Source organism: Equus przewalskii, chromosome 17 (assembly GCF_037783145.1).
Source record: "Equus przewalskii isolate Varuska chromosome 17, EquPr2, whole genome shotgun sequence".
Classification (NCBI taxonomy): Eukaryota; Metazoa; Chordata; class Mammalia; order Perissodactyla; family Equidae; genus Equus; species Equus przewalskii.
This window is the reverse complement of record NC_091847.1, coordinates 3,499,360-3,618,967: the sequence shown is the minus strand read 5'-3', so window position 1 is coordinate 3,618,967 and position 119,608 is coordinate 3,499,360. Positions and strand designations below refer to the sequence as shown.

Sequence of the window (119,608 nt, the reverse complement as noted above, 5' to 3'; positions counted from 1 at the left end):
GGTCCCAGAATACCTGTGAAGTGGTGTTATTTGAGCAAAAGACGTGAAGAAAGTGAGACCGTGTCCTATGTGAGAACCAGGGAGGAGCAGTGCGGGCACAGATGTGAGGCCGACACAGGTTTGAGGTCGTCGAAGAGGAAGCTGAGAAGGAGCAGTGTGGCTGGGAGTCGTGGGGGAGAGAACATAGGACAGTACGTGCAGTGTTGTGGTTCTTAAAGTGGGGTCCCCTGGCTACGTCGACGTCATGTGGAAACTGGTTAAAACTGATTAGAAAGGCGCAAATGCAGAGTATCTGCCCCAGAAGATTCTGATGCTCAAGTTTGAGAACCACTGATGTGGAGTCTTGCAGGCCATTGCAAAAACTTTGGATTTTATTATGAAATGGGAACCTACTGGAGAGGTTGGAGCAGAGAAACGGTAATCTGATTTAGTATTAAAGGATCGCTCTACAGTGGCTGCTGTGTTGAAGATAGACTTTACAAGGTCAAGGGCAGCTAATCCTGCTCTCCAGTTGAGAAATTGCTAGCTCCACCAGGGTAGTAGGGCAAAGGTGATGAACGGTGATTCCATTCTGAATTTATTTTGAAGACAGAGCAGCATTTGCTGACTGGCTAGATATGGAAGTGAGAGAGAGGACTAATGGATAATTCCAAGATTTTTGGCCTGAGTAACTGCAGAAATGCTGTACCTTAGCGAAGGTTCAGATCAAACGGTGTTTGGGACTTACTGAATGTGAGTGGCTGTGTTAGTCAGCTGGAGTGCCAAAACAGACTGTGTGACTGTAACAACAGAAATTTATTTTCTCACAGCTCTCACTGCCAGGAAGCTGGAATCCCAAGATCAAGGTCCTTCTCTCTTCCTGGCCTCAGTTGGCCACCTTCTTGCCTTCTTGCTGTGTCCTCACAGGGGAGTTAAAGGAAGGGCAAGCTCTCTGGTGTCTGTTCCTCTTTACATGAGGGCACCAGCTTTGGCAGATTAGGGCCCCACCCTTAGGACCTCGTTTAACCTTTACCACCTCCTCACAGGCTCTGTCTCCAAGTAGTCACATTGAGGCTTAGAGCCTTAACATGAGTTTGGGGGAGGAGGCAATTCTGTATAGAAGTGGCCTATTAGACAATTAAATGAAGTGTCAGGAAGGCAGTTGGATGACAGTCTAAAGTTCAGGGACCTATAAATATAAATTTGGGAATTGTCAGCATATTGGTGGTACTGAAGCTACGGAACTGAGTGGAACCTAGGGTTCCCATGGAACCTAGGGAATGAATGTAGGTAAAGAAAAAGTCTACAACATTTCACAGTGAAGAGGCTGGAAGATGAAGAACTGGCAACACCAGCTGAGGAGCAGTCAGCGAGAGAGGAAAATCAGGAGTCCTGGAAGGCCTGCTTTTATTTCATTTCATTTCAGGGTGGAGGAAGTGATCAGCTGTGTTAGATGCTGCTGATCAGCTGAGCAAATTGAGGACTGAGACTCAGCCACAGGCAATGCAGAGATCAGTTCTCAGCTAAATGGGCTTCAGTAAGTTGAAGGTTTGTTGGCCCCTGCTGTAAATGAATTTCACTTACTCAAGAAGTGGAGGAACCATACCTTTAAAACTGGCTTTTGCATTTTTATATTTTCCCTCTGATTAAGGCAATACATGGCCGTGTAAAAATCTTGGAAAACAGAGAAGAGCATAGTGAAGGCTATTTAAATCATACATAACACCATCCCTAGCTACCCACATTTTGGTTTATTTTCTTCCAGGCTTCTTTTTCTGTGAGTCGCTGTTTTTACACCATGAAGATGTTACTTGGAGGTATGATTTTATATCCTCGTGACATAAGCTTTATTCACCCCTCATTACAATGAGTGTTTATTGACTATTTAATTTTCCATTGTATGGCAATATTATAATTTATTTAACCAAACCCTAATTTGGGGGCATTAGGATATTTCCAGTTTATCCTATTATAAATAGCTTTGTGATGAATATCATTGGATATAAATATTTAACTGCATCTTGGATTGTTTTCTTTTTTTTTTTTTTTAAAGATTTTATTTTTCCTTTTTCTCCCCAAAGCCCCCCAGTATATAGTTGCATATTTTTAGCTGTGGGTCCTTCTAGTTGTGGCATGTGGGACACTGTCTCAGCATGGCCTGACAAGCGGTGCCATGTCCGTGCTCAGGATTCAAACCGGTGTGCTCAAACTTAACTACTCGGCCATGGGGCCAGCCCCTGGATTGTTTTCTTAAGGCAAATTCTGAGAAGTAGAAATACTGGATTAAACATATGGCCTTTTTTTAAAGCTCTTTCTGCCAAATCTGGTTAATTTTACTGAAGGAGATGATGAGGAAGAATGGCTAATCTAACATTTTCATAATTAAGAAAATATTTTGTGAATATTTGACAAGAAACTTCAATGGGGAAAGGAGGGCTCTTTAATAAATAGTGTTGGGAAAACTGGATAACCACATGCAGAAAAATGAAATTGGACCCCTAACACCACTCACAAAAATTAACTTGAAATCGATTAAAGACTTAAATATAAGACCTGAAATCATATAACTCCTGGGGAAAAAAAAAAACAGAGAAATAGCTCCTTGACATTGGTCTTGGCAATGATTTTTAAGATATGACACCAAAAGCACAAGCAACAAAGGCAAAAATGAATAAGTGGGACTACAGCAAACTAAAAAATTTCTGCACAGCAAAGGAAATAATCAACAAAATGAAAAGGCAACCTATGGAATGGGAAAAAATATTTGCAAACCATATGTCTGATAAGGGGTTCATATCCAAATTATATAAAGACCGCATACAAGTCATTACAAAAAAAAAATCCAATTTAAAAATGGGCAGAAGAACTGAATAGACATTTTTCCAGAGAAGAAATACAAATGCACAACAGGTACATGAAAGGATACTCACCATCAGGGAAATGCACATCAAGACCACAGTGAGATATTACCTCACACCTGTTACAATGGCTGTCATCAAAAAGACAAGAGATAACAAGTGTTGGCAAGAATGTGGAGAAAAGGGAACCCTGGTGAACTGTTGGTGGAAATGTAAATTGGTACAGTCACTACAGAAAACAGTATGGAGGTTCCTCAAAAAATTAATATGGGGGCTGGCCCAGTGTCGTAGTGGTTGAGTTCGTGTGCTCTGCTTTGGTGGCCCGGGGTTTGCAGGTTCAGATCCTGGGCATGGACCTACACACATCAAGCTATGCTGTGGCGGCATCCCACGTACAAAATAGAGGAAGATTGGCATGGGTGTTAGCTCAGGAACAGTCTTCCTCAAGCAAAAAGAGGAAGATTGGCAACAGATGTTAGCTCAGGGCCAATCTTCCTGACCTCCCCCAAAAAATAATAAAATAAAATAAATAAAAATAGAGCTACCATATGATCCAGCTGTCCCACTTCTGGGTATATTTCCAAAGGAAATGAAAATAGGATCTTGAAGAATTATCTGCACTCTCATGTTTATTGCAGCATTATTCACGATAGTCAAGGTATGGAAACAACCTGAGTGCCTGTCAGGGAATGGATGGATAAAGAAGATATGGGATATATATACAATGGAATATTATTCACTCATGAGAAGTAGGGAAATCCTGCCATTTGCCACAGTATGGATGGACTTTGAGGGCATTATGCTAAGTGAAATAGTTCAGAAGGAGAAAGACAAATACTGTATGATCTCATTTATATGTAGAATCTAAAAAAATCTGGACTCATAAAAACATAGAGTGGTGGTTACCAGGGGCTGGGAGGGTGGGGGAAATGGGGAGATGTTGGTCAAAGAGTAACACTTCCAGTTAGAAGATGAATAAGCTCTGGGGATCTAACGTACAAGATGGCGATTACAGTTAATAATACTGTATTACATCCTTGAAAGTTGCTAAGAGAGTAGATCTTAATGTTCTCACCACAAAAAAAGGAAATGGTAATTATGTGACATGATGGATATTGCTATGGTGGTAATCATTTTCCAGTATATGTGTATCAAATTAATACGTTGTACACCTCAAACTTGCACAGTGTTATATGTCAATTATATCTCAATAAAGCTGGGAAAAAATTCTGTACTAAGCAAAAACACCCATATTTATTATAAAAGTTTAAAAATTATAGATAAGCAAAAATAATAGCCACTCAAATATTTGTTTCTCTTTTTAAACGAAAAGTGGGATCATACTATGCATCTCATGTAACTTGCTTTCTTTCAGTCGGTAATACATGGTGAAGAGGTCTATTCTATGGATATACCAAATTTATTTGCTCAGTCCCTGTGATGGTTAACTTTATATGTCAAATTGGCTAGGCTGTGGTGTCCAGTTGTTTCATCAAACACCAGTCTAGATGTTGCTGTTAAGGTACTTTTAAGATATAATTAACGTTTACAATGAGTAGAAGTTGAGTAAAGCAGAACATCCTCAATAATGTGGGTGGGCCTCATCCAATCGGTTGGAAGCCTAAAGAGCAAAGACAGGTTTCCCAAAGAAAAAGGAATTCTGCCTCCAGAATGCAACACGGAAGTTCTGCCTCTCTGGAGAACCCTGACTAACACAGACTTCCCCTTTGGTAAGGGGAAGTGGGGTGCCACTGTAACAAATACCTAAAAATGTGGAAGTGGCTTTGGAACTGGGTAATAGTTAGAGCTGGAAGAACTCTGAGATGTATAATAGAAAAAGCCTCAACTGCCTTGAAGAGACTGTCGGTAGAAACATGGACATTAAAGGTGATTCTGCTGAGCACTCAGATGGAAATAAGGAATATGTTATTGGAAACTAGAGAAAAAGTGATCCTTGCTATAACGTGGCAGAGAACTTGTCTGAATTGTGTTCTGTTGGGTGGAAAGTAGAACTTGAAAGCAATGAACTTGGATATTTAGCTGAGAAGATTTCTAAGGAAAGGTTGAAGGTGTGGCCTGCTTTCTCCTTGCTGCTAAAAGTAAAAGGTGAGAGTAAAGAGATAAACAAAAGAAGGAATTGTTCAGAAAAAACAAACCAGAAGGTGAAGATTTGGAAAATTCTCAGCCTACCCATATTGCCAATAACGAGAAAGTATGCTCTGGAGAAAAGACAAAGGGTACGGCTGGACAACAGCGTGAAAACAAATTAGGCTTGTGATTGTGGATCCAATCAGTCATCTCAGCGGCAAGCTTTCCAGCTTGGAAGGGGACAGGGATGGGATGAAATGAGGGCAGGCTGTTGGCCTCCTGGGATTGTACAGGCAGGAAAAGGACTGAAGAGCTATTCAGCTGCAAACGTGTTCTCTTTAAAGACAAGACAAGACTGACTTGAGGGCAGCTGAGAGGCCCGCAGGGCTTCTGCTGACACCACAAGCCCAGAAGGGACAGGCTTAGGGTGCAGGTCTGCTGACTCCTTCGGCCACCTCCTTGGTTCTGAGGGGGTAGTGCCACTGTCCCACTGAGTTTCTCAGGACAGAGCATGGAGCCAATGAGAATTATTCTCAAATCTTAAAATCTAATGGAATTTGCCCTGCCAGTTTGTCTTGCTTGCGATCCGTGCCCTTTTTTTCCTTCTAATTTCTCCATTCTGGAAAGGAAATGTCTATCCTCTGCTTGTCCCACCATTGCACTTTGGGAGCAGTAAACTAGTCTGGTTTCACAGGTTCATAGATGGGAAGGAATTTTGCTCCGATATGAATTATATTCCAAGTCTTACCCATAATTGATTTGCATGATTTAGATGATGAGAGTTGAGTTGATAATGCTTAGATGAGATATTAGAATTGATGCTGGAATGATTAAGACTTTGGGGGATGTTGGGATGGCATAAATGGATTTTGCGTGCAAGAAGGAGATGAAATTTTAGGGGCCATAGGGCAGACTGTAATGGGTTTGTGTTCCCCCCAAAAGATATTTTTAAGTCTAAACCTCCAATACCTCAGAATGTTACCTTAATTGGAAATAGGGTCTTTACAGAAGTAATCAAGTAAAAATGAGGCCATCACTGTGGGCCCTAATCCAATATGACTGGTGTCTTGATAAAAAAGGGAAACACACACAAATGGACAGACACACACACACAGAGCACCATGTGAAGACAGGAGTCAGGGATTGGAGTTATGTTGCCACAAGCCAAGGAATGCCTGGAGCTACCAGAAGCTAGAAAATAGGCAGGAACTTTTGTTTTTTGGGAGGTTTTGATTACTGTTTCAATCTCTTGTGATTGGTCTATTCAGATTCTTTATTTCTTCTTGATTCAGTTTTGGGAGGTTGTATGGGTTTAAGAATTTATCCATTTCTTCTAGGTTATCCAATTTGTTGGCATGTAGTTTTTCATAGTATTCTCTTATAATCCTTTGTATTTCTGTGTTATCTGTTGTAATTTCTCCTCTTTCACTTTTTTTTTTTTTTTTTGAGGAAGATTAGCCCTGAGCTAACATCTGCTGCCAATCCTCCTCTTTTTGCTGAGGAAGACTGGCCCTGAGCTAACATCTGTGCCCGTCTTCCTCTACTTTATATGTGGGACGCCTACCACAGCATGCCTTGCCAAGCGGTGCCATGTCCACACCCAGGATCCGAACCGGCAAACCCCAGGCCACTGAAGCAGAACATGCACACTTAACTGCTGCACAACTGGGCTGGCCCCCTCCTCTTTCACTTATTTGAGCCTTCTCTTTTTCTTAGTGAGTCTGGCTAAGGGTTTGTCAATTTTGTTTATCTTCTCAAAGAACTAGCTCTTAGTTTCATTGATCCTTTCTACTGTGTTTTTAGTCTCTATTTCTCCTCTAATTTTTATTATTTCCCTCCTTCTGCTGAGTTTGGGCTTTGTTTGTTCTTCTTTTTCTAGTCCTGTTAGGTGTAGTTTAAATTACTTATTTGAGATTTTTTCTTGTTTGTTGAGGTGGGCCTGTATGGTTATAAATTTCCCTCTTAGTACTGCTTTTGCTGCATCCCATGAGTTGGTACATTGTGTTTTCATTTTTCATTTGTCTCCAGGTATTTTTTGACTTCTCCTTTGTTTTATTCATTGATTCAACAGTTGTTTCATAGCATGTTGTTTGTCTCCACATATTTGTGACTTTCCAAGGTTTTTTCTTGTAGTTGATTCCTAGTTTCATAGCATTGTGCTTGGAAAAGATGCTTGATATGATTTCAATCTTATAAAGAACATGAAATCAACAGTAGAAAGAGATCTATGCACCCCTATGTTCAGTGCAGCATTATTCACAACAGCCAAGATGTGGAAGCAACACAAGTGCATACCAACTGATGAATGGATAAAGATGTGCCATATATATACAATGTACTACTACTCAGCCATAAGAAAAGACAAAATCGTCCTATTTGCAACTACATGGATGGATCTTGAGAGTATTATGTTAAGTGAAATAAGCCAGAGAAAGACAAACACTGTATGATTTCACTCATATGTAGAAGATAAACTCATGGATAAGGACAACAGATTAGTGGTTACCAGAGGGGAAAGGGGTAGGGAAGAGGGTGAAAGGAGTAAAGGGGCACATATGTATAGTGATGGATAAAAACTAAACTATTGGGGGTGTGCAAGATGCAGTCTATAGAGAAACTGGTATACAATAATGTACACCTGAAATTTACACAATGTTATAAACCAATATGACCTCAATAAAATACCAAAAAAAAAAAAAGTGAGGAAGGAGTACCCTACAAGTTTCAGAGGGAACATGGCCCTGCTGACACCTTGATTTCAGACTTCTAGTCTCAGAAGCTGAGACAATATATTTCTGTTGTTATAAGCCACACAGTTTGTGGTACTTTGTTACAATAGCCCCTATTGTTGGACACGCAGAGCCTCCACTTTGGGCTTTTATACATATGTCTTAGCATAGCTGCAATCATTTCCACAGGATTAATTTCTAGGTAGAGAATTGCTGGGTAAGAGGATATATAACTTGCCCTCTACATGAAGGTGTTAATTTAAATGATCTCCAGTCCTGTGGGAGCATCCATTCCTTAAACTCTGACAGCAGGCTTTGTTTTTAATCATTGCTCATTTCTGATTTGCGTAATCAAAGTGTCCAGAAAGATATGCTGGAGCGTGTTGGGTGGGACATTACAGACTTACATCCTGAAAAGATGTAGCTGCAGTGTTTCCAGGTCAGTCTGTTCTTGGTCTCCTAGAAAGTAACTGGCGCAGGCAAAGGAGGGACAGCAGTGAACACGCTGTGTCCAAGAGCAGATCTGGACAAACCAATCACAGTGGAAATAAATATCAGCTTTATTAACACTCAAAGTGCCATTCATTTATATTCATTCCATAGTCCAGAAGGTTACTTAGAGTAAGCCTTTGCACCACAATCTTTCAAAAAAATGAACATGTAGGAAAAAGCAATTTTCGTTGTGCTAATTATTGCAGGCCTTCATGCACAATAAATCTAAACGAAGACGTGTGCCAACAATATACAAATTTCCATATAAACAAATTCATTGATCACTAACAAAATATAAACATGGTTTCTTTCACATTAGATTAAAAAAAAAAAGCTATTTACCAGCAAGAAAAAACAAGTACATAAAAATTGTAAAACTCAGAAAATTTATACATTTTTACAAGCACAGTTTTGAATGAACAACACAAAGTCAAAATGTGCATGAAATGTGGCACATACCACACTGTATCTGGCTTCTGGTAGGTTTTTCTAATCATACTGGCTCCTTGTAACATAATAAACTTAGTGACATTCAACTTCAACAGTGGACTTTATTCCTAACACAAGTAATTTTACATGGTACCGCATACTAAAAGCAAGGTTTTTCTTAGGTACAACAACATTGTCAGACTGGAAATTGCCAATGCTTTTTCTGCCAGTTACTTAAAATACACAGTACAGTAAGTATAAAGACAAAACAAATGTATGTTTGGACATTTCTAAACCAATTTATAGTCAATTACAGAGAACCACAATACGTCAATGTATTGTTGTATAAATGCAGTCTGACCTTGCCCAGTAAGAGAAAAACTAAAAGTTGAAATCTTTGGGGTAGAATAAAGAAAATATTCAAAAACAAAAGGAGGACAGGCCAACAGCAACTGGAGATATAAAAGTCTTGATATCTCTTGAAGACAATTTAGTTTCTCACATTTATTCACAGCTCTGAGAATTGAGGCCATTTTAGTGGATAGTGTGTTTTTGCTACTGCTTACAACCTATTTTTTCCTCTTAATTTGCATTTCATAGAATCCTCAAGAGAATTCAATGCTCTTCCTTGCAAGAGTATTTTAATTGATATATAAGTAAATTTGCTTCCAATTGTGGAAATACAAATACATTTTGCCCGTGGTTAAAAACAAAATTAAAAAAATAGTTTTGATCAGCCAGCTGAAAATATATTCATATAGTAAATAATCTCTCAGAAAGCTTTTATATATATTTAATTGTTCTAACTAAACAGTACCCTTATAAAACAAGTTCATAAAAATGTAGAAATGAAATGAAAATAAGAAATTACTGGGATATATACATGTGCCTACAGACAGAAAAGGACATCTCCATACACACATCCCCTGATACACAGAGTTAGAAGCATACTTTCAACTTAGTCATGGGTTTTAGAATACATATAAAATGAGAAAGTGATGTTGAACTCCTGAGTTCTTCAACAAAGATAGAACCATAGAGAAGTAGACTTTGTAAAAGCAAGAAGGTCCATTTAAGTCAGTAATAGCAGTGCAGTTACTGATGGCTACATCTTGAAAAAAGTTAAAACATAGAGACACAGACAGTAGTTCAATGCACGCATTCACAATGCTCATACACCCATCAACAATTATTGGTCAGAGTAGTAAATCAGTGTACAAATTAAACATTTCCAAAAATGTGCAAAAAAGTCAACCTTGATAGGAAAAAAACACCTTTGTACATAATTATAAACTGCCCAGCATTCAACTGAGATTAAAAACATTTACAGAGAGAAACTAATAGATTAAATATAGAGAATTTAATGGCTACATTTAAAAATGTACATTAGGTCAAAGGGTAAATTTACAAATTGATAATCATAGTTTGCAACAATTAAAAGTTTATTCTCAAATTTATCCAAGTTTACTTTTATTTACAATGATACTTGAATTAAAAAAACCATGTGAAATGTAAGAGATGTCAGACATTAAAAGTATTTTTGGTATTAACTCTTTTATAATATTTCAGAATGCAGGGTAGCAAATTTTAAAACCAATAGCAATAGAAAAAATGTAAACCTTTTACTTACTAATTAAGATTGTATTAAAAACAATTGTTTGTTTTTAAAGAAGTATTCTTATCCTTAGACACTGTACCTTCACTTGAATAGGGTATATTGCAAGGGTTTGGCCCACTTTCTTTTGCCCATAAGCCTTTCCAGCTCAAATGTTTCCACTAATCTTCTCTTCTTGTTCCTGGTGGAAAAAAGTCTTTGGAAAAATGAGAATATGTCAAATCCATTTTGGAACCTAAGTATCTAATAGAGTTTAAGATGTAATTTTGTTACTTATCTCTCCCCTCCAAGTAATGCTAATGCTAAAATCACTAGTTACATATGCTTTTAAAAAATAAATTCTAAAAAAATATAAGTAAGTGAACACAAAGGTGCTTTTGAGTATAGTCACAAACTTTACTGTTCTCAACTGGCATTAATGGACTCAAAAATCCTTATTTGGGACAAATTCTGCATGTATACTGGAGAGCAGACCCTTCCTTATGTTCCAAAATGTCTATGGCACAAAGCAGATGTCTATCCATAACCTACTTTTCTTCACAGCGTTCCTGAAATGCCCCTCAAGTCAAATACAAGTTCATAAATGTTAAGACACCAGGAAGAAAGTATGCCACCAACCTGAGGCATCATATGTCAATGTATATGTAGAAGTGTCTGTGGCCAAGTGGCGTTGGTAAGATTGGCACATGTGCAAGCTCAAGTTCGTAATGTCTATATGATTCTGTAAGAGTTGAAGTAAATTCTGCATGTCTAAATGCAAACACTGAGCACCTGTCCTTTTACTTGAAGGATAGATTAAGATACAAATTCTACGAGTACCTGCTTTATCATTTTTATACTATTAGCTTACAGGTGGGCAGAAGTAACAGTGCTAATCATTTTGGCTATGTGTACAGGGAATATAAAAGCTTTGGTTTTAAAGTGATTCTGATAATACAGAGTGTGAATACAAACAAGAAGTCATCAGTCATAGGGAATAATAGTGCTCACTGATTTAATGTCTTTGCTCTTATTAACAAAAATATCATTACTGTCAATTAAAATGCACAATTATGAAAAATATGAAGAATTTACATGAGATAGGCAATACAGAAAATTTATTCTATTCTTTATATAGTTAAGACTTCTCCCTCAACTTTCTGAAACTAAACCATGTCCACTCTCACTATCACCAAGAGAAGATTCTCTAGACTCTCCTGAGAGCTCAGTACCATCTACAGCTCTGAAAGGTGAGTAAGGAGAATAGTTGGCCCTGACACTTCTCACACCTATTATGGCATCCTGTCCAGACTGTGGCAGAAGCCAAAGCAAAGCTAAAGACGACTATGAAGAAGGAACAGTGGCTTCACAGCATGCCTTCCCTAGCCAACCAAAAAGAGGTATAAGACAATTTCCTTTTGAACACTTGGTAAGCTAAGGAAGCTTGTTTTGATAATGTCTGGCAGAATTTCTATTCCAAAGAGTTCATGAAGAGCTATGCAAAATCACTTACTTTCTATTGAGGAATTATATATAAGCTCACTATTATACACACATACAAATTCAATTTTAATCTACTTTTAGCAACCAAGAGCTTGGCAATTTACAATAAATACCTTTATTAAACAATCATTTGTACTAGCTACTTGTGGAAAATGTGCTGGCATTCCTACCCGAGGACAATTACACTCATCCATCATCAGTAGGTCATACACATTTGAGTTGTTCTTCCAAGAACAGAGACTAATCTAATTGAACATTCATATCTTTTCTTCCTTCCCACCCCTGCCCCAACTGCAAACACACACACACTTCACAGAGAAGTAAGCTAGAGTTTTAGTCAAGATGTTAGTTAAAAAGTAAGGATTAGAATTTGCTATCCCTGTACTTCTTGCTCATTGCCCTAAGTCTCATTGCCTTAACACCTGTAAACCATTTAAAGGATCTCTTGAGGGCAAAAACAACCATTCCAGCTCTGCTATGAAAATCATAACTGACATGATATACAAAGAATTTGGACACTGCCAATGGGACTGAAAATCAAGTAATCAACCTGAAAAGCAATTTACTATGTCTCTTTAGAATTAGAATACCTCCTTATCTTAGGAATTCACACCTAGTGGAGACTGCAGTGTGTCTATCACAGACTAATGCTAACATAAAAAAAAAAAAAAAAAAAAGAGGTAGAAAAGGGTAGGAGGAGGAAGCAGGCATTAAAAAATGTTTAAGGGCCAACACACAGCCTAAGGCCAAATGACCTCTTGAAGCCTCCTGATTTTGGAAAAACCTTCATTTCGGTGGGTAACTTGAATTATTATTGATATAAAATAAAATTAAGGCATACAGAGAAAAAGGCACTGCCAAAAATTAACAATTAAATTGCTTTTCATTAACATTTAACCAATCTTAAAATTCAAATAAATATGAACATTACATTCGCAACAAAGGCCAAACTTAATATAAGACAATAAGGTCTCAAGAAATTGTTCTGATCTTAGTATAAATAATACTGTTGACAGAATTCAATTTCTATCAAATGCTTTGGGTATTTTAACAATTTAGACCAAAAGAAAATTTTTTTTTCTTTAAAAGAAACAGCAGGAAAAAACCACTATGCTATGTAATAAATGCCCCCCATTACTGGGACTGTTAGAGCAGAGGCTGGGTTTTGTAAGAGGGAGTCCTGAGAGAGAGGCTGCCTGACCTATGGGGGTTCCTCCAATTTGGGGATACTTTTAATTCCTGTTGTTAATGACATTTTAGTTTTTAATAGCCAATGATTACACAAAATTGCTTTCCCCTTACTTCATAAAAAATAAGAGCATTTTAAAATATCATTGCTAAACTCTCAGAGTTAGGGTATGCCATTGAATAAGTAACTATCTGTTTGCCCATGTTTCCTCCTAGACTGTGACCTCCTTAAGGGTAAATTAATTTAGTACCTGACACAATAAGCCACAACTGTTGAATAAGCAAATGAAAAAGATTCACCCTATTTAAAAAAAATTGATAGATTCCTATACTTGATTGACACCCGGTGATTTTATATTAAGCCATTGGTCCCTAGACCCGAAATGAAATCACTGGCACAGAACTCTGCCGTGGGCCAAGGAGTCTGCATCTGGCAAACATCTTGGTTTTTGCACCCAAGCTTGGTCGTCTCTATAAACTATTCAGATTTGATTTTCTTAGTGATTTCACGTATCTTATAACAACTCCATCTCAGCAATACTATAGGCCAGACCTGACATATCTAAGAGCTGAAGTAGCAGAAAGCTAAAGAAATAATGTCACCTTCTTAATGTAGTTTCTATTGGGAATAAGATAGACTCTCTCAAGTCAAAGCCAATTCAATTTACTCTGAAATAAGTTTTAATTGTTCTTTTATAGTTAACTGTGTGTAAACATTTCAATCTCATATATAAATTATGTAAGGTTGACTGTGCCTCTGAAAACTTTCTAAGGCAATAGTCTTTAACCATTTTTCAAGTTAGAAACATTCTGTAAATGAGGAAAATTTGAAAATTTTCAAGATAGTCATACTGAAAATTTCAAACTCTGTATATTTTTTAATACATTTTAAAGAATTACCAACCATCAAAATTTCCACTTGTCATTATGATATTTTTCAACCCTTTATTCAATACACTTTGTTTGCATTGTAAAAGATCTTATATTTGGTCCAAGCCTAAATCGTGCCATTTTGAATTTCTCAAGGCCTAAGTAGAAAGATTATTTCCTGAAAAGCACATATAAGACTGCTAATGAATCTTCTCCAGCACCAAAAAAGTCTGCCACTATCAAAGCAGAATGCATTTTAAAGGCACAAAGTCAGCAGTCTGGCCATCTTCCAGCCTCAGCAAAGAAACATTACAGTATAGAAGAATCAGTTGTGCATTTAAAAAACAAAATACACTTAGAGTCATCTTTAAAAGTTCAAATTTCATTTGTTGATCCATACCATTATTAGAAAAAACTGGAGTGTTATATTTAACTGCCCCTAATAGAGGTGTTTCCTTTCAAATTTTCTTTTTTAAATTTACTTTTGGTCTTCCATACCTCACCCCACTTCAAGCTTTTTTGTTTAGTAGTTCTTATATATATTAACTTTTACTGTGGTTTCTGGTACCTTTACAACTTGTTTGAAATAAATTCACATCACATTTTATATAGTAACTCTGTAAACTATTAGTCTATTTTTAAATCTTTACATAAAGAACAATACTTTCCCATAGCTAATAATATTTTTCTTATAAAACAAAGTCTTCTGCAGCAGTGTTAAAATAGTAGTTTCTTTTCAGGTGATTTTATTTTCTGTAGCATTTAGAAAAGAAAAAAGAGACTGAAAAAAGCAAACAGTTTTGCTTTGGGCTTCACAGTCTCCCAAGATTTCTCTCTAAAGAGCATTGTCTCATATTCTGCACTGCTGGTTACCCTGACACACCAAAAATGAGCCAAAAGGAAATCACAACCACACAAGACAAAGAAACAAAGGAAAAGCCCACTAGTCCAGATACCATGATCTTGCTCAAGTAGAAGAGATGGCTTCACTCATAAAAGAGAAATTATAATAGATCCACATCCTTGGGGACTATGTGTATAGCACAAGATTTGGCAGTTGATTTTCCAGGGGGAGGCGGCCTCTAATTCATATCCTTCCTTGCAGGCTGCTTCCTTTGCGTATAAGGGTATAGGAGAACCTTTGATGACTATATTTGTGCTTTGACTTCTTCTCAGACTAGCGAGTGGAATTTCAAATATTCCTACAGGGAATGCCAGATAGAACCTTGATGCAGTAAACCAAGATCTACCTAACTTCAGAAACAAAGTATTTTAAAAGAGTCCCTAAAGGAGCCTAACTTTTAGCAGGAAATAAAATACCTGAGTCCCTTATGAATCAAGGCATCACATTTAGGGCCTCTAGGAAGACTACTATTTTTTAAATCTTTAAAAACAAAGTACTTAGCACTTGCTTTAATATGCTGAAAAAAACTGCAAGTGGCCAAATTACTGATATCATTCATGTTTTTCAGTAGCACAAGTCCAGCAGAGATACTGGGACTTTCCCAGCTGTCTCCTTGCACTTAATATGTCCTAGAAATACCTGGCAGTTTTTAATCTTCCTATGAAGTAGTTATACTTTGTTTTGATATGCTTTTCTTTTCCCACAATAATGAATTGACTTTTGAGGAAATAATATATATAGACGGTTGAGTTCCATAGGCTCCATGTTTACATTCATTTTGTTTCTACAATGGAAGTTACTGATTCAGGTATAATACGCAGCTGCTAAGGACAGGATCGCTGTTTGCTGTTTGTTGAGACCATTCACCCTTGACTTGAAGCAGAGGTATCTGCTCTTGTAAAATCCTCATTATGTATTATATCACTTTCTCTCTCATATTTAGTTTTTGCAAAGAACTTGCTTTTATAAATGGCTGTTTTCAATTTTAAAGCAGGGCTATTTTTTTACATAAGGGTCTCTCAACTTTGGCACTTGTGACATTTTGGGCAGGATAATTCTTTGCTGAAGGGTCAGCGGGGGGTGCTGTCCTTGTGTGTTGTAGTTTGTTTAGAAGCATCCCTGGCCTCTACCCACTAGATGCCATTAGCATCCTCCTAGTTATGACAACCAAAAATGTTTCCAGGCATTGCCAAATGCCAAGTGAAATTTTCCCCAGCCCACCCTTGAGAATCACTGTTTTACATCATAACTGTTTTTTGAGGTGCTTTAGTATTTTGCGATCCTGAGAACAAGGGTATCTCATGACACTAGCTTTAATACATGGACACTGTGGGTTACACTCTTAGTTCCTGAAGAATGTTACTTTTGGAGAATTCAGGAGCCAGAAACAGGAAGATATAGTATACATGATTTTGATTATTTCTCCTTTCCCTTAATTTTGGGACTTTCCTCCTCAAGTAATGAACATAGTTTAAAATATACTAAACAACATTTAGTTCTTTTTTTCATTATTTCTGTTGACTGGCAAATGTGGTCTCTTCTACTGCTCACACATTTAATTAGAGCAATCTCCTTTTGTCTTTTAATTTAGATTTGCTCACTGACTCCCATATCTGCTTTAAAATAAAATAGTATCTCTCTTTTTTTTTAATCAGAAAGCTATCCCTCAAGGTTCATAGATTCCAGTAACATGGATCTATTATAGTGTATTTGCTTATTATACTGGTTAGGATTAACAAATAAACATACCTCTTAGAGAATGGTATTTTCTATCAAGATTCCTACTGAGCAAAAAGCTTGGTAGACAGAGGTTAGGATCTAAAGAATACAGATATAAGAAGGAACCTATATTCTTTAAGTTGAGTACCTACCCTAAACTTAAGTTTAGGGCTCAACCCCATAAATGAGGATCTACTTTAAATACTATCACTAAAAACTACAAATTATACATCATTTTCTTCTCCTTGTTTTTCGTGTCTCCCCATCACCACCATTCTGTCAGTGACACAGGGAAAGACTCTACAATCTTTAGGTATTCCAAACGATTTGTACAAAAAAGAGTGACTATGTACTAAAGTGCTTTATCTCTCTGAACCACATCAGTACATTATAAAAATTAAAAAAAAAAAGAAGTTTCAAGTTCTTGCAAGGGGAAAAAAAGATTAAATATAAAAAATTTAGGTTACTATTATTATTAAGCAAATTTAACCAAGAATCAAGAGAAACACTTTCCCTCTTGTCTTCTTTTCTCCCCCATCTCTCTTGTTTATAAAGAAGAAAAGTGCAGTCAGAGAGAAGGTGAATGAAGAGCCGGGAGCTGGGGAGAGGCACAGGCGAGGTTACCGGCTGCTAGTGATAGTGCACAAACATGTGCCGTAGGAGTTCATCAGCTGAAGGCCTCAGTTTGGCCTCTACAAAGATCCGTTTGAGGAAATCTCGAGTGTAGTCTGAGACATGAGGTGGCAGCTTTGGATTTGTTGGCTGAGTGGCAATTTTAAAGATTGCAGCCATTGCTTCAAATTCTGCCCAAGGAGGCTTTTCAGTTAGCATTTCTACCACAGTACAGCCCACACTCCTAAAAAGAAAACATAATAATGCATTACACAAACAATATCATGATGAAAGAAAGCAAGTTAACTACAAAATGAGAAACAGAAGCAAAGTCCACAAACATTTAAATACAACTTGATTTCAAGTTTAAAGTTTCATTAAAAGGTTATAATTATATAAAACTGTAATTTAAACATAAAAATCAATGAAAATACAATTTAATGATTGACTCAAATGGTTAGGCAAAGAACATATTCTTCTTATAATTTTATAATTTTTGCTTTATATAATTCTCTAATCTGACATTAAATATAATTTTTTGTCTTTATCTTACAAAGAATACAAACATTAGAAATTCTTTGCTTGCCTTTAGGTGCCTAAAATGAATATCTATTAAACACTTTTCTGGGTGAAAAGCAGGAAATGGCCCTTTTATGTTCTAACTTAAAATTATGAAGCAATTAAACATCAACTGAATTATAAGAGACTAACAATAAAGATTAATTACTTTTAAAGTTCTTCAGGGAAATAAAATGAAGATAGCTGTCTAATGCTGAAGTTAGCTTAAGACGAAATCCTTCCTAAAGAATGGAAGACAGGTGCAAGGACTCTATTTATTTGGTCAATTATTAAGCCTCAAAGAGGCATAATTAAAATGATATTAATCTTTGTAATCCTGACATCCTATTTTAAAAATACAGAGGATAATTTAAATCTGGCTCAGGAATTTCCATTCTGGGTGGAAATACCTGAGAAGACAAGTGTTTTCAGGTGAACCCAGCATCAAAACCTACCAGACATCTGCTTTTCGGCCATAGCCTTCCCCACTAATCACTTCAGGGCTCATCCAGTATGGTGTGCCTGTGACAGACTTCATTCCTGTCCCCGAAAGACAGATGGTTTGAAGCCGTTTGCTGGCCCCAAAATCTCCTAGTTTGACATTGCCTGTTGAATCTCGCAGAATATTTGCGCCTAAAAATAAAAAACATCCTCATTGCATTATTTTTACTGGCAGTTTGGAATATAACACAAAAGAACAACGGCAGAGAATTACATGGTACACTCTTCAATCCGTCTCCAAAATTAAGCTGCTTTTCACCAGTCACACAGTCAGTGCTCATTAAGGATTTACTACATGAACACTCAATTTTTCAGAGTCAGCTGTGTGTGCTTCAGGACCTAAGAAGGTTCTCCCACTTTTGAAAAGGACTGGTGGCGGGGGGAGGGGGATGAGGATGAATAAGAAAAAGGGGAAAACAGCTAAGAATGCGAAGCTCAAAGGATGAAGAAAGTGATAAGAGGCTCTTAGGCCCCAGTTTCTCTGTCATAAAGCAAGAAGCCCATGCCTGAAGCTTAGTCCCCTGAGAAGTTAGCTTCTCCTCAGAAACTTCCAGAGACCCTCATAATCAAAAACTTCTAGCACTTTTTTCTCCCTGCTATATATAACCTAATTGTTAGTTATCTTCATTTGATAGTTTTTCTTAATATTGTGTTTTGCTTTATATTGATTTTACTTCCCAGTTTCCAGATATATTTTAAATCTCTTCTAAGCAAGCTTTGAGCTTTCTGTTTTAAAATTTCATTTGCTTTTACAATAAACTTCGAATTTTATTTCTTATGAACTGACCTCGGTGGCCCGGTTTGCAGTGGTGTTTGTTGAGCTCTCCACTGTAAGGTGGCTCTTTCCCCCCTCTATACTGTACTCTTTGGAAGAAGTTCATCATGTGCAGCCCACAATCAAGGAGTGAGGAGTTATGCTCCAGGCTGAGTAGCTACATAATTATTTGGAATTATTTTGCACGAGGGAATATTATTCCCTCATTTATTTATTTGACCATTCATTGGTATCGGTAGGAACACATGGATACTTATTTATACTTGTGTTTATAATCCAATATGACTTTATTTGTTTTGCTCACGTTGTTCCAGCTTTGGCATTGGGAGCTCTTTCCATCGACATCCTGTGCCCCTTTGCCATACCGTGATCACTGTGTTCTTGTTTGGTTTTGGTTTGGGGGATGTTTTTAGCATCTTCTTACTTTCTAGCACTAGAAGATGCTTCAGGTTCAACTTGTGTATTTCCTGCATCAGTCCTAGAATCAGCCATTTCTCTCCAAGGAGCCCTGGTTCCTTTTAGTGGAGAATGGTATCAAAAACCAAGATCTAGATGCTAGGTTCATTTATTTTTCATTCTCTATTTTCCCACTTATTTATCATTTTTAAACTCAATCTTTTTTCTTGGGATTCTAAGTCTAGTTTCTATCTTATATAAATTGTTTCTATTCTCATTTTTAGCTTTTTCTATAAACTTTTTAAATAAGTGATTTATTTTATTAACTTATCTGATTTTAATTATCGAACTTCAACTCTTATTTTTAAGTTTTGCGTAACCCTAACCACATTTTGTATTAAAAAAAAAAAAGAAAAGTCCTTATTTGGCCTCTTATCCTTCTTTTGGTAAATGCCTCTAAGAAGGGGAGTGAATAGTGGAGAAAATCTCTCTAACAGGTCGGAGAGAATGTAGACTGCCATCCCCACTGTGAGCTCTGCACTTGTCTTTCTGTTCTCCCTGCAGATCCCCAGCCTCGTCAGTGAAGGCTCCCCAGGCCTCTCCGCAGGGGTGGCTCCAGGACCCCTTCTGCATGCCATCAGCTCGAGTGTGCCACAGCACCAACGATTCTCTAAACGACACCTGCCCACCTAACACTTCCCACTGTCCAATACTTAATGGATTCTGTCAAAAAAGCTACTGTCTCTAAAATATTTAACCAGGGGAAGGACAACGAACAAGCCAGTTTTTACTGGCCGTGAGCTTGGAAGAATAGTCCTGGGCAGGTCAGAGACAGGGAGAGCTATCTCTGGGGAGTAATCACCAATGCTGAACCAATGCAGATCCATATAAAGGGAAGAAGACAAAATGTGTGCCCAGGTTCCAACAGAGTTTTCTAATTTTTTAAAACTTATTTTGGATACGTTAAAAGCAAGCTATTTAGGAGACTTTTCAAACATACATAAAAGCAAATAGAATAGTATATGTACCCATCACCCAGCTCCAACAACCATCTGGACTATCTTCCCCAACCATACTGCCAGCCACTCCCTCTTCCTCTCTCATATTATTGAAGCAAATTTAAGACATCATGATCAATAAACAGGTCAGTATATATCTTTAAAAGATAGGAACTCTTATCACACCTAAGAGGATGGACAAGAACTCCTTAATATTATTAAACATATACTCAGTGCTTTTCACAGGTTTCTTTTCATTTTTGTTTTTTGGTGAAGAAGATTGGCCCTGAGCTAACATCTGTTGCCCATCTTGCTCTTTTTTTTCTCTTCTTCCCAAAGGCCCCCAGTACATAGTTGTATTTTCTAATTGTAGGTCTTTCTACTTGTGGCATGTAGGACGCCACCTCAACATGGCTTGATGAGTGGTGCTAGGTCCACAGCCACGATCAGAACCAGTGAAACCCTGGGCTGCCAAAGTGAAGCAGAGCACACGAACTTAACCACTTGGCCACGGGGCAGGCCCCTCCTATTTCTTTTACATCAGGAACCATGTCCTCATCCTCTCAGACTCACTAGTACGCTCCATTCTAGGACATGTGATCTGGCTCAGGCATTCTGCAGCAGATTCTACTCATTCACCAGAGACTGGTTAGGGATGTTCTCTTTGGCCTGACTATGGCCAAATTCAGGATGTGGCACACCACAAGAGGAAGGAAGTAAATACCTGGTAACTCATAAGAGCCCCCAGAAAGACCAATGAAAAATATACTTATTTATATATGTGTGTATTTATTATTCTTATTGACTGAATAAAGTGATCTTTAAATTTGGGGTCACAACCCCATTTTTATAGAATCTAACCTCCAGGTATGCTTTGCAGTACAGTTTTAAGCACTCTCAAATTTTACACATCTCCACCACTCACTTTTGTCTCACTTCATGCATTTACCTTACACACTGGATCCCTGAAAAGAGCTGAGTTTTTGAGTTTTAAACAGTGAGCTTAACTGAGTTGGAGTTCATCAGAGCTCAGTCTTAGGCTTCTTCCTCCCTTCTTCTTATTTTCTCCCTAGCTAAGAAGATCCATTCCCATAGCTTTAAATATGATCTGACCATAAAGGACATCATCATCGCAGCCAATGTCTGAGTGATTTTTAGGTGTAGGCACTGTTTTAAGCATATTATATGCATTAACTAACAATCTTACAAGAATCCTATGAGTTAGATACTATTATCACCCTCCTTAAAAATGAGAAACTAAGGCATAAAGAGATGAAGTATCTTGTCCAAGGTCACACACAGTTAGTGATGGAAAGAGCACTGACTTTGAATCAGGCCATCTGATGTCAGAGCCCCTACTCTTAGCCACTATACTCAAATGCCTATGCTCTATGAAAACACTGTGTCATTCTTCTGATGGTTTGAACTTTATTAATTCTGTGAACCCCCACAGGGGAGCACTCATTTGTGGAGACCCAAACATCAGGAGTAGTCAAAATATTGACTGAGTCCGTAAGAATGCAGAATTGTTTTCCTATGGCATTTTAAAGGTGGATATATTAATTTAAATATTAAATTCCTTAACCATATCACTTGTTTCATTCACATAAAAACAACCGTGTACTTAAAATAAAAAATACCTCATTACTTACCTTTGATATCTCTATGAACAATCATATTACTGTGCAAATAATGGACACCCTCCAGAATCTGACGAGTGTATTTCCTAGTCACATTCTCAGTAAGAGCTCCATATGCTTTTAATTGGTCCTTAATTGAACCCTAAGATTAAAAAAAAAAAAACTATGATATGGTCTGAAATGAAAGCGACTATTAAATCTTTATTTTTAAAAGAATCCTAGTTCATGACTGAGAGGCTTTGGTTGGAGAACACAGGAATTCTCAGCGAGGACATTATCTACCATCTAATTTAACACACAGCTCTACCGTATTCCCTGACTAGAGCTGTGGAGGAGCACGGGTCACAGCTGAAGGAAGTCTTCAGAACTATTTTTTGATAGATCATCTTGTTTCTATGAATATGTTAGTTCTATTTCCTATTCCTTTGCAATCATGTTTTTAAAAATTCTCCAGTACTTTTATCTTGCTTTTTTGCCATGAATATATTTTTGTTTTTCCTACTTGCTCTTCTATATACGTCTTACTTTAATTTTATTTATTTTGTTCTCATTCTGGTTTTAAAACAGTGTTTTATTGATATTTGTTAATTCACTTCTCGGAAGAAAGAATGGGTATAATTAGAAAATTAAGAACTTATATGAGATGTTAGTTTTTCCTTTATATACGCAATATTCTAGTTCAAAACATGAGAAAATATATTAAAAAGAAATTTCAAATTTTCTTAAGTGGTTTTGTTTGGTTTTTTTTGCTGAGGAAAGTTTGCTCTGACCTAACATCCCAGGCTGCCACAGTGGAGAGCACCAAACTCAACCACTGTGGCCACGGCTGGCCCTGCCGTGCTTTTTTAGGGCAGGATGAAGTGCAATCTCAGGTTGCTGAATCCATGTGAGGTGAGACATAGGCACTGGAATTTTGAAAAAGCTTCCCTACTGATTCCAATGTGCAAATATGATGCATAATCACCACTTTAAAAGATGGACATAAAGTGCTTTATAAAGGATAAAATCTTTTCTTTTAAATCGAGACTATATCCAAATGTTTCTGCTTTTCCTTGAATGTTGGTAAACTGTGTACTTTGTCATATAAAAGTAGATCATTGGATTTTATAGGTTTAACCATTTGCCGTTTCCACTATTCATAAGCAATCCCTGAAGGAACAAGCAGGATATAATTCTGCTGACCCAAACTTGCCGTGTGTGTGTGTGTGTGTGTGTGTAATCAACAGTCCAGGTACTGAAAAGAAAGTTATGGTTCTAGTCTGAAAGTAGTTCTAGATAAACTAAGGAATGGAATATTATGTTTGGGAAAATGAAGAATGGAATGACAATTTTGGCAAAGCTTGAAGCTAGGGCATAAAGGGGTCCATCATACTAAATTTAATGAGAGAAATTATATAGCATCATTCACAAACTTGGAGATTCACGAAAGACTAGGAACATAGATGTTTAGCCCATAAATGCCCTGGGCTTGCCATATGTATAATTTATTTAGATTGTCGATGAATTATTATTCATTTAGTAACATGCTTTTCAAATTCCAGGAAGGATGACCCATACTTTGAAGACACAGCTGCCCTTAGAAAACCAAGTGTAGCTAATGAGAAACAGGATCTAATGCCTCTTCCTGAAGTCCTGGTTTAGTCTTAAGACAGCTAAATATATAAAGATTACCCATCTCCATCTGTGATGTAAATCAGTTCTAACCAATTAACAATTTCAATTAATCTTATCTTCACAATCTGGATCACTATTCACCCTTATTCATAATTACTTTCTATTTTTAATTTAAATATTCATTGGACAAACAGTAATGGAAATCTGAATAAAAGACAAAAATCAATCACAATCCCAACATAACACATTTTCATTTTTCTGTTTCTTCTATCCTTGTCCAAATACAGATACTTTTAAAATATAATCATTTAAAAAGACTTTTATGTATATTCTTTTTCTCTCTCTTATTATAAGGACTTCCTCCAACTTTTCTACATAGCATTCACAATTTTAATTTTAATATATAGTCTCTTAGAAAATACCATAATTTACTTCCATGTGGGCACTGATATTTTCATTCTTTTCCATCACAGATAATACTAAAAAAAAAATGTACACAGTTTTCTTTGTCTTTTGAATTATTTCTGTAAAATAAATTTCTGTGAGAGTACCAGGTCAAAAGGCCTCAATATTTTTATGCTCTTTAATACATCCCACCAATTTGTTTTCCAAAGGGGATTTTTTAAAAAAAACCAATTTCCATTGCCAACATAATCTTTGAAAATAAAAAAGTGCAATACTCAGTAACAATGACGTCATTATAAACAATTAATTATTCATGATGATAAGAAACAAAGTTTACTGTTGCTCTTGTGACACTGAGAATGGTTAAAACCATTACTATCAGATACTGATCCACAGTTTTATTGATCTATAAGCTTAAATTGCAACCTTGTACATTCTACATACAATTCTAATAAGCTACTCTCCCTTAAAGACCCATAAATCAAACCTTTTTTCTAACATATTGCGTATTAAATTATGCAAGTGAATGTTATTTTTAAGTGAGTAAATATACCACCATCTTGAAAATCATTAGTATTAGAATGTAGATACTAAAAATAACATAGAAGGAATGACAGAGTTTGCAAATCACATTTTGTAACTCCTAATGAAATTAATGACTCAGGCAATGATTATCAATTTGTGTTAAAAAGCATTAGGTAGACCGTTGAAAAGGAACTAGATATGCCTATGTGCCACTGCTGTAGCTCAGATTATTTTCTGGTCTTCAGGAAAAAACAAAACTTCACAAGAGAGGAATTGGGATGTTGATCACCCTAATCTAGCACTCAATCTTAGAATCAGTAACAGTGGCACAATCAGCAACTGTATGTCTCCTAATGGGATACAACACGAAATGCACACATCATCTATGGTGCATTCTAATTAAAAAAAACCGCTGAATTTGAATCTGATTTAGACTTTAGATCTAACTTGGAGTTTACAGGAAATGAGGGGAAAGGAACAAATTAAACACCACCATGAGGATGCAATTAGAGAAACCTATGAGATGAGACTGTCAACAGAACGACTAGCCTGGTCTCTTTGTCAAATCTATGTCATGCAAAAACTGTTCTAGAATAAAAGATGAGTAAAGGACATAATAGCTAAATGTGATGTGTGGTCCTGGGTAGTATCCTGGTTTGGGTAAACCAACTATTAGGGATATTTCTAGGGTATTGAGGGAAATCTGAGTATGGACTACTATGATGGCTGTAACCTATTTTAGTATACTTCAGCAATTTAAAAAAATGAGTTAAAAAATACAAAGATAGATGAAAAGGATAGAAAATAAAATTATATTACCCAACTCTAATTTAAAATTCTTCTAAAATGTCCTTAACTAGGTTTAACATTTTATAATCAAAGTTTTGTTGTTTTTCTTTCCTTAACTAAAACTTTAAATAGAATATGTCTATTTTCAGAGGATGTACTAACTTACCCCTGGCATATACTCCATAAATATGGAAAGTGTTTTTTCCTGGGGATCCCTCAAACAGCCATAATACTGAACAATTCGTTCATGCAGCAAGTTTTTCAACAACTGAATTTCACACTCAAGTGCATTTACTTCCTGAAAGACAGAACTCACTGTTAAGTCTTTACAGCACTATTGGTAAAAGCAAAAAATTCGAAATTCATGGACCATTGGGTGATTTCATTCTGAAATTTTACTTCCCAAGGAATAAGCATTTTAAAATCTCTAAAATAATATTTCTATAGCAGTCCTTGATGGTATGCTAAAGCAACACTAAACCAGATTAGGAATATAACTGAGTACTAAAAGAGAAAAATCCACAGTACAAAGTAGATAAATATATCTTACTATCTGTTTTGCAAATAATTTGTATTAAGGAAAAACAAAAAATTCTACTGTGTGTTATATTTTAGTAAAAATGCTTCTAATGATGTGACAGAGTAGCTTGTGTACTGATTCTTACCTTGCTGGTCTCAGGACTATCAGGGTCAAATTGAACTTGCTTAACAGCCAATTCTCTTCCTGTATCGACATCATAACAGAGGTAGACCCTGCCAAAGGCTCCCTGGCCAAGCAGTTTGCCCAATCTCCAGTTGGTTGGAGCACGAGGTGCTAAAAAAGAACACTTTCTTAAAATGGAAAAGCCAGATGGCACACAAATGGTTAAGGACTAAATGAGTATACTGCAGTAGTGATATCCTTAATTGAATATGCGTGGATACAGGGAAAAATCAAGATCATCCAAACTAATAATGATCATCATCTTTGAAAATTTTCCTCTTTAGGCAATTTTCCAAGAATTCTAAACCCAAACAATGTTCCTATCCCCATGATTCACTTTTGTCCCCCCGATTACAAATGTAATAGCATCTCTCATTCAATCTAAGACGTCACTGATTGTAAGATGCACTATTTCTAATCTTTATTGCAGCAATATGTGAAAGTTTTTCATTTGCCTCTGATGTAGAAAGCCAGAAAGAGCAACTCTCTCATTCTAACAAGAGAAAACCTTGAAAGCAGCCAGAGGGAAAAAACCATACTACAGACAGAGTTATAAAGACAAGAATTACAGAAGACTTCTCAGAAAGTATACAAACCAGAAGACAATGGAGAAATAATTTTAAAGTGCTGAAAGGAAAAAAAAACTGCCCAGATGTCTATACCCAGAAAAAAAAATCTTTCAAAAACAGAGAAATGAATATCTTTTTCAAACAAACAAAAGCTGAAAGAATTTATTACCAGTAGACTTGTATATGAAAGGTTAAAAGCAATTCTTGAGGCAGAAGGAATTTGATACCTGACAGAAACTTGGATCTGCATAAACAAAGAGCTATAGAAAAAGGTAAACTGAAGGTATACATAAAAGACATTCTTCTCTTATTTTAACCACTTTAAAAGATAGCTGTCTAAAGCTAAAATAACAGCAATGTGGTGTGAAGTCACAGATGTAAAAATAAAATATGACAACACTAGCACAAAAGGGAAGAATCCAGAGTATGGAAATATTGCTGCAATAAATATCCTTGAGCATGAATCTCTTTATGCTTTGCTTACGTGATAAAGTCCAAATCCCTCACAGTCTGGCCTTAGTTACCATTCTAGTCCTATTCCCACTGTTTCAAGTAAGACATCCTCCACTTCAGCCAAAAATGAACTATTCCTCATTTACAGAACATGCCACAGCCTCTTGCACATGTCACCTCCTTAACTGGTGAATTCCCATTCACATTCAAGATCTAGATTAAATGCCATACTATAATTATTTCTCCACACGTCATTCTCCCCATTAGACTATATCTTAGAGATCATATTTGAAATCTTAGTACTAGGCACTCAACAAGGATATGTGGAATGAATGAATGAAAGACTAACTGGCAACAATTTTCCTAATAAAAGCCAAGGACAGAATCATCTACAGAATTAGCAGTAATACCATGCCTATACCTGACATTCCAACCACTTTTAGAAATACTATTTTTGCCTCTTTTGAGAAGATGGTATCACCCTGAGGACTGGCTTGGTATTTACTCTCTTTAATACCATAAAATTCCGTAGAAGTGCTGCTGTGCATCTCACTGTGCCAGTTTCCATGACTTACAGCGGCTGGGCGGGCTGATGTCCATTACAGTCAAAGTAGGGTTGTCTATGTCACTTCCCCTTCTTCTTATTCGAGTGTCATCATACTCTGGGGTAAAGATGCTGCTCCCACTACTAGTGCTTAAGGAGTGATCAGTAGGACTGAAACTCACAGGAGACCGGAAGCTGGTCCCCTGGGTTCTTCTAGCTCTTGGAAAAGTTTTACGACCTACAAGATGAAAACAGAATTACCTTACAACTTTTATTAGTATGTTGTATTGAAAGTATTTAAAACTTGCAACATAAGGAGCAGAAATTTGTCCTGTGACCAGGCTAAAAAACTGAAATAGCAATGATTATTTAATTATACGTTTTAAACTTATGAGTAGTATTTTTTAAAATAGTTCAAGGAAATATTCTGGTTAACATTGAATCATGAAGTCATAAATGAAAATACGAGAAAAGGTGAAAACAGAAATGAAGAGAAAAGTGGGGGAAAAAGAAAGGATCTGAATACAAATTCAAATAATCTCTTATATTAAAATACACAAACATTCATAAAATCATAGCATTCTCTCACTTTTGGATAAAAAGGAGAAAACTATATACATTTTATTCTCATTTCCAATAATGACTTAAAATATAATACAAAAACTAGAAAGTTTATACATAATAATATTTTTTCCCTTAAAAAGATAATTCAAGTATGAATTTCATCATCAAGGAGTAATTTTCTACTTAATATCATTTTTTAATTACTCCTTTTCATCTAAGGGAAATTAAGTATTATGAGGTAAGTTGGCATAAAGCTGTTATTATAGTTTTAGTTATCCGATTTCTCTAAATAAATTTTTTTAAGTAGAAAACTAAGTGATTTTTTTGTTTTTCGTATTTTTATTATTATTATTTTTTATTGAGTTAATGATAGGTTACAATCTTGTGAAATTTCAGTTGTACATTATTGTTTGTCAGTCATGTTGTAGGTGCACCACTTCACCCTTGAAAACTAAGTGATTTAGGAACAATTTATTTCTAACGGTATTAAATAAATACCAAATTTTTTAAAATTTATTTTTATTTTGATTACTTTTGATATTTTTAACAAACTGTTCTTGTGGTCTAATTGCCAGAAACTTACCATCATTATAGTCTTGATGGTGATATGAAACATGATACCTTCGTGGATATGTTCCTCCTTTTCCAAATTTCTCAAAGATAGGGTTATCATAGTCTATTAAGACATATGAGAGAATTATATTTTATTAAAAAAAATAAAAAATATTTCTAATGATGAAAAACACATTTACACATTTTTATTTTTTAATTTCCCTCTCCCTCCCAGCCAAAACATTATTCAATACGTAAACATTTAGAATGTAGAGTCTAACCTGAAAATTCCTGATGATTATCTGGGTAGCTCTGTGCCCTAGGCATTCGTGATTTCGGATAGCTCTCTCTAAAAGAAAATGTCACATTAAATTAAGAGAAAGTATGTACATAAGACATTTTAAAAAAATCTTTATGCAATATCAATATTGATCTGTATGTATGTGTGGAGATACATATATATATATATATATATATAAAGGAGCTCACTCTGAAATGTTAACATAAGTGAAAAAAGAGAAACCTCTTTAAACACTTATTTGGTACATGTGGGCAAAGAGCCTGGCTTTTAAAATTAACCCATAGAGTATAGTGGTAAGAATGATATATTTTGGAATTAGAGAGGTTTGGAAACACCAGTGTTTCAATCCTAGCTCTGTCTCTTAACTAGCTGTTGCAACCTTGGCAAATCACTTCTCTGAGACTGTTTCCACATCTATAAAAAGAGATAATAGGGCCAGCCCAGCGGTGTAGTGCTTAAGTTTGCATGCTCTGCTTCGGTGGCCCAGGGTTAGCAGGTATGGATCCCATGAGCAGACCAAGCCACACTATGGCAGCATCCCACGTAAAACAGAGGAAGATTGGCATAGGTGTTAGCTCAGCGACAATCTTCCTCAAGCAAAAAGAGGTGGATTGGCAACAGACGTTAGCTCAGGGCAAATATTCCTCTCTCACACACACACAAAAGATAATTTCTAACTCATCAAGTACATATATATATGGGTTTATATATATGTGTGTATGCATATACACACAAACACACACATATACATATACGTATACATATGTAAAGCGCTCAGGACAGTGTTTTTCAAATATTAAGCACTCGACATACAGCTTTCACATTACTATTTCCCTGAATTTAAGTGTTTTAAATATCTATCTTGAGGTAGACAGGGGCACAAAGACTTCATGTATACAGGTAACAGAAAATTAAATGTATATCCCCATACAACATTAGTTCTATTTCCAGAATTTGCTTTCATAAAGCAATCACAGAGGAGACTAAACAGGTAAAGATGTTAATAAAGATTTGACTCTGTGTGCTACAGGGTAATTTTGTGTGCTACAGGTGAACACTATCCTATTGAGACCAGGAGAGAGGAATCACTTCTAACAAAAAATTCACCCTGCAACTTGACCCAGTTTATATTCCTGAACAGCTACTTCACAAAAGCCCTTAAGTTTTAAACGACAACCAACATACTGGGCCGCAATTTCCAAGAATGTTAAGTTATTTATAATTTAGTACCAGGATGAACATAATCCTGAACAGGTGAACAACTCAAGAAATCTCCAAAATCAAACACAGTAACGAAAAATTTGATAGTGGTTTCACCAATACAGTTTTAAAAGTAAAATGTACATAAATTCTAAGTTTACATTTAGCTTCAAACACACAATTTTGGCAAGCAGGAATACTCAGAATATTATAATCAGATATCATTTTAACTAATACAAATACTCAGTCCCATGAGGTTAAGGGATTTGTCAAAACTGTCAAAAATTCATTTGCCATAAGTATAGACTAGTATCAATTACATTCCTCTGAATGTAGCACAAAACAGTTGATAATTCAACATGCTATATATATATATATATATATATATATATATATATATATATATGCGCTTATTTACCTACATATATTTAAAAACAAAAACCACAATCAACATTACCCATCCAAAGGACTATCAAGTGATGGACAACTTCCTGAGCCAGAATTTTCAGGGCTGCTTAAAGATAATGGGTCCAACATCTAGAAAAATGAAGAGTTCCAACATGATTCAATGTGATATACCAAGAAGTTACTGTTTTTAATCTAAACAGCTTTATTGAGATATAATTCATGTAACGTAAAATTCACCCATTTAAAGCATACAATTCAATAGTTCTTGGTATATTGAGAGTAACCCTCACCACAATCTCAAAACACTTATAGTTCTCAAAAAAGAAACCTCCTATCAAACAGCAGTCACCCCCCAGAATTACTCATTTTTAAATGTTTTAAATGTAGTTGTCCCTTGTTAGGTAGGCTATAACTTCAAATTTTCCTAAGAGAAATATATTCTTTCTCTATCTGGTCTATTAGCTAAATAATTAAAAGCTAAAAGATTTCACATAATTTTGCTTACTGAAAACTGAACAATGGCCCCACTCAAACTGAGACTAATGACACCGTGACTGCTACATTATTAGAAAATGTAAACTCCTACAATAGTATAAGCAGCCAAGGTAATGTAAGGAAACAACTCCATGAAAATACTTCCACGCTAAAAAACTTTTCAAAACATTTTAAAAATTAAAAAACATTTAAAAATGTTTCAGAAAGTTGACAAACCCCAGTTTCAAAAAGTTAAATATTTGTAGTCTCAAGTGTTAATGAAAAGGTCTGAATGTTAATTGCAGGATTATGAACAAATGCATTCCTTCATTTATGGATGAGCAATATAAGAAAATCCGGCTTTCTTTATACATAAATGCACAAAAGCAGATGAAAACTAGTGGGCATTTTCCTATATTTTCTATTGTTTTGTTCATTTACGAAAGAAGATATAGAATTGGAGAAGAGGTAAAACACACACACACACACACACCTGAGATACCTGCCAAACCACACAACATCCCTTTAAATGAAATGACAAACCACATCCAGCTTTTGCTTACTTGGTCCATGCTCTCTGGGATGAACTCTCCTTCACTGTTGATACTGGTGAATGACCCATTCCGGGCAACCTGGTGTAATTCATCCGGAATGTATCCTGGGGGAGGGGAGCTTCTATCTCTACTAGTGGGACCTCATAGGAGAAAAATTATATGATTTTATAAATATCAGCAGGGAACCAATTTGTTTTAATTAAATATATACACACAGAATTTCTGGACTAGAGTATGAATAATTTTAGCAACTAAAATCCAGTTTTTATTAAAACTTATCAGAACAGTCATGTCTGTAAAACTTCAAATGTTTTTATACCTTTATAAATTCTCACTCTACTATTATTATTAACCTCACTGTAATATTCCTTTCTACTTATTAAGCGGTATGTTCTTTTGACTGCTGACAACTGCATTATGGGGTTGATAATACAATGAAGATTTTTAGATAAATGTCACTGCTTCTGAAGTTCCAGAGGTCATTTGTACCCAAACGTACGTTATCTTTTACTGTAATTTATGGAAGGCATCAGGATGTAGTGGCAAGAATACGGGCTTTAGAGTCAGACTTCAGTTTGAATCCCAGTTCTAGTTATTTACCAGCTGTGTGTCTGTGGGAAAGTTATCCAATCTCCAAGAACCTGTTTCCTCATCTGTAAACATGGGACTAAATGCCCCCTTTGCAAGGGTGTTGTGATGGTGAAATGATTCATAATGAACACGTGCTATGCACATTTGGCTCCATGATGTTCTTTCCATTCCCTCTCTTTAATCTTTAGAAACCTAAGGTGAGATTACTTCTTAGTCATTTAGTCCATATTAAACTGTTTTCAATTTGGAATCCTGGATTTTATTCTTGGGTACTTAAAATTCAGCTTTTGGGGCCCGCCTGGTGGCACAGTGGTTAAGTGAGCACGTTCCATGTGGGCGGCCAGGGGTTTGCTGGTTCGCATTCCAGGTGCGGACACAGCACTGCTTGGCAAGCCATGCTGTGGCAGGCATCCCACATATAAAGCAGAGGAAGATGGGCATGGATGTTAGCTGAGGGCCAGTCTTCCTCAACAAAAAGAGGATTGGTGGCAGATGTTAGCTTAGGGCTAATCTTCCTCAAAAAAAAAAAAAAGAGAGAGTGGTGCTAGCAAAGTCTTTGAGAATTGAAACAGTGTAGCGTGTGCAAGGAAACACAAAGTTTGTGCATCATTAGAGGCTTACTTCTCAGGCAGGAGGGAAAACAACAGGCAGGAACCACACATGCCATGCTAACAAGGAAAAAAATGAATCTGTGAGCACTACAGAGCCAATAAAGAGTTAAAAAAAAAATTCAGCTTTTCTGTGGCAAGCCATATTCCTGGAATTAAATTTCTTCATAGTTTGGAAAATCAGAGAATCTAATATAGTTCATCTAATTAATCACATCATTTCTTATGAGACAATAATTCACTTTATTTTTACCTGGCTCTACAGCAATAATGCCATGTTTATTAACACAGTTTCTCTCCTTTCTTCCTAATTTTTTGAAATTAAACTATAAAAAAGATAGGGGCAGTTACGTGGGCATTTAAGTTCTGGTCAGATTTAAAGCCAACAAGGCTTTTGCCTTATGTAAAAGGGGTCATTTTAAGTATATGCCAGCACCTGTTAGTGATGAGACAGAGAGAAAGAGAACAAAATGATTACCAAGAGATGTGCATAAAAGAGAGAATTTTCTACACTTGACTCTAAAATGATTAGGAACTCAACTTTGAGCCAGCAGTTGATTTAGGCTTTGTAACAACTATGATCACATGGCCCCTAATATTTTTATTCCTTCCATATACCCTTGTTTATAAAAGAAGATCAATATATTCATTACTAAAAGGAGATGGGGGGAAAAAGGCTATGAAAACATCTTCATCTCCTTACTTGATACCCCATTTTTCTTAACTTTTGTTAGTACTGGGTATGCCAATGCACTCTTGGTTGCAACCTCCACACCAGCATATACTCCAAGCCCAAAGGAAGTTTTTCCTCTAGCTGTCTTTTATGACAATAATTACAAGGAAGAACTGTCAGTGAATTAGGAAAAAAGATAATAGTCCTATCTATCAAAGCCATTCCAAGTTTAAGGAGGTGCCAATAAAAGACCAGAAATTTTATACTTTATAATTTCCAATTTCTTCTTCTTCTGGCACTGAAGTCAAACAATAAGAATATTTATTAGTAGAACAAGAGTGAGGTACTCAGTACAGTTTCAATTCAAAATGAATTTAAAACGTCAATTTAGTGCATTTAGCTTGTTCTGTCTAATGCAACTAAAGTGAATTGGCAATTTTTACTTTAAAATGATAGATACTAGGGGCTGGCCCCGTGGCCGACTGGTTAAGTTCGCGCGTTCCGCTGCAGGCGGCCCAGTGTTTCGTTGGTTCGAATCCTGGGCGCGGACATGGCACTGCTCATTAAACCACGCTGACGCAGCGTCCCACATGCCACAACTAGAAGGACACACAACAAAGAATATACAACTATGTACTGGGGGGCTTTGGGGAGAAAAAGGAAAAAATAAAATCTTTTAAAAAAAAATGATAGATACTATAATGTGATAAGGGAAATAAAGAAAGAAATGTGTGATTAATAATAGTCATGCTTTCTAGTTTGAAAAGTAGAATGTACTTTAAAAGTGTTCTCTCAATTTACTGCTACAACAATCCCATGATTTAAAGATGTGGACAAAGTCACTAGTCTCAGGTTAATTAGCCGGAATTTGAATTCAGATATCTCTCATGTTTTTTCACCAAAATTTTAAATTATATCAAAATATATCCAAAGGAAGAAAAGAAATTTTTATTTTATTTGTATATTATCTCTGCTGCTCACATTTCCAGCATTTCTGAAACCAAAAGTAGGACTTATATAAGTCACACACTTGGAAGGAAGTAGTCATAAAATAGCTTCTTCTAGGGACCAAAACAGAAGATGAGTAACAGAGTTTTTGGTGGTTCACAGATCAATTGGCTCTTTTCTTTTGTTACTAACACGCCTCTTCTCTTACTGGTCTTAGGTTCCCCACACCATCTCTTATTTTGTCCCACTCTCCTACTTCTTCCCTATTCATGCTTTGCCTTCCTCTTCCAGCTTTCCCCTTCAAATCCATCCGTCGCATGTTTTCATGCTATCTTTAATGATCACACTTGCTGCCCTGTTAAAAATATTTATACCAGTGGCGCTTGAGCAACGTAATGCTTTTATCACATAAAAATGTAGATTATCAATGTTTTGTACAAATTGAAGAAGATACACACAACTGGGCAGTAGAGCGCCCCTCTGCCCAGCCCATGCCTCTCTAATAGACCTCCTATAAAAACAGCACACAGGATCCATTTTTCTTTATACCACAAGCTTCATTATAACAGTGTATTATTAATGACAAATAAAAACTGAATACTAATAAAGTAATAATAAAGCATAATCTGGAAACTCTTGGCAATCTTTATTTTGATAGCATTCTTGGCAATAACTAAAACTTAGAGAAAGGCTTATGAACTAAGTCCATCCATTAATTTTAATATATTAGAATTATTTCTTTTAAGTTTTTCCCTTCAGTCTATCTGTTTGAGGTTTTATTTGAATTTGTTAAACATTAAAATACCCTGGATATTTAAAGAAAGAAAATATGTAAGTTGGAGATTATGAATCCTGCAATACTTGACATAACTTTTCAAGGGACCTCAGATACTAGAACATAATTAACTGAGGTAAATTACAGTGAGCACAGAGATAGGCTATTTATTAGGGTTATGTTTAGTGTCACCCTATATTAAAGGATGAAGAAGAAACTGAGAAATCATCCATTCCATTTCATGACTCAAACATTAGCTTTCTTACCTATTATAGAAAGCCGTTTTTTCCTCTCTGCTCCAAATACTGTGTTATCCAAATCTTCTAGTGATGGCAGTGGTTCTAAATTAGTAGCCTACAAAGGAAAAAGGGTGATCAATGCTATTCTTCTTCCGCTTTAGGGCTTTAAACAGAATCCTCTCCCCTACCAAATACAACCTAGATATTCTATATGGTTTGTGGGTCTCATCAAATCTACTCTTGGGAATTTTAATTCTAACATAATTCTTCCTAATTTCTCAGTTTCTATTAGTTTCTTATGTATAGTATATTATACTTATTTGTAATTTTGGCTAAAGTTGTAAGGAGTAAGGATATTAAACTATAGCAATTATAATGTGTACATTTATATTTAATCATATTGAAAATAGATCGATGATTATAGAATGGAACCATTTTCATATATTGGCTTTTACAAGCATAAAGCCTATAATCCTTACTGAAAAAAGTCCCAGTTCATACCTGTGTACTTCCATTTATTACAAGTAATATCTTGAGGCTCTTCATATGAATACTACGATCCAGCAGTTCCACAGCTTTGTCCAAGTCATCTTGGGTAGTTAATGGGATTACCAACTAAACAAAAAGGAACACAAGGAATCATGCAGCCATCTCACCCAGTCAAGTCCTTCCAGGAGCATCTCCATTACTACAAAATTATAAATCTCAAAATACCTTGCTCTTTGTCAGTGTAATGAAATTCCACATGAATATATGTATCTAAAATGTTTTGCTCTTCCCACCCTTGGTTGTTAGTGGCCTTGCGTGGATTCCAACTCCTAGTGACCCTGTGTACAGCAGAACAGAACCCTACCTGGTCTTTTGCACCATCCTCTCACCTTCCAGTGCTATATCAGACAATACTCTGCTGCTACTCAGATAGTTTTCATGGCCACTTTTTCTGGAAGTGGGTGGCCAGGTCCCTCTTCCTAGGGTGGAAGCCCCACTGAAACCTGTCCACCACAGGTGACCCTGCTGGTGTTAGAAATACTGGTAGCATAGCTATCAGAATCACAGCAACAGGCAGCCGCCACAGTATAACAACCCACAGTTGGATGGTGTGGTTCCCTGACCAGGAAACGAACCTCGGCTCCAGCCGTGAGAGCTTCAAATCTTAACCACTAGATCAGCCATCCTGCCACCACTGAAATCATAAAATGAATCTGGATGAAATGTTTTTTCTTTATTAACCATTAAATTCTTCCAGAAAACATATTTAAAAATTAAAGATTAATTTTCTAGGATATTTCCATAATATTGCTGAACTTAAGTTACAGTATCTTCACTCCAAAACAGCATTAAGGAGTACATACAAAAACCGTATAAAATAAAGGTACTATCTTCCATCTGTATTGATGAAACTTTCAGTTTTTTTTTTAATAGTAACCATGGATTTGTATTGTTACCCAGTGTGCTTATCAACACAGCAAATACAATGAGCATCTGTGACAGCTGCCATGGAGGGGTGCCATTAATAGTTTGCCTGCAATCTACAGACCACCTGGGGCTCCTTCTTTGACCCTGGTGATTTGACTACTACACTCTAAAACAAATAAGCTAAAAATCCCATAGTAAATCTTAAATGTGGAAATCTGCTTTCATTAGTCTTCTCATGAATCAGAGATTATAAAGGACAAAGCACCTATGAGAAAAAGCATGATTCACACAACTTAAAATCAAAATACTTTTTTCTTCTTTAAAAAAAAAGTAAACTTTAGTAAGTTTAAGATGACTCAGTCAATAATCTTCAAAGTATATTCCATTTCATTGAAAGAAGGATAGACTAAGAAGTGAACATATTTCACACTTGTTAGCCTACAGCACAGTACATAAGTCACTCAAATGTAAAGGCCTAGTTAGTTTTGGGTCCTCTACAGTATAAATTCCTTGAGGACAAGGACCGCCCCCCCCCGCCCCCCCAGCAATTAACACAGAGCACAGGAAAGAGAAATCACTTGGTAAATATTGTTCAACAAATATGATAAGGTGAAAGCTTCATCTGTACCCAAACCCACTAGCTGACGTGATGTTCATTCATTCTCTGCAGATTTCTTTATTTAAAAAATTCCTTGTTTTAAGAAAGGCTGTCAGACACAAATAGAAAGCAGGTCTAATGTGAATTCCATCCTACAATCTGCTTACATTTACTTACTCTGTACTTGAAATTATATCCCCAATTCCTGTTTGTAGCTAATTTTATACTACTACAACCTATCTACTAACAAGGCCCTTTTTTTCCCCATGAGAATTTTCTTATAATAAAAAAAGAATAATAACTGTTTGGTATTATAAAACAAGCCTGTTCTACTTAATTAAATTCATTTCATTTTCCTATCAATAATGAACCATATTGGTACATCTTGTTCATGTCTTCAACATTCTTTTATTATACTTTAAGCGCTAAAAACATTTTAAAGCAATGATGAGGACTGTTTTGCCAATTTTTTGTTTAAGGGGGAAAACCTGAATATTTACTTCTACTACACATTTTCTTTATAAATTGGATTGTCTACTTCTCCAAGATACTGTTGCTTTGGGGGGGAAAAGACACTAGTTTAAATCACATAAACAAAATACTAACATAAATGATTCTGCTCTTCTTCAGTTTGCTAACATGAAATCTGGACATTCTGGAGGAGTGCCTGGAGCAGTAGCTTAGACTACTGCCTCCAGTTCTAATGTGATCCCTTGTATGTTCTAAGGCCACCTATTACAAATTTTAAAATGAGGACTAACAGTCAAGAACAAGTCCCAGCTTGTCTAAAGTATACTATATAAACCACATAATGTTTTCCTGCTTGGTGAATTCATTTCAGCCTCATTCATGAAATCTATTTCCCTCTGGCTTATTATTGATAGATCAGTAATATGTTAATATAAATCCTTCCTGGAAAGGAAACTAAAACTTGAGTCCCAAAACCCATTAAATAGAACCTAAATTGGAAAGAAGTAAATTATCTTCCTGACTTTACATATTAAAACATGAAAAGAGTCCTAAGAAAGTTTCCTTCCTCTCTCATCTAAAGTGGGAAAGATCTCAGAACATCCACTTACTTTGCCTGCACACTCCCACATCTATCCTCCATGACAACAAACACACACACACTCAACATTTTATTAAAGAGGAACTCAACTAACAAATCCAACCAATCCCAGCTTAAATTTCCTGGTTGTTTTGATTCTGGCAAACTAGAAGTTTATAGAATAATGGTTCTTTTAGAACACTGGAATTTATATTACACTAGAAAAAATATTTATAGAACTGGAATAACAAGCAGTATAAATAAGTTTTTTGTTTGTCCACAGGTCCACAAAACTAACACCCCTTCTAAGTTTTTCCCCAGTACCCTCAATGTCCAAGAGCATGCACTGGGTTTGTCATGATGTGAATCAGGACATGGGTAACTCACAGAATCACAGACTCTCACAGGATGTCTGAATTGCAAGAAATTTTAAACATCATCATCTTACCCTAATGCCTCCTCTACCACATTCCTGCCAAGAGGCCACCCATATATAATGGTAGAATCACTCCCAAAAATCTTTCAGAAATCATGAGCAAAAGAAATTGAAAATGGAGAAATTTTCCAAGTTTTAAAAATGGGAGAGGATTCCTGAAACTATAGATCAGTTAGTTTGATGTCAATCCTCAAGAAAACACTACAAAAATTATATAAACAAATTGGGAGAACTCAGAAAAGAAACAGCAACTCTAGGAGCTAGAATACATAAAATATGTGAACAAATCACGTCAAACTAACAGTTTTCTTGATAGACCTACTAGGCTGGTAGATCAAGACAATATTGTAGTCTTAAGGTATCTTGGCATCTAAAAGTTTTCCATGATATAATTTTAGAACAAACAGAAACAAAGATATATCTGAGTTCCCATAGAATCATACCATGAGATAAAGATTCAAGTTCAAGTCTGTTTATGTGGGAAAAAAATACTAGGAAGCACTGGTAGGGGAATGGGGAAGATACGGAAGAGCAGGAGGCCTATAAAGGGTGTACTATCCAGCAAGTTACCACTGTGGGTAAGTGGAGGCCATCCATCCCCACCTCCCACCCACACCCCCTCCTTGAGCCTCATCTCCCACCTGTCACCCCCATATGTACTTCAGCCTAAATCCTACGGCTGTACCTCTGAAACGCCCTCAGAGTCTCAGGGGCTAGCAGCTGAAAATCAGACCAGCACAAACAGAAATAATAAGTACCAAGACAGGGCCAGGCAACAAGAGGTGTTCATGGCTAACTGAAAACCCAAAAAGTATTTGAAAAATAAAATTTTAAGGTATTACTATAGGATGGTATTCATCACTTTGTTCAGGGATATTATTTGTTTGGATATGGATTTTTACTTTATCAAAATATTTTCCACTTTCAGCTGCAAGCGGTTTCTTCAGACAAGCTACATTAGCATATTCTTTTGCTTTAAATTAACAAGAATTTATTTGAAAATATAATATTTTCAAATATTTTTATTGGCACAATGCTTTAACATTTGCAAAGCACTTTCACATGTTTTCTCAAACTAATTTTTACTGAGCTCTCCAGTGTCACTCCATTCCCACTTGCACACCTTTTCCATTCCTGAAAAGCACAAGTCTTTTCTGTCTTAGGATCTTGGTATGCACTGCTCTCAAGCTGCTCTCTCTACCAGGAACGGTCTTCCCCTAAACTCCCTGCAGGGTTGGTCTCTCACACTTCGTCTCAGTGCTTAAATATCAGCACCACAGTTAGTTCTTCCTGAGTACTATCTAAATAGGCCACTACTGCCCTTGCCTTTATTCTCTATCACAACACTTCATGCATTTCCTTCAAAGAACTCCATATATTTATACAATTCATTTATTAATTATCTGCTTCTACCACAAGTCTATAAACTCCATGAGGAGCTGCAATTCACAAATGACAGCATTATACCTGGCAAATTCAACAAGTATTTTCTGAGAGAAAAACCCAACAACAAATTAACCAATTAACTACATCGTCCCTGAAAATTTCAAGATCTCAATATCTTGAGATCTCATAGGACCTGAAAGAAACCTCAGAGGTGATGTAATCCAAACTGAATTTTACAGAAGGTTCAAAAGCAGGTTCCCCAGAACACAGAGCTCCTCAGCGCCAGAGTGAGCTCTAAGATCACGTGTACTGACTCCCAAACATAAACATACTGATCTAAACATGTCTACAACATGAAAATAATCCTTTAAGTTTTAACGAAACTGGCCAACTACCAAAGCTCTATTGTCTCTGTAGTCAAGTGTAGAGTATGAGAAAAAAAGAGTTCATCAATAAAGTACACAGAGAAAAATAAAACATAAATAAGTAGCAAACTTCTTAGTAATACATATATTTCCTCCTTTAATAGATTCTCATTCAATTATTTGCAGAGTAGCACCTTTCAATATTTTCCACAATGGAAAAATTCACTTTAATAAGTTAAAATTTACAAATTTACTTGTGATTATTTTTCTATCCTTATCAATCCCTAAATAAAAGCACAACAGTCTTAAAGCAATCTCTTAAATGAACACACTACTTTCCAAAGAACTACTGAAAGTTAAACTATATGTGTTTACCTCGTTATTGGTATAATGGAGATCCATAGACTGTCCAAAGGCAATTTTAGCTTTAGACCTCAGATCTTCCAGTTTAACTGGTCTGGGGAACTGAAGGATTCTATAGAGACAGAATTTTAAGATATTTTATTTTTTTAGGTATAGTTAAATAACATATCAGATTTATCTCTTGTGTAGAGAAATACAAAATTAAGCAAAAATGTTAACATTCACTTTACTTGAACACTACAACAGCTCAATTTTGATCAAGTGCACTAATTCTTAACACAAAGTTAAAAAACTCAAGTTTGTTCTATCCTAATAAAAATTATAAAAAAGAAATTCTCAGAATGCTCTGTAGTTTATAACTCTCACTGAAACTGTTATATGAATATTACAGAGCAATCTAAAATGTTTGTTGAGAGTGATTAAACCCAACTATGTGACATCCATAAACGGAATGCAACAAAACTGTTAAGAAGAATAAAGCCATTCTTTGGGGATTCAAATTTTGATTTCTGTACCCTTATCAACTCCATGTTTTTGAGCACATCATGTAAGCATACCCCCAAAATAAATATCTTTAGAGGACTAAAATTTTAAAATTCTAGTATTTTCTTCCTATATTGCAAAGGGTTGGCCTGTGCAGCCCCTGGGGAGCATGCACCTGAGCTTGGAGACTACTGTAGCTAGACTGTGAACTCTCTAAGGGGAGGAATGATGTCTGTTTCACTCACTTTATTCCTTCATGGCCCACCATATAGTAAATACTCAAAAAATAAATTACAATTGAGAAAATATCCATAGAAGAATTGTAATAGGAAAAAAGAAGATTTGACAACACTTGTAAGGTGTATCTGGTATATCCCATTTTTTAAACATCTGTGTAAAACATTTTTACATCTTCAGGTTATATCATTTGTGAGCCTTTTTAAAGTCCCTAAAATGGATAGATCTTTCATTAAATTAATTTAATGAGATACTAATAACAGAAATGAAATCCTATCTTCTCTAACTCCTATTAGGCCTTGCTAGCAATTCTGTTGTCAACCACTACCACCATCTCCACCAATGCACTGAGACACAGATATCCAGTGGAAGGCTAGGCTTACACCTGTGCTAAATAATTTACAGCACCATTCCAACTCTCTTTCCTCAATGTTACTAATTAAATACATGTCGTATGATCGACATCTGAGAATAATCAAAACTGTGAATGCTGAGTCCAAATACATAAATTCTGTAGAGCATCTGAAGGAATGATATAATTATGATGAGGAGAAATATATTTAATTTCCACTGAGTAAAATAGAAGGAAATGGTAATATTTAAAGGGTGCATTAGGTGATGATCTTATGTATTTCCTAATATTACGAAGTAAAAACATCAGTAATTTTTAATGTTTAGCCTGAATTTTGACAGATTCTATCTTAAGTCTAAGTGCATGTTACACAATACCAAGGACTATTATTCCACTCTCAACTTGCAACCCATGAATTTTCATTAAAATTTAGAAAGAATCTCTAATGGCTTTAACTAGGATGCACATTTGATTACATCAACAAACCGGCATGTAGTGTCTCTTTCTTTACCTTTTTTCTCCTCTATGTTCAAATTTGACTCGGACATCATTCTGTAATGAAATGACAAATCATTTCAGAGATCACATAAAATTTCCAAATCATTTTTTTCTTAGTCACTCATCTAAAATAGAGCTATTTTTAAAGCAGGGGAGGGAGGTTTCATTTTCAGTGTCAACTCCAATCGACTGATAGTGTCTGCCAAAGAGCCGAGTTGAGAACCAAGTTGCTGAATCTGGGCTCAAGAGGAAAGCACCAAGACCTATCAGCGACGGCATCACGGCGAGAAGACATTTGAGAATACTGTTAAAGGGAAATGTAGAATAGTATATTTCCACTTTTCATAGTGGACATCCCAAACAAATTATCTTTATAAGAATCAAAATGATCCTCATTTGTAAATATACAAAATAATAGACTATTTTAAATAAAAATCATTTGCTTATCTTAAGTGCTTTAAGAATGGATGAAATATCAGTTTTAGAGAGCAGTTAGCACATTAAATAAAACTACCGTTTTTTAAAAACATACACTCTTATGGAAAAATGCATGACAGACAACAAAATATGTGATTCAAAAGCGTAAAAGCTAAACACTGTAAACAAACTCTCTATAAGATCACAATATTCAAGGAAAATAATTTACAAAACAACAATATATATTTATTAAAATATTATTGAAACAAATACCTGCTTTTTTGGTGATGAAGATTTTGTTTTTCTGGTTTCCTGTAACGATAATGCTGGTCGACTGGCCTTATGAAGAACAGCCAAATCTTGCATGATTGAGTTCAAAGCTTGCTGATCATCTACGTATTTTTAAAGTAACATACACACAGAATTGTAATTTCAATATGTATTTATCATAGACATCAAACACAAAATTTATAGTGAAATCTAATGCAAAAAATGCACTAATGTGGGGCCAGCCCAGTGGCATAGTGGTTAAGTTTGCACACTCCACTTCAGCAGCCCAGGGTTCGCAGGTTCAGATCCCGGGCACAGACCTAGCACTGTTTGTCAAGCCACCTTGTGGCGGGATCCCACATAAAACGGAGGAAGACTGGCACAGATGTTAGCTCAGTGACAATCTTCCTCAAGCAAAAAGAGGAAGATTGGCAACACATTAGCTCAGGGCCAATCTTCCTCACCACATACACACACAAAAATTAACGCAAAACTGCATCTAGAACATTCTCAATGCCTACACTTCTGTTATTCTGGTGAAATAAAATTTTAATTCTTTAAAAACTGAAAACAAGTAACATTAAAACTGCACTATACTCCAAGCACTAGCAACATACTAGGTGTCCACATATGAGACATTTATAGGCAAGAAAAAGTCATTCTGATTCTTCTAATGATGTAACATCCTAGGATATGGGTCAAAACAGCCGTGTGTTATTTTCTATGACTCCTAAACAAAACACCAACAAGACACCTAAAATCTTAATTAAAACAATAAACAACTTTCTATAAATATCATCATTATTTAGCATGTATATTCAAAGTACAGAATTCCTTTTAGAGTTCTCTTTTATCAGTACTTCAAGTCAGAAACAAAGAAAATCTTTATCTGTGGATAATGCACTACTGATATTTGGAAGTGTTTTCTTGAACTTCTTCACCATAAGGCTCAACATGACTACACACATTTAACAGACTATTTAATGACCTCAGCCAGTAACAATTTAAAAAGTAACAATGCAAGAAAAATCCATTCAAAGTACTGAATCTATAAAACTGAGTGAAAGGATCATGAACTATGAACTTTTCATCTCTTCCAAATACATCAAAGATTTCTTTGCAAGACTATAAGTACGAGCCTCCTAGTAATACGAATTATACGCTCTCTGGAAAACTTCAGGAAAAATTTAATTGATTTTCACTAGTAAATCAATTCTACTAATGATAATCAACAACCGATAAATAAAGGAATTGAGGGACTTTACTGCTTACATTTTAAAATGCAACCATTTTGGTGAGCAATAATTTATGTTCCAGAGTAGTAATAATTAAAACATGCTTTATACTCTAAGGGGAAATAATTAAAAAGAATGTGGTAATTCAAAGGCTTCATCAGTCTTTCAAATACACAAACAGCTGACTTCTCTAATATATTAAGTTTTTATATCACTCAATATATTGCTATATAGTGAAACTATTTGCATATTAAAATTAACGGCTCTAAAGATTTTATTAATTTCCATTTTTAGAGAAATGTTTATAATCCTTCACAAAGTATCCTTTGTAACACAAAATTTCATCATAACATTAGCTTAGCCAAATAGTAACTGCACCAGTCAAGCATAATGTAATTACAACATGTATACTGTCCATGGCTCCAAGCCTGACTATGTCATTTATTGACAAAAATACATCTTCCCTTAAAAAAGACTAAACTGAGAATAATATCAACTGGAATAAAATTATCTGATGTAACCTTCTTAAGAAAGGTAAGATCCTTAATTCTACACTGGGGAGAGAGGAACTCTAATATTTAAGTGTATTTATTTTCCAATTATTTCCTTCATTACTAGAAACTTAAACACTTGAATTTAGGCATTTTCATACGTTCAATATCAAAATACTAAATAAATAAATGCCTGGGAAGGCTCTGGCTTAAATTTCTTATCATATTTACATATACTAATTTCCTCGTTTAAAAAATGAGAAGTATTTTCTATTGTAGATGTAAGAAAGTAAAGAATTTGAATAAAAGTAACTTCTTAAGGAGAGGACATACAAATGAAGGGCAACTTAACAGAGTTCCTTCTTTTTTCTGGCTTGAAGAAGCATCACATGGTAGATAAGTACCCAACAGGAAACTTACTTTGAGGAGCCTGACAAGATGTAAGCTAACAAATCCACGAAAGATCAAGCGAAGTAGTGAACACACACTATTAGCATTGTTTTTAACAGTTCTTAGATGGTTTTGCTCTATTAAGAATCTCTGTGGTGGTCACAGGTGCTTGGCAGATTAGGGAGGTTATAAATGTCAAACATGATGAGTTGATCCAAAAGGCAGTGAGGATGCCCAGAGGATCCCAGAGTCTGACCAAGTCACAATGAAGAAGCAGTGGGTTTCTGACACATGCTGAAAGAACATTTAGCTGAGCACAAACACAGAAAACATTTGGGAAATAATTTCAAATAAAATCTTTTACTAGAAATAGTTAATTAGATACGTTATATGCTTATTAATTATATTTGAAAAAAAAATACAGGAGAACATCCTCAATCAAAAATTCAGCTATCTGTGATTTACTCTTAAATACTCATGGTTTTCTGTGTTCACCTTTGTATATGTTTTTAAGCAATAACTGTTCTTTGCTTTATGGCTTACTATAGTGAAGCATTATTTGAGAAGTAAGGTAGAAATCAATTTGTATAATACACAGCTCAGATCATAAGTGAAAATAACCAAAATGAAGTTGACAGGAGTTCAGTAAAAGGACATCCAATTTGGAACTAGAGGTGAAGCTGAAAAGAGTGGAGAATTTGGACTACATGACAGCACTGCACTCATGGTTACAAAAAGAGAAATGTAAAAAGTAGGAAGGTAGAGTTTTGGCTTACACATCTGCCACAAGTAGACACACGAAAGTGTGCTAGACCTTCCACGAAAGATGATGGACAAATTTAAGATCTTTGGCCTATAATGTCATACATACACATATAAGAGTAAATAATACATTTGTTAAGCAAGTGTTTGGAAAAGTGTGACAAATTGTGACAAAGACAAACACTGGCAAGTACGTGTCAGTTAAGACATGAGAATGAGTCTAATTTAAAAACTTAGCTTCCAACTACTCAGTCCATTTTTCCCCATGTAGGATAGAGTGGGCCATTGGCTCCATTTCTCTGTAATGTTTCCCTCTCCAATCCCTGCCTCACATTGGAACCCTCCACCCCAAGGAGAAAAGGCAAAAAATAAAAAAGAAAAGGAGATAAAGAAGAAAACAAAATGATATGTAAACTGAACACCCACAACCTATTCCCATACTTTAGCTTCCCTTTCACCTTAACATGATGATACCACAGGATACTCACAAGATAACAGGATATTCACGAGAGTTGTAAAACATATCCTCCCTGAGTACCAATGATATGTTGCTCTGTTCTGTTATAAAATTTTAATTTATTATTTTAATGCTGCTACTTTCTTCAGTCTATCTATAACATTGTTGGGTCATTACAAAAATTCATTCCTCAGCATTTACTCAACTTTTAAAAGTCAGGCTTCTTTATCAAGTATTCTCTTTGGCCATCAAAAGAAAATTGATTACAATCCATCCTAAGATCCTAAGAAAAATCACAATCCATCTTAACAATTTATTCTGAATATCCCTACTATGTCCTACATAAAACGGTCATCCCAAAACCCTAACAGTTAACACAAAACGTGCTTTAACTGAAAATCTATTAAGTAAATAAATACAAAACATTACTTAAATCTACTACATCATAAAATTTCTTCATAAAAACGTTTCTCATACACACAGAGAAAAATCTTTCTCTCTCATCTTTTAATTATAGACGAAAAGTGCTTTTAGTTTGAACTCACCCATTATGGCAACCAGCTTGACAACTTGAAAATTAGGGAAATAGTTCTCCCATCAGCATTCTTTACTGCCTTAGGAAGTAAAAAGACAAACATGTTAACAATAAAAAGAAGAGGCAGCCACAAAAGAAAAAGTATAAATAACACTAATGAGAAATATACAATATTAATACTTCACACATTCTGCTGGGGAGAGATGCTTTATTTTTCCCAGATACTCAATTATTGAAAACAAACTAAAGATCACTACTATTTTATATTAAATTTAACTCAGTATTTTTTAGGCTTCTGTCTATCTAAGCTGGAAAAAAAAATTCAGAATTTTTGAGAGTCAAAATCTTAAGAGTTAATCTAATAAACTCAAATTCCTACAGGGCAATAGCAGATACAAAGATGAGTAGAAAAGGTCATGTTTGCGAGAAAAGGGAGGACATCAACAAAAACAGTAAAGACCTACAGAAAATCTCTCTTCTATAAAAGAAAAAAGTTGTCAGAATCAACTTTTTTAGGACTCTGGAATTAACCAAAGGCTTACAGCAATCTGGGCAGCATTTAAGAGTCCTGATAAAAAGAGAGAGCCTTGTGGTAGTCTGACGTTCCCTATTTCTATCCCCTGCCCCCTGCAAGGTAAACCAACAGTCCACAGTCACAGTGAAAATGAACAGCCTTGTAGCCACTGGGGAGGGCAGAACGGGATGGGAACACCTTCAAAGTCTGAGTCCCAAAAAACTGTCATTATTTGACCGTCTAGTGGTTGGCTGGTAGACTCCACTTCAACGAGTGTCTTTATTTAATCTGACTCAAAGCTCTTACAGTGCAAAGAGCTTGGGGCGTTTGTTGAAACCAAACACAGGCACTGCTGCACATCTCAATTGTCTGAGAAAGGGGAGAACAGTTAGGGTAAACAATAGGTTAATAAAAAATTCTTTTAGAAAAGCTGAGGAATAAGATGGAAAATGCTTTTATTTTGTCAACAGGGATGTCAACAGGGAGTTTTGAAAAGTTCCAACAGATTCCTGGGAATCTAGAAGTCAGATAAATACCCGGCGTTGTTGCATACTTAAGAAAGGCATAAGAAGGCCTGAGGCTTTCACTTCTGGCTAACCTTGAGGCTCTGTGCAGCAGTAAGTGAAGGCTAAGATGGAGTTGTAAATGCCTAGATGAATGTTGAAGACCAGCCCCAACACATACAGAGAGAACCTCTCAAAAAAAGACTGAGAGACTTTCTGGTTCCAGGCATCTAAGGACATCTCCGTCTAATCATTAGTTGCCAACTAAATTAACTGACCAGTCTTCAATGACCACGCACAACAAAGAACGTAGACTTTTAAAAAAATCAGTTCTGGAAGGTCACTAAACAAACAAATAATAACAATAAACAAAAAACACTGAGGAGGGAGGAGAATCTCATTTCCAGAGGTAGTTAATTATAACTTTTTAAACGTCCAGTTTTTAAGAAAAAATTATGAGACATGTAAAGACAGGGTGGTCTATACACAGAGAAAAAAGTAATCAACAAACTGACCCTGAGGAAGCCCAACTGTTGGACTAACTAGACAAAGACATTAAATCAGCTATTTTAAATATGTTCAAGGAACTAAGGAAGCCATGTCTAAAGAACTAAAGAATCTATGAGAATGATGTTGCATCAAACAGTATCAGTAAAGAAAACAGAAATTATAAAAGGAACCAGATAGAAATTTTGAAGTTATAAAGTACAACTGAAACTGTCAAGCACACCAACAAATACATAACAGGAGTCCCAAGACAAAAGGAGAAAAAGAAATGGGCAGAAAGAATATTTCAAGAAATAATGGCCAGAAACTTCCCAAATATGGTGACAAACAATCTGCATATCCAAGAAGCTCAACAAACTCCAAGTAGAATAAAATCAAAGTGATGCACACCTAGAGACATCATAATCAAACTGTTGAAAGACGAAGAATCTTGAGAACAGCAAGAGAGAAGGAACTCATCATGTACCAGGATGCTAAGTGATTTCCGGCTGGTTACCTAGGAGGCCAGAAGGCAGTGGGATGACATATTCCAAGTACTAAAAGAAAAAGACTGTCAACCGAGAATTCTGCATCCTGCAAAACTGAAGACAAAATTAAGACATTCCTAGATATACCAACACAGAGAAGTCCTCACAACCAAATTTACCCTACAAGAAATAACAAGAGAGTCCTTCAGGCTGGAATGAAAGGACACTGGACAGTAAATCCAATCCACATGCAGAAAGAGCACCAGTAAGGATGATTACATAAGTAAAGATAAAAGACAGCATAAATATATTTGTTTCTAGTTCTTTATATTTCTCTATCCAACTTGGTAGGTCCAAAAATAGTCGACCCCAAAGATGTTCAGGTCCCAATTCCTAAAACCTTTGCATATATATTACTTTAAGTGGCAAAGGGGACTTTGCAGATATGATAAATCAAGAAATTTAAGATGGGAAGATAATCCTGGATTATTTGGCTAGACCCAAGATAATCACAGGAGTCCTTATAAATGAAAGGAACAAGCAGGAAAGTGAGTGTCAAAGTGATGCTGCATGAGAAAGGCTTGACCAAATGTTGGCTTTGAAGATGGGATGGGATGGCCATGAGCCAATGAATGCAGGTGGCTGCCAGAAGGTGGAAAAGGTAAGAAAATGGATACTCCCCTAAAGCCTCCAGAAGGAACACAGCAATGCTGACCCAGTGATTTCAGACTTCTAACTTCCAAAACTGTAAGGTAATAAACTTATGCTGTTTTAAGCCATTGAATTTGCCATAAGCTGTTACAGCAGTATGTAGGGAGTATTCAAGACTTGTTTAATGACTTACTAGAGGACTCAACAATATAATCACTGATAGCTATAATTTATTATGGTGAAAGGATACAAAGCAAAATCGGCAAAGGGAAAGGGCACACGGGGCAAAGTCAGGGGAGGCCAGGGCAAGCTCCGAGGACCTTTCTTCAGTAGAATCACATAGGACACACTTAATTCCACCCCCAGCAATGAGTTATGACAACATGTATGAAATGTCACCAACCAGGAAAGATCATCAGAGACTCAGCACCCAGGGTTTTTACTAGGGGCTGATCATACAGGTACCCTCTGCCCAGCACAAACCCAAAGTCCAGACTCCCAGAAAAAACAGTGTTCAGAATAAACTATATTCTTTGTACAAGCATTTTAGGCACAGTATACCATTCTTATCAGTCAGGTAGGTGGGCCTTCCTGAAATGCCAGCCAAGGATGGACCTCATAAGTGGTTGATTCTAAGGACAAGCAGTAAGCCTGCTACATTAACTCTTTTCTACACAAGCAGCAACAGGGGACTAATACACAGGTTTAAAGAAATTGCATAAAGCAATAATCATAAGTATGTTCTTGGGCATCTAATACATAATGATATAATTAGTATATTAATAATAGCACAAAGGAAAGGGGAAGGAAGGAGTTATATAAAAGAAAAGTGTTTGTATACCACTGTAATTAAGTTGGTATTAACTCAAAATAAATTGTTCTAAGTTGAGAAGTTAATTTTAATCCCCAAGTAAACCATTAAAAGATAAATTTTTTAAAAAATAGCAAAAGAAACAAGAAAATTAAAATAGCACCCTAGAAAATATCTATTTAACACAAAAGAGGGCAGGAATGGAGGAATAAGGAAACCGAAAAAGTGAAGAAAAAAAAAGAGACCTAATACAAATTTAAAATGGCAGATGTAATCCTACCTTATGTGTAATTACATTAAATATAAGTGGAATGAACAAACCAGTAAAAAGGTAGAGATTAGAAGAATAGATAAAAAATATGTTCCAACTATATGCTGTATACAATAGACACACTTTAGATTCAAAGACAAAATAGGCTAAAAGCAAAAAGACAGAAAAAAACATACCACGTAAACAGTAGCCAAAAGAGACATGGAACGGCTATACTAATAGCAGACAAAATAAAATATAATATAAAGATTGTTATTAGAGACAAAGAAGGACATTTATAATGAAAGAATGGCCAAGTCATCAAGATATAGTAATTATATGCATGTATGCACTTAACAACAGACTCTTGAAAGTACATAAAGAAAAAAAATAAGAGTTGAAACAAGAAATAGACAATTTGAAAATAATAGATTTCAATGTCCCATTTTCAATAATGAGTAAAACAAGTACACAGAAAATCAATGAAAAAACTGAAGACTTGAATAACACCAGAAAACAACTAAACTTAATAGAGAGCTACAGAATACTCAACCCCAAAACAGCAGAATACACATTCTTCTCAAATGCATGAAGAACATTTTCCAGAACACACCATATGTTAGGCAATAAAACTAATCTCAGTAAGTGTAAACGGACTGATGCGATATGAAGTATGTTCCCTGACAACAACGCAATGAAATTAGAAATTGATTATAGAGGAAAATTTGGGGAATTCACAAATACGTGCAAATTAAACAACACATTCCTAAAGAACCAACGTTGATCAAAAAAGAAGTCATGAGGGGGGCTGGCCCCGTGGCCGAGTGGTTAAGTTCGTGCACTCCGCTGCAGGCAGCCCAGTGTTTCATTGGCTCGAATCCCGGGCGCGGACATGGCACTGCTCATCAAACCACGCTGAGGCAGCATCCCACATGCCACAACTAGAAGGACTCACAACAAAGAATATGCAACTATGTACCGGGGGGCTTTGGGGATAAAAAGGGAAAAAAAAAAAATTCTAAAAAGAAAAAAGAACAAAAAAAAGAAGTCATCAGGAAAATTTGAAAATACTTTGAGATGAATGAAAATGAAAACAAAACATATTGAAACTTATTGGATGCACCTAAAGTGCAACTAAAAGAGATATTTATAACTGTAAATGTTTATATTAAAAGTCAAGAAAGATCTCAAATCAATAACCTAACCTTGAACCTTAAGACACTGGAAGAAGAAAAGCATTTTAAACCTAAAGTAAGTAGAAGGAAAAAACCCAAAAAGGATTAGAGTGGCAATAGATAAACTAAAAAATAAAAATAGAAATTTTAAAAATCAATGAAACAACAAATTTGTTCTTTGAAAAGATCAATAAAATTGACAAGCTTATAGCTAGACTAAATAAGAAAAAGGGGGAAGACATAAATAACTAAACTCAGGAATTAAAGGAACATTACTATCAGCCTTACAGAAATGAAAAGGATAAAGGAATACTATGAACAACTGTACAACAACAAATTAGATTACCTAGATGAAACAGACAAATTATTAGAAAGATACAAATGACCAAAACCAACTCAAGAAGAAATTTAAACATCTGAACGGAACTATAAAAAGTAAAGAGATTGAATTAGAAATGAAAATCTTCCCAGAAACAAAAATTTAAGGAAGAATTACCACCAATCATTTAAAAAAAGAGAGAGAGAATATGAAAGCCAGTATTACTCTGATAACCAACCAAAGACATTACAAGAAGAGAAAACTGCAGATTGATACTTTTGTTAATATAGATACAAAAATCCTCAACAAAGTAATAGCACACTTCATCCAGAACATAGAAAAAGGAATTATACACCATAAACACGTGAGATATACCCCACAAAAGCAAGGCAGGTTCAGCATACAAAAATCAATCAATGCAAAAAACCACATTGATAGAATAAAGGACAAAAACCATATGATCATCTCAGTAGACACAGAAAATGCACATGCCAAAATCCAACTGCCTTTAATACTGAAAAGACTAGGGATAGAAGGGAATTTCCTCAAGTTGATAAAGGGCATCCATGAAAAACCCATACTTAATGGTGAAAGACTGGATGCATACTCCCTAAGATCAGGAACAAGACAAGGATGTCCAGTCTTATCACTCCTATTTAACATTGTGCTGGAGGTTGCAATCAGAAGCTGAGGCAAGAAAATGAAGTAAAAGGAATCCAGATTGGATAAGAAGTAAAACTATCCCTATGTGCAAGTGACAATCCTGTAAACAGAAAGCCCTAAAAAGTTCACAAAAACACTATTAAAGCTAATGAAAGAGTTCAGCACAGTTGCAGGATACAGGATCAATATTCAAACATCAGTTGTATTTCTACACACGAGCAATGAACAATACGGAAATGAAATTAAGAAATAAATTCCATTTATAATAGCATCAAAAAGAATAAAGTATTTAGGAATATATTTAACAAAAAAACAAGTCTTGTACACTGAAAACTACAAAACATTACTGAAAGAAATTGAAACGTCTAAATATATGGAAAGACATCCCATGTTTATGGATTGGAAGATACTCTTCTTCTTCTTCTTCTTCTTCTTCTTATATTCTTTTGGTGAGTGAGACTGGCCCTGAGCTAATAATATCTGTTGCCAATCTTCCTCTTTTGCTTGAGGAAGATTGTCCCTGAGCTACAATCTGTGCCAGTCTTCCTCTATTTCGTATGTGGGACACCACCACAGCATGGCTTGATGAGGAGTGTGTAGGTCCGTGCCCAGGATCTGAATCCGCAAACCCCAGGCCGCTGAAGCAGAGTACATGAACTTAACCACTACACCACCAGGATGGCCCCTGGAAGATACTATTTTTAAGAGGGCGACAATCCCAAAGTGATCTACACAGTCAATGCAATCTCTATCAAAATTCCAATGGCCTTTTTTGCAAATATGGAAAAGCTGATCCTTAAATTCATATAGACCTACAAGGGGCCCTGAATAGCCTAAAACAACACTAAAAAAGAGAAATAAAGGTGGAGCACTCACATTTCCTGATTTCAAAATTTACTACAAAGCTATAGCAATCAAAATAGTGGGAATACTGACATAAGGATAAAGACTGGTGGAATATAATTGAGAGTCAAGAAAGAAACGCAAACATCTATGGTCAAATGATTTTTGACAAGGGTGCCAAGAAAATGGGGAAAGAATAGTCTTCAATAAATGGTGCTGGACAACTGGATATCCACATGCCAAAGCATGAAGTTGGACCCCTACCTCAGACAATATACAAAAATTAATTCAAAATGGATCAAAGAGCTAAATGTAAAAGCTAAAACTATAAAACTCTTAGAAAGGAACAGAGATATAAATCTTCATGGCCTTGGGTTAGGCAATAGTTTCTTAAATGTGACACGAAAAGCACAAGCAACAAATGAAAAAATAAATTGGACTTCATCAAAATTAAACATTTTTGTGCAAAGGACACTATCAAGATAGTGACAAGACAATCTACAGAAATGGGAGAAAGCATTTGCAAATCATCTAACTGATAATAAGGGTTTAATATACAGAATATATAAAGAATTATTACAACTCAACAATAACAAGACAACCAACCCAATTATAAAACGGGCAAAGGATTTCAATAGAGATTTCTTCAAAGATGATATAAAAATGGCCAATAAGCACTTGAGAAGATGCTTAATATCATCAGTTATCACGGAAATGCAAATCAAAACCACAATGACATACCACTTCACACTCACTAGGATGGGTATAATCAAAATGACAGACAATAATAACTGCTGGCGAAGATGTGGACAAATTGGAACCATATGAATCACTATTTCCACTTCTAGGTGTATACCCAAGAGAACTGAAAACATATAACCACACAAAAACTTGTACACTAACATTCAATACAGAATTATTTATAAGAGCCTAAAAGAGAAAACTCAAATGTCCATCAACTAACTGATGAGTGAATAAACAAGTGGTATATATGCACACAATGGAATATTATTCAGTCATGTTCCATCATTAAAAGGAATGAAATGTTGCAAACCTTAAAAACATGCTAAATGAAATAAGCTAGACACAAAAGGCCACCATAATGTATGACTGCATTTATATGAAATGTCCAAAACACTCAAATCTTATAGAGACAAAATAGATTAGTTGTTTCCTAGGGCTAGAGTATGGAAAATAGAGAATGACTGCGAACAGGTACAAAAAGTGGTGATCAAATGTTGTGGAATCAGACAGTGGTAATGGTTGCACAACTCTGTGAATATATTAAAAACTACTAAATTGTATACTTTAAAAAAGTGAATTTCATGGTATACGAATTATATCTCGGGAGAAAGGAAGGGAGGGAGGAAAGAAGAAAGGGAGGGAAGAAGAAAGAAAAGAGATAATAGAAGTGGCAGATTCTGTGAATAACGAGATCATTTGCCCACCTAGGGGAGCAACAGCAACAGTTCCAGTCAACAGCTGCCTACAGGAATTCAGGCTCAGTTCTTATCAGATATGCTGATTTTCGAAAAGCTACTAATTTAATGTGAGATCTCCTCATCTTCAAATATTAGCAAATTCATATTTTTACAAAAACCATTGTGTGTTATGTTCCTTTCATGCTGCCACTTTGCAACCACTGACATATTCTAGTAATTGTCTACTGGGGGATGAGTTACATACAGTTTGAAAATCCAAACTCAACATTACCACTGCTTTAATTTCTTTTTAGCTTAAGTATTATTTTGAAATGTCAAATAACATCAAAGGATTATCAAACAAAAAATTTTAAATACATTAATACGTGGAATACAACATAAAACATGAAAATACTCTATTTTTTTTCTTTCTCCCCAAAGTTCCCCAGCACATAGTTGTATATTTTAGTTGTGGGTCCTTCTAGTTGTGGCATATGTGTCGCCGCCTCAGCATGGCTTGATGAGCGGTGCCATGTCTGCACCCAAACCCAAACCGGCGAAACCCTGGGCCACCGAAGTGCAGCGCGACAACTTAACCACTCGGCCACAGGGCCAGCCCCCTGAAAATGCTCTTTTCATCACCCTATCAGTACCATAGCTAAAGGCAACCACTATGCTATCTGAGTTATTAGGGCTTTTTAATCAAGGCAAATTTAGGGCTAAATTTTAAATAGATCTAGTCTAAGAATATTTTATAAATGAGAGACCTGAGGGCCAAAAAGATAATATAATCCACTCAATGTCCTAAGGCGGGGCAAAGCTAGGGCCTGAAAACCCATTTCTTGTTTCCTTCCCTTAAGTAAACTTTCTCTAATACTCTATGTCATTCCAGCTCACCTTTAGGGACAATGACTAGCATGGGAAATTCTCCTCCCAAACAATATACACACAGAGAACACCACAAAGTGGTGGAGGAGGTTTTATTCACTACATTTTCTGTCTACAAATTTAAATTCTCAACTGAATTTTTAACTTAAAATGTTTAAGACAAATCTCAGAAATAAAGTACTGTAAAAACTAAAACTGTTTCAAATAAACAAACCATTAACATCCCTTTCAGGAAAAGCAACAGAAATTGCCCAAACCACAACAGTTAGGGAAACACAAATCTAACAGAAATCAGCTCAAAGTTGCATCCGTGTAAACAACTATGGTACTCTCAACAATATTCTGACACCAAAATAGGCAACAACATGAAGAAATTACAAAATTAAATGTACAAACAAATTAATAGGAAAAGCTAAGCAAAGATGACTCACATCTATACCTGAAAGGCCTTATCCACAAATTATTTTAACTTTTCTTTTGTCAATTGTCCATGGTTAACACAGTCTAACTGCTACACATGTAGCTATATCATATTTTTGAACTCACTGCCCGGCCTACTCAGTCATTCTGTCAGCACACTCTCCTGAGAGCTTATATACTTTGTGAGTGACTTGCTTTATTGAACCTTGGCGCTCTGCTTTTCTGCTTTTTCCCTTGAAGCTTGAAACTAAACCCCACCACTCACCCAACAAACACAAACACACATGTGTGTGAGTGCACACACATGCAGGGAAACCTCAGGAACTAAAACACCTATTCCCATCTTTCTCTGGGGAAAGATATGAGAGAGAGATTCATTTTCTCAGTATTCACAATAATATAAAAACACGAGCTCTTGAACTATGAGCTCTATGAAATCTATGAAAAAATCTATGACAAAAAGGATAGGTTTAATGTAGGCTCAACATATTTACATACAAGGACCAAACTAGTTGCAACAAAAAGGATGTAACAGCCAGGACAGTCTGAGGAACACCACGCATCCCTTTTGGACAAGCGAATGTTTTCTGGATTGAATTACATCTCAAGCCTACAATAAGAACATATTCCAAAGCCAAACAAGTACTTGACTATTACCATGTTTTTTGATAATTCAAATTTTTCTATTAGTATTGACAGTCAAAAATTAACAGTATAATTTTATTCTTAACATTTAATTATAAAGTATTTCAAGCATACAGAAAAAGGTAAAGGCCATTTTTCTACCTACCACTCCAATTTTTTGAATGCAGAACTTATCTACTATAAAGTGCACAAATTGTAGGGGCTGGGTCCATGGCCTAATGGATAAGTTTGGTGTTCCACTTCGGCTGCCCAGCTTTGCTTCCTCAAGCAAAAAGAGGAAGATTGGCAATGGATGTTAGCTCAGGGTGAGTCTTCCTTAGCAAAAAATAAATAAAAAATAAGGTGCACAAATTTTAAATATACATTTTACATCTGCATTCACCCAAATAACCACCAAAAGGATAAAAATACAGAGATTTCCAGCACCAATCACGGCTCCCCTGTACCCATTCCCAGGTCAGTTCACCCTTTCCCTACTAGAGTAATCATCATCTTGACTTTTATTACCATAGATTAGTTTTGCCTCTTTTTAAATTACTTACTAATTAAATCATATAAGACATATTCTTTTGAACTTATTTTCACTCAATATCTATTATGTCTCTAAAATTCGCCCACGTTATCTGTATGGGTATTTTGTTCATTTTCATTGCTGCATAATATTCCATTATTTGACTTTACCTCAATTAATTTACTCATTCTACTACTGATGGACGTGAAAGTCGTTTCCAGTTCTTGGCTATGAGAAATAAAGCCTCTATGAACCTCCCTGAACACAACTTTTGGCGAACATAAATATATATTTCTGTTGGATATATACCCAGGAAGGAATTACTAGGTCTCTGAGACACATATATAGTTAGCTTTAGCAGATATGGCCAAACATTTTTTCAAAGTGGCTATGTCAATTTATATACTCCCACCAGCAATGTAAGAGAGTTCCAGTTATTCCACATCCTCATCAACTCAATTAGTCATTCTGCTGGTTGTGTAGTATCTCACTACAGTTTTAACTTACATTTATCTGATGTTAATGATGTTGAGTACCAATTCATTGCTTCACCAGCTACTTTGATATCCTCTTTTGTAAAGTGATTAAGTCTTTTTGCACATTTTAAAATTCTGGATACAAGACCTTTGTCGGACAGATCCATTATGGTCTGTGCCTCATCCCTACACTTTGTTTATGGTATCTTTACTCAAACAAGTTTAATGCAGTCAGTAAATATACAGTGGAGGATTTGGGAAACTCCTTAACAAGGTGCTTAAAATTAACGTCACATATGAAGGACAGATGGACATCTGTGTTTCTAGGTGTAATACCCTACGAAGGACATAACATCAACTAAGCAGTTTTCTGAGAATGCACAATCTAAATATAATTATAGAAGAAACTTGAGACAAATACACAATAAGAGACACTATATTGAAATAAAAAGGGAGACTGCACTCTTCAAAAATGTCAATAAGACAAAAGTCAAAGAAAGGCTATGGAAATGTTGCAGGCTCAAGGAGAGTAAAGAGAGACAAGGACTGAATGGATCCTGACCCTAGACTGGATCCTGTACTAGAGGGAAACAATGCTCTAAAGGCCATTATTGGGCCAACTGACAAAACTGGAATATGAACAGTTATTATTTATTCAGAAAGGCTATATTCCAGTTACTACTGTTTCTGCCATCTTTATTCCCTTATTCCCAAATCAGAGCCTTTGGTATTTGCATTATGAATAAAAATGTACCTGTGTGTTTTTGGCTGGCATATGTTTTTAACTGGCATAAAAGATACTAGAAATGAGTTTTCATTCATGAAATTGGTGGGGTTCAAATATATGGACTGGCTAAAATATCATACTGGCTAAAATACCTTGCACGAACAAGGTATAAAGCCTATATATTCTTAAAGATAGTACCCCAAGGCCAGTCATTTGTTTTGAGGATTCTGGTTATTTGATGCCACTTATAAGATTAACCAACTCCTGCCTCTAAAATTTTGTTGCATCTTGTATATCAAGTGAACCTTTCAAGCTAGGTGTAAGTACCTAAAGGAAAGAAAGCTGGGAAGTTAAGTTTATAAAATAAATGGCACTTATTATTTTTGAACTTGTTAGTGAATAAGTGTCTATTACATTTGGCAGAATCTAATCTAAGGTTTTCTTTCATTATAAGCTAACAGATTTTAAAGAAGCAGCTGATCTTCCCTTAACTTTATCTATTGGTAGCTTTTGTGTGTGTGTGTGTGTGAGGAAGACTGGCCCTGAGCTAATATCTGTGCCAGTCTTCCTCTATTTTGTATGTGGGATGCTGCCACAGCATAGCTTGATGTGCAGCGTGTAGATGTGCACCCGGGATTCGAACCTGTGAACTCCAGGCTGCTGAAGCAGAGCATGTGAACTTAAACACTACACCACCAGGCCAGCCCCAGTAGCTACTTTTATCTACCTAAAAGAACACAATTAAGCACAACCAATCTGACTTAGTTCAAATCACAACACCCACCCTAGGGCCTCTGCACTTGCTTTCTCTACACCTAATGGTCTTTAAATGGCTGCTCAGATCTCCAGGAGAACTTCCTGACCATCCAACCTAAAACATTTCCCTCCTCACTGCATTATTTTATCATCCTATTTTTGCATCTTGACAGCACTTATCACGATATAAAGATACTTTTAACTTAATTAATTTACTTATTTATTGTGCCTCCACCCCCACTGGCATGTGAGTGCCTTAAGAGCAGAGATTTTGTTGATTGGGTCGATCGCTACACCTCTTATGCTCAGAAAAACGCCTGGCTCATGGAAGGTGCTGAGTATTTTAGAATGCATGACAGAAGACAACAAAGTGGGGTGGGGGATGGGAGTCAGGACAGGAAATAGTTTGCAAAGATAGAAAACTGAAGCTAAAAGAACAGGAAGGAAAAGGTCCACACAAAGGCTCAGACTCTAAGAAAATTAGTAAGACATTAAGACCAAGTCTTGCACTTTACACTCACGAAGCCCAGAGACTAGAAAAGAAAAAGACACTGCTGTAGTGTCACGGATATTAACAGAGACATGTCTTTAAAACATAGGTAAGAAATACCCAGGGGCTGCCCCTGTGGCCGAGTGGTTAAGTTTGCACACTCTGCTTCAGAGGCCCTGAGTTTCACAGGTTCAGATCCTGGGTGCGGACATGGCATGGCTCATCAAGCCATGCTGAGGCGGCGTCCCACACAGCACAACCAGAGGCATTCACAACTTGAGTACACAACTATATAGTGGGGGGCTTTGGGGAGAAGAAAGAGAAGAAAAACAAAAAGTAAAAATAGAAAATAAAATTTAAAAAAGAGATGGCACCTGAGCTAACATCTGCTGCCAATCTTTAAAAAAAAAAAAAGAAAAAGAAATATCCAACTATTTGTAGCATTTACCATACTGTACTAAAATTATTTGTTTTATTAAAATAAGTATTTCATTGTAATTAAGCCCACCTTTTTCCACAAGTAGATCATGAATCCACTGAGAACAAACCAAACCTTATTTGTCTCTTTGTCTTCACCTACAAAAGACAGTCAAAACTGGAACACAATCTAAACTTGTCAAACTGTTTTAAGATACTGACTTTCACATTTATAAGAAAGTAATAATGATTAGAAGATGCATTCTATTCTATCGACATGAGTAAATTACAAGTTAAAAGAGAGCTATGAAAACATTCTGAGAAATCAACAGTAAATTGAGAGCATCTCATGACATTTCAGCCTATAAAAACTCAATCTAAAGCAAAGATGACCTACATTCTATGTATCACTAAATTTTTTTTTAAATTTTGATTATATGTGGTTTTATTTCTGAAAAGTAACAATCATTCTCATTCCAGGATCTAATCAAAACACACTTCAAACAAAGTAACCTATTTCTAAAACTCACTAATTCAAACAACTTTCACATATGCTAAAAACGAAAACTACTTTACAGTGAAATGTCATTAACACTCCATCATCTTTTGAAACTTTCAAAAGAGAAAATAATTTACACTGGCCACGCACTTCACGTCATCCACAACCTACAACATTTATCCAAGATAATTTAGGCTTAGACTAAGAAAAAGCCTTTATATCACAATGTTCCTCACTGTCCATAACCTCCATTATAAGCATTCATTTCAACCAGATGGCATATTGAAAATTTATTAGAGGGAGTGGTAGGCAGCTTCTGGAAGGACTCCCAATGACCCCATCTCCTGGTATTCATGCTCTTGTACAAGGTCCTCCTGTGAAGTGCAGCTGGATTTAGTGACTCGCTTCTCCAAAAAAAGAAACATGAAAACAATGATGAGATGTCATCTCTAAGATTATGTTACGAGAAGACTGACTTCCACTGGCGCACTCTGAACAAAGCCAGACAGCATGTTGTACAGTGCCCTACGGAAAGGCTCACATGGCAAAGATTTGACGTCTCAGCCAACAACTAACAAGAACTTAAGCCCTGCCAACAGCCAAATGAACGAACTGGGAGGGAGGTCACCGAGCTGAGCCTTACAATGAGTACAGCCTGGCCAAAACCTTCACTGCAGCCTTGTGAGAAATCCTGAGCCAAGGGCACCCAGGTAAGCTGTGCCCAGATTCCTGCTCCACATAAACTGTAACATCATAAATGATCGCTGCTTTAAACCCTGAGTTTTGGGGAAACTAGTTACGTAGTAACAGACAATTAACATAGAAAGCAACAAATTAACTTTTTATATATCTGTAAATGTCAATTGGTATTTCCAGACAAAATGAAGAACAACTAAACATGGATGCATGTGCTACAAAGTGATGCACTTCTAATAATACACATGCCATTCTGCCAAAGTATGGCTAAATATATACATAAAAATATTTTTAAATATATATATATCTTTATATTGACATTTACTAGAATATTACTTATGCTTCATAAAATGGAGAGGGCATTTTTGATGCATAGAGTATCTTTCCCTCAAAAGTGACTGGATTAATTACAGCATAGTTTATAAAGCCAAAAAATGGAACCAACCCAAATGTCCGTCAACTGAGGAACTGATAAGAAAAATGTGGTCTATGTATATAGTAGACTATTATGAGGCAATATGAAGAGACGAGACACTCAGGAGTGACGTCAGCAACATGAAGGACTATGAAGTTCCAAGCCGTCATTCCCCTATGGAAACATTTAAAAACAACCAGAGGCTGACAAAAATAACCTTATAAGAACTCTGGAAAACAGTCAAATGACTAGAATAACCAAATAAATCAAGTAAAAGCTACACTCAAAATACAAGAAAATTTTGCGGCCTTGTTACTTGACCTTGCTCCACCCCTCCCTGTGCTGTCTTGGTCTGGAGGAAGCAGCAGCCCAGTTCCCAATTCCCTCCCTCAACCTAGAGGGAGCAGAGCAGACCTTTGCAAAGCTCTAAGCAGCTGAGGGCTGCCTGAAGGACTGCTCTCTACCTAACTGGGAGCTCAGATGGCAAAGATGCCAGGACTACTCAGGAGAACTGCAGGGGGCCTACAGACCTGCAGGTGCCTGGAACGAGAGCTACAGGTAGACACACATACAGTAGAACATCTAGGGCTGTGAGGAGAAGTTGGGGTAAGATTCTTTGGGAATTTAAGACCTCTAAATGCAGCTGTGATTACGGGAGAATCAAAAAGCCACACAGAGATTTGGCAAGAGGCAGGCCCAGAAAAGGTCTGAGAAGACCAGAAGACTTCACATTGGGCTAATCCTAAGCCCCAGACCACAATGAGCTAATTAGTGAAGAACTAGTCTGACACAGAACGAGTCTGAAAATATGGAGAGAAGTGGTTGTTTTTCCAAATTACCAATTTTCAACAAAAAAAACAAAGTATACCAAAAAAAAAAAAAAAAAAAACCCACAGGAAAACATGGTCCATTCAAAGGAAGAAAATAAACTGGCAGAAACCAGCCCTAGAGAAGAATACGCAATGGACTTACTGGATAAAGCTTTAAAACAACTGTCCTAAATACATTTAAAGAGCTAAAAAACCAAAACCAAAACCAAAACCAAAAAAAGGCAGACACAAAGAAAAAATGAAACAAGGGAAACAATATATAAACAAAATAAGACTGTCAACAAAAAGATAGGAATTGTAAAAAGAAACCAAATAGAAATTCTGGAGCTGAAAAATACACTAAAGGGGTTCAACAGCAGATTTAAGCAAAAAGATGAACCAGCAAACTTGAAGATAGGACATTTAAAATTATCAACACTGCGAAAAAGAAAGAAAACACAATGAAGAAAAGTGAACAGAGCCTAAGAACTTACGAAACACCAATGAGCAGACCAATATAAGCATTATACGAGTCCAAGAAGGAAAAGATAGAGTGAAAGCGGAAGAGAGATTATCTGAAGAAACAATGGCCAAAAACTTTCTAAATGTGACAGAAGACATGGATTCACAAATCCAAGGAGTTCAAAATATATATATATATATATATATATATATATATATATTTTTTTTTTTTGGTGAGGAAGATTGGCCCTGAGCAACATCTGTTGCCAATTTACCTCTTTTTTTGCATGAGAAAGATTGTCACTGAGCTAACGTCTGTGCCAATCTTCCTCTATTTTGTATGCTGGATGGCACCACAGCATGGATTGATGAGCAGTGTGTAGTTTTGCACCCAGGATCTGAAACTGTGAACCGTGGGCCACCAAAGTTGAGCATGTGAACTTACTCGCTACATCAGTGGGCCAGCCCCTCAATAAATTCTATGTAGGATAAACCCAAACAAATCATCACCAAGTCACAATATAATCAAACTGGTGAAAGACAAAGAGAGAACCTTGAAAGCAGCCAGAGAAAAGTGACTCATCACATACAATGGATTCTCAAAAGATTATCAGTAGACACCTTGGCAACCACAAGGCACTGAGATAACACATTAAAAGTGCTAAATAAAAAAACTGCCAACCAAGAATTCTATATCCATCAAAAGCTGACGGAGTTCATTACCATTAGAAGTGCCATACAGAAATGCTAATGGGAGTTCTTCAGGTTGAAATGAAAGAATACTAGACAGTAACTCTAAGACATATGAAGATATAAAGATCCCCAGTAAAAGTAACTACATGGACAAACATAAAAACCAACATCACTGCAATGCTGGTTTGTAACTCCACTTTTTATTTTCTACAGGATATAAAAGACAAATGCACAAAAATAATTATAAATCTACATTAATGGGTAAACAATGCATAAAGATGTAATTTGTGACGCTGATAACAAACACAGTGAACATACATACAGAGCTGTACAGGGATATAGAGTTTTTGTATGTGACCGAAGTTAAGTTCATTTCAATTAAAAATAAACTGTTATATATAATCCCACGCTAACCACAAAGAAAATACAGAATATACAAAAAGGAAGTGACAAAGAAATCAAAATGTATCACTATAAAATAATCAACTAAACACCAAGAAAGACAGTAATGGAGGGAATGAGCGACAAAAAAACATAAGACATACAGAAAACAAAATGGCAAAAGTAAGTCCTTAGCTATCAGTAATTACTTTAAATGTTAATGGATTCAAGACTCCAATCAACAAGCACAGGTTGGCAGAATGGATTAAAAAAGCACGAACCAATCATATGCTGTGACAACAGACACAGTTTAGATCTAAGGACACAACAGGTTTAAAGGGAAAGGAAAGAAAAAGATATTCCATGCAAATAATAACCAGAAAAGAGCTGGAATGGCTACACTGATATCAGATAAAACAGACTGTAAGTCAAAAACTTTGTCAAGAGATGAATAAGGACATTAAATATTGACAAAAGGGTCAATTCATGAAGAAGATATGACAATTATGAACATATGTGCACCAAATATCAGAGCTCCAAAATGTATTAAGCAAACACTGACAGAATTAAACAGAATAGACATAGCTACACAATACCATAGGAGACTCAATACCTCACTTTTCAGTAATGGATAGAACCACCACACAGATTAATAAGGAAATAGAGGATCTGAACAACACTATAGACCAATTGAACTTAGCAGGCATATACAAAATACTCAACCCCAAAACAGCAAAATATATATTCTTATATTCTTCTCGAGTTCACATGAAACATTCTCCAGTATAAACCATGTTAGGCCACAAAAAAAGTTTTAATAAGATTGAAATCAGACACAGTATCTTTTCCAATCACAACAGGATAAACTAGAAATCAGGAGAAGGAAAACTGGAAAATTCACAAATATGTGGAAATTAAACAGGAAATTCTTAAATAACCAATGAGTCAAAGAAATCACAAGGGAAATTAGAAAATATCTTGAAAAAAATGAAAACAAAAACACAACATACCAAACTTATGGGAAGCAACAAAAGTAGTGCTAATAGAGAAATTTATAGCAGTAGATGCTTACATTAAAAAAAGATTTCAAATCAAAGCCTAATACTACATCTTAAGGAACTAGAAAAAGAACAAACTAAACCCAAAGCTAGCATAAAGAAAGAAATAATAAAAATTAGAGCAGAGATAAATAAAATATAGAAGAAAAAAATCAATAAAACCAAGAGTTGGTTCTTCACCAAGATCAACAAAACAAACCCTTAAGAAAAAAGGAAAGATTCAAACAACTAAAATCAGAAATGAAAGAGGGAACATTACAGAAATAAAAAGGATCACATGAGAGTAGTATGAACAACTATACACAAATAATTGTATAACCTAGATGAAATGGACAAATTTCTAGAAATACAAAATCTACCAAGACTGAACACTGAAGAAAGAGAAAATCTGAATAGATCTGTAATTAGCAAGGATACTGAATCAGTAACCAAAAACCTCCCAAGAAGAAAAGCCCAGGATAGATGGTTTCACTGGTGAATTCTATCAAATACTTACAGAAATTCTTCCAAAAAACGGAAGAGTAAGGAACACTTCCTAACTCATTGGTGAGTCCAACATTACATTGATACCAAAGCCAGACAAAGACATTACAGGGAAACAATAGACCAATTATCTCTTATGGATATCGATGCAAAAATCCTCAATAAACTACCGGCAAACGAAATTCAGTAGTATATGAAAAGGATGATAGACCACAACCAAGTGGGATTGATTACCGAAATGTAAGGATGCTTCAACAAATGAAAAATCAAGGTAACATATTACATGAATAGGATGAAAGGGAAAAAAACACATGATCATCTCAATTGATACAGAGAAATACAACATATTTTCATGATAAAGACTCAAGAAACTAACAAGAGAAGATAACTTCCTAAACATAATAAACACCATATAAGAAAAGCTCATTCCTACTATCACACTCAATGGTAAAACAGTGAAAGCTTTTCCTTGCTCAGATTATGAACAAAATGTGGATGCTCACTCTGCTACTTCTATTCAACATTGTATTCAAAGTTCTAGTAAGAGCGATTAGGCTAAAAAAGAAAAACTAAGAATCCAAATTGGAATGACAGAAGTAAAATTATCTCTATTTGCAGGTGACATGATGTTATATGTAGAAATGCCTAAAGATTACACACACACACACCAAAAAATGTTGGAGGTAATAAACGAATTCAGCAAAGCTGCAAGATACAAAATCAACACACAAAAATGAGCTACATTTCTACACACTATGAACAATCTGAAAACAAAATTAAGAAAACAATTCATTTACACTCTTGTGTTACATAACAACATTTAGGTCAACAACATTTTATATATACAATGGTGGTCCCACAACATTATAATGGAGCTGAAAAATTCCAATTGCCTAGTGACGTTGTAGCCATCATAACACTGTAGTTTAACACATTACTCACATGTTTGTGGTGATGCTGGTGTAAACAAACCTACTGTGCTGCCACTTGTATAAAAGCATAGCACATACAATTGTGTACAGTACATAATGCCTGATAATAAATGACTATGTTACTGGTTTATATTTTGACTATACTTTTTGTTGTTATTTTAGAGTGCATTCTCTACTTATAAAAAACAGTTTACTGTAAAATAGTATGCCGTGGTACACCGGCAGCAGTCTCATCCATCCCATGTTTGCCTTGCATCATTTGCTCTTCTGCTCCATTTAATCCAGTGCTCATCGTGGCCCCTAAGGGAACAAACTCCACTGCTAATGTTGCCAGTAAGAGGCCCCATGGAATGACTGGCCTGGAAACGAAATTAAAAGTGACTAAGGACTACGAAAGTGAAAAACCAGTGCTGGTTACTGCTCGCCAGTCAGGCATGTCTCATTCCACCATAGCTACCATCTTGAAGAACAAGAACAAAGCGACACAAGCTGTTAAAGGATCTGCTTCATTGAAGGCAAGGAGACTAACAAAAACTCGGGAAGGGCCTATACGAGACATGGAGAAACTTCTAGTGACCTGGATTGAAGACCAGACGCAGAAGTGTATCCCTCTTGGCACATGATGATCTCGGCCAAAGCAAAAAGTTTGTTTGCGATGTTGAAAGAAAAGGCTAGACTCGTACAATGTTGAATTTACTGCTGACTCTGAATAGTTTATGTGATTCAAGAATCGCCTATTCATTACATAACATGAAAGTGAGCGCTGAGTCGGTCAGTGCTGATGTAAAGGCAGCCGAAGAATTTTTGCAAACTCTAGATAAGCTAACCGTAGAGGCAAATTACTTGCCAGAGCAAATATTCAGTACGGATGAAACCTCCCTACTCTGGAAACAGGCGCTTGAAAGGACTTTCATCCATAAGGAGGCCAAGGCAGTGCCAGGTTTCAAGGCTTTTAAGGACAAGATAACAGTCTTGCTTGGGGGCAATGGACCCTTTGTGATCTGGCACAGTGAGAACCCCAGCACCTCCAAGCCTATCAGTGAGCACACACTGCCAGTGAACTACAGGAACAGTAAGAAGTCACGGATGACCCAGCTGCTCTTCCAAGACGCCCTCCTGAATTGCTGTGCCAGCAAAACGGAGAAGGGCTGTTTGGAGAATAACATGCCTTTCAAGATTTGGCTTACTGTGGATAAAGCTCCCAGACATCCTCCTTTTATTGGTGATCTTCATCCCAGCATCAGAGTGGCGTCTCTGATATCTCCCTCCAAACACCACCTCCTGGATCCAACCAAGGGATCAAGGAGTAACAGCAGCTTTTAAGGCCTGCTACGTGAGGAGGACCTTCGACCAGGCCATTGCTGCAACTGAGGAAGACAATGATGCAATTCTGAAAGGATTACAGCATCCGTGACCGCACAAAGAACCTTGCTTGGACTTGGGGTGATGTCACCAAGAAGCGTATGAATGGCATCCGGAAGAAGAACTCAAGAGGTTCGTCCATGACTTCAAAGGATTTGCCAAGGATGAGGAGGCTGCAAAAATCAACAAGGCTGCGGTTGAGATGGAAACCCCCTTGACCAGGGTGTGGATGAGGACGACGCTGAGGGGCTCCTACAGGTGCTTCCCGAGGAACCGACTAGTGAGGAGTTGTTGGAACTAAAGGGGAACACAAAGCTGAAGAAGAGGCCAAGAGAAAAGGAAACCGCAGGAGAAGGAAAAGAAGAACCCCCAAGGAAACTCACAGTGATGGGTTTAGCAGAAACTTTTGCAACCTCAACAAGCTCCTTAAAAAGCTTGAAAACATGGACCCCAACACTGAAAGGTTTTCATTAATAGAGAGGAAATGTTCATGGTGCATTATCTGCTTACAAGCAAAACTATGATAAAACAAGAAATAAACCAAGCAAACCACCATGGACATATTTCTGAAGAGTGTCACCTCCTCAAGAAGGGCCTCAGGCAGTTCCTTCAGGAGGCATTCCAGAAGAGGCACTGTTAGCATAGGAGATGACAGCCCCATGTGTGTTAGCGCCCCTGAGGACCTTCCACTGGGACAAGATGTGGAGGTGGAAATAAGTGATGTTGGTGATCCTGACCCCGTGCAGGCCTAGGCTAACGTGTGTGTGTGTGTGTCTTAGTTTTTAACAAAAAAGTTTAAAAAAGTAAAACTAAAATTTTAAAATGGGAAATAGCTTACAGAATAGGGATATAAAGAAACAAAATATTTTTTACAGTTGCAAAACGTGGTCGTGTTTTAAGCTAAGTGTTAGTACAAAGGAGTCAAAAAGTTAAAAAAAATTTACAAGTGTATAAAGTAAAAAACTTACAGTAAGCTAAGATCAATTTGCTATTGAAGAAAAAAATTTGTTTATAAATTGAGTGCAGCCTAAGTGCACAGTGTTTACAAAGTCTACAGTAGTGCACAGTGGTTACGGTAACGTCCTAGGCCTTCACACCGCCTCAGTACCTGCTCACTGACTCACCCAGAGGAGCAACTTCCAGTCCTGCAAGCTCCATTCATGTGCCCTAATACAGGAGTACTATTTATTATCCTTTATACCATATTTTTTCTTTCGTTTTTTTTATTGAGTTCATAATAGTTTACATCAATGTGAGATTTCAGTTGTACATCATTCTTTGACTGTCCACATAGTGCTCCTCTCACCCCCGTGCCCACTCCCCACCCCCCTTCCCCTGGTAACCACTGAACTGCTTTCTTTGTCTATGTATTTCGCTTAGCAGAATTCCCTCTAGGTCTTCCCATGTTGTTGCAAATGGAATGATTTTGTCTTTTTTTTCCCACTGAGTAGTATTCCATTCTATCTATATGTACCACATCTTCTTTATCCAATTATCAGTCGATGGGCACTTGGGTTGCTTCCATGTCTTGGCTATTGTGAATAGCGCTGCGATGAACATAGGGGTGGTGTATGCTACTTTGGATTGTTGATTTCAAGTTGTTTGGGTAGATGTCCAGTAGTGGGATGGCTGGGTCATATGGTATTTCTATTTTCAGTTTTTTGAGGAATCTCCATACTGTTTTCCATAGTGGCTGCACCAGTTTGCATTCCCACCAGAAGTGTATGAGGGTTCCCTCCTCTCCATACCCTCTCCAACATTTGTTATTTTTAGTCTTAGTGATTACAGCCATTTTAACAGGTGTAAGGTGGTATCTTAGTGTAGTTTTGATTTGCATTTCCCTGATGATTAGTGATGTTGAACATCTTTTCATGTGTTTATTGACCATCTGTATATCTTCTTTGGAAAAAGGTCTGTTCATCTCCTCTGCCCATTTTTTGATCGGGTTGTTTATTTATTGTTCAGTTGTGTGAGTTCCTTATATATTATGGAGATTTTTATACTATATTTTTACTGTACCTTTTCTATGTTTAGGTATGTTTAGATACACAAGGACTTACCATTGTGTTACAATTGCCTTCAGTATTCAGCACAGTAACATGCCATACAGGTTTGCAGCCTAGGAACAATAGGCTAAACCACATATCCTGGGTGTGTATAAGCTATACCATCTAGGTTTACATTAAGTACATTCTATGATGTTCACACAACAGTGAAATCACCTAACACATTTCTGAGAATGTATCCCCATCATTAAGCGATGCATGACTATACAATAGTATCAAAAAAAAAAAAAAAAAAACACTTAAGAATTAACTTAACCAAGGAGGTGAAAGACTTGTAAAATGAAAACTGCAAAACATTGGTGAAAGAAATTAAAAAGACATAAATAATGGAAACACATCCCATGCATGGATTAGAAGACTTAATATTGTTAAGATGTCAATACTACCCAAAGAGATCTACAGATTTGGTGCAATCCCTATCAAAATTCCAACGACATTTTTTGCAGAAAGAGAAAAACCCATCCAAAAGTTCATATGGAGTCTCAAGGGACCCCAAACAGCCACAGCAATCTTGAAAGAGAACACAACTAGAGATTCACGCTTCTTGATTTCAAAATTTAATACAAAATTACAGTAATCGAAACAGTGTAGTACTGGCATAAAGGCAGACCAATGGAATAGAATCTAGAATTAAATCTTTGCATACATGGTCAAATGACTTTCAACAAGGATGCCAAGACTAACAGGAAAAGGACAGTTTTTTAAACATACGGTGATGGGAAAAGTTGACAGCCACATGCACAAAAAATGAAGTTAGACCATACCTTACCATATACCAAATACAAAATTCCCTCAAAAAGAATCATAAACCTCAATGTAAGAGGTAAAATTACAAAGCTCTTGCAGAAAATATAGAGGAGGGATCAGCTCCTTGGCCTAGTGGTTAAGTTTGGCGTGCTCCACAGCAGCAGCCCAGGTTTGATTCCTGGGCACCGACCTACACCACTCATCAGTGGCTATGCTGAAGTGGGGACCCACATAAAAAATAGAGGAAGACTGGCACAGATGTTAGCTCAGGGCGAATCTTCCTCAAGCAAAAAAAAAAGAAAAAAGAGAGAGAAAGAAAGAAAGAAAATGTAGGAGAAAAGCTTTACGACAAGATTTTTGCAACAATGTCTTGGATGGACACCAAAATCACCATCAACAAAAGAAAAAATAGATAAACTGGAGTTCATCAAAATTAAAAACTTTTCATGGATGAACCTGAAGGACATTATATTAAGTGAAATAATATAGTCATAGAAAGACAATTACTACATGATTCCACCTACATGAGGTGTCTAAAATAGCCAAACTCATAAAATCAGAGAATAAAACAGTGGTTGCTGAGGTTGGTGGGTGAGGAAAATGGGGAGCTGTTACTCAGTGGGTATAAAGTTCCAGTTATGCTAGATGATTATGTTCTAGAAATCTGCTGTACAACACAGTGCCTATAGTTAATAAGGTATCAGGCACTTAAAATTTTGTTAAGAAGGTAGATCTCATGTTACGTGTTCTTACCACCACCAAAAAAAAGGGGGGGACACAAAGACCTTTTGGAGGTGTTGGAGACGTCTATTACCTTGATTGTAGTGATGGAATGAGAAGTGTCTGTATATGTCCAAACTCATAAAATTGTACACATTAAATATGTGCAGTTCTTTTTATATCACTTATGCCTCAATAAAGCTGTTAAAAAATTTTAAACTTCTGTGTATCAAAGGACACAATCAACAGAGTGAAAATGCAACTCATGGAATCAGCGGAAATATTTGCAAATCATTTATCTGATAAGAGGTTAATTTCCAGAATATATAAAGAATTTTCTTTTTTTTTTTTTTTTAAAGATTGGCACCTGGGCTAACAACTGTTGCCAATCTTCCTTTTTTTTTTCTTTCTCTGCTTTATTTCCCAAAACCCCCGCCCCCAGTACATAGTCGTATATCTTAGCTGCAGGTCCTCCTAGTTGTGGGACGTGGGACGCCACCTGAACGTGGCCTGACGGGCGGTGCCATGTCCACGCCCAGGATCCAAACCCTGGGCCACCACAGTGGAGCACGCAAACTTAACCACTTGGCCACGGAGCTGGCCCCCAGAATATATAAAGAATTCTTAAAATTCAACAATAAAAAAGGAAATAAGACAATCGAAAAATGGGCAAAGGACTTGAACAGACATTTCTCCAAAGAGGATATACAAATGGCCAATAAGAATATGAAAAGATGCTCAACATCACTAATCATTAGAGAAATAAATGCAAATCAAAACCACAACAATAGACCATCTCACATACATTAGGATGACTACTATCAAGAAAACAGAAAATAACAAATGTTGGCAAAGATGTGCAGAAATTGAAACTCTTGGTAGGAATATAAAATGGTGCAGTCACTACTGAAAACAGTATGGTGGCTCCTCAAAAATTTTAAAATTCAGTTACCATATCATCCAGTAATTCCACTTCTGGGTATATACCCAAAAGAATTGAAAGCAAAGACTCAAACAGATATTTGTACATCCATGTTCATAGGAGCATTATTCACAATAGCCAAAAAGTGAAAGCAAACCAAGTGTCCATCAACAGAAGAATGGATAAACAAAACATGGTATACACATACAATGGATTATTATTCAGCATTGAAAAGGAAGGAGATTTTGACAGATGCTACAACATGGATGAACTCTGAGGACATTATTGCTAAGTGAAATAAGCCAGCCAACAAAATACAAATACTATATGATTCTACTGATATGAAGTACCTAGAGTAGCCAAATTCATAGAGACAGAAAGTAGAAAGGTGGCTGCCAGGGGCTGGGGACAGGGGAAAAAGAGGAGTTATTGTCTAAGGGGTACAGAGTTTCAGTTTTGCAAGATGAAAAGAGTTCTGGAAATGGATGGTGGTGACGGCTGCACAACAACTGTGAACATACTTAATGCCACTGAACTGCACAATTAAAAATAGTTAAGATGGTAAATTATATGCTATTTGTATTTTACTACAATTTTAAAAAAATGCCCAAAAAACCCTCACTTTTTGCAAAATTCCAACAAGAATCAAATCTAAAATTTACTGATCCTACACTGTGCTTTCTTTCAAATGCAACCATTTACTTTTAAAATGTAGGATTTCATTTTGTTTCTTAAATGATCTACTTACACTGTAAATACCTCCATTTCATGCGCTTTGAGGACTACTATTCACTAATTTCTAAACAAAACCCCAAAACTTTATTAAGTGTTCGCCTACTATACGTCACAAATACAGTAGTAAACAAAACAAAGTCCCCCTACTCTTGGGGCTTACACTTTAATAAGAAAGACATACAAGTAACTATAAAGTGCCAATGAAGAAAATAAACTCAGTGAATGAGTAAACAGGTAAGATCTCTAAAAACTGAGAAGGTACCAGCCATAAGAAGAGACAGGAGAAAACCTTTCAGGGTTAAAAAACAACACATACAAGTGCCCAAAAAGCTTGGCATGGTCCAGAAACTGTAGGAAGGACTGTATGGTTAATACTTTACAGAGCAAAGGGAGAGTGGCAAGAGATAAACTGAAAAGGTAAGCTGGTGTCACAAGCAAGAATGTTCTTAAAGGAGTTTGGATTTCATATGTAGTACAATGGAAAGCTAATAAATAAGCAGAGATAAGATATGTCTTATGTTTTTAAATATCACTGTGGCTGCTGAATAAACACAATAGCCAAAAATGTGCATCAATCATAGAATGGATAAATACATTATAAATTGAGACAGTGAATGTTATTTAGTTGATTTACTTGCACTACTACAGATACACGTAATAAAACATGGATATTTATTCACGTTGAGCAAAGAATGCTTAAAGTTAAAAACGTTATTTTGAAGGCCAGCCCCAGTGGCCTAGTGGTAAAGTTCAGCCTGCTCCGCTTCAGCAGCCCAGGTTTGGTTCCCAGACGCGGATCTACACCACTCATCTGTCAGCGGCCATGCTGTCACAGTGGCTCACATATAAAAAGAGGAGGATTGGAAAGAGATGTTAGCTCAGGGAGAATCCTCCTCAGCGAAAAAAGAAGAGGAAGACTGGCAACAGACGTTAGCTCAGGGTGAATCTTCCTTAGCAAAAAGAAAGAAAAAGAAAAAATATATATATGAGCGAAAAAAGCAAAAAGAGAATGCTTATAGTGTGTTTTCATTTGTAAAAGGAGGAAAGGATAAATTTAACATGGAGAAATATAACAAACACTCAGCCAGGGGACCAAGGCCAACACCAACAGTGGTACATCATGTTGATACTCAACTTCTGATATGATGTGATGAAATCTGATGAAAATGGCACTTTAACTTTGTGGTCTTCCTCCCCAAACTCATAAACCAAGTAACATAGGAGAAAAATAGCTGCCAAAATGAAATTTGAAAGACATTCTATGAAATACCTGATCAATATTTCTCAAAACTGTTAAGGTCATTAAAAACAAGGACGGTTTTGAGAAACTGCCACAATCCAGAAGATTAAAGGGATGTGTAAACTACTGTAATGCTGCATCTCAGATAAAACCCTGGAACAGAGAAAGGACAATGAAATCAGAATAAACTACGGAGTTTAGTTAATGATGATGTGTCAACATTGATTCAATAGTTGTGATAAACATATAATAATGTAAGATGTTAACAACAGGGAAACTAGGCATAGAGTACAAGAACTCTATGTGCTATCTAAAATATTTCTGTAAATCTAAAACTTTTCTAAACTAAAAAAATTATTTAAAGAAAAGAACGAACTGGTAGAGGGCAAAGAAGCAAAAGCTAGTCATAAAGTTACTTAAGGTTCAGAAGGAGATGATGATGTATTAAAGTATTTGGAATAACACGGCAGCAGGGAATATGAAGAAAAAAAGATGGATTCAAGGTATATTTTGAAGACAGAATAAAAAGAACTTACTGGTTGGACTTCCAGCTACTGCAGAATAAAGACAACAGTAAATCTTCTCCCCCAAATAAGAATAAAACTGGACAAATTGCCAAAAATAACCATTTTGTGGATTTGGAAATGCCAAAAAGATAAACAACAAATTGAGAAGTATTTATTCATGGAAAACTACCAGAACTTCAGGTAAGGCAACGGGAGTCTGTGGACTTCTTGCCTGGGATGCTCCTACCACTAGCCCAGCTTGGTCTGCATAAGAACTTGCAACAGGGCAGAGGTAGCCTGGAAACCTAGCAGTTGTGTTGCTAGAGGGGTTGACTTGATTTGGTATGAAAGACGAAAACCCACACTGAATGACACTGTCCATAAAAGGGCAAAAACGAATGGGGAAAACCAGCTGCTCTACTAGAAGGAAGACAGCATCTCTGTAGTGAGAGGAAGACCAACTAGAAATTTAATGGAAAGATCTGGAAAATGAGAGAGCCATAAAAGTGCTAGATGGACTCTCTACAAATCCCTGGCTGAGCAGGAAACTGTGGGCATGTGTAGAGATCCAAGAGGGCCAGGTACAAAGTAAAAATTGAGGCACACTTGGAAATTACCTTAAATTTGCACCATCCAATTCATACATATCCACGAGAAGACAGGTAAAGTCTGACAGGCTTAAGGTATTTGAGTGCAACCTCTGCCTCATCACTGACTGAGCACTAAGTTATGAGATCACAGGGTAACCCCTAGGAAACCTGACTTAAAAAAACACAAACAGAAAAACAAAAATAACTAAGCAAACACAAGAGCAGCAAACCAAGCAGTGGGAATAATACATTCCACAGATTAAGTGGAAACAAGTTGGTTCAAAAAAAAATCCAATTCCAGAACTGCTACAATATATTATCTATTATGTCTAGTTCTCAAAAAAGAAAAAAAATTACAAGACATGCAAAGAAAGAGTAAAGTGTGAACCATACTCAAGATAAAAAAGCAGTCAACAGAAACTGAGTCTGGGGAGGCCCAGATGATGAAATTAGCAAAGACTTCAAAGCAGCTATTATAAACATATTTAAGAGAAGTAAAGGAAAATCTGATGAAAATGATTCTACAAATAGGAAACCTCAATAGAGAAAGAAACTACAAAAAAAAAAGAACTAAAATGGAAATTCTAGAGTTGAAAAGTACAATATCCAAACATAAAATGTATTACACGGACAGAAAAATAATTCTCACATGGCAGAAGAAAGAATTAAACTCAATAAAAAAATCAACAGAAATTATCCAACCTGAACAACAGAGAGAAAGAAGACTGAAGGAAAATGAACATTAAACAGGCCAACATATTTTTTTTCCTGCATTTTCTTCCCATATCCCCCCAGTACGTAGTTGTCTATTTTAGTTGTGAGTCCTTCTAGTTGTGGCATGTGGGACGCTGCCTCAATGTGGCCTGACGAGCAGTGCCACGTTCACGCCCAGGATCTGAACCAGCAAAACCCTGGGCCACCGAAGTGGAGAGCGCAAAATTAACCACTTGTCCACGGGGCTGGCCCCAAGGCCAACATATTTTAATGGGTGTCCCAGAAGGAGAGATGATTAAAAGGGGCAGGAAAAATACCTGAAGAAACAATGGTTGAAAGCTTCCCAAATCTCATGAAAAATATCAATCTACAGATCCAAGAAGCTCAATCAAGTTACAAAAATTTTATTCTATTATGATACTAGCACTACAACTCTAACAACTGACTTTAAGCCAATTAATGAGACACACCACAAGTCTCACTACCTTACAGCCACCCCTTGCTTCTGATTTTTAAAGATATTATCCTGAATGGCAGCCCCTTTATTTGCCAGACTATAAACAAATTCTGACTCTGAAAAAAATAAAATCTGTCATCACTGATCAGACATATCCTAATTGGAGAATTCAAAAACTCTGAAGACAGTTTCAAAGAGGTATTTCTGTAATAACATTAGTCACCTCTGGCTAAGAGCTGGGTCACTGGGTAGAGACTTTCACTGTGTATCTTTTGAGACCTTTTTGAACTTTGTACCACAATTTCTACTCAAAACTACATAAAATTCAAATTTTTAGTATTCCCAAAACATTTTAAGTAGTAATAAAAGTAATAACAACAATAAATATATAGTTTTCTAAAATGACTAAAGAAAACAATGGTTACCTAGATATAAGAGATTTGGTTAATTCTTAGTAATAACTTAATAGCCATAACTCATATGTAATTTTAAATTGGTTGAATGATCACACCTCATGTAAAGTGGCAATCATTTGCAAACAGACGTACACATCCTCAGAAAAGCAGAGAAAAATCTAATTTCCATCTAGTGGTCCCTGTTGTTATGATAATCATCATATTTGAGATGTATTTGCTTCCTTTCTCTCATCAAGTTCTAAAAGACAAGACTTTTTAGTTAATAAAATGTTTTATCATTTCTTGAATTGATATTTCAAAAGAATACGTGGTTTATTTGGCAAATCATATTTCAGTTTTCACATTTCCTTGGGAAGCACAGGATTACAGTACAATGTTTAGAGTCACACAGAGACTTGTATACAAAACCTGGCCGTAGTTGTGTGTGACTCTGGCCATTCAGAATGCAGAGTATCCATATCCTTGATTATGAAATGAAGATATCAGAAATTATATTCCAGGTTTACTTTAAGCACTTAATAAGATAATATGTATAGCACCAGCACAAAGACCTCACATAGAAATTCTAACTTAAGAAATGTCAGTTCCCTTCTCTCCCTCCAAACAGCTCAGCGCTAAAGGCAGATTACGCCCTAAATAATAAATTCTGATTTTTCTCCTTTTTAAAGTATTACACAGAAATTGAATATATTTGTGATCTCTAAGATTACTTCATACTCATGCACATTTTACCTCTCAATGGGTCATGCTCCCCACAAAAACAAAAAGAGCAAGGATAGTGGTTAAGAGCTCGGACTGTGGAGCCAAAGTGCCTGGGTCTGAAATCTGCATCTGCCACTCACTAGTTGTGTGACCTTATGTAGATGACTCAACCTCTTTTTGCCTTAGTTTCCTTATCTGTAAAATGAAGATTTATATTCATATAATACCATCACTGAATTGCCATGGGAATTAAACAAGTAAGTGGTCACAAACTGCTTAAAAGATGCCTGACATACAGTGATAATTATGTAAATGTTTGTTAAAATTAAGCTGATATAGGAGAGTGACGTCAGCATCATGGCAGAGTGAGCTCTCCCCTTAGACTCTCCCGCCTAAGATATAACGACAAGGATATTCATAAAGCAACAGAGAACACTCACACAACACAAAAGATGTCTGAGAGAACTATTAAGTCATACATCTGAAGGTGGAGGTGCTGAACTGCCCAGAGGAAGTGAAAGGAGGTAAGGAGAATCTCCTCTCCCTCACCCAATGGCAGCAACCCTGGGCTTGGGACTGTGCACACCTCTGAGAGGAAAGGGGGGAGGGGCAGCCCTCAATGGAAACATCTTTGCTCTCCAAGTTCCCTCAGAGCCCATGGGAAAGCCCCACACAAAGATGATGATGAAGTTATTGTCAGGGTGACTTCATCAAGCCAGCATCCAGGGGAGCAGATAGCAAGGGCACAGCGAGAACACCCCAGGGATTGAGTAGGCAAAAGAAAGTGCTTCTCCCCCGGCCCAGTGCTCTAGCTCAGCCGGCCAGCCAGAGCACCCACACAGACAGAGAAGCAGCAGCTGTGAGCAAGCCGTGGATCACAGCAGGCTCAGAATACACAGCTCTTGACCCCCACCCAGTGGAAGCAGGTGGAAGCTCTGACCACATACTATCACTATGCCAAAGCACAAATTCACACCATGAAACAGTATGAAAAAATATATTAACTCTCCAGACCAGAAGGAAGATGACAAGCACCAGGAAATCGATCCTGAAGGCACAGAAATTTATAATCTAAATGACAGAAAATTCAAAATAGCTATCATAAAAAACAAATTACAATACAGAAAGACAGCTCAATGAATTCAGGAATATCTTGACAAAAGAGATTGAAACTGTAAAAACAAACCAATCCGAACTGTTGGAAATGAAAAACACAATGGATGAGACAAAGAAAAATCTGGACTCCCTGAATAACAGAGCTGATTTATAGAGGAGCGAATAAGCAGTCTGGAGGACAGAAACACAGAAATGCTTCAGGTGAGGAGGGAAAACTAAAAAAAAATGAAGAAATTCTTCAAGAAACATCTGACTCAATTAGGAAATGCTACATAAGTATTATAGGTATTCCAGAAGGAAAAGAGAAGGAGAATGGAGTAGAAAGCTTGTTCAAAGAAATAACAGCTAAGAACTTCCCAAACCTGGAGAAGGAGCTGGAAATACAAGTGAATGAAACCAGCAGACCTCCTAACTATATCAATGTAAAAAGATCTTCTCCAAGGCATATAGCAGTAACGCTGGCAAAAGTCAACGACAAAGAAAAATACTTAGGGCAGCAAGGCAAAAGAAAATAACTTACAAAGGAACCTGTATCAATCTTTCAGTGGATTTCTCAGCAGAAACCTTATAAGTTAGGAGAGAGTGAAATGACATATTCAAAATTCTGAAAGACAAAAACTTTCAGCCAAGAATACTCTATCCAGCAAAAATATCCTTCAGATTTGATGGAGAAATAAAAGATTTCCCAGATAAATAAAAACTAAGGGAGTTCATTGGACAAGAAATACTCATGAAGGCCCTCATACCTGACAAAAAATAAAAAGGGGTTACAAAGCCTTCAGAAAGGAGATAAATAGGTAGACAAAATCATAAAATTGCAGCTCTCTACAAGAAAAGGTTAGCCAACACTTAATTATAACATTAAAGATAAAGGGAAGGAAGACACCAAAAATAAATATAATACACTCATTTGAAACACAAACTCACAACACAAGATGGAATAAGTTGTGACAAGAACCACTTAGAAGGGGAAGAGGAAAGGGGTAAAAATGCCTTAGTCTAAGAAAATAAGAGGTTATCAGAAAACGGACTATCTCATCTACATTTTTTTATCCAAACCTCATATTAATCACGAAACAAATAATCAGAAGAGAGATACAAATGTTTAAATTAGGAGAAAACTAAGAAAACAAGCATATAAAACTACCTAACCAAATTGGTAGTCTGAAATACACAGGATGAGAAACAAAGGAAATGCAGAAGAACCAAAAACCAGTGATAAAATGGCAGCATTAGGCCCTCATCTATCAATAATCACTTTAAATATAAATACACTGAATTCTCCAATCAAAAGACACAGAGTGCAGGATGGATTGAAAAACAAGACCCAACAATATGCTGCCTCCAGGAAACACATCTCAGCTGCAAAGACAAACACAGACTCAGAGTGAAGAGATGGAAGGCGATATTCCAACTTTATGGCAAACAAAAGAAAGCAGGTGCCATACTTAGACAAAGTAGACTTCAAGACAACAGAGGTAAAGAGAGACAAAGAAGGCAGTATATAATGATAAAAGGAACACTCCATCAAGAAGATATAACACTTACAAATATCTATGCACCCAACACGAGAGCACCAAAGTACATAAAGCAACTATTAACAAATCTAAAAGGAGATATTCACAACACTACAATAATAGTAGGGGACCTCAACACCCCACTTACACCAATAGATAGATCATCCAGACAAAAAGTCAACCGGAAGATAGTGGAATTAAACCAAAAACTACACCAGATGAACTTAATAGATATATACAGAGTACTCCAACCAAAACAGATTACACATCCTTCTCAAGTGCACATGGAACATTCTCAAGGATAGACCATATGTTGGAAAACAAGGCAAACTTCAATAAATTTAAGAAGATTGAAATAATACCAAGCATCTTTTCCAACCATAATGCTATGAAACTAGAAATAAACTACATGAAAAAAGCTGGGAAAGGGACAAAGATGTGGAGACTAAACAACATGATACTGAACAACCAATAGATCACTGAAGAAATTAAAGGAGAAATAAAAAAAAAAATCAGGAAACAAATGGAAATGAAAACACACCATACCACCTCATATGGGATACAGTAAAAGCACTCCTAAGGGGGAAATTCTCTGCAATACAGGCTTATCTTAAAAAACAAGAAAAATTCCAAATAAAGAGTCTCAAACTACATCAAACAGAATTCAAAAAAGAAGAACAAACAAAGCCCAAAGTCAGTAGAAGGAAGGAAACAATAAAAATTAGAGCAGAAATAAATGAAACTGAAACAAAAAGACAGTAGAAAGCACCAATGAAACAAAGAGCTGCTTCTTTAAGAAGATAAGTAAAATTAACAAACTCTTAGCCAGGCTCACTAAGAAAAAAAGAGAGAAGTTTCAAATAAATAAAACTAGAAATGAAAGAGGAGAAATTACAACGCATACCACAGAAATACAAAAGATTATAACAGAATACTATGAAAAACTATACACCAACAAACTGGACAACATAGCAGTGGATAAATTCTTAGACTCTTAGAACCTCCCAAAACTGAATCAAGAAGAAATAGAGAATCTGACTAGACCAATCACAAGAAAAGAGAGTGAAACAATAATCAAAAACCTCCCCAAAAAGAAAAGTCCAGGACCAGGCAGCTTCCCTTGAGAATTCTACCAAACATTCAAAGATGATTTATTACCTATCCTTCTCAAACTATTCCAAAAAATTAAGGAAGATGGAACACTTCCTAACACATTCTATGAAGCCAACACCACCCTGATACCAAAGCCAGACAAGGACAAAACAAAGAAAGAAAATTACAGCCCAATATTGCTGATGAACACAGATGCAAAAATCCACAACAAAATTTTGGCAAAACCAATACAGCAATACATTAAAAAGATCATACACCATGATCAAGTGGGTTTTATACAAGGGATGCAGGGATGGTTCAACATCCGCAAATCAATCAATGTGATACACCACATTAATAAGGAACAAAAACCACATGATCATCTCAATAGATACAGAGAAAGCATTTGACAAGATCCAACATCCACTTATGACAAAAAGTCTCAATAAAATGGGTATAGAAGCAAAGTCCCTCAACATAATAAGGGCCATATATAACAAACCCACAGCCAACATCATACTCAATGGGGAAACATTGAAAGCCATCCCACTGAGAAGAGGAACAAGACAAGGATGCCCACTCTCAACCCTCCTATTCAACACAGTACTGGAGGTTTTGGCCAGAACAATTAGGCAAGAAAAGGAAATAAAGGTAATCCAAATACGCAATGAAGAAGTGAAACTCTCACTCTTTGCACAGGACATGATTTTATTTATAGAAAACCCTAAAAAGTCCATCAGAAAACTATTAGAAATGATCAACAATTACAGCAATGTTGCAGGGTACAAAAATCAACTTACAAAAATCAGTTTCATTTCTATACTCTAATAACGGGCTAACAGAAAGAGAACTCAAGAACACCATCCCATTTACAATCGCAACAAAAAGAATAAAATATCTAGGGATAAATTTAACCAAGCAAGTAAAAGACCTATTCAATGAAAACCACAAAACACTGCTGAAAGAAACTGAGGATGACATAAAGAAATCGGAAGATATTCCATGCACATGGATTGGAAGAATAAACATAGTTAAAATGTCCATATTACCTAAAGCAATCTATAGATTCAATGCAATCCCAGTCAGAATCCCAATGACATTCTTCACAGAAATAGAACAAAGAGTCTTAAAATTCATGTGGGGCAACAAAAGATCCCAAATAGCTAAAGTAATACTGAGAAAAAAGAACAAAGCTGGAAGTATCACAATCCGTGGCTTCAAAAAATACTACAAAGCCATAGCAATCAAAACAGCATGGTACAAAAACAGGCACACAGATCAATGGAACAGAATTGAAACCCCAGAAATAAAATCACACATCTACGGACAGCTAATCTTTGACAAAGGTGCCCCCCAAGAACATACACTGGACAAAGGAAAATCTCTTCAATAAATGGTGCTGGGAAAACTGGACAGCCACATGCAAAAGAATGAAAGTAGACCATTATCTTTCCCCATACACAAAAATAGACTCAAAATGAGAGAAGACTTGAAGGTAAGACCTGAAACCATAAAATTTCTGAAATAAAATGTAGGCAGTACACTCTTTGACATCAGACTTAAAAGAATCTTTGCAAATACCTTATCTACCCAGACAAGGGAAACAAATGAAAAAATAAACAAGTGGGACTCCATCAGACTACAGAGCTTCTAGAAGGCAAAGGAAACCAGGATAAAAATGAAAAGATAACCCAACAATTGGGAGAAAATATTTACAAATCATATATCCAAAAGGGGTTAATCTCCATAATATATAAAGAACTCACACAACTCAACAACAACAAAAACAACCCAATCAAGAAATGGACAGAGGATATGAAGAGACATTTCTCCAAAGAAGATATACAGATGGCTAACAGGCACATGAAAAGATGCTCATCATCACTGATCATCAGGGAAATGCAAATCAAAACTACACTAAGATATCACCTTACACTCATTAGAATGGCTATAACCACCAAGACAAAAAATAACAAACATTGGGGAGGATGCAGAGAAAAGGGAACCCTCATACACTCCCAGTGGGAATGCAAACTGGTGCAGCCACTACGGAAAACAGTATGGAGATTCCTCAAAAAATTAAAAATAGAAATACTATATGACCCAGCGATCCCACTACTGGGTATCTATCCAAAGAACATGAAATCAACAATTCAAAGAGACTTATGCTCCCCTATGTTCACTGCAGCATTATTCACAATAGCCAAGACGTGGAAGCAACCCAAGTGCCCATCGACTGATGACTAGATAAAGAAGATGTGGTGTATATATATATATACACAATGGAATACTACTCAGTCTTAAAATAGGACAAAATCGTCCCATTTGCAACAACACGGATGGACCTTGAGGCTCTTATGTTAAGCAAAACAAGCCAGACAAAGACAAGCACCACATGATTTCACTCATATGTGGAAGATAAACAAACAAATGGACAAAGAGAACAGTTCAGTGGTTACCAGGGGAAAGGGGGTGAACGGGAGCATTTATATGGTGATTGACAAATAATGTACAAGTGAAATTTCACAACGTTATAAACTATTATGATCTCAATAAATAAATAAACACAAAAAAATTAAGTTGATCTATTTAGTTTTGTGTTTTTTTCCTCTCAGTTCTTAATCCGTAACTGAGGAAGCTGAGGAATTTGTTTTAAATGCCTATAAATCTTAATTCTTTTCTACATCCTATTAACTTATCTTAAAGGAGAAGAGGGCAGCTCTTAAATCAATACTCAACAAATTTAGGCTTTTTTTAAAACTCTCAAATCATTGTAGGCTGATATAAATATGGTCTTCATACCCTGATCATCACTCTCTAATATTTCTATCAGGCACTGGAAAGAAAAAACTCGTAACTGGTTTACCAAAAACATTACTCCACATTCACTGACAATAATGATAACAATGGCTCTCAGTGCCCATTTCCTCATCTGTAAAATGGGGACAGTAACTGTACCCACTTTAAATGATTATTACAAGATTTAAATGAAATATTTGTAAAGCACTGAGAACAATACGAGTGCATAGTGAACACTCAAAAAATATAATAAGAGCTATCATTTATTAAGTTCAGGATTGGAACCCAGATAATCTTGTTCAGAATCTACTTTTACATTCTACATTACATTGCCTCTCATGTGTTTATTTATTCAACCAACATTTAACGCATGCCTACTGTGTACCAATATGCTCCCCTCACTAATCCCCTGGATTTTAAAAATGACAAAATATCAAACTATAGTTATACTTTAATATTGATATAATAAAATCATGACCAGGGTTATAGTCAAAATAGGATCATATTGAGCACACTCATTCTGCTGGTAGGACTGAACACTTTCTGTTGCTTATCATATAAATCAAAACTCCCAAATAAGATCAAACATAGTACTTCTTTTGTGTGTGAGGAAGATTGGCCCTGAGCTAACATCTGTGCCAATTTTCTTCTATTTTATGTGGGACACAGCCAAGCGGTGTTAGGTCCACTCCTGAGATCCAAATCTGGGAACCCCGGGGCCGCCTAAGCAGAGCGTGTGAACTTAACCACTACGCCACCAGGCCAGCCCAAACACAGTACTTCTTAATCAGAACTCCCAAGTTAGTATATATTGCCAGAACCTCAAACCTCAAAATAAAACCTTTAAGGCTAGCCAATTTTCATCAAATCAATTTCCATAACCTCTTTCATCTACATGCTTTGTAACAACATTACATGTGTGCCTGGCTGTGTCTTCATTATACAGGAAGCTCCTGGAAGGCAGGAAACAGTACCTACCTATCTTTATATCTTCTACAGCACCTAAAAGCACTTTGTACATCACTAGCCTATTAACAAGTACCTAAATAAACAAATCTCAAATTTGACTCTCCTTATGACCACAACATAACACGGCACACATGCGTTTCAGTCCATCTAACCTTCTTGCTTTCCCAAGGGACTTTACAGATCCCAGTTCCTGAGCCTTGGCTCCTGTGTATCCCTTGAATGCCCACCTCTCTCTCCTCTTTAGGAATTCTTACTCCTAACATCCATCTCAAAACAACTTATTCAGGAAACCTTCTCCAATTAACTTAATTGCCCCTCTGACCACTTTGCACTCCATTTCCCCGAATTCTGTGCATGGTATCCTATGTATCCAACTTGGAATTTCTTAAAATTTTTTGCCAACTGTTGCTTTTGTCATGTTTTCGTTAGGCTAAGCTGATATCTACATATTTTCCCCACTGGCTCCTATTAATTAATTTTCAAAAATAATTTTCAAAACCTTTTCCATAGCACTGCCTGTGTGGTACGACTCTTCACAAATTCTTGATTTTCTCCTTCTGGGCATATGAAAATACTGAACTTAGCTCACTGTTCAACTCAGGTACAGCCACAAGACTTCTTTAGGCCAATACCTTTGGGTGAAGAAGTGAATGTTTCTTCCAAGTTAAAGCTTTAAAAGCCAGCATATGCTTTGACAAGTTCTATTTTCCCTCTGTCCTGGTGTGATACTGTGATTTATAATAAATATGTATTTCGTCTTCATCCCCATTTCTGGCACAGAGCTCCTAAAACCCTTGGAATTTCCTAAGTGGTAAGAACAATGTAGGTGTCTTTTGACATCCATAGCAAATTCTTTTAAACCACACCTGAGTTTAAGTTAATGGCATGACTTGTGAAAAGCACCTAGTGATGGAGGCTGGCTGCCAGGGGGAACCAGTCACATGCTTAGAGGTTGGAACTGTCAGCCCCATCCCTTGGCCTCTGGGAAGGAGGAGGGACTAGAGATTAAGTTCAACCACCAATGGCCAATAATTTAATCAACCATGCTAAGGTAATGAAGCCTCTCTTAGAAGCCCAAAAGGACTGGGTCCAGAGAGCTTCTGGGTTGGCAGACACCTGGAGGGGTTGAGAGAGTGGCACATCAGGAGAGTGGCACACTTGGAGAGAGCATGGAAAATCTGCACCCCTTTCCCCATACTTTGCCCTATGTATCTCTTCCATCTGGCTGTTAGTAAATTATGTCCTTTTTAATAAACTGGTCATCTAGCAACTGTTTTCCTGAATTCTGTGAGCCATTCGAGCAAATTAATTGAAGCCAAGCGGGGGCGGGAGTGATGGGAACCTCTGATTTATAGCCAGTCGGTCAGAAGCACAGGTTACTACCTGGCCTTCCAACTGGGTCTGAAGAGGAGGGCAGTCTTGTGGGACTGAGCCCTTAACCTGTGTGATCAGACACAATCTCCAGGTAGTGTCAGAATCAAGTTAAATTGTAGCACACCCTGCTGGTATCACAGAATCGCCTGGTGGATGGAAAACTACACACACACATATTTGGTGACCAGAAGCGTCAGAAGTATTGAGTATAAGATAAAGGAAAAAACATGGTGTGTCTTTTTCTTTACATCTGGCAACCAGTAATGTTACAGACAGTGAGGTTCCAAATGGAGGATGCAAAGCTGGACCCGAAGTAAGGACGACAAATGTGGATGACGATAACAAAATAGAGTAACATATGTCAAGGCTTCTAAAATGGAGCTGGGAGGCCATTAAGAAAGTGAGGCTTACGTACACATACCATGTCCACCACCAGATATTAAATGAACTTGTGAACTTTACCTGACAGCAGAGCTCACATCTTGAAACACATCCTCATTCCACGAATGGACAATCTGCCTAGATACAACCCAAGCACCAACTACAAGCTGGCGAGTCAGCTCACCTCATGGCAGAACCGATCATTAGCTGTTCAACGTAAATCTTCCTAGGCCTGTGTCCTTTGCCTTTATAAACCCATGCACCCTTTGTCTTCCTCAGAGCACATCTGAGTTTCTACTTAAATTTGTGTCTCAAATAAACTTTTTGTCTCTTTTGCAGTTTATGCCTCTTACTCATTGACACATGTTGAGTGGAAGTCCCCCAACCAACGCTCAATGAACACACAGCATGAGCAAAAAATAAAGCTTTGTTATTTTAAGCCACTGAGATTTGGGGGTTATTGTTCATAGCCTATTCAGAATGATACAGTCTAAAATTTAATTTTAAAAAAGTCACACTGAAAATCCCTAATGTTCATTATATTTATTTCAAGAAATTTCATCAACTATCTGATCAAGTACATTAAACTCTTCCATATTACCTCTCTTAGAAACCAGAAAAATAAACACACTTCTCATATCATTTATTTAAAATAAACCAATTTATTTTCATCCCACTGAAAAGTGTATATAATACAATAGTCTCTCCTTATCCAAAGGAGATACATTCTAAGACCCCTAATGGATGCCAGAAACCACAAATAGGATCAAACCCCATGAATGTTATGTTTTTTCCTATACATATGTATTTAAGGTCCAACAGGAAACATGAATTTCTTTTTCCTTCTTCACAATTTCACGGATATACTGAACAACCAATGGGTTGTCAAAGAAATAAAGGGAGAAATCAAAAAATATTTAGAGGCAAGGGAATGAGAACACACCATACTAACTCTTATGGGATGCAGCAAAAGTGGTCCTAAGTGGGAAATTTTTAGCAATACAAGCCCACGTTAACAAACAAGAACAAGCTCAAATAAATTATCTTAAACTACACCTAACAGAATGAGAAAAATAACAAAACAAGAAAAAGCTCAAACAATCTTAAACTACACCTAACAGAATTAGAAGAAGAAGAACAAACAAAGCCCACACTCAGCAGAAGGAGGGAAATAATAAAAATTGGAACAGAAATAAATGAAATTGAAACAAAAAAGACTGCAAAAAGGGTCAATGAAACAAGGAGCTGACTCTTTGAGAGGATAAACAAAACTGACAAACCCTTAGCCAGACTCACTAAGAAAAAAGAGAGAAGGCTCAAATAAATAAAATTAGAAATGAAAGAGGAGAAATTACAACGGATACCACAGAAATACCAAAGATTATAAGAGAATACTATAAAAAACTATATGCCAACAAACTGGATAATGTAGAAGAAATGGATAAATTCTTAGATTCTTACGACCTCCCAAAACTGAATCAACAATAAACAGAGAATTTGAATAGATCAATCACAAGTAAAGAGATTGAAATAGTAATAAAAAACCTCCCCAAAAATAAAAGTCCAGGACCAGATGGCTTCTCAGGAGAATTCTACCAGACATTCAGAGACAATTTATTACCTATTCTTCTCAAACTAGTCCAAAAAATTGAGGAAGATGGAACACTTCCTAACACATTCTACGAGGCCAACACCACCCGGATCTCAAAACCAGACAAGGACAACACAAAGAAGGAAAACTACAGGACAATATTGCTGATAAGCATAGATGCAAAAATCCTCAACAAAATTTTGGCAAACCCAATACAGTAATAAATTAAAAAGATCATACACCATGATCAAGTGAGATTCATACCAGGGACACAGGGATGGTTCAACATCTGCAAATCAGTCAATATGACACACCATGTTAACAAAAGGAGGAATTTAAAAACCACGTGATCATCTCCACAGATGCAGAGAAAGCATTTGACAAGATCCAACATCCATTTATGATGAAAACTCTCAATAAAATGGGTATAGAAGGAAAATACCTCAACATAATCAAGCCTCTTATTCAACGTGGTACTAGAGGTTTTGGCCAGAGCAATTAGGCAGGAAAAAGAAATGAAAGGAATCCAAATACGCACTGAAGACGTGAGACTCTTGCTCTTTGCAGACAACATGATTTTACATACAGAAAACCCTAAAGAATGCGTCGCAAAACTATTAGAAATAATTGACAACTACAGCAAAGTTGCAGGATACAAAGCCAAGGTACAATTTCATGGATAGACGACTCATTCTTACCACAGATCTCAGCAACCTCAGCATACGATTTTTTTCCTCTCCTTATTAAATCGAGATCTTTCACCTTTTCACTTAAAGGAACCACTTTACAGCTTCTCTTTGGCATATCTGAATTGCCAGCATCACCACTCTTGTGCTTTGGGGCCATTAGGTAAAATAAGGGTTACCTGAACACAAGCACTGCAATACCATGACAGTTGATCTGACAACCAAGATGCCTACTCAGTAATAGGTGGGTTAGCATATATGGCATGGATACACCAGACAAAGGCATGATTCACATCTGGGATGGGATGGCACGAGATTTCACCATGCTACTCAAAACGGCTTGCAATTTAAAACTTATGAATTGTTTATTTCTGGAATTTTCCATTTAATATTTTCAGACTGTAGTTAACCGTGGGTAACTGAAACCAAGGATAAGGGGGGCACTAGTGTACACATAAAATCATGCAAGTTAACCAAGTATTTTTCAGAACTCTTTGACTTAGCGATTATAAAGGATGAGAGGTGAGAATAATATCTGAAATTGAGTATATATTTTCTTTAATCATGTTGGCCCTACCCCAGGAAGATTCTAGTACACACAGTTCCATAGAGAGTGCTGTATACAATGACAGTATGTAAGCAATGTGGAGGCAAAAGAGAAGGCTAGCAAACCCTTGCTCTAACTAGAAGAGCCATAAAAAATCCCCAAGTCTACTCTGTGATTTGAGCAAGATTCTTAACACCTCTGAGCCTGTTCCCTCACCTGTAAAGTGAGGATAATATAATCTACCATAATTACTACGAAATTAATGTGTCAAGTTTCTGGCACATAAGAGATGCTCAAATATTACTTCTCCTTCCTTCCAAGATACATTTTGAAATTTATAGAAAATTGTATGGTAGCCTCAATGCCAGAAGACATGCCTTTATAAAGCAAAAACAGAAGCCAAAGGAGAGACCAGACTGAGACGCAAAATAAGGATGAGAGGAAAAAGGAAATCAGCAAGATCAAGGATTGCCAAGATAACAGAGATTCAATTGAAGAAATAAAATACCCATGAGATGAAAAATATTTTTTAATACATATTGGAGGGTATAAAGAACAGAATTTTCAACGTGGCTATGGAGGTCAAACCCAAGAATCTCTCCTAGAATGCAAAATAAAATAACAAAGAGATGACAATATTGCTAGACGATGACAAATATGGAAGACGGAGAATGAGATCTAATTTAAAAACTATACACATTGCCAAGGAACCAGAATATTGAAAGAAAAAAAAGGGGGGGGGGGGCAGGAGGTGGACACAAATGGAAAAAAAACCTGAAGGAGCTGAAATAAAATTGAGATATTATGACTACGTAGCTTTGAATCCTTTGTTTAAATATTTGTATAATACATAAATCCATATACTCAGAGATAGAAGGCAAGGAAACAATATTTTCTTATCCAAATTCCTTAACAAATTTGGCAAATTAACCAGCACTCTCCATTCTTTCTATAGAGTCTTGATAAACTGCTGAACATTCACCACTAGTTAAGCTTATTTTTTACCAAACCAGTGCATTTCTGCTCCCATCAACTTACCAAGAACTAGATATGTTTATACACTTGTTAAAATAATTACATAGTTTAATAGTACATAAACCTATGAAATTATGTGAAACGAGTTGTTATTTCTATGAAAATGAAGTTCAATGTTTAGACTCAAAGACTAGTTACCAAAAAAATTGTCATTAAAGTAGTTACCAAATAAATTGTTATTAAAGTAGGTATAGGTGAGTAAACTGTAAAAGACTAGGGGAAAAATGATACAACTCTAGATGGATCATGTACTCAGACTGCTTTATACCTCCATGTTTTTTTAAACAAAATAAAGTATTTAAGATAAAAACATGCTATTTTTATTCCTCTCATATTAATTTTTTTAATTAAACTGAACACCATATAATTACATTAAATAAGAGGGCTTCCATGTACATCAAAATAGACGTGAACTCTGTGGACTATGGGAGATTTTACAATAACTGATAATGTTTTTTGAACACATTACACACTAGGCACTACACTAAACATATCTCATTTAAACCTCACAACAAATCTGTGTTAGGTACTAATATCTATTTTATAGATAAGGAAAACGAGGCTTAGAGAGGTTAAACAGGAGAGCTGGGACTCACATTCAGCTCTGACTCCTAAGTTCATACTTTTAACTGCTTACTACTTTTATTTTCTTCTGTATCTTTTCTATGTTTTTTTCAATAAACATTATAAACACAATCAGTTAATGTATAGGGTTTGCTAATTGAGTTCAACTGTTGCCTCCTCTTCAGGGCCTGCTGGAAGTGCCCTCCCCACCCTGGGACATAGTCGGTACTCCATGAATGATGATGATATTACTTTGGTAAAGCATATCCAAGATTCTGGTTGCCCTGATAAAGCAGAGAGGTGGCAGGGTGCAGTCGTTAGGAGTACAGATTCTGAAGCCAGAATGCCTGCATTCTGTCCCAGCTCTACCATGCACGAGTGTGAACATGGCCAAGGTATTTATTGTCTCTGTGCTTCAGTTGCCTCATCTGTAATATGGGTATAACAATAGTAACTAATTCATTGGGCTGTTAATAGGAATTAAATGAATATCTTCAAAGTACTACTTAAGCAGTGCCTAGAATAGAGAAATTGCTTAAGTGTGCAAAATAAAATAAAACAAATAATACCGGAAGAAAGAATAAAGAAAACTCAACCGTAAATTCAGAAGAAAAATTTTGTAAATCATCAGTGACTTGGTAGGCATCACCTTTCAAGAATCTTAGAACACTGTAAAAGGAGGTCCCTTCTGTCAACTCTCTGTTCATTTAATAAATATTTAGCTCCAGGCATTGTGCTAGGTGTTGGGGCACCAAAATCACAAAACACTGCCTCTGTCCTTGAAGAGCTAACTTCCTAATGGAAGACACTGACATCATTATAGGGCAATGCAGTAGGTACTATGGTAGAGGCAGGTGCACAGTGCTTGTGGAACATCCTGCCTGAGGTAGTGGCAAAGAGGGGACCTAATTTGGGAATTATCAAAAGAATAACGATACAGTCATATCTTAAACTGTTCTTTTAATTTGTCATTATTTAATTATTAAAGTCAACACTAAATGACTACTGCAGAAATAGGGGGAAACATTACCTTTAGAAAAAACTGCTGAAGTTTATAAACCACAGAGTGCTTTTTAAATTTATGGTACTATGACTATCAAGCAAAGCACTCTTGAGAACTTATAAGAATGGCACTGTGCTACTTACAGGAAGGACTCAAAACAAGATTTTATTCTATCCTATCAGTTGGGAAGACAAAGCATAACAAAAAAATTAAGCACAATCTAAGAGTTAAGTAACAATAAAGGCAACAATACAAGAGATGTTACAAAACAAATATGTGATTAACCACCATGAGAAATGCAGTCAACCAACATTTCCAATAAATCTCAGGGATATTCAAGACAAAAGACAAAATTACACAGACAAGATGCATATAAATGTGTGTGTGTGTGTGTAAGCAGATACAGAGATATACCTCACACAACACTCGAGAATAAGGAAAAAGCTTTTTTATTTCCATATATACAGTCCATCTTGACTTACAAAGGAGACGTATGGAAAAACTTCATGTAAACTATTCCATGAATTAAATCGTATTTTTAATGAATGAGAAGGTGTTACTTAAGTAAATTCTACTATGAACCCTTGTATAAAACAATCACCAACTAAGTGTCAGATAGTTACTTGGGAAATAAATTCAATTTTGTATTATACATATTTGATTTATTTCTGTCTAGCTTAACTAAAATGAGATTCACCTCTAAACGTAACCAACATGCCTCCTTATCAGAAATTCATAAATGTATATTAAATTAATCATTATGAAATGAGAACATGCAGTGAAGTTTAAAAAGTTGTAATTCTTGAACTTCACATAGTGGTAGAATTAGGACTAGAATTTACATCTTCTGACTCACAGGCCAGGGCTCTTTGTATGACACCAGAAAATAGTTTTCTCAAAATGTTTTTCAGTAAATCCACTCTTCTCTTATTGTATTTCTGGTTATTCCTGTGCAACAAATATTGGCTAAGAAAAACTTAAACACGTGCCTTGAATGAGAGTACAGGAAAAGACAGGCATTGAATTTTGCCTATTTTTCTCAAGCCAGGTTTACTTATATTCGTAAAAGAAAATACTTGAATTCATAACTAAAAATCTTAAAAATCTGCAAAATCAGAATCTGATTAATATAGCTGCATAGGCTATTTTACATTCCTGTGATTGTGTTTCTATCTATAGACCAACAAAAGATTAACACTGAAATTCAAAAGTTAGCCTGACAAGGATCAGCAACAGATGCTGATTATTGGTGAAAGATTATCAGAGAATAGGCTAGCACCACAGTGCAAATTTATCATGCCACAGATTACCTGCTAATTGCAGTGGGGAAAATATTCCTTACCTTAACCCCCATAACCAAGTGATCAAACTCAGCGTCACAAAAAATGGGACTTGACAGTATGTGTCTCCTGATGGGAAGCAATATGAAGTACCAGCATCACTAAGCAGTTATTCTTGCCCAAATATTTAATTTGAAACTAATCAACCTTTTAAACCTAGTTCACAGTTAGCTAATACAAGGGTTAACAGAGGAGCACACTAAATGACACCATAGGAGAAAAATTCAGACCAACTGAGAATGTGACTTATTTTATAAGACAACTGGCCTGATCTCTTAAAAAATATCAACGTCGGGGCTGGCCCCGTGGCGGAGTGGTTGGGTTCGCGCGTTCCGCTGCAGGCGGCCCAGTGTTTCGTTGGTTCGGGTCCTGGGCGCGGACATGGCACTGCTCATCAGACCACGCTGAGGCAGCGTCCCACATGCCACAACTAGAAGAACCCACAGCGAAGAGTACACAACTATGTACCGGGGGGCTTTGGGGAGAAAAAGGAAAAAATAAATCTTTAAAAAAAAAAAAAATATCAACGTCATTTTAAAAGGGGGAGGTGAGGGTGTTCTAGATTAGAAGAGATCAGGAACTTAACCAAAAGCAGGGAATAAACCTTGATGGGATCCTGGTTTGGTGGGATTGGGTGCAAAGTGCCATAAAGGACCTTTCGGTACAAATGGGGAGATTTAAATATGGATGGATACTAGATTACATTAAGGAATTATCAATAAGAAACTATTAACTAATTATAAATAAGAAAATATTAACTAAAAAACTTAACAAGAATGGTATTTTGGCTATATAAGAAAATGTCCTTTGGAGATGCATGCTGACCTATTTAGGGGTGAAGTGTCAAAATGTCTACAGCTTAGCTTCAACTAGTTTAGCCAAAAATAATATACACGTATTTACAGATAAAGGAAATATGGCAAGATGTCAACAGTTGTTGGATCCAGAGGGTCATCATATGGATGCTCACTATTACCAATTTCCTATATGCTTGAAATTGTTTCATAATAAAAAGTCAGGGGTGAGGGGGAGCCCAGAGACTTCCAATTCTACAAGGAAAAAAGGTCAACCTGAACCCAAAGCTGTGGGAACTGTAAAGAACCAAACATGACTTCATCTTAATACAGCATCTATTAAATATAGCTTACCCTTTTGGTAGCAATAAGATAAACTAGGAATGAAAGCTCCACCTAAAACACTGCTTAAAAGATTAAGTCTATAACGCAATTATTTAAGATTAAGCCTTTAACAGCTAGTTCTCTTAAAAGAGACACATGGAGAGCATGACTAGATAACCATTCTATAATGATATCATATTCAACATAATTCAAGACTCAACATATGTTTATATTTTTAACCAAACAAATAAATCTGTGCCCTATCCACTTGTTAACTCTATAATTTGACCTTCTGTCTACAGCCATTACAAAGACATTCAACTACAAATTTCCTTAAACCTGATAATATACCAGAGAAAATTATAGAGTAATTGGTCACCAACAGATTTCTTAAACATTTGCAACAATGCATACAGCCTCAATTACTCAAAGGAATTTATCAACAATTTCTTTTGTAAAGAGAAAGGTAAAGGCTCTTTACTTTTTCATTAACCATAATCAAAGAAACAGTACACGCCAATGCTAAAATGACAATTGTCGGTTAGTTTATAAACACTGATTAGTCGCTACACACAATTGAAAGAAAAAAAATCACATTAATATTGTAATCACACACAATATTGTACACATTAAATTTTGACACAACTCAGAAATATTGCATAACACAACGCACAAATTACTAAGTGTGTTGCCATTGCCACATAATCCAGCAACAAATTTTGCAATAAGGAAATCTCAAGCAAATAACCCAACTGCGAGTTCCCTGTATGCATTAAGAACAAACTGCACAAGTAAAATTGAAACTTTTCAAGAAATACGCAGTGTTATCAAATATATTTCTTTGTGATAAGAGGGGAAATTTTTCTGTTCAGTCCTACTGCAAAATAGGAAAAGGTGCCAGGAACCATCTTTTAAAAGTAATTGAAAAAAAAACAGAGGCAAGTAAATTATATCTACCTATGAATTTAGAATTTACTCCCAGGAAGAAACTCTGCATCCATCCTCATTTTCCTCAAATATTTATTTTTGCAAGATGCAGAAATACAGTCCTACAGAAAAGACATCACATTCAAATCAAGGCCTCTCAGATTACCAGCTGCATGACCTTGGGCAAGTTCCTTAATTTCTCTGAGCCTCATTTTTTCATCTGTAAAATGGGGAGGCCCGTACCCACCTGCCTCATCGGGCTAAGACGAAGCGACACAATGCACGACCCCCGCCGGGCGCGCAGTAAGCGGAAAGCGCTAGCTAAGCGTTCCGCACAGAAAGGAGGGAATCACCCTCACCAACAGACGACCACGCCGCGGCCGCGCACAGACGAGCCCCGTTCGCTTACAGCAGGTAAGAGCCCTGGTCTCCCAGGGACCAGCAGCAGTCCCCCCGCGAAAAGCCCTGCCGAGAGCGCGTCTGACAGCCACCGGCCCAGCAGTCCGTCCACTTCGCTCAGACCGGCCTTCAGGACCGACGCAGGGGGCCCGAGGCCCGCCCACCCGGAGCAGGGCAACCCCCTCGCGCAACTCCCGCTCCCACCCCCGCCCCCCACACGGGCACGTACCGGCCGCTCCGCGGGGACGTCGGCAGCCGCAGGCCCGAGGAGGGGCCGCCGCCTGGAGCCCGCCCCTCCGCCCCCGCGCGGCCTGTCACCGCGCCCCCCGGGCGGGGGAGGCCGCGGCCCGGGGCCGGAGGGGCGCGCGAGCAGTCAGGCGCGGGCGGCGGGCCAGGCCCGTCCCTCCTTCACATGCAGCCCGGGCCGGGCGGGGGCGGGCGCGGACCGTCGCAGCCGGCCGGTGCTTCTTGCCGCCGCGGCCCGAGGCCCGCGGGAAGCTGGGCAGGAAAGGAGGAAGCCGCAGGCCGGGCGCCGCCGGAGGCCGGAGAAGGAGCTGGGGCGGCGACTCCGCGGCTAGGGTGCCGGGCCTCCCGGTCGTCGTCCTCGTCGTCGTCGCCGCCGCGGGCCGCGCGACCCCCGAACGCCGCACCCAGCGGCCGCACCGCCCTCCTCAGGCGCCGCCGCTGAGGGCAGCCCGGCCGCCACTACACACCGACCCGTGACGTCGAGCGTAGAGCGACGCACGTCACGGCCGGCCCCCTCGAGCGCGCGCAGCCCTCCGCCCGCCGGGGGCGAACCCGCCGCGGGCGCGCGCCCGGCCTGGAGCACCGCGCGGAGGCCGAGGGGAGCGTGTCCGCGCCTGCGCAGTGGCTGGCTGCGCCCTTGCGCTTCGGTCGCCGCGCCAGCTCGGTGGTGCGGGGATTCCCAGCGCGGGCTCAGCCCCTGGCCGGCCCCGCCCTTGGCTCCGCGCAGCCGGCTCCGGGCCCCTGCGCCGCTCACGCGCACGCGCACCGTGATCCTCCAGCGTCTGCGGCAGTCTTCGGCGCCGAGGCTCCGAGCAGGTCTTCCGAAGGGTGTCCCGTGGGGCGTCCAGATGCCGAGCGGCGAGCAAGGGGTGGCTACGGCCCACTCCGAGCCCGTGGCAAGGCGTTTGCAGGCGAAAAGCCATCTGCCTCTTAATTTGTGGATCTCGTTTCAGAATTTCTTTTCTAAAGGACATTGAAATTATTGTCGGCTTGTCACCGAAGCGTAAACCTCCTGCCTGGAGATTGGCCTTCTGAGCTTTACAGGTGTTCTCTGTTTAGTTCTTACCTCCATTCTAGGTGGGCCCAGCAGGTCTTACTTTCCCAGTTTAGCCGATTTGGAAACCTCGGCCCAGGGAGGGGAGTTCACACTCCACCCCCGGATCTAGGGCAGAGTCTAAAACCCGATTCTCTTCCACGGAATCCTTCCTTCGGCCCCCGTCGCCCACAGGATAAAGTACGAGCTCGTCGCGCTCGCGTTGGAGGTCCTCCGTGTTGTGACTAACCTGCATTGCGATTGCCTTTAACCAGTCCTACTCTTATCCAGAAAGCGTCTTTCCCGCCCCATCTCCTCTTTCCGTCAATACCCCTTAGAACTTCCCGTACCATTTTTTCTCTCATTCAATGGCTGCTTGGTTTCTTGGTACATTTTATGGATCCCACTCCCTGCCTGCCTGTTCCAGACCACAACAGTTGAAATGCGAGAGATGGAAGCGGCACCCACCGGGCCCAAAGGTAAGCAACTGCCCTAACTGAGGTGCCCTAGCGGGTCAGGGAAGCTGGCATCCGTGGGGCAGGAACTGAGGGAGAGAGTGTCGTGTAATAACAAAAGACCTGGGTCCCTTTCCTGGAATTTTTATTGCAGACCCATTAGCAGAGATGTCAAAGGTGCCGGAAGGAAGATGTTCATTGACAGGTGTTTGTAGTGGTTAAAGCCTAAAAACAGCCCGAGTGACCATCAGGCTGAGCTGATAAATAACAGTTCATCTGCTCTGCAAAGAATTAGGCAGCCAACACGAAAAAGGGCCAATACCGAAGGACCACAAAAATAGAGAGCTAAATAGAAAATCAGTTTGCTCCCACCAGTTTAAAAAGTGGAAGATGTTTAAGTTTATATACACATAAAATCAAGGTCTTTTTTTCTTCTTCTCCCCAAAGCCCCCCAGTACATAGCTGTACATTCTAGTTGTAGGTCCTTCTGGCTTTGCCATGTGGGATGCCGCCTCAGCATGGCCTGATGAGCGGTGCCATGTCTGTGCCCAGGATCCAAACCTTCGAAACCCTGGGCTGCCGAAGTGGAGCACTGGAACCTAATCACTTGGCCACAGGGCTGGCCCCTAAAATCAAGCTCTTTAAGATTCCTTTGGGTTCTAATGTTCTAAGTCTGGTATGCCACAGAAAGGAGAACCTCAATATCCTTGAGGGAGGGATTGGTTTTCACAGTTCCTGGCCTGACCACATAGCAGGCATTCAATAAATGCTTGTTTACTAGGTAATATAGAGATGGATTTTTCTTCATAGCTCTGCTCACTCCTTCCCTTCCTTCGCTCACCTACCATACCAGGGACTTCATTCATGCTGGTTCCTTAGAAACACCCACAGGTATAGTAATAATATTGTCTTTTTTTTCCTCCATTCGCTTTTTACATTGGTGACCTTTCCTCTTGCTTACACATTAAATCTCTAGCATCCTTGGTTATTTCAGTATATATGATTACAAATTAGTGACCTTGGGATTTTTCTCTTTCTTGATGAAGCCTTCATTCAACAGATATGTTTTGCCTTCCTACTCTGTGCCTGGGATTGCAATGATAAAGTGGTAGACCCCATCACCTCCCCGGAACTCAGAATCTTGTGAGGAGGGCAGACTGGTAAGTGGATCATTATAATACCAAGTGACTTGTCCTGCAGCAGGGATGTGTATGAGGTGCCACAGCAGCAGAGAGGAAGATGTCACAGGTGTGCTCAAGGAATGAGGGAGGACTTAGAGAGGAGGTATGGTTTGTTAATTTTCTAATGCTGCATAACAGACTTCTACAGACGCGGTGGCTTAAAACAACTCCTATCTGTTAGCTCACAGGTCAGAAGTTTGCACAGCAACATGGCTGGGTTCTCTATTCGATATCACAAGGCTGCAGTCAAGCTGGCAGCTGGGCTGGGTTCTCATTTGGAGGCCTGGGAAAGGTCTGCTTCCAGCCCCATTCTTGTTGGCAGAATTCAGTTCCTTGTGGTTGTAGGGTTGAGGTCCCCATTTCCTTGCAGGCAGTCAGCCAGGGCCTGCTGTCAGCTTCTAGAGCCTTCCGGCATTCCTCAAAGCCAACAACAGAGAATTTCTTGCACATCAGATACCCCTCACACATGAATCTCTGTCTAACTTCCTCTTCTGCTCCCAGCCAGAACAAAGCTCTCTGCCTTTAAAGAGTTCATATGATTAAATCAGGCCCACTCAGATCATCTTCAAGTCAACTGTGTTGTACAATATAACCTAATCACAGGAGTGCAACTCACTGCATTCCCAGTACCCAGGGCTATGCAGGCCATGTCTAGCAGCAGGCAGGGCTCTTCCGCCTACCACACACGGTCAGCGGAAACTTCAGTCAGGGCTAGTGATTTGCTGAGAGAAATGAGGATGGAGGAGCGGGCACTGCAGGCAGGAGGAAGCAAGTGTGCACAGTTTGGAAGCGTAGGAAAACATGCCCTGTCCTGGGAATAGCAAGAGTTGCTAGCTTCAGGGTATTGGGAGGGATGCCGGGAGGGGGCAAAGCCAGAGAAGGAAGAGAGCAACCAGGAGATCTGGAAGGAAGAGTGTGGAAGCAGGCTGAAAACCTTGAGTGAGGAGATGAAGTCCGGAGCCCAGCAGTGGCTGTGAAAGGGCTAGGAGCACTGTCAGTTGGGATGCCTTCAGCTGCAAGGAACGGGACACCTCACCCAAAACGGCTTAAACACTAAAGTGTATTTTCTCACATAACAAAACTCCAATAGATGGGTCCAGAGGTGTTGAGAGCTGTGAATGGTCATCTCTGCAGTCAGAAGATACCTCAGCTCCAAAATATGACCTCCCACACAGGAAGGAGAAGGATTCATCTCTCTCTCTCTCTCTCTCTCTCTCTCTCTCTCTCTCTCTCTCTCTCTCTCTCTCTGTAATAAACTTTTAATGAACAGTTTTAGACTTACAGAAAAATTCAGACAGTGGTACAGAGAGTTCCCATACACCCCACATCCAATTTCCCCTACTATTAATATCTTACATTAGTATGGTACGTTTGTCACAATTAACCAATACTGATATGTTACTATTACCTCAAGTCCATACTTTATTCAGATTTCCTTAGTTTTTACCTAATGTCCTGTTTCTGTCCCAGGATCCCATCCAGGACCCCACATTACAGTTAGTCCTCATATCTCCTTATGCGCCTCTTGCTGGGACTTCCCTTGTTTTTGATGACCTTGACATTTGTGAGGAGCACTGTCAGGTATCTTGTAGACTATTCCTCCACTGTGGTTTGTCTGATATTTTTCTCATGATTAGACTGGGGTTATAGGTTTTGGGGATGAAGATCACAGGGGTAAAGTGTCATTGTCACCACAGCCTACCAAAGGTACATACTGTCAACATGAATTATGACTGTCGAAGTTGACCTCGATTGCCTTTTGAGGTATCGTTTGTCAGGTTGCTCCCCTCCCTTTCCCCCTTTCCGTACTCTACTCTTTGCACAGTCACTGTGCTCGCACCCAAGGAGTTATGCTCCACTGCAGATACTCTGTAGGGGATCTAAGAAATTCCTTGGAATTCTTCTGCATGGGAAATTTGTCTCTTGTTCAATTACTTATGCCATTATTTATTTAAATTAATATCAACTCAGATATTGGTTTTATAGTTTGGGTTGTAATCCAACACTACATTATTTATTTTCTTGCTCAAATTTTTCCAGGTTTGGCCATTAGGAGCTCCTTCCATTGATTCCTGTGACCCTTTGACATACCCCCATCATTGTGGGGTTTTAATTTTTTAAAATTTTTTGAGCACTTCCTTACTTTCTGGCATCATCAGATACCAGATTCGTCTTGAATATTTCCTGCCCGAATCCTAGAATCAGCCACTTCTCCACGGGACCCTGTTTCCTTTTATTGGAGGATGACATTAGAAACCAAAGTCTGAGGCTAGGTGTGCTTGGGATTCTCTTTTCCTTGAGGACAATCTCACATCAGCCTCCCAGAAGACCTCCCCTTTTGATTTTGCAGCCAAGTCTGCTACTGGTGCCCCCAAGTTCATTTTTCTCTTTCCACAGTAATCAAATGTTAGCTGAGCATATAGGTCCCCCATAATAGAGTTCATTTCCCAGCCTCCCTTGCAGCTAAATGGGGCTATGTGACCAAGCACTGGCAAAGGGAGTGTCAGTGGAGGTGTCAGTCGAAGAACCTTCCTTGAGAGACCCTTGCTCAAGGGACCACTGCTTTTGCGCCTCTGTCTTCATCCTTTCCTCCATCCTGAAACACCTACAGGCCATCTTGAAGAGTGAGGACAGGGGGCCACACAGGAATGGTGGAGCTGGAAGCAGAACCCCCTTCCCCGTCTGGACCACTTTCTTCTGTACTTTCACATGAGAGAGGGCTAAGTGTCACTGGTAGCTAAACCTACTCCTAATAGCATCACATTGGCTGGAGCTGGGCCACATGCCTGTGCCTGCGAAGGATCAGCGTTACCGTGATGGGTTCAGCCCAGAGGAAATTTGCCCCGGGGCTGGGCACACTACCAGGCCATGTCTGGACAGAAATCCAGGTCAGGTTATGAGGGAGCTGAGGGGTGGATGGCTGTTGTGAAGCAGCCAACAGCCTCTGCCCTGAGAAATGCATGGAGTCAGGACTTGGGGAGCTGGAGCGGGACCTCTTAGGCATTCCATGTGCTGTACAAGGACCTGTGGAAAGTCTGTTATTGTTATCCCCAAGGTGGTGGGGTGGAAACTCACTTTGCTGTTTCAAAAAACAAAACATTAATAAGGTAAGTCCTCTGATAAAAAGTCCACAGTGCTTCCGCAACCAAAGAAAAGGCATTTCTGGGATTTCTGCTGTTTGGAATTGCCTCAGAAGTTTTCTGAGCATGGAAAGAGGCCATATGAATAGATTTCTAACAGAGGATTGTCTTGAATCTTCTATGATCTTGATCATCTCTAATTCTTTCGTTTATCAGTCGCTAGTACGTATATTTTTTTAAATTGTTTGTTACATATTCTCATTGTATTATACATATTAATATTAGAAAATGTGGAAAACACAAGAACAACATCCCTCCTTCCTTCTGTAGCTCTGTTGCCATCCAGTCTTTTCTGTCTGTGTGGATCTTTGTTGTACTGGTGTTTTTTATTTTTAGATATTCAATAGTTGTGATCATCCTCTACATGCAATTGTGTATCCTGCTTTTTTCACTTACACAGCATAAGTTGTTTTGCTTTATCTTCCCTCATACTTACAAACATAAATTTGAGTAGCTTGTATCTATACTTAAAATTTTAACTTTATTCTAATTTCTTTTTAATGAAAGATGTTCACAAAAGGGATATAGAGCTAATGACGGCTTCTTGGCTGCTGGGGAACACAGTAGAGAGATTTCCTTTTGCCTTAGTGTTTGAGGGAGAATGAGCAAGCCCACGTGGGATAGCAATGCTCACTTCACTCTGAGAAGTGCGACGCATGCAGGGGAGGAATGGCCCCTTCTCATTTCCTTAGCCCTTGTCCCAGCAGGAGCTGATTCTGCTCACTTCCATGATACAATGCAAAAGGAAGATTATAGATTGCTGTTGGGGGAGAACTTCCTATTTTGGAAAAAGACCCACACGTGCTTAAATCATATGGGTTATCTGAATTAGTGCATTCTAAGACTTATAGTAAAAGATATGCTTTTAAAACATCAAATTGTTAACAGTAATAACCTGTTTTTTAGAAGTTGGCCGTTTGCTTGGGCCCTCCTGGCGGTCTCCGCCACTGCAGCATCCCCGTCATAGTCCGCTCCTAGCTTCTGATTTCTGTGTCTTGACAGCAAAACGAGAATAATCTTTTCTTCCTTTTCTCCTGTTTATATTGTCTTCTTATTCTCTTCCTCTTCCCTTTTTTCCTTCTGTCTCTTCCTCTCTCTTTAATTTACCATGTTTTATTAGTTATCTTTCACAAACATCCTGAGAAGTAGGTCAGTGGGATTATTTTTATTTGCATATGAGGAAAAAGTGGCAGAGAAAGATTGGGTTGCTGTCACCAGGCTCCTGGGACACCTCATGGAGCGGCCCTGCACAGGGGTCCATCTGGCCAGCCCTCCCTGCTGCCCGATGTCTCACGGTCTCTCCCTAATGCTCTGTCCCAGAGCCTCTCCCTGGTGGCCAAATGCCTACGCCACCACTCCCTGCCTTGTGCGTCTCCCACCTCTCCCAGCACCCCAGGTGCTCTACCCTTCAGGTTCAGCCTTGTCATTCTTGAAACCACTGGCTTCCTTCACTCCAAGCCCTCCCAGCCTCGTCTCAGAGCTGGTTTGCAGGACCCTAAGCCCCTCAGGGCGCCATCCAGTGGGCTGACACCAGCAGAGACGGGTAAAGAGTTAGTGATCTTCATCCTTAAGGCTCATCATACTCCTCAACCCAGTGTCATGTAGCTCCTTCTGCAGCTGGTTCCTACAAGTCAAGTCACAAGGGTTGGCGTCCTTTCTTCATCTGAAGGCCTGGTTCTCCATCATGCCTGCCCTGGCGGAAGCTGGCAGGGCCAGCTTCAGTGTTCTGCGAGGCAGCAGTGCTACTGACCCCGTGGCCCCTTCACACAGCAGAGGCTGCTCACACCGTCTCAGACAGTGAGGCCTGTGCCCTCAAATCAGCAGCCACCTTGCCATGGCCAGGCTGAACCAGGAAGAACACTAAAGTTAGCAGAGGCCAGTGTCTCTCTTCTCAGCCTGGCTCACTCAGCGTCCTCATCTGGAAGACAGAAAAAAAAAAAGGCATTCTGCCCCAGGATTGCAGTGAGCACCGATAGGATAAGCCATGTGAAAGCCATTAGAGACAGATAGCACTTGTCCCCCCACCGTGCCCACAAGAGGCCCAGCGCTGCCCCTCCCCTAGTCAGCGGTGGAGCCAGCAGGTCCTTCAGAACGGAGGGTGCCTGAACACCACCAGAAGGCACAGTTATTTTCAGGGAGACCAACTCTGAGATCGTGGCCCCATGTGAGTCACCATCCCTGGAGTTCACTCGGATGATGAGGCTCTTTATGAGCCAGCTGGCCAGTTAGGCTTCGGCACAGCGCAGGGTCTGTGCCAGGAGAAATCTGTGCAGTTTTCTGTTGCAGTGGGAGAGAATCTGCCATCTGGAGCCCCTGAGACCGCTTTTCCCCTGCCACGCCTGCCCCTACTCTCCCTGACCCTCCACCGCCATCCTTGCAAACCAGCCTCTCACGTCCTCTTCCCCAGAAGTAATTCACACCAAAGCAAGAAGAGCTCAAAGATGTGACCCCCCCCCCAGGAGGTTTATAAATGTATCAGGTTTGTAGAGATATTTCTGAGCCGAGAAACTGCGCTGCCTGGTTGGCCTAGTCTAGGTTCACCCACCCAGTGAACCCAGCGCTTATTAAAGCTTCCCTTCCGGGCCGAGGCGAGGTTTTCCTAAGCCCTTCCTTACAAGTCCGGTCTCATGCCCTTGCCTTTCACCTAACCTGCTGCCTTCAAACCCTGTAGCCTGAGGGGGCCTCGGAGTCAGACAGCCCAGGAACTACGAGTATATCTAGAGCCCCAGTCTTGGTTTCTGACTGCCATTCTCCACTGAAAGAGACCAGGGCTGGTGCAGAAGTACAAGAGCCTGGACCATCTTACACTGAGTAAGGAAGTGCTCAGAAAGTCACGGGGGCATGTTAAAAGGACACAGGAGTCAGCCTAAAGGGACTGCCTCTGGCCAAATCAGGGACGTGTTGAACATTAAAACAATGGTAGTAGTGGATTATATCCCATATAATAAAATAACTCAGGAAGTATACTGATAGAAGCATACATGAGGAAGAAGGGAAAGCTCTTCCTGACGGAAGAATGCCAGCTAGCAAATGAAAAAGGAATGGTGGAGTTGGGAAATTCAAAATGCATATTCACACCAGTGGGTGAAAGCTTGATGAGGAACAGGAAGCAGTAGCCCCCTTATCCGCAGTTTCACTTTCTCGGGTTTCAGTTACCGTGGCCAACTGTGATCTGAAAATATTAAATGGAAAATTCCACAAATAAACAATTCATAAATTTTAAAGTGCAAGCTGTGCTGAGTAGCACGATGAAATCTCACCCCATCCCAACCCGACATGATTCACCCCTTCGTCCAGTGGATCCACGCTGTATGTGCTACCTGTCTGCTAGTCACTTAGTATCCATCTCAGTTATCAGATCAACTGTCTCGGTATCGCAGTGCTTCTGTTCAAGTAACCCATATTTTACTTAATACCACCCCCAAAGCACAAGAGTAGTGATGCTGGCAATTTGGATATGCCAAAGAGAAGCCATAAAGTGCTTTCTTTTAGACATTCCATGTACATGGATTGGAAGAATAAACATAGTTAAAATGTCCATTCTACCTAAAGCAATCTACAGATTCAACGCCATCCCAATCAGAATCCCAATGACATTCTTTACAGAATTAGAACAAAGAATCCTAAAATTCATATGGGGCAACAAAAGACCCCGAATTTCTAAAGCAATCCTGAGAAAAAAGAACAAAACGGGAGGCATCACAATCCCTGACTTCAAAACATACTACAAAGCTACAGTAATCAAAACAGCATGGTACTGGTACAAAAACAAGTGCACAGATCAATGGAACAAAATTGAAAGCCCAGAAATAAAACCACACATCTATGGACAGCTTATCTTTGACAAAGGAGCTGAGGGCATACAATGGAGAAAAGAAAGTCTTTTCAACAAATGGTGCTGGGAAAACTGGAAAGCCACATGTAAAAGAATGAAAATTGACCATTCTTTTTCACCACTCACCAAAATAAACTCAAAATGGATCAGAGACCTAAAGGTGAGACCTGAAACCATAAGGCTTCTGGAAGAAAACGTAGGCAGTACACTCTTTGACATCAGTATTAAAAGGATCTTTTCGGACACCATGCCTTCTCAGAGAAGGGAAACAATAGAAAGAATAAACAAATGGGACTTCATCAGATTAAAGAGCTTCTTCAAGGCAAATGAAAACAGGATTGAAGCAAAAAAACAACCCACTAACTGGGAAAAAATATTTGCAAGTCATATATCTGACAAAGGCTTAATATCCTTAATATATAAAGAACTCTCGCAACTCAATCACAAAACATCAAACAACCCAATCAAAAAATGGGCTGGAGACATGAACAGACATTTCTCCAAAGAAGATATACTGATGGCCAATAGGCACATGAAAAGATGCTCATCATCGCTGATCATCAGGGAAATGCAAATCAAAACTACACTAAGATATCACCTTACACCCGTTAGAATGACAAAAATATCTAAAACTAATAGCAACAAATGTTGGAGAGGTTACGGAGAAAAAGGAACCCTCATACACTGCTGGTGGGAATGCAAACTGGTGCAGCCACTATGGAAAACAGTATGGAGATTCCTCAAAAAACTAAAAATAGAACTACCATACGATCCAGCCATCCCACTACTGGGTATTTATCCAAAGAGCCTGAAGTCAGCAATCCCAAAAGTCCTGTGCACCCCAATGTTTATTGCAGCACTGTTTACAATAGCCAAGACCTGGAAGCAACCTAAGTGCCCATCAACAGACGAATGGATAAAGAAGATGTGGTACATATATACAATGGAATACTACTCAGCTGCAAAACAGAACAAAATCATTCCATTTGCAATAACATGGATGGACCTTGAGAGAATTATGTTAAGTGAAATAAGTCAGCAAGAGAAAGATAATCTGTGTATGACTCCACTCATATGAGGAATTTAAAACTATGGACCAAGAACAGTTTAGTGGATACCAGGGGAAAGGTGGGGTAGGGGGTGGGCACAAAGGGTGAAGTGGTGCACCTACAACATGACTGACAAACGTTAATGTACAATTGAAATTTCACAAGATTGTAACCTATCAACTCAATTTAAAAAAAACCTGGAAAAAAAAAGTGCTTTCTTTCAGTGAAAAGGTAAAAGTTCTCAACTTAAGGAAAGAACATCGTATGCTGAGGTTGCTAAGATCTGTGGTAAATTTTATAACAATATATTGTTATAATTGTTCTATTTTATTATTAGTTATTGTTGTTAATCTCTTACTGTGCCTAATTTGCAAATCAACCTTTATCATAGGTATGTATATATAGGAAAAAACATAGTACATATAGGGTTCAGCACTATCCACGGTTTCAGGCATCCCCTGGGGGTCTTGGAATGCATCCATCGTGGATAAGGGGAGACTACTATGCATACTCTGCAAGTCTCTCCTCTCGAGTTACTCGTTACACAGGGAAAATGGTACCTTACAGTGGGGAAACCTTGCTAACACCACCTTTACAAAACAAAACAAAACAAATGAGAACCCTGCAGCCCCGCCCCTTAAGCTTCCTGAAGTCACTGCTGAAATGCCCTCAAAGAGTGACCTCTGTCCCTGTGCACATGCTGTGCTCAGCAGCTTGTGCTCAGTGTCAGTCTATTTATGCAAGCTGTCAACCCGAACACAGCTGAATTCAGCCGATGTACACAGTACTATAGTAATTACTGACCAAAGGAGTACTTTCAACTCAAAAATGTACTCAAATATTTCCTCTGGGTGACCACCTGGCATAGAGGTCAGACTTGGCTTTGAATTTCTGCCAAGCTGTGTGAGCTCAGGCAAGCTGCTTAACCTCTCTGAGCTTCGATCTTTCATCTATAAAATGGAGATGATGATAATACCTATTGAATGAACCAACAATTCCACTCCTAGGTATTTCCTCAAGAGAAATGAAAACACATGTCCACACAAAGACTTGTACCTCATAGCTGCTTTTTTCATAATAGCCCCAAACTGGAAAACAACCCAAATATTCATCAACTAATTAGCAAAGAAAGGAACAAACCAATGATAACATGAATGAATTTCAAAAGCATTATGCTAAGCGAAAGAAGCCAGACAAGAAAACTAACGTATTATATGATCCCATTTACATGAAAGCCTCGAAAAGGTAAAACTCGTGGTGAGTAGTTGCCAGGAGCCAAGGGTAAGGGACTGTCTACAGAGGGGTGATGGCAACATTCTATGTCACGAACATTGCAACGGTGGTTGCAAGATTGTATACTTTTGTCAAAACTCATCAAATTGTACACGTAAAATTTGGTGAATTTTATTGCTGAGGAAAAAATAATACAATGTCCTTGTGAGGGTTAACGGGATGATAGATATGCAGCCCCAGGTCCGGTGCCTGAGCAGGAGAGGAGTCCTAAACGAACGGTTGTTACCCTGCGCGCAGTGGGTGCATGAGCCCCCCCCGTGTGCAAGCGGAGGCCCACTCCGGCAGCCGCCCTCAGGGCGTTGTGCAGCTAAACCGACTCACAGGTAAGCGAGGTGTGCAGGCTCAAGGAGAGGTGCCACGGGATCCTGTCGCCATCCTGAGGTTCCCAAAGCAGCAGGAGCTCCTCCCGTCCCTGGGCAGTGGGCACGTGCTCCCATGGCAGGAGCCTTCCTCCATCCTCCAAGGCCAGCTCTGAAGTCATGCCCCCACTCGGCGCGCCCACCCACCCGGAATGGTGACGTTCAGGGTGCTGTCTGCAGCCCACACTCCTGCCGCCCGCTCGGCGCAGCCTTGTCCCATTCATCGCCCAGGCAGACTCCACAGCCACCCTCGAGTCCACACTGCAGTCCGCATTCACTCGGGTCTGGAAGCGCTTCGCCTGAAGATCAAACCTTCTGTCCCAGGGGAAGCTGGAGGGAAGGCTGAGGAGCGGAGGGGAGAAGCAAGGAAAAGACCGCAGCACAAGCGCCCTGCGCCGCGGTCCAGCAAGGGATGGCATTGTATTTATGCATGTTGTGTCTTATTGCTTGGCAACCGGGTCTCAGCCTGCGTGCGGGCTGGGGAGGAGGGTCTCCATGTGGGAGCGGGCTGGGGTGACTCATCGCTGCGCACTCTGGCCCCTGGGACTAGGTTCACAGGCACATGTAGCTTCAGGCTGGGTGTGGGCCGTGGCTCGCCTTGCCGGGGGATCGCTGCCTGCCGCAGCGCCACCCTCCCAAAGGAACATGGGCCACAGAGAGTCACACCACCACTGGGCTCCTGTTTCTGCCCTCTGTGTAGCTTTGGGTGAGTCACTTAACCTCTCTGACCTCAGTCTCCTCATCTGTAAAAGGAGAATATGAGATCACATTAAGAGTGACTCCTTATTGGGGGCTTACAACAGCCTTTAAAGATTAACTCCTTCCTTCTCACCCCCTCCCCCCATTTGACAGTGAGGAGACTGTAGTTCGGGGCAAAGTTAACTAACTTTGCTAAAGTCACCTAATTTATACCTGGAACCCGGGTCTGTTGGTACACACCCGCGGATGTCTTTTCACGCTGACACCCCACCTCATGTGCTCAAGCGCATGGCCCACCTGAGGGGTGCGGGGATTGTGGTTCTGCAGGGCGCCCCTCGAGGACGAGGACGGAGCCCGGGGTGGGGGGCGGGGGGGAATTCGGCCTGCCGTCAGCGCCTGGCCGGCCACCTTCATGCCTCAGCCTGCCTGCTCCCGCTGTCGCTTCCGGCGCTCCCTGGAGACCCCAGCTTCCCTTTTCACTGCCTGAGTCACCTCACAGGGTATCTCCCAAGCGCTGTGCGGTGTCAGATTTTGACTGCCAGTTTCCTTAAGGCCACAGGACTGTCCTGTTGGAGTCAGTGGAAAGGATACAAACCTGGCCATGTCACTCCCCTTCTGAGAGCACTTCAGTGGCTCCCACTGCCCATGGGGTGAAGTTTAAACTGTTGTGTGGCCAGGCAGACAAGGCTCCATCCTGGGGCCTGTGCGCCTCCAGCCCCTCCTTGTCATCCTCATGGCTCCCTGCTCTCCAGGCCCCAAGTCCTCAGGCAGCCCCAGCTCAGGAGCCCCTGGGGTCCTCCAGGCCTGCAGGCCTTGCAGGATGCCTCCTCCTCTCCTCCTCCTGCAGGCCTCCCCGCCAGGCTCTCCTGAGGCGCGGAGGCCCTCCCCAGCCTCACTGCCACTCAGGGAGGCAGGTCGTACCTTCCCCATCTGACAGGGGAGGAAACTGGGGCTCAGCAAGATGACTTTCCTAGGATTACACTCCCATCCTGCCAGACCTAGACCCCCAGGCTCCTCTCAGTACCCCCACTCCCAGCCTGTACATCTCTGTAACGGCAGGGTCCTCCATGGCGGCTTGTACATCTGCCCCTGGCAGATGAAAGCACTCTGAGGGCCAGGCCCTCACACCTCCATCTTGCAGGCCTCCTTCTGCCCGGCACCATCTGTGAGTATCTGCTGGGTAATGGTAAATGACAGATGAAGGACGAGACACTTACTGCATTTTAAACAGCCAAGGCCTTCCAACATCAGGAATTTGGGGCTGCTGAATAAGGGCAGAAATCTCTGGCTCAAGACCTTTAGCCAAATTTCATCCAGCTTTTGAGACTTTTTAAAAATCTACTCTTACTATTCAGACCTACTTCTCCCCAATAACTATAAAAATGCAGCACTGTTTTAAAGGTCATATGTCAACACATCCTGAAAAGCCCCAGCATTTTGGGCTCTCACTCCCCTTCTGAGGGCCTCACTTTCCCTGTTCACACAATAAGAGGTTGGCCCAGAGGGGTGTTTTTCTAACTGCAGGTCCTGCTGCGTTCATTAGTATGTTGTGAAATCAAACTAGCGGGTAATAGAAAATAGAAAGTGTCACACATAACAAGAATGAATATTGTGTTGTGAAATTTTGTTCAAGTTGAATATGAGTCTGTATGCTAGGACATGTTGTAAAATACATTTTTTTACTGTAGGTGACAATCAGGAGAGTTTGAAAGCGCCTCTCCCTCTGGCGCTCCCAAGGCCTTCATCATTCGAAACTGGAGTGCAGCTGGACCCCCATGCAAAGACCCATTTGGGGTGGGTGAACTCCACTGCAACAGTCCATCCATGTTGTCTTTCGGTTTGAGAAAAGGAAACAATAAATATAGATTTTGTTAAAGAAAAAAATAGCAAAGTAGATCTTTACTATCTTTAAAATAGACACTTATGGTTTAAAAAAAAAAATCACACAGTACTGATGCAAGGGAGAAAATACGTCGTCCTCTCCCTCCCAACTCGAGGCCCAGGCACACACCCCGGAGGCAAGCTGTGTGTGGAGCCCAGGGCACCGAGGGACGAGGGACAGTACTGCTCCGAACCCACCCTGTATGTGCATGGAGGCCGCACCTCACAGTGCTCCCAGCCGGACATGGGGCAGCCAGCCTGCCCTCCCTGCCTAGACCCCCTCCCCCAGCCATGCACAGCTTGCCCTGTGCCTTCCGGAGCTGCCCCAAGGCCAGCCCAGTTCTGCATTTTCATTTTATCAAGCTCAATCTGACTGTGCCTATATCTTCCTTTCTAAATACCATTCTCTAATGAAACAAACCAGGGCTTCTACAGAAACAGTTGATTCCAGGGCTGGTGCAGGGAAAGTACCAGAGGAGCCTGGAACATCTTGTGCTAGACAGTAAGGAAGTGCTCAAAGGATGATGGGGGCACGCAAAGGACACACGGACTCCCAGTAGCCAAACCTGGTACAATCTGCGCAAAAACAAATAAGTAATAATAATGGATTGTAATCTATAGAATGAAATACATATCCAAGAGTTCATACAGATATAAAGATAATGGAATAAATAAGTGGGGGAAAGAGAGCGCTCTTTTTTACAGTAGAATTCCAATTAATAAATGCAGAAAGAACAATGGAAATAGAAAAATCATCATTTGATTAAAAAACACAGTAAGAATTGTTGCAAGCAGGAATTATTGATGGATGGTAAAATGAGCGGGGAAAAGTATAAGAAACAGGATATTTACATGTCATAAAGCATCTCCCCACAGGATGTTTATTAACTACAAAAGAAAATAGTAACTTTACAGTGGAGAAACTTCAGGGAGATCCCACTCTAAGAGGTTCACGGCACCATGACCAGTAACCAGACACATCAACACTACCTCAGCAGGGCACAGCATCGCTTCCGCGGTATTCTTGCCCAAAATGCACAACCTCAATCTAGTAAGGAAAACACATCAGACAAACCCAAAGTGGGGAATGTCCTCCAAAATAACTGGCCAAAGTGTGGCAGTGATAAGGAAACACCAAGAAACCACCCCAGATTGGAGGAGACGAAGATGTGACAACTAAATGCCGTGTGGGATTCTGAATGGGATCCTGGACCAGAAACAGGATGTTAGGGGGACATTTGGCAAAATTGAAATAGGTCAGTAGATGAGTTAATAGTATTCTATCCTTGTTAATTTCCTGCCTTCGATCCTTGGACTGCGGTTATACCACATAACACTGGGGCAGTATGAGTGAAGGGTGCTAGATTAGCAACTTTTTTGTAAGTCTAGATTTTCAAAATAAAAAGACTGGGTGCTGGTAGACAGTGTCAGGAGGGGACAGTCTATAATTTTCAACCCAAGTTTTGACATGACCAGTTGTCAGGGCTGCCTGGAATCTTAAGAATTCTGAGGCCTCATCCACTCCCAGGGGGAGGTGCCGAGGCTGGTTGGAGAGTCTGGGGGAGAGAAGGGGCAGGAGCATGAGTGGGTACCGGACTGTTGCATTTGTTCCTGACACTTTTTTGTAGGCTTGAAATGTTTTTAAACAAACATTTTAAAGTCATTTATATGCCACAAAATTCAAACAGCACCAAAGTACAGTGAAAAGTCAGTACTCTTCGGACCCCCGCTTCCTCCCCTCCCCCACCCCAGGTAATCACAGTTAACAGGATTCATGCACACCAGGGACAAACACACAGGTCCGTGTATTTATCGCTCATTGAGGTTGGGGGCTCTGTCTTAGGTCAGAGGAAGTCAAGTGGAGTCACCGGGACTGAGAGGCAGGAAGCCCCTGGCAAGAAGTGAAGGAGGCCCTTTCCTGCCGCTGTGCTTTGTAGTGAAGAAAAGAAGAAACAGGCACGTCTGGATGACCTACTGATAGGTTGCAACCTGTTAGTAGGTCACAAAATCAATTTAGTGTTTCATGATCATCACTTTTAAAAAACAGAAATGGCATAGACAATGGCAAGAGTCCATCAGGTATAATAGGGGTGGATAGTTTGGTGAAACATTGTTGCCGTGTAAAATGTGTTTCTTACTGAAGGTTGAGGTTTTTTTAAAAAGTTTGAAAAACACTGCCTTAAACCACAACTATCATAAGGCTGGAACCTGGATCACCAAGACACTTTACCCCAGGCGGCAGACGATGGGGCATGTCACGTTCCTGGGAGTCACCAGGCAACACGTGTGCAGGCCAGAGCTCCTTGAGACTCTGTGTGAGGACTGGCCGGTTAGCGAGTAACCAGGAGCAACAAGCCCTCAGCTGGGAGCATGTGCCCCATGGGGACCCAGCCACACCACACACCGTAGGGCTCCCAGAGACAGTATGAGACAAACCTGGGTCCCCAGGCTGCAGCCGGGAGCGCCCTGCCCCAGAGCCCAGCAAGGTCAGCCCCACAGAGGGCGCTGGTGAGAAGGGCTGTCTTGCCAGTTGACAAACCCTGGGGTAGCTGAGAGGGCCTGGAAGGGCTCCTCAGGGTGGGAAGCCCACCCCAGCACGTGCTCTGCACAGGCAGAGCTGCCTCCGTAGCAGCCGGGGCCAGGGCACCCTGCGGAGGGCGGCAGCAAACCTTCTGAAGGGGACAGACGGTAGGCGGTTTAGGTTTGGGGGCCATACCGTCTCTCACAATGGCTCGACTCTGCTGTCGTTGTGCAAAGCAGCCGCGGACCTAGGCAACAAAGGAGCTTGCTGTTCCAGTAAAACTTTCCGTGGACACTGAAATTTGAATTTCATACAGTTTCCATTTGTTACAAAATATTCATCTTCTAATATTTTTCAACCATCAAAAAATGTAAAAACCACTCTTAGTTCCTGGGCTGAACAAAACCGTAAGTCGTGCTGGATGTGGCCTGCAGGCCACAGGGCGCAAACCCTGCTTTGGAAGTTGCCCTTCCTCCCCGGCCCCTCCCGCTCCTCTCCCTCCCGCTCCCGCGGCGGCCGGCGCGGCGGCGCTGACTCACCGGCTGACTCAGCGGGAGGCGCGCGGCCAGCAGACGCCGGCGGGGGCGGTGCCGGGCGGGGGCGCTGCGGGAGCCGGAGCGGGGAGGGGGGCGCGGCGGGGGCGGAGGCGGGGGCGGGAGTCGCGGCGGGAGCGGGGAGGGGGGCGCGGCGGCGGGGGCAGCGAGGCAGGAGCGGGGGCGGGGGGTCGCGGCGGGGGCGGGAGCGGGGCAGGAGCAGGGGCGGGGGTTCGCGGCGGGGGCGGGAGCGGGGGCGGGGGGTCGCGGCGGGGGCGGGAGCGGGGGTGGGGGATCGCGGCGGGGGCGGCAGCGGGGCAGGGGGCACGGCGAGGCGGGAACCTGGGCGCACCGCCGCCGCGGGAGCAGCCCCGCCGGCCGGGACCTCCGCGGAGCCGTGGGAGCGGCGCGGCGGCCTCGCGGGAGGCTGGACCCCGGAGGCCGGCGGCCCGGGACGCAGGGAGGGCCCAGGAGGGAGCCCCGTCTGCACGGGCCCGTGGGGCCGGTCCCCTGCCGGGAGAGGCCAGGCCCAGGGGCCGGTGTGGCCCCCTCTTCGCACGCCCCTCCTGGAACTCCAAGCACCGCCACCCCCGCCGCCTTCGCCCAGCGGTCCGGCCAGGCTGGCCTCCTCCACGAAGCCTGCCCAGAGGGCCTCCTCGGCGCTGGGGGAGGACTGGCCCAGAGGGAGCCGGGGGAGCCTCCGTCTTCGCACCTTCGCCGTTGCTCTCCGCCTGCCTGTTTTGCGTCTGACTTCAGCATCAGACTGTGAGCCCCTTGAGTGCGGCCATCGGCTCTTAGTGGGCTCCGCCTGTCGGGGCTTAAACAAGCCGCGGCAGAGGAGGGGGGAGAACACGCATTCGGGGGACCGACTTTAGAGATCCAGCCTGGGACACAGCCATACCAGATCCCAAACCCACTCATAGTGTAATATGCAAAAAATAGTTACACACGTCTTACACCATAATAGTATAATATGTAAAAATAATTATACGTATGCGTGTGTTACTTTAACGTAGAAATGTGAAAAAACAGTTGATTTGAAATCATATATATTAGAATTACACATATTAAAATATGAAAAAGGTGTTTATTTGAAATTATATATTCTGTAGTATTTAGTTTTCTGTTACATAAATGCTATTATTTAAACACAAGATTAGTAACAATGGCAAGAATAAATAGACTAATTAAACAAATAATATGTGTGAAAAATATAAAAATAGCTTTGGAGTGTTTTTCTGTCCTCTGATACAGCAATTTATTTTAACTCATTATTGGCTACTCAAATTTTGTATTAAGATACCTCCATGTAAAAGGGTGTATGATACTGCGTGATTCCAATTATATGTCATTCTGGAAATGGCAGAACCATGGAGACAGCAAAAAGATCAGCAGTTGCCAGAGGTTGCTGGGGGGGGGGGGAGGGGGGGGCAGTAGGGATGAATAGGGAAAGCACAGATGATTTTAGGCAGTGGAGATGCTCTGTATGATACCGTAATGATGGGTACAAGTCATTATACAGCTGTCCAAGCCCACAGAATATACAATACTAAGAGCGAACCCTAAGGTCAACTATGGACTTGGGGATTATAACAAGTGTACCACTGTGGTGGGAGATGTTGATAACTGGGGACACTACAGTGTGGCGGCAGGAAGTATGTGGGAAATCTCTGTACCTTCCCCTCCATTTTGCTGTGAACCTAAAACTGCTCTACAAAAATAAGGTTTTTTTAAAAAATAGAAACATACTTGTAAGACTTTTTAAAAGAATGTAAATACAACGGGACTAAACAGATGTTACCAACATTTAATAAAAAGCAACCATGACATTTCTCTTCTGTGATACAGAGGCTATTTTCACCTCTTTCTGTTTCGTCACCTGCAGCTTTAGGAAACACTTTTACGGATTGAGCAAACTGAATGTGGTCAAACGTAAAAGGCTTTCACTTGCAGCTCTGCTCCCACTAGGCCCACATTACACTGGTTCCCGCTGTCAGTCCCATGTGATGGCATCTCAATAGAATCGTCCAGGCCTGGGAGACTTAGCATCTTACTAACACAGCAAGTTTTTATACTTGTAGGGATTAGTTTCCAGCTCACCAAAGGTGTTCATCTACTTTGTATCTACAGGCTGGTTTGGTAGGCCAGCTGTTTGTCAGATGGCTCCTTCCCATCCATAAACTTGGCATGTAGGATATCCACGTCTAAAATGTCCATCCTTTTAAAACATTTCAAAGCACACTGGATGTCATAAGTTAAACCTCTCTCTCAGGGAAAATGGTTTTAAAGCACAGAGACATTTGAACTTGTGAAATTAAAGTTGGATTACAAATAAGTCCCAGTTTTAGTAAAGAAATGAGAGAGTTGTGTTTAAATTGGTTGTCCTTTTTTAGTGATATTTTGCTTTATTTCTCCCAGCCATTTTCCGTTATGTGAGTTTTTGTCACTACTACACATAACATTGAACAACTCAGGTGCAGTCAGTTCACCCTTTTTTAGGATCCTTCTGGCCTCTTCGCAGATCATCGAACAGTTCTGAAGGAAAAGTTTATAAATTTCTGTTTGACTACAATCCTTCGCTCCGTTCTCATTCTCAATATATTTCCAAATTAGAGAGGGACATTCTTCTTGTCCCACACTTGGCAAATGTGATTTTATGGCAGGCTGGCTTGTTCACATCTCTTCTACGACTGGCAGCAACGGCAGTCATCCCGCGGGCACCCACCGAAAGGAGACTAGCTCCTTTCATCTCCAGAAGGTCAAACATCTCATAAAGCGCTTTTGCATGTTTGGAGAAAACAGAAGTAACCGAACCTGTCACAATGCAAGCCTCAATACCGCAGGAAGGAAACCACACACCGTGAGCCGTGTGGTGTACAGGTGTGCAGGGCATCAGCAGGTAAGATCTTTTCATTTTCTTTGGTTAGAGTTCACAGACTGAACAGAATTTGCAAAACTTTACACATACACTCTCTGCCAGCTGTGCAGTCAGATGAGCAAAGTCTCCTTTGTGTTCAGATATCTACATTCTTTTATTTTTTCTGAAGTTTCATTAAAATCTTTGCAGAAATCAGGAAGATAATTTAAAACTCCATTTTTCCAATCAAAGTCCTTGAGTGGTAGGCAGACATTGTTTTATGGCCACAAGTTGACTCAGCATGTGGTACACTGTAGAAAGTGTAGTTGTTGGCACAATCTGACAGAATCAGCTCCACACTGTAACGGGCCAACACATCTGTGACCAACATGTCGTCTTTTGTTCACCCCTAGGATATGTCAGGTACAGCCTCTGAGTGAGGAAACGTAATTTCACTCAGTTTCAGAGAACAGTCAAAGGAGCGATATGTTCGTTCATGTGGTATGCACAGGCGAACTCGGTGGCTACTGTTTTCAACTGAGAATTGGTGTCTTTCAGGGAGACCAAAAAAAATCCTTTTGATTAATTTAGAAGCACTTGCCTGTCTCACTGGGGACTCATGAGAATCAGTTTCTACGTGTGCTTTCATATTCCTCTCTCCACCATGCCCAGTCCCAGATTCTTTCCTGCATATTGTGCAGTATGCTCTTTTTGATTATTTACTGTCCTAACCCAGTGTATGTGTTATTCCAGCTGTCATTAAAATAACACAGTCATTTAGCCTTCTAAATGACCACGATGTCTGGTTTATGCTGGCACTGGAATTGTAGTCATTCTCATTATCTGAACTCTTAAAAAACAGGGTCACAATATTCACCATGTTAAAAATTAAACTAGCACTGTCTTGATACAAAACACAACAGTTAATCCACAGGCCGCGTGGATGTTCATGCTCCAGATGACAGTGCACTTAAGTTGCATCATAGGAGTGGTGTAATGATGGATGATCCATTACTGTGTCGTGAACTGCAAATCATGGTTGTCATCCTTGGCAACAGAAACTAGGGAAAGTGCTGTGTCCATCTGGCACTAAAACCAGTGCTGTTTTCAGCCCCTCTTTTTGGGGTCAGCTTTGAGTTTTGTACCTTTCTCCTAACCTTCTGTACCCATCCCTGAAAACTGGGAGTTGTCTCATCCCAGGGAAGAGTTTACCAAATGTAGGACTTTCATTGCTAAAATCAGGATAGCCTCAGACAAGCTGGGATGGTGGTCATCCTAGCACACGCTTGTAGAATCATGAAATAATAAGTAAGTATGACCTCACTTACATGTGGAATCTAAAAATCTGAATTCATAGATTAAGAGAACAGATTGGTGATTGCCAGAGGTAGAGGATGGGGAGCGGGGAAAGTGGGTGAACGTGGTCAAAAGGTGCCAACTTGCAGTTATAAGATAAGTAAGTCCTGGGGATGGAACGTACAGCATGTTAATTATAGTTAACAATATTGTTTTATATATATGAAAGTTGTGAAGAGAGTAAATCTTAAAAGTTCTCATCACAAGAAAAAAAACCGTAGCTATGTGAGATGATGGATATTAACTAAGCTTGTGATAATCATTTTGCAATATATACATATATTAAATCAATATACACATATATCAACATACACAAATCAATATATACATATATCAAATTATGTTGTACACCTTAAACTAATACAATGTTATATGTTAATTGTATCTCGATAAAACTGACAAAAGGCCTCCATATGAAAAACTCTATTGTAATTCTATATACTAGCAACAAACAATTGTAAATTGAAATCTTTAAAATGCCATTTACAATAGCATTTTAAAAACATGCAGTAGGTAGGGATAAATTTAACAAAATATGTTCAAGACCTGTATACTGAAAACTACCAAACATTGGTGAGAGAAACTAACAAAG

General features: G+C 38.7%; 1 protein-coding gene and 2 long non-coding RNA genes across 4 annotated transcripts; 1 reads left to right on the top strand and 2 right to left on the bottom strand.

Annotated features, from left to right (window-relative positions):
• Positions 1-8,190: 8,190 nt before the first annotated feature.
• Positions 8,191-97,326, bottom strand: MAP3K2 (mitogen-activated protein kinase kinase kinase 2). 2 transcript variants are annotated; one of them, XM_070579596.1, is made up of 17 exons: positions 96,808-97,326; positions 47,072-47,140; positions 43,195-43,313; positions 42,518-42,558; positions 40,947-41,046; positions 35,824-35,937; positions 35,350-35,437; positions 31,498-31,628; positions 30,510-30,589; positions 28,833-28,900; positions 28,583-28,675; positions 27,467-27,673; positions 25,832-25,980; positions 25,333-25,464; positions 21,846-21,975; positions 17,979-18,156; positions 8,191-17,209 (listed from the first exon to the last, which is right to left on the bottom strand). In XM_070579596.1, exons 2-17 carry the CDS (start codon positions 47,073-47,075, stop codon positions 16,984-16,986), a joined length of 1,860 nt encoding a protein of 619 aa, XP_070435697.1. In that variant the 5' UTR covers positions 47,076-47,140; positions 96,808-97,326; the 3' UTR covers positions 8,191-16,983. The 2 variants fall into 2 exon arrangements, with proteins under 2 accessions (XP_070435697.1, XP_070435698.1); XM_070579597.1 differs by lacking the exon at positions 25,333-25,464.
• A 170-nt stretch (positions 97,327-97,496) lies between these two features.
• LOC139076598 (uncharacterized) lies at positions 97,497-111,752 on the top strand. Its single transcript, XR_011528333.1, has 3 exons — positions 97,497-98,336; positions 99,359-99,472; positions 111,557-111,752. It is a non-coding gene; the product is annotated as an uncharacterized lncRNA (long non-coding RNA).
• LOC139076599 (uncharacterized) lies at positions 111,529-114,904 on the bottom strand. Its single transcript, XR_011528334.1, has 4 exons — positions 114,810-114,904; positions 114,466-114,564; positions 112,221-112,325; positions 111,529-111,699 (listed from the first exon to the last, which is right to left on the bottom strand). It is a non-coding gene; the product is annotated as an uncharacterized lncRNA (long non-coding RNA).
• Positions 114,905-119,608: the final 4,704 nt, after the last annotated feature.

Excerpts from the sequence above, each read along its gene's own strand:
- MAP3K2 (XM_070579596.1), bottom strand. Across the intron at positions 28,901-30,509 it reads CTTGATAGTCCTTTGGATGG|AGAGAGCTATCCGAAATCAC; the intron begins GTAATGTTGATT and ends ATTTTCTTTTAG. Across the intron at positions 18,157-21,845 it reads TGTTCATAGAGATATCAAAG|GCGCAAATATTCTGCGAGAT; the intron begins GTAAGTAATGAG and ends TTTTATTTTTAG.